At 38.1% G+C, this 144,179-nt stretch overlaps 1 protein-coding gene across 5 annotated transcripts; it reads left to right on the forward strand.

The window, feature by feature from the left end:
* The first annotated feature begins 15,451 nt into the window (after positions 1-15,451).
* MINDY3 (MINDY lysine 48 deubiquitinase 3) lies at positions 15,452-105,861 on the forward strand. Of its 5 annotated transcripts, none has more exons than XM_057543882.1 (15): positions 15,452-15,777; positions 27,268-27,347; positions 31,150-31,210; positions 32,943-33,068; positions 36,311-36,362; positions 37,247-37,361; positions 39,940-40,013; positions 40,909-40,988; positions 52,617-52,687; positions 57,775-57,855; positions 81,149-81,221; positions 95,872-95,944; positions 98,559-98,646; positions 101,238-101,309; positions 104,916-105,861. In XM_057543882.1, exons 1-15 carry the CDS (start codon positions 15,684-15,686, stop codon positions 105,063-105,065), a joined length of 1,290 nt encoding a protein of 429 aa, XP_057399865.1. In that variant the 5' UTR covers positions 15,452-15,683; the 3' UTR covers positions 105,066-105,861. The 5 variants fall into 5 exon arrangements, with proteins under 5 accessions (XP_057399865.1, XP_057399866.1, XP_007196482.1 ...); XM_007196420.2 differs by having other exon boundaries at positions 15,453-15,777; positions 32,895-33,068; XM_057543883.1 differs by lacking the exon at positions 57,775-57,855 and having other exon boundaries at positions 32,895-33,068.
* The last annotated feature ends 38,318 nt before the right edge of the window (positions 105,862-144,179 follow it).

Consider the following 144,179-nt stretch of genomic DNA (forward strand, 5'->3'; position numbering starts at 1 on the left):
CTAACACACCATTGTAAAGTAATTATACTCCAATAAAGATACAAAAACAAAATTCTTGGGTTTTTAAGGCATCAAATCAGAAGATGGTAACTTGAACTTGTGTGATGTCACTAATTGAAACTGAGACTTTCAAATGGCTGTACCTTTAGTGAAAGCATAGAATAAAAAGAAAATATGCCCAACCCTCAAAAAACAAATAAGTAAGCTTGTCTGTCTTGACACAGAATCTCGATGGATCAATAAAAAGTCAGATTTGAGAACTTGTGATAAGGGGTTTTCCTCACATAGGATGAAGTTCTTATTTCCACTCTCTATGTGGTCCAGGAATATTTCAGCTCAGAAACCACCTTAAAATTGGTCTATGGCTGCACAATAGTCCAAATTCAAAATCTCTTTGGGGGACAAATATTCGATCTAGATATTACAACCATACAAGGTTCCCACAAATAAAACTTAATTGAAAATAAGCTTGGGAGTTCCCTGGTGGCCTAGTGGTTAGGATTCTGGGCTTTCACTGCTGTGGCCTGGGGTCAATACCTGGTCAGGGACCTGAGATACCATAAGCCACACAGTGTGGCCAAAAAAAAAGTCTTCATAATCCAAATCATAAAACTAACAAGAAAACATTTCCTCATAAGTGAGTCAGAAAATACTATTATAAAAGTTCTGGAAAATCTGGAAAACAATCAAAGGTTTTGATATGTATAAACAAAAATAAAATAACTGACTTAAAATTCAAATAAGTTGGCTAAAAGCAGGAAAGACAGAGGTAAGCAGAGATTAATAAATAGAAGACTTTATTTCACAAAATTATATATAATTTTGTAGAGAAAAATAAACAGAAAATACAGAAGTCAAGTTGAGGCATAGAAGATGGAATGACTAAACCCAACATATGTCTCTTCAGATTTCCAGAGACAGAAAATAATGACTGAGAGAGGGACTTCCCTGGTGGCACAGTGGTTAAGAATCTGCCTGCCAATGCAGGGGAAACAGGATCGATCCCTGGTCCGGGAAGATCCCACATGCCGCAGAGCAACTAAGCCCGTGCACCACAACTACTGAGCCCACGTGCCCCAACTACTGAAGCTCACACGCCTACAGCCCTTGCTCCACAACAAGAGAAGCCACCACAATAGGAAGCCCGTGCACCGCAATGAAGAGTAGTTGCAACTAGAGAAAGCCCGCACGCAGCAACAAAGACCCAACACAGCCAAAAATAAATAAATTTTTAAAATAAATAAATAAATAATGGCTGAGAGAAAATATTAAAAATTAAATGGCTGAAACCTTTTCCAAATTGATGAAAGACCTGATTTTCCAATTTGAAAATGTACAACAAACACCAAGCAGGATAAATAGAAGTGAACCATACCGAGATAACACAATAGAAAACCAAAGATAAAGACATGTTCTCAAATGCAAACAGAGAGACAAGACAGATTTCCTAAAAATAAATGACCATTAGATAAACTAAAGACTTCTCAAAAGTAACAATAAACTACAGACAACTGTAGAATGTTATATTCAAGGAGTCAGAGAAAACAACTCCCACCTTATTCATACATTTTATTTTTATTGAACAAACATTTACATGGCACTTACCATGAGCCAGCACTCTTTAGGACCTTACAAATGTTAACCCATTTAACTGACATAATTTAAGCCTCATAAGCCCATAATGTAGGTACAATTTTAAACTTTCATTTCACTGATAAGAAAATTGAGGAACATCGAGGTAAAGTAGTATTCTCAAAGTCATATAGCAAGGAAGAACCTGAACTTGTATTTTGTACCTAACGAAACTATCACTGAAGAATAAGACATTTTTACACACAAATATATAGTGACCACAAAAAGCTTCTCATTAGCAGAATTCAGAAAAGATATGCTTTAGGAAGTAAGAAGTTAAATCCTAAAAGAAGGGATGGTAAACAAAAATAAACCTTAAGTATAAAAAAGAGAAACATAATTTATAGATGACTTAAACATGGGAAAACTAAGTATTGGACACCACCACTACTTATTCAGTTTATTACTTACAGAAAAAAGGATAATTTTCCAGATAGAGATAACAATTCCAAATGTGTAAACACCTAATATATAATATAGGAATATATATAAAGCAATGCTTGGCACAAGAAAAAATACTGGCAAATCTGTACAAACCATGGGAGATCTAACATTCTCCTCCCCAGATGACTAATGAACTAGATTTTTTTAAAGTTTTAAGGCTGTGGATGGATAAAACAATGAACTGACATTTTAATTTACTAGTAATACACAGAAGCTTGTACCAAAAAATCAGAGAGCAGATATTCTTCTCAATCATGCACAAAACTTTTATAAAAATTCACCATGAACTAAGCCTGAAAGCAAGTCTCACCAAATACCAGAGTATCAGGATCACAAAAATGTGTGTCTGCTGAACAGAATATAATTAAACCAGAAATTAATAATAAATAGATTCCTCTAAGAAATATTTGAAGATTTAAAATTTACTTGGAAATAACCAATGAGTTAAGAAAGAAAAATCATGGGAATAATTAAATATTTGAACTGAATGATAATTATGAACATGCTATATATCAAAACTTGTATAATTCTTAGATAGTAATTTTGTAGCACTAAATGCTACATTAAAAAGATTGAAAAATAATGAACTAACCATTCAAGTCAAGAAGTTAGGAAAAAGAACAACAAAAAACCAGAACATGATCATTTTGCAACTCCTAATGAATTAATTGACTCAGGCAAGGATTTTCAATGGATGCTTAACCATTAGATAAAAGGTTGACAGAAAACTGAATGGACACAGAGCTAAAGTAGAGCCTACAGATTACCCACTGGTGACACCTTCCTCAAGTGATCAATTTTAACAACAATAATTAGACACCCAGCCCTTTGATGTGATACAATGAGAAATACATAGCTTTATTCTTAAAGTGTTCTTACAAAGAAGTGTTTTGCCATCGAATTAATTTATTCAAATTAACCAAATAAAATATTTACCCCTGAACTTTCAATTTACAGGAAGTACCAAAATGTATAGTAAGGTACAAGTCAAATAATCCCCACAAGGAAACAATCATACACATTTTAAAAAATCAGATATTCTAAAGTAAAATTGATCCAGTCTCTTCAAAAAATTAATGTCATGGAAAAAGGAGAGAGAAGAGGAATGTTGTATACTAACATATTCTTTAGAGAAACGCCACATATTGTCATTGATTGAACCATGGTCTGAAGCAACTAGCTTTAAAGAGCATTGTATGAACTACTGGAGACATCTGAGTAATGTGAAATAATATTATTTTAGGGAACTATTATTAATTTTGTTAGAAGTGATCATGCTGTTATGATTATGTAGAAAAGTATCTTAAATTTAGAGATGCATACTGAAATAATTACAGGTATCTTGTTACGATATCTGTAATTTATATTCAAAAATTTACCAAAAATAGATGAAACAAATGACTTCATTGTTAAATCTAGGACAGAGATATTTATAATCCTCTCCTCTTTTTATTTTTTTTGTATGTTTAAAATCTTTTTTATAATAACAAGTTTCACAAGTGAAAACCAAAGAAAATAGAAGCAGCCTTGGGGCTCTACTATTGTTTGCTTTAGAAGGGGTTAATGTGAACCAGACCTCTGTCTGTCTAGACTCCAGTCTCACCTATGGCTGCCTCCCAATGTTGCAGAACGTGTAGCACCAAAAGATTCAGGAGCAGACGTCATTCATCCTTCAGCGAGTGTGGCATTCTGCCTGAGCAGAAGCCCTGCTAGGCATCCTGACGCTAAATGAACCAGAGAGGTGATGATCATACACCTTTTCCTCCTCTGGTTTTGTACACAGCATTCCAACGTCAACTCTGATTCAAGCAGACTTGGACAGCTCCCACTGAAGATATCCAGAAAAGCTGCGGAGACAGTCCAGGATAAAATTCAAAGCAGCTTCAACTCAGGGAACCAATTTTCCTATCCAGTTTTACCACTGCTGACTTCGTTTAAAACCAGTAGCATGTTCTTTTCTGGCTGTCCCGTTCTATCCAGTTTCTGAGCTTTACCCAACAGAAATTGCCATTCTTCTTCCAGAATATAGATGAAGAATTAGATATTAGACTGGCAAAAAATTAAGCAGCTCAATTCCATATTCATTTATTACAGTCTCAACCTGCCCAAAGGGGATTCAGTAAATTCTGTGAGGGACTCAGACAAGCCCTAGAAGAAATCACTAGTAACAGTGGGAAAGAAAGATCTTGAGCATTAAAGGCAAACTGTGCTATAGAACTCCAGAAAAAGCGCTATCTATAGAATAAAACATGAGGCAGGCTATGAATAATGATGGTTTTTTTTCCACTTTATCAATCCTTTCATTTCTTTTTCTTGCCTTGCTGACTAGGACCTCCTTTTTTTTTTTTTTTTTTTTTTAAATTTTTATTTATTTATTTATTTATTTATGGCTGTGTTGGGTCTTCGTTTCTGTGCGAGGGCTCTCTCTAGCTGTGGCAAGCGGGGGCCACTCTTCATCGCGGTGCGCGGGCCTCTCACTATCGCGGCCTCTCTTGTTGCGGAGCACAGGCTCCAGACGCGCAGGCTCAGCAATTGTGGCTCACGGGCCCAGTTGCTCCGCGGCACGTGGGATCCTCCCAGACCAGGCCTCGAACCCGTATCTCCTGCATTGGCAGGCAGATTCTCAACCACTGCGCCACCAGGGAAGCCCTAGGACCTCCTTTTTGTGTTGAATAAAAGTCATGATAGTAGGCATCCATAATTTGTTGCCAGTCTAAAAGGGAAAATGTTCTAGTTCCTCCACTAAGTATGATGTTGCCAAAGGCTTTTTTGTTTTTGGTACCTGTAATGGATGCTATTAGTCTCTACCCAGATTCCTTTCATTGAACCAGTCAGTGTAGTCATTCCCCAGCTACTGGAAATTATCGTCAGTTAAAGTTTACAGTTGCCCCTTTCTACAAAAAGTTACCCTTGACCAAACTGGAGCTCCTGGGGCAACCAGTGTCTAATGACTGACACACACGGGATTGCAAAGACCGAACACTTTGTAAATACCAATGAGACACTGAAAAACATGTAGGCTCATGTTCATTCATCAGCAATCTAAGACAAAGTATGAGACTCAAAAATTCTCCTAGGCAGCATTTAAAAAAAACAACCCAAACTCATTTTCTGCAATGAGGGAACAAACAAACCTGAAGGCCAGATATACAATTTATTTGTGAGAGTAGCAGAACTTCAGAGAAGACCAAATTCTCCTTGCCCAAGTCAGGGCCCTGATCATAAAGAAGTGGGATTCAGAGATTTGGGAAGGACGTATCTAGCCTCGGTTTCTCAATACGTGTGCCGGTTCACAGACAGCTTGAGTATCCTCACATTATGGCAGTTGGTTTCCCACAAAGTGGAATCTCTAAGAGATCAGGCAGAACTGCAATACCTTTCATGACTGAGTTTTAGAAATCACGTATCATTACTTCCACAATATTGTGTGGGTCACACAGTTCAGCCCCATTCAGTGTAGGAGGGGACTACTCAAGGGCAGGGATCATTGGTTGCCATCTTGGAGGTCCCACAAACCAACCTTTGTCCTCTAATAATGTCTCTCCTACATGTAACTTCTATTTATTCCCTGCCTAAAGGCCCTAAGAGTCTCATACCATTATAGCATCAGCTTGAACTCCATGAACCTTATCTAAATTAGGTGGGTATGAGCTTCCTTGCCTGTAGTTTCTGAAGACTTGGGAGCTGAGACAAGTTGCCTGGTCCATACACCCATCACAATGGTGGGGCAGGATAGGATAATCACAATAGTATCTTCCATCCAAAACTGGTAAAAGAGGAGGTATACAGGAGTTATGGGTCCCTAACATTTCTGAAATATAGAAGGACACAATGGGACATGTGTTGATAGTTCCTCGATTTAGGACTTAAGTCCTAGGGATGATTCACTGTAGTTCTGGGTCTGCTCTCTGAGCTCTTGGTTTTTTTAGTCACCCTTCCTTTTACCGTGAAAGGTATCTCATGTTTACAGCTGGGTAGTTTTCTCAGCCTTCTTCCTATATAAATTTAAGGGTTCAAAGTCCAATTTTTATTTTTATTGTCTCTAATCCTTTCTGTCCAAACTGGTGCTGTTTCCATAAGTATGATTATTTTTTAAACTTTGTGGGTCTCCTGTGAATCTTATCAGAGTTTAATCTATTGGAAAATAGCCACACTATGGCTCTCTTTGAGATAAGCCTTTTTCTAATTGGACTTCCCAGTGAGGCTGCTGAAGCATAACATACTTTAGAGTCTTAGAAGCCCTTCTGTTTAAAGTAGAAGATCCATGAGACACACACGCTTAAAATCTTTAGACGGTCTTTTGCCTGCTTGATTTTTCTAAGGTTTTTACAGTCACATTCTTCTTTTCATCTTTAGATCATGTTTTTTTACATTTCCCTGTATTTAATCTTCACCTGGAAGCCATTTCTTAACTTTTACATCATTTGTCATACGGAAAGTCTAGGGATTCTCCAAACCAGCAAGGCCCAGCTCTTTTATGCTTAACAGTTATTTCCGGAGCGTATTGCTCTCCTCTTGCATTTTACTACAGGTGACAAGAAGAAGCCAGCTGGCACATTCAACACTGTGCCTGGAAATCTTCTAAGCTAGATCACCTGGTTCACTAAGGAAATTTTCTACTTTCTACATTACTGCAGGAGATAGCATGTTACACAGGGATCCCTTCCTCTGTAGTTTCCAATATTTTTCTCACTTTCCTTTTCTCACTTTCCTCACTGTTGGTCTCCTTGGAACCACCAGGCTTCCACTAACAGTCTCTTTGCTGCCATTTAGGCTTTCACTAACATTCCTTTTAAAGGCCTTCTATGTGGCTCATATATACAATGGAATATTACTCAGCCATAAAAAGGAATGAAATTGAGTTATTTGTAGTGAGGTGGATGGACCTAGAATCTGTCATACAGAGTGAAGTAAGTCAGAAAGAGAAAAACAAATACTGTATGCTAACGAATATATATGGAATTTAAAAAAGCGGTACTGATGAACCTAGTGGCAAGGCAGGAAAAAAGACGCAGACGTAGAGAACGGAATTGAGGGCATGGTGGGGAAAGGGGAAGCTGGGATGAAGTGAGAGTAGCATTGACGTATACACACTACCAGATGTAAAATGGATGGCTAGTGGAAAGCAGCAGCATAGCACAGGGAGATCAGCTCGGTGCTTTGTGACCACCTAGAGGAGTGGGATAGGGAGGGTGGGAGGGAGACGCAAGTGGGAGGAGATATGGGGATATATGTATACATAGAACTGATACACACTGTTGTACAGTAGAAACTAACACGACGTTGTAAAGCATTTATACTCCAATGAAGATGTGAAAAGAATAAATAAAAAAGGCCTTCTGCTTTTACCCACTGCCTAGACTCAAAGCAATTCCTAGATTTTTTAGATTTTTAGAGTAGCGCCACACTCCCAGTATCAAAACCTGTACTAATTATCTATTGCCACATAACCAATTACCTTCAAATTTCGTGATTTAGAATAAAAATAAACATGTATCACGTCCTAGCTTCTTTAGGCAGGAATTTGGGTGCAGCTTGGCTGGGCAGTTCTGGCTGAGCGGTTCTCATGAGGTTCAGTCAGATGTCAGCTGGGGCTGCGGTGATCTAAGGGCAGGAGTGGGACTGGGGCACCCATGTCAAGGTGACCCACTCACATGGCTGTCGAGGTGTTTGGCTGCTGGGGGAACGTTTTAGTTCTTCTGTATGTGAGCCTTTCCACTGGACTATCCACATGCTCATGACACAGCAGCTGGCTTCCCCCTGAGGGGGGGATCCTAACGAACAAACGCGGAAACTGCAGTCCCCTTATGACTTAGCTGCAGAAATCACACAGTGTCACTTGTGCAATATCTTATTGGTCACTTCTTGGAAGGGACTACACAGGACATGAACAGCAGGAGATAAGGGTCACTGGGAGCCCTCTTGGAGGCTGGCCACCCCAGACATTCTTGACATTCATCAGACTTTTCATATTTGGATTTCTATTCGAAGAATAAGAGTAGGAAGTAGGAAAGGTCAAATGGAAGCCCCTGGGACTGCTCCTCTAGCTGAGACAGAACATCAAGTACAACATGGCATCCTGAGGGGAATGTCAAAGATTAGTGCCATACTAGAAGACTTAAAGGATGCTGGGGTAATGGTGGCCAGCGTGTTCTCCATTTAATTCACCAGTCTGGCCCTTCCCGAAACTGGATGGATAAAGGTGGATGTCAGCAGATTACTACAAACTTAGCTAAAGAGTGGCCCTGATTGCAGCTGCCGCACAGGCTGTGGTATCTTTACCACAGTTGATTAAAACGACTTTGGGTACATGGAATATGGCTATTGACGTGATGAATGTGTCTTGTCATTACCTATCTGGAAGGAGGATCGGAGAGAGTTCTCGTTCACACAGGATGGACAACAGTACATATGCACCGTCTGGCCCCAAATTTGTATTTATTTTGCTGCTCTCTGTTACTGTATACCCCAAGAGATTGGGACTATCTAGAAATTGCACAGAACAGCACATGGATACAGTATATCGATGGTGCATTATCTATTGCTGCGTAACAAAGGGCCCCAAAGCTTAGTGACTTAAAATGACAATAAATATTTATTATCTCATGTAGTTTCTGTTGGTCAGGAATTTGGGAGCAACTTAGCTCAGAGGTTGTGGCTCAAGGTCTCTGATGAGTTTACAGTCAAGGTGTTGGTCAGGACGGCAGTCATCTGATGTCCTGCCTGGTGGTAGAGGTCCCACTTTCACCTAGGCTCACACACATGACTGGTGAGTGGGTGCTAGCTATAGACAGAAAACCCCAGCTCCTCATCACATGGATCTCTCCTTAGGGCTACTTGAGTGTCTTTATAACATGGCAGCTCGCATCCCCTAAGAAAGTAAGGAAGAAACTTTCATGACCTTGACTTGGGAACGATGGCTCTATTCATTGTGAAAAGGGAATACACAAATGCAGGAGTAGCAGGAGGAGAGAACCACTGGGGACATCCTTGGAGGCTGGCTACTGCACAGGACATCCTGTTAACTAAGAAGTGGCAAGTACTCTGGATGCCTGAAGAGGGTAAGAGATAAACTCTACAAAGATTCAAGGGCCTACCAAATCGGTGAAATCTTAATGGGTTCCACTGTCTGGGCATTTCAAGACATCCCTCCAAAATAAAGGACAAGTTATTGTACCTTGCATCTCCTGCCACTGAGAAGGAACAATGCTGCATAGCTTGCTTTATGCTTCAGAAGCAATACATTCCATACTTGAGTATAACATTCAGTCTCATTCATCATGTGAAACAGAAGTTTTGAGTGGAGCCTAGAGCAAGAAGATACCTTGCTGCAAGGTCAGGCTACAGTTAAAGCAACTCTGCCCCTTCCTCCATATAATCTTACAGCCCTTGTGGTTCCCAAGATAACATATCTGTGGGGAAGAAAAAAGCTGGGTGGACCCGCAATGCACCCCAGTAGGAAATTTGCAGCACAGAACAAAAGCCAGTACCTCACTTGTCCCCAACTTCAGGATTCTCCTTGCAGCTTTGCCAACTGTCCTGGCAAACTCTCGATTTTTCTTCGCACTTGCTATTTCCTCTGCCTGAAATACTCCTTCATCACACATCTTGGCTCATGCTTACAGGTCTCTGCTTACACACCATTTTATTGTGAGTCAGGGATGGGCGCTATTTAATATTGCAGTCCCCTACTCCTCACCCACCACTCTATTCTTCTTTCTCTGCTTTATTTTTTCCCAGAGAATTTAATGTAACACACTATATACTTCATTTATCTGTTTTTCTCCATGTCATTCGCGTTAGAGTGTAAATTCAATGAGGGCAAGGATATGTGTCCATTTTTTTAAACTGCTTGATCCTATATATATATATATAGTTATTGGGTGAATGACTCCAGATTTTAATTGCCTAATGAATATCTTCATCTCATTGCTTCCAAGACACTGCTCAGTCATTATCTCCCATGCCCTGCGATAGGCAGAGGGGTGCACCCCTCCAAAGATGCTCATGTCCTAATCCCTGCAATTTGGGAATATAACCTATGTAACTGGGGAATCAGGCTTCAGATAAAATTAAGATTGCTGATTAGCTGACCTTAAAATAAAGAGATTATCCCAGAGTAGCTGGATGGGCTCAATGTAATCATGAGTCCTTAAAAGTGGAAGAGGAACAACTCAATGTAATCATGAGTCCTTAAAGGTGGAACTGGAACAACTCCAGTTCTCATGTACTGGCTTCAGTCAACTTCAGCCTTCAGAAGTCAAACTCTCGCTCATCTAGTCCTATTCCCACACCTGGAACCTACAGCTTTAATCCCCATTCGTGTTTCTAGTATGTTTCTGGTCAACAGAAATGCTATTTTGTATTGACGCAGAGTTGTGTTTTATTAACTTTTTAATAGCACCGTCTTTTCTTAGTAGATCACCAAGTTTTATCTGTTGTGCTTCTAAAATGTCCATGGAATTTGCCCCTCGTTGAAATCTCCATGGATTGCTCTAGTCAAGTGCTAAGCATCTCTTCATGATTGCATTTATTCCAATAACTTCCTTCCTAACTGGTTTAGATGTTTCCAGCCTTTCTCATCTCACTGCATTCTTCCAGGTAGCATTATAAAATTGAAAGATGATGTTATCACTCCCCTATTAAAAAATCTTAACTAGCTCCTGTTATATTTAGAATAAAGTTTGTTTATTAAGGACCAAGGCCATAGACCCTGGAATCAAATCACCTGTGTTCTGAACCTTGTTTCAGCACAGATTTTAGGTCAGAAAAACCTAGGTTTGCATCCTGGTTTTTCCATTTACTGCATGATTCAGGGCAAAGTCCTTATCCTTCTAGGAGATCATTGTAGTACTTCACTGAGTTTTGAGGGTTTTGTACTGTAATACATGTAAGGAGCTTAGTACAGTAACTGGCAATTTGTGCTCAATCAATATTTGCTTCTATAACTGTGTAAGATAGTATTCAATATCCTTAGGATTCTGGCTCTCGATATTATTCTATTCAGACTGCCCTAACAAAATGCCAGAAATTGAGTGGTCTAAACAATAGAAATTAATGTTCTCGCAGTTCTGGAAGCTGCAAGTACAAGACCAAGGTGCTGTCAGCATTGGTTAATGGTAAAGCCTTTCTTCCTGGCTTAGAGAATGCTGCCTTTTTACTATGCCCTCACATGGTCTTTTGTCTGTGTATATATGGAGACAGACAGAGAGAGAGAGAGAAGTAGAGAGAGGGAGAGACCTGGTGTCTCTTCCTCTTCTTATTGGGACACCAGTTCTATCGGATTAGGGCCCCATTTTTATGACCTCATTTAACCTTAATTACCTCTTTAAAGGCACTATCTCCAAATTCAGTCCCATCGAGGTGAGGGCTTCAACATATGAATTCAGAAGAGACACAATTCAGTCTATGACACCCTCCTTGACCTGACATTCTTCACTCATCTCTCTCTAGTGACACAAATGCCAGGCTCCTGCCACAATGGGCTATTTCATGCCTAAATGTACATCCTCCCTTTCTTCTCTAGTCAAAATTCTATCCAGTTCAAACTTCTCGGATGCCTTCTCCAGCTCAAATGCAGGAATAGTTCATCTTCCACCTTTCCTCCTACGCTTCCTTGTTCCAACCATTAATATAGCTAATATAAGAATAGGGTTTTTCATTGTGCATATTTCTTTTACGTACAACGTACTCTGTTAAATTCCGTAATTATTGTACGATGTAATTCTTATTAATAAGCTTATTTTATGTATGTGGCAACTGAGGCTCAAAGAAGTTATTTATTAGTGCCATTAAAAAATGTGCTTTTGCTGCGTCGCACGGGGAGATCAGCTCGGTGCTTTGTGACCACCTAGAGGCGTGGGATAAGGGAGGGTGGGAGGGAGGGAGATGCGAGAGGGAGGGGATATGGGGATATATGTATATGTATAGCTGATTCACTTTGTTATATAGCAGAAACACACCATTGTAAAGCAATTATACTCCAATAAAGATGTTTTTTAAAATGTGCTTTTTTATGGATAATAGCACCATTCACTGATTACAAAACATTGAAAGGGGAGCAGGTTTTATGGGGAAAGATGTTTGATTTGGCACATACTGAGTTTGAAGCACCTATGACACAGCCAAGTGTGCGTATATTATGTACTCATCTAATATAACTAGTTCTGGATTAATATGCAAGTTTGGATTTGATTTTAGTTAAAATGTTAGCACAAGTAAGTGATCAGTGGCAAGTGACTAACCTCTTTTATTCTGTGTTAGTGAAGAATAATGTTAAATTATTTGTTTACTCTTTATGCTTGCTCAACATTCTTTTCCTTCTCACTCCTTCCATATATTTAAACTTCTAAACAGCCAATTTTTTAAATCATAGAAGTTGAGCAGGATCTAAAGTAAATGGGATATTAAGAGATGATCAAAGTTAGTCCTCTCTATAGATGAAGAAAGCACAGTATAGCGAGTTAAGTGACTCATCCAAGGTCACAGTACCCAAATAAAAACTAACATTCAGTTTTCTAATTCCTATCAAAAGTCTATTCCATTATATCAGTGATTCCCAAACAGTATTCTGCAGAACATAAACTGTGAGAAGGTCAGTGAACAAAATGATTCAAATGTGTCTTTTAACCCTGAATATAATCCCATCTCTTGTTTAACTTTATTTAGCCCCACATTTAATGATAGAACCCCTTTTCCACCAGGTATTAATGTTCGTAGGAAATGCTTTGGGAAATGATACACTGTGTTATACTTGAGTATGACAATGGTGGGTTTAAAAGGAACTTGGTATGCTTGATAGGAAAATTATCCTGCTGAGATGAGGTTAGGGTCATGCAAAGGAAAGAGTTTCATTTGCTTGATAGATTTACACTGTTATTGGAAGACATAGGGCATATAAATTAAATAGTTTTATTAATAAATGAGTAGGGGATTGTCTTATCAACCTGCCTAGAACTTATTAATCTTATTGTAGGGTAGGTTTTTTGAAAGATTGATTTCTCCTAAATAAGTGGTAGTGCAAATACACTAAATTAGGAGTCGAGGGCTTCTAGTTAGAGAATTGTTCTTTTCATGATACTTGCTAAGAACCTGGTAATGAAGCTGTTTTGCTTTTAGTTGACAGGGAAATTTGGGGAAAGACAAGAAGATAATTAAGCACAGAGTTAGTGTTTGATAATGAGTAATTAATACTGCTTCTGTGAAGTAGTAAAGATGGCTAAAGAGAATTAATTATTATGGAAATCTAAGCCCAGTTTTATGGAAGTGCCCTGACTTGAATTTGAAAGAAAGAGAAATACCACAAATAAAACTTAATGTGTGAACAGGAAGTTTCTGATATTTTAAAACTCTCTTTTAGGATTAAAGATCTTTTATGCAACCTATGTGCATCTTAATGAGACACATCAATTTAATCAAAACCATTGATGGTCCTAAGGAAAAAAAATAATAGTATGCTAAAGTATGGAGTAAGATGAATACTCCGAAGGAAATTTACATAATTTCCAAGTCATTATAAAAAAGAAAAAGGCTTTATTGTCCTGTACCAGAAATATATGCAACAAACTTGACTGTTTGCAATTTTTATTTTCCTATGTAATTACTGAATAAGAACATTTTAAATGACAATCAATTTGCATTTTTACTCTAATTTAAGTTCACGATTTAAATGTAGTAAGTAACAAATAATTAAGGAACATAAATAATTTAACATTAATCAAATATTCCTACTTAAAAATATGTCCTGCTAATTAAAAAATGTAGAACACTGCAAATAAAGACTATAATCTAAAGGTGGAAAGAACATACGTATCAATGTCTACCCAAGATTCTGCCAGCTTCCCCACAGCCGGAAACTAAGAAAAATCACAGATCAAGAAAGAATTCATTTTCAAAAATACATTTTGAAAGTATAGCTTTTTCTTTCTATCTATGGACAGTTAATCAAATCTATAACTACTATCTGTATATTAATGGAAGGAAACCAAATGTGGCAAACAGCTCTGAACTTAGAGTTCTGCCACTTACAGGATCTATGAACATTGACCCTTCTCTGTCTTTCAGGAAGTGAAATAATTATGCAAATTGTAAATCACCCATGCAAATATTAGATATTTAATTGGACCAGTCAATGGTACTTCCCCTGGTTCCCTCACTTACTGAAAGATAGTGAATTCTTAAGTTCCAATAAAGACAAGTTTCATTCTGTCATCTAACAGCTACTGAGACCCAGGTATATTCAAGGCTCTGTATTAGGTACTATGAATAAGACAGGTCCTTGGCTTCCATAAACGTATACCGCATGAGAGGAGTAAATAATTCTTTGCAAATATAAGCAAGTTATAGATAAGGTACTATGAAATTTCAGAAGCTACAATTTTTCCTTTACGTTGTAATAACTGGAGAAAGCTTTACTACAAAGTGCCACTTACACTACGTCCTGAAGAATGGGTAAGATTTGGTTTGAAAAACTAGTAAGCTAAAGGATATTCCGAAGGGAATAACAACTAGGAGGAAGGCTATGGATATGGTTCAGGCACTTTGAACAGTTCCTTTTAACTACAGCAAAGGTTGCTTAAGTCGGAAATAAGGTATAAATTAGCAAACCCTCTTACTTGCTACCTGAAAGAAACCCATCAGAGTTTGCCTTTTCATTGTAAATTCAAAGGTCAGCCGGAATAAATTCCCTTCTTTTGAAGCAGCACAGATAGAAGTTTTCACCCAAACTAAATTTAACTGAATGCTTGTCAATGATTTATAACCTGGTCTTTAGCCCACACACCCTACAGTCTAGAAAACTGTAGATGAAATTGCTCTACCATTTACAAACAGGCCGCTTTGAATCTGTTTTCCTCTAAGTAGCTTTGTAATTCTGCGTTAGACACCTGGGAGAGACATTTCCAGTGCCCATTACGCGACATTTTTCGGTTCTGTTAATAGTTGGTTTGACTTTATATGACTGATCAAGAGACTGACAGCCTTCAATTTATCGGCGGCTCCTCGACACAGACACGGATGTTTCCTCATGAGGATTAAACCACCGTCTCAAAGCTCTGGTTTGGCAGAATTAATATTACACATTTTAAGGTATAGGCCACGTTTCTGGGCCCTAGGGCTTGGGCCTCAGACACCCCAGCTAAGCCCAAAGCAGTGCGGACAGGAAGGAGGTATTCCAGGGGTAGAAATATGCCAACGCCCACAGGATGCGATGCTCCTCCCAACACAAAAGACGCCACCGCACCACCGGGCCCTGGGACTGAGCTCAGCAACCGCCAGGTGCTCGCCAAGCCGCCCTCGGCTCTTCCCAACCCCCCCACTTCCGCTTCCGGGGAGGCGCCGCCTGCCCCTCCGGCCTTGGGGGCGGTAGTGAAAGAGAAGCCGGAAGTGGCCCCAGTACTTCCGGTGCGGGAAACTCCTCGCTGCCGCTCCGAGCGAGCTTGACAGGCGCGGTCCCTGCAAGTAGGTCTCTCTCCTGTTGCCTTCCTCCCGTCTAGCCTTCCAGCTCGTTTGCCGCTGCCGTCCCGCCACGCCGGTCTCCGAAGCCGCCCCTTCCCCATGTGCCGGGGCAGGAGTCCGGAAAGCCAAGACCCGCTCGCCGGTACCCCATCATGTCCGAACTGACTAAAGAGCTGATGGAGCTGGTGTGGGGGGCCAAGAGCAGCCCCGGTCTCTCTGACACCATCTTCTGCCGCTGGACGCAAGGTACCCTGGCTGGACTCTGGCTTCCGGCCGCCGCTCCCTTTGGCCCCGCGAGAGTCGAGCCGTGACGCCTCTCGCGCCAGCCGGCTCGCGTGCCCCGCGCTCCGTCCCGGTTCCCCTGCTCAGCTCAGAAACGGGACTTCCTAGAAAAGCCCTGCCTGCCCTGAGGGTTAGAGGCTGAGTAGGCGAACGGTGCCAGCGGGCCGCCAAGGACCCGAGGCGCCCCTGCCACTCCCTGGGCTGCCTTTGGGCTGGAGAGGAGGAGGGGGCGGCTGCCGGGCTGCAGCGGGTGACACGGAAGGTGTGCCCCGTGCCCCGGCGTCCGTTCCTCCAGCAGGGCTCCGGCCGCCTGGATCTTTACCCCCTAGCGAGTCTGGTCGTTTGGTCTCATTTTGGAGAGAGGGAAGTCCACGTGAAAGTCGCAGTGGTTAATTCCAGAAAGCGATTGTGTTGCTTGTATTTCAGTAAGGCGGGGTTAGGCGTGGTACTCGGTGCAGAAATGGAATGTTGCGGCTGCAGAGTGTTTGATCCCTTGACCCGAAGTGTCCCCGGTTTTGAGGTGGTGTAGGATCTGTTCCAGTTCAAAGGAATACGGCCCATAGGACTTCCTGTGCCGATCTAATTACCCAGACAGGCTTTTGAGTTATATAAGAAGTTTTGTTAATACTAGGAGTAATTGTGAAATGAGAAAATACCATCTATTGATATTTATTAGCCATCATCCCTAACTCGTAAGTTTTAATATTAAAACACAACGGGCACATTACTTCAGGTGACTTAAAAGGGACAATGGTGAGGTTGAGGTTAAGAGCGTAGTGTTTGGAGTCAGGAGGATGGGTGATGGCTGTAGGTAAAACATCACAAGCACACAAATAATAGCTCTTTAGTACTGTTACTAAAACATTTTGTTATTAAAATATTTATTTAGAAAATACCGATTCTCAGAGGGTTTGGGGGAAGTTTAGCGTCGTAAATCTAAGTCCTTACTTCGTAATGCATATTTAGTGACAAAAATTCAGGGTTTAAGTAATCCCTTCCTTCCTCCCAGATACTTGTAAGAGCTGGTAAAATTAGAATCGTAATATATTACAGTCAGGTAGGTTATTTCGTCCATTACTCTTGTTCTGAAGATGAGAAAAATGAGTTGTGAAGGGTTAAACGACCAGGCCAAAGTTGCACAAATTGATAGAACTGGGAACGAATTCCAACTCTCCCATCTCCTAATTCAGCTCTGTCTTTGTTGTTTTCCTTTGTGTTGCTCAACCAGGCATGTAATTAGTTTGGCTTTTTTTTTTTTTTTTACAGATTTAATTATGTCGCTTAACTAGTATTTTCTGAAATGTTGGACATCCACATTTGCAGATTTTAAAATTTATTTTCCAGTTTGTCTTATTTATCCTAATAGTGAACAGCCAGCCCTAAAGTACACAAGACTGTGAAGGATTGAGAAAAGTTTTACTTCCTGTTAATTAATTAGTAATACAACACAGGATAAGGTGATATTCAGCCTCATTTATTTTAGTACTGTGATGCAGAGGCAAGGAGAATTCAGAGAGGCAGTTCTAATGATGGTTAAGAACAGGCTTTGGAATAGGCATACTTGGGTTCTAGGTTCAAGGTTTTTAGTTTACTTAAGCCTCAGTTTCCTTCTCTGTAGAGTGCAGATAATAGTAGTGCCAATCTTACAGGGTTGTTGTGAGGATTAAAGGCAGGTGAATTCGTTTAGGCACTTAGCACAATATCTGACATGGAGTAAACGCTCAGAAAAGGGTAGCTTGATTTAAAAAGTGTTTTAATTGTAAACCAAGCCGAAGATCGCTGTCTGGCCATGCCCTGACAATTGCAAGAAGTTGTTGTTAATTTGATGGATAATCACTAAAAGAGAACTTCGTAATGACATATTAGAATGCTCTGCCACCTTGTAGTCATACAGAAGTTCCTTTACAAGATTTGTTCAATCAATACCTTTTCAAAATAAAGGATTATTTATTTATTTATTGCTCTATAGAGAGTGTGGTTATATTGTGGCTATGTAATTCTTCAAGGTCTTAAACTGATCATGATTTTTAAGGCAACCAAATATGTACTTTTAAGTTGTCACCTCTGACTCAGAGGGATGTTGTCATCGGTCTTGCTGTGTTAACTTTGTATTCATTTATCCATTCTTAGAGGAGGCAGAGACCATTGCTGACGATTGCTGGGGCAGTGACTTGGGATTGTGGGAACGGGCACAGGACACTGCTTTGCTGCGCTTGCCTTACTGCATTCGTAATGTGACATCAGCTTTGGTTTTATTTCATCATCTATATCTGTACTTTGAATTGACAGCTGTAATCTCAATAGTCTTTTGGAAGCAAGTTATAAGTGTGAGGTGTTTGGGGTAAAGAGAACATAGAACTATGTCCAGGGATATTCCATTTATGAAACTGTATTGATTGGTCATGTTAAATTCCTTTGATATGTTAAACAGCTGCAGCAGTTGGGTTTTTTTTTTTCTTTCTCTTTTAATTGATATGGCAGTTTTAGATAATAAAGCAGTAAGTGCAGGAGTGGCACATAGTATTTTTTTGTTCGCTTAAAATTCATTTGGCAGTTTTAGATAATTCTCTTCTGCAAATACTTTTTCTTAAGAAAAAGAAATAGGATTTTGGTTTGGGTTTTTTTTTTTTTTAACAGTTTTTATTTTAAAGGCAATAAGTCACATTATTTAAAGCTTTGAAGTTGTTTTGTTTTTTAACTTGGAAATTTACTCCCTACTCCTGCCTGCTTCCCTCCTGCTCAATTGCCTATAATACTTTTTAAAGAAAAGCGTATATTTTCTACCTCCTTATTTGTAAGCACATTTATCCTTCTTTCCCTTCTCCCACAAACTGACCAGTGTTCCAGACCTAGACTTGATAGGGTGGGAGGGAAGACAAATGATAAATATAATATAGCATAAGTTAAGCATATATACTAGAAGGTAGAGAAATAAGGAATTATAGGATGAAGTAGCCTGGACAGGCCTCATTTTAAGGTGAGATTTGAGCAGACTGTTGAAGTAACTGAGTTAGTCATGCAGGTATCTGAAGAGTGTTCCAGGCAGTGAGGATGGCCATTGTAAAAGACTTAATGACTTAATGCAGAATACGTCTGGCTTTTTGTTCAAGGAACGGGAAGGAGGTTAGTTTGGCTGGAGAGGGAATGAGGGAACGGGTCAGTGATAAAGATGATATAAGAAATAATATGGCCCAAATCACTAAGATTTTATAGGCCATTGTAAGGACTTTGGTTTTTTTTTTTAGGACTTTGGTTTTTATTCTAAATGAGATGAGAAGTCGTTGGAAGGTTTGGAGCACAGGAGAGACACGACAGGACAAGTTTTTAAAGGGCTGATCTGACTGCTAAGTTTGAGGATAGACAGTAGTGTATTGAGTGAGACAGCAAGACCAAATGAGAGACAGTTGCAGTAGTCCAAGGGTAAAAGACCATGGCTTAGGCCAGGAGAGTAGGAGGTGGTCATGTTGACCTCATCCAGCAGAAGCAAAACAAGAGTCATCTAGATCTAACAAAAGTAAGTGTTAATCTTATTATAAAGGCAAACATTTTGACTTATTGAGAATTTGTTTTCTTTTCATTACTGATTGTCTAGCCAGTGTTTGGCAAATGTTTTCTTTAAAGGGCCAGTACCTCTATTGTCTCTGTCTCATCTCTGCCATTGCAGCAAAAGCAGCCCTGGATAATAAGGGCATGGCTGTGTTCCAAAACTGCATTTAAAAAGCAGGCCAACCCTGATCTACATTATAAACTCTGAGAACCCATTTTTTCCTTTTCTTGGCTCCCTTCCTTCAAGTTTTAAGTTACTTCGTTGTTTCACCTAAAGATTAGCTAGAAGAGAAACCCAATTTGGCAGTTTATAGCAGTTCAGTGGTGTTTTGGGGTAGAGATGGGGAGGGAACTGTAGTGGATTGAAATTAGAGTTTTGGACTTTCCGGTATAGGACAATTTTTGTTATGTAATATGAAAAAAAAAGATTCTAGGTAACTTTGGAAAAGTGAGGGATCAGTTAAAATGTAAGCATAAAATGTATGCAGGAGTTAAGGTGTTTGGATTAAAGTTCAAAGGTATGATGTCTATTATAATGTGATTTAACATTTTACCAAAGTACTAAAATGATATGCCAGTATCATTAATTTGTCTTCCAAAGTGAAGGTAAATTAATATTGTGGATCATATCATTTCAGAGATTTTTGTTGTTGATGGAAGCCTTTTATTTCAAATATAGGTTTTACTTTCTACCACCTACCTACATAATATGTCACCTAAAAACCAATTTTTTTAAACTCACTATTTGGAAGCTTATGTGACAAAGTTAATTTCTTGGTACTTTTGAGTACATAATGTGTTTTTCAGCTCAACGCATCTATCATAATACCTTACGTCTGTATTAGGCTTTACAGGTTTTGAAAATCTTACTTAATCCTTACAGCAACCCCAAGAGACAGCAAAGGATAAATGTGTCAATAGTTACCCTCCTTTTTGTAGGTGAGGAAACTAAGGCTCAGTTCAGATTCCACTCAACCAGTATTATCTGACTTATAATGACAAACGAAGTCTTTCTGTGGCCTTTTGTTAACATGGAAGGCTAGAACTGTAGAGGCAGTAGTTGTCAAACTGGTTTGAATAATGTCAGTCAGTCATATGAAAATAAAAGACTGGGAAATTGCAAAGAGGTTCATGGCTCAGGTTTAAATTAGTTATGAGCTGTAGAACTGAGAAAGACTTCTATGTCTGTAGTGCTGTGGAATGTGATACAAAATCGTATATTTAGGATCAGATGCTTTAGATGGCCTATTTCAGATCTAATTAGGAAAACAGCCATTTTGTGATAAGTTAATTCCTCTGAAAACTAGGAAATAAGATGAATATGAGAACACTTGACAAGGAAAATAACTCTATATCCTAAAAAATTCAAACTCAAGTGAAACCTTATTATAAAAGGGGGTGCCTACTTAGCATAATCCTGTTTTAGGATAGAATAGTTAATTTCCATTTGTCTAACTTTATTTCATTTTTAAGCTCTAAGAGCCTTTGTTCATTATCAAATAACACACTCAAGCATATATACTGTAACTAAACGGAATTTGGCATAAAGCAGATCTGCCTAGGATTCTCTCCCTGGGGTTTTTATCTCTAAAGTACAAAAGTAGTTTATCAGAATGCATTTCCATCTAAAAGCCCCACCCATGGATCTTGAAAATTGAGTTACATTATTAGTCATTTTAAGGAAGGCAAGAATCCATTACTGAGACCTGTTTATCACATACGCTGAAAGTTTGAAAGAGCCTAGTTTCACCTCTGCACTTAGGCCCAACACCAGTAACCCTTTCTTCCCAGTAGGAGAAGAGGTAGACGAAGAGCAGAGGCCCCTTGCCTTCACCTTGTTTCTAGATTGGCTCTCAGATTTGGTTGTCTTGATGCGATAACCAGCACCCTCAGTTCTCATTTGTCCTTATTAAATTTGCCCCACCCACCATACCTATTTCTTATCCTGCATTTTTCTTCTCCTCTATTCTGTTCTTCCCAAGGTGGTGGTGTGTGTTGCTGGGGAAAATTGTGGTCAGCGTCAGTGCACATGTAGTAATTAAACCTTAGCCGAGCCCCCAGTATTTCTCTTAGTTCTTTATCCTGTCTGCTTTTCTTATGTGTTTTGGAATTAACATTCTCCTCAATTTTCTATGCCCTCATGCCCCCCACTCGCAATCAACAGCATCTCTTCCCTTCCTCTTTGCCTGCATGTCTAACTTGGAAGCCTGCTAAGATTTCCTTTTTCTCAAGTTTGTTAAACTCAGGGTCCTGTTACACTCTTAAAAACTATTACAGGCTTCAGTGTGAAAAATAAAAAAAAATTAATGAGGCCTGTGGCATTATTTTACATTTAAAAAAATCTCTTCAGTGTCTAACTCATAGGAAGACAGGTGGACTCTCCCACTTGCTTCTCCATTCCGTCTGTTACAATATGTTGTTTCGGTTGAAGTATCTGCGGAAAATCCAGCGTCTCACAGATATGCAGTTGGTAATGTAGGAGTCTTGTAATAGCCTTTTCAGATAATTGTGGATATTCTTCTTTGATACTACACCAAAACTCAACAAGTGGTAGTTTCTTAGCGGTTACATGAAATACAGAATATGAAGCTACATCAATGAACTTTTCGTCCTCTGTTAAATTGAAATCCATTGGTTTGTCTTGTACTTTGACTGGATCTTTTACCCATGCATTAATTTGTAACAGCGTGCATTGGTCATTTGGAAGTTATCGGTCTGCTGGTTTATGCAGATCTTCTAAATGTTAACACATATTGTTATACAATATCAAAAGTCACATTTATTATTTCTGATCTTGTCAGAAAAACCTCTGAGTGTTGAGAAGCTGTCAAGCTACAGTGCTGGACTTGAGTTTTCCAGAAGTTTAGTTGTTACTTGAAAGCTTGAGATTTTATCACTGGCAGAAATACTGTCAAGTTATTTTTCTTGAAGTATCAGGCTCACTTCATTCACTTTTGAGCAAAAGTCTAAATAATCATAATTTGTTAGCAGCTCTTCAAAGTAAAAACAGCATTCCACAGAAAAGCTGTTAGTTCAGCTCACAGTTCAGAGAATTACACATGTGCTTTGAGAATCCGTCTATCATTGCACAAGGTATGTAGCAGAGGTGCTTTATGGGTAGTTTCCGTTTTGTCACACAGACTATTTTTTTAAAGTACATTGTATTCAAAGTCAAGATTTAATAAGATTAGCATTAGTAAGGGCTTTTTTAAGTTAAATTGGCTTTTTTGTGTGTTTGAGAGCATATTGTGGTGTTTCCTAGTACAGTGACTGCTGGTCAGCTTAATGTCACTTAATGTGTGTTAACGCACCAGTAACGTAACCTGCTATTCATTTTGTACTATCGCTGTGAATATCAACACAGTGAAAAGGGCAAATATGTTAGTATTATAATAAAAATGATTTTCACCTCTAGCAGGTCCCCTAAAGGGTCTCTGGAACTTCCCGGGGTCTGTAGGCCACACCTTGAGAACCTATCCTTATTCCGTCCACCACCACCACCACCACCACACCGCACTGTCTCAGTTCTTTCAGGACTTGGGAGTCCTTAAACTCTCTCTTTCCCATTTAATCACTCTTTTCCTTCTTTTAAACTCATGCCCTTCCCTCTGTAAAATAATAATTCCTTATCCAACTACCCTTCAAGCCATCATCCTTTTCCCCTTCACTTGTTTAACAAATAGTTTGCATTTTCTCTTTCTCCTTGTATTCTGAATCACGCCTCAACCCTTTAAAATTTGGCTGCTCTTCCCAGCATTCTAAATTTCTTTTTTTAGTATTCCCAGTGACATGCTTAATCCAGTATTTTCATTTATGTTTTTATTCCACTCAACATTTGTAACAGGTGACTGCTGATTTTTCCTTTCTAGGACCTCAGTGTGTTTTTTCTCTTACCTTTCAAGTCTTTGTCAATCTCCTTTGCTGACTCAGCGTCTGCTCACTTTTTTTTTTTTTTTTTTTTTTTTTTAATGTTAACCGGTTTCATTATCTTTGTTCTACATGTTCTCATTCACTTTAACTGCCATGTTTAGGGTGATTCAACTTGCTATCTCTAATCCTAAACCCTGCCCTGGGCTCCAGACCCATGTTTCCCCAACCAACTTGTTGTTTCACATATTAGAGACTGAATTTAGAAGCAAACACCCCCATTATCTTCACTCCCAAAACTTCAGCAAGCATTTATTGAGTATTAACTATATAACATACTAGGAAAACAGTAGTTAATAGAGCAGGCAAGATACCTGTTAGGCAAGACAAACAGTAAACAAGTGAACAATCATATAATTACAGATGATGATAAGTACTGGTTGTGCTGAGGGATGGAAGGAAAGATCTACTTAGATAGGCCTATCAGGGAATATCTCTCTGAGGAGTTAATACCTAAACTGGGTCTTTAAGGATGAGAAGGATTCAGCTATATGACAAGAGAAGGAAAAAGAGCATTTCATGCAGAGGGAACAGCAAGCATCAAGGCCCCAGGTAAAGACCTTGGGATGTTCTGAGGGCCTAAGATCACTGTAGATGATGAAGGTAAGAGTGAACTGAGGGAAGGTGGGGTTGATAGATCATACAGTGTCTCTTAGGCCATGAAAAGGAGTTTGAGTTTTATTGTAATTGCAATGAGAAGCCATTGCAGGCTGTGACAAAACCTGACGTCCATTTCTAAAATATTTCTCTGGTAACTATGGTGAATAAATAAGGGGTGTGGTGGGAGTGGGAATGTGGGCAGAATGGGGGGACCTGGTTGGAAACTCTTAACAGTGTTCTAAGTGAAAGATGATGGTGGTTTGAACCTGAAGGTGGACTAGAAATGGGATAGAGATATGTTTTGGGAACTTGAACCAAGAGGGCCTTACCTTAAGGTGAAGCCTTAAAGATAAATCGGATTGTTTCAGAGAAAGTGTTAGCAAGTGTTTCATGCGGAGGGAACAACGTGTTCAAAGTGTAAGAAACCAGACAGAAAATGGATATTTGAGGGCCTGAAAGAAGTTCAGCATGCCTAGAGACTAAAGAAGGATAGTGGCAAAGGATGAGGGAGGAGATATAGGCAGAAGCCGGACCATGCAAGACCATGTTGAGGAATTTGGATTCTGTCTGTGTCTGGAGTTCTCATCTGAGCTGTATTTGGGATTTACCTGATTATCACCCATAATGGAAACCTTGGGAGTAGATGAGTTACACAGGGAGAACATGTAGAATGCAAAGAAAAAAGATTCTAAAGCCAAGACCTGAGGAACATTAGCATTTAGAAGGAATTGATCACCACTGATACTGAGAAGAAACAGAAAAGGAAAATTTGGAACAAGATGGACTACTAGAGCCAAGGGCCAAAAGATTTTCAGAAGCCAGTGGTCAGCATTTCAGATGATTCTCTGGGAGATTCATCTGAAATAAGAAAGACTTGAGAAATAGCCTGTCTGGTCATTGATGAATTTGGTGAGAATGAGTTTGGTGCAGTCACAGGTTGAAAACCAAGTTATTGTGGGTTGGGTAAATTAGGAGGTAAGGAAATTGAGACAGTGCATGTAGACAATTAGGTGGGCTTTGAGAGAGTGGTGTTTGGAGTTTTGGGTGGAAGGTTGTTGTTGTTGTTTTTATGGTCAAATGATTTTTTAAATTAAGACTTTACTTTTTAGAACAATCTTAGGTTCACGGCAAAACTGTGGGCAAGATACGGAGATTTCCCACATACCTCCTGCTCCCTCAACGTGCACAGCCCCCCACCCCACTGTCAGTGTCCCCCACCAGAGTGGTTCGTTGGTTACAGTCTTGAACCTGCGTGGGCTCATCATTATCACCCAAAGTCCACAGTTTTCATTCTTGGTGTGACACATCCTATGGGTCGAGACAAATGTGTAATGGAATGTATCCATCATTACAAGGAGTATTCTCACTGCCCTGAAAATCCTCTGTGCCTCGTCTGTTCAACCCTTCGCCCACTCCCCTCCTCTTGGCGGCCACCGATCTTTTTACTGTCTGCATAGTTTTGCCTTTTTCAGACTGTCATATGGTTGGAATCATATGGTAGGTAGCCTTTTCAGATTGGTTTCTTTCACTTAGTAATATGTAATTAAGGTTCCTCCGTATCTTTTCACAACTCGCAAGCTAATATTTTTTAAATGCTGAATAATATGTACTATTTATCCATTCACCTACTGAAGGACATCTTGGCTGCTTGCAAGTTTTGGCAATTAGGAGTAAAGGTGCAGTAAACAATGTGTGCAGGTTTTTGTGTGTGGACGTAAGTTTTCAACTCCTTTGGGTAAATACCAAGGACCTTTTGGTAGAATCTTGAAGAGAATTTTTTTTTTTGTTTTTAAATATGTGAGATACGTTTAAATACTGTTTGAAAGAGAGATTGAAGGGTAAAGAGAGAGGAGGTGGGATGGAATGGGAAGCTCCATACTGTTTCTTATCTGTCCTGCTATCTAGTGTCTCAAGCTAGAAACTTCAGTCAGTTCTAATTTCTTATGTCCCAAGCCTTTCCCTACTTGCACATATTCATCAAATATTAATTTTTACCTTAGAAATACTGTTTGGATATAGTGTCTTCCCTCCACACTTAAGTTTCTTTTATTAGTTTGGCCCTGTATCGGTCTGTTGAAACGGCCTCTTCCCCATTCTGGTCCTTTAAAAAAGAAAAAAAATACCGGTATCATTGTATTACTGCTTTAATTAGTACTTGTCATGGTGTGGCCCTTCCCAGTATTAACATCCTGTCAGCTCTCCCTCCTCCCCTTTCCCATCTCTCCCGTCCGCCTCCATACTGCCCTTCGGCTGCTTTAACGTTCCCTCTGATCCGTAGACTTGTCCTGCTCTTACGAAATCTCTTTCCTTTAATGAAGGTACTTTCTTTACCTGAGAGTCGTTCTCCCACCCTTGCCTCTCTGATAAATTTCTGTTCAAGGTCAGCCTTAAAGTTAGCTGGTATGACTTGACTCAGACCAAGTCACTACTTTCTGTATCCGCAACACTTCATATTTCTGTTATAACATTCATTTATCCCTTCATTTTAGTAATTATTTGTTCATATGTCTGTCTTCACCTGGACTGTTGGCTTCTCCAGACTAGGGACTTTGTCGTTCACGTCATTTATATATCGTAGATGCTTGGTATAGTATCTCAGGGTCATTAAATGTTTGTTAAATAAATGACAGAATTATGACCATTAGTGAAATTTCACGTATTCCTAGCATGTTGGAATTGGAAGTGATCATTTTAAAGCTAAGTGCACTGAGGCCTAGGGAGGTGAAATGATTTCCTGAAGGTTATACAGATAGTAACTCACTTCTCCTGACTTCCGGCCCCACGCTCTCTGCAGTGTGCCAGTGCTCTCTGCGGGAACTTGTACTAGATACTCTCCGTCAGTGCTAGTTGGGTAGTGTTTAAATTAAGGTAGAACCAATATGGCCACATTCACTGTGTATGATGTTCTTTAATTTTTAGCTTAGAGAATGTGACTCAAAGATTGAAACTGAAAAAGATACTCTCTGAAAAGTGTCCTAAAATATCTGTTTAAATTCAGTAGGTAGACTGTCTAGTCTTCCTTTCAGTAAATTATTTCAAAATCAGATTTAGTGTCCTTTAACTGAAGGCCACACTTTATCTCTCGGGTCCACTTAGAGGGGTCCCTGGATGCAAAATTGTGTGTGTGTGTGTGTGTGTGTGTGTGTGTGTGTGTGTGTGTGTGTGTGTGTTTATGTGCATTTGGCAGGGAGCCTAGGTTCCATATCTTTTTTCAAAGGGTTCCTTTATCCTCCAGAAAGTTAAGAACCACTGCACTTGACTGACTTCAGGATATTTTGCTGTTGTGATAAGTGATCTTTCTCAAAGCAAAGTACATTAAAAATTCTTTTAGCTACTACTTGAATTACATTTTTAATCTTTGCTACTTGCTTTCATTTTTAGGGTTTGTGTTTAGTGAATCAGAGGGATCTGCATTAGAACAGTTTGAAGGTGGCCCCTGTGCTGTTATTGCACCCGTTCAGGTAACATAGACTACTTTACCAACTCCTTAGAGGGACGTGTTCAAACGTTTCATGCTTTACTTTCTGTTTTCTAATACCTGTACTCTGTAATCATGAGGCATGATCAGTTACCTCTTAACTTTTGTTCATGTAAATTGCTTTAAATATACAAAATAAAAATGATTTCAGAACATGAGTAGGTTACACAGCAGTAGCCATTTGGCTGTCTTTATTTTCAAGAAAACATAGTAGATGTTCTCTGACTTTCAGAAAATTTGGAGTTAATGATCATGACATCTTTCTTATACAGTAATCTATTGAGTAATAACATTTTATGCCACAGATAGTGACACCATAGCAGTGGTACTATTTACATTTGTTCTATCTTTAAAAACGATTTTTCTAAAAAGTTGAAGATTGTTAATATTTTCATGGCCTAAAACTTTATCAAATTTTAAAATAAGTTGACAATATATACTGTTTTAGGCTCTAGCTTTGGTCTTTAAAATAAAATTAGTAGCAACCAATTTCAAACAGAATCCCCAAAATAAAAAAAGATTTTTTTCTTTGAGCAAAAGGTAGAGTGAATCTCAGTGTATGTATTTGATTTTGAATCTTTATGTGTTGCACTGTTTGAAATTCAAAGGCTGATTTGCTATAAACCATTACATTATTAAAACAGAGAATTGAATTTTCAGTTTGCTGTAATATTTACAATGTCTAAACAGGAGTATAACTTCAGAACCATTATAAAAGAAGCTTGAATTTATTGTTTGTTTTAATCAGCACATTTTGAAAATACATATTTAATGTGGTATTTATTATTCATTGGGCATAAAGAATGCATTCCTGAACTGTTAGCTGCAAAGTAAATTTGTCTCTCAAACCTTATACTCCATACACTTACATTATTAAATTTAAAATGTATTTTCTGAAGGAGAAAAAAATTTTTCCTTTATGGTTCATTCTAAAATATACCCTTTGTAGGTAATTATTTTATTTCTTTGAAGAATAAAGTTCATACATTTTTTTCATTAGTAGATTTACAAAAAAAATTTAAGAAAAACTTGAATGTTTGAGCTTTGCCTGGGGATTACAGAGTATAAAGAATAAAATTTAACTATAAATTAGTTATGAGGCTGTTATGTCGAGTAATTGAGACAGATTTTGGTTGCTAGTAGGAATCTTACCTGAATTTGAAGATTACTTGTCCTGTTCATATGCATGTTAGATTATATTAACATAGACCCTCTTGGACCATAATAAAACCCTTAGGATCTTTATTGCAAGTCTTTGAATATAGTTAAATCAAAGTAAACCACAGCAGTTTCATGTTTATAAAATTTAGTATATTTCCAAAATGGTAGTTATTTTTACAAGTGGGGTTGCTATGTAACAAGGGATAATTGTAGTGTTCAAAACCGTGATGTATCTTTGAGGTAGTAATTTAGCTTCATAGTCATATAAATGTTTTCAATCATAGAAGAATTTTGTTTATATTAATATTTCAATATAAAAGTCAAAACTAAATTACTAAGAGTAATGAAGGGAATGTGCAAGTCCAGATATTAAAACTTTTTTAAACTATATAAACTAGAACATGACACTTTTGCTAGAGGAATAGGCATATTATGGAACCAGATAGATAATACAGTAGTAGACCACATTACATACAATAAGTTACCAAGAATTAATCACATACCATGATAAGAAGGAATATAAATCAGTGGTGGAATAAAATGTTTAGTAAGTGTCACTGATATGACTGGTTGATAATTTGAGGGGAAAAACTGAATTTAGGTCATCTCATAGCATATACCAAGTTTATTCTTGATATAATACTTAAGCACAGAAAGCTGAAAATAATGCATTACCAACTAAGATAAAAAGATGAGTTCCAGGCTCAGAAAAAAATGTGAGGTAATATTAGCAATAAATCAGTGTCTTTCTTATACAGAGAACTCCTACAAACTGATTAGAAAAACACTAAAACCTCAGAGGTGAAACGGGCAAGTGTATGCAATCATGACAGGTGGTATGATGCTGGACAACCAACGAATCGAGATGTCCAGCCTCACTAGGAATCCAAGAAAGTACAATTAAAACTTTAACTAGATTCTATTGCTTACTCTTTCTAATCTTTAGATATAAAATAATTGCCAGTGCATATAAGGGTAGGGTGATGCTGGCATACTCAGATATCTCTATGTAGTACAAATTGGTACTTTGACCTAGGGAAGGAATTTTACATTATAATTGGAACCATGATAATGCAGATTCTTTGATGAGACTAATTGTACTTCTGTGGATCTTTCCTAAAGAAATAATCCTTAATATGGAAAAGGTTGTATTCAAGAAGAAGCTTTTTTAGAGCAAGTCCAGATATATTTTATATGTGTATATATATATATAAAACATATATTTATATATATATTATATATTTTATAGTATAAAAAAATTGCAAACAACCTAATGCACAGTAATGTAGTTTAAACATGGACTAACGTTTAAATAAATTTTAATAGCTTGAATAGACATTTAGAGATTAAGAGTTAAAGTTATGAATTGTGAGGGAAAACAGAAAAGTGGAAAACAATCACGTACCCATTATGCTTCTCACTCAATAAAATTTAAAACAGGTATGAAAGGAAGACTGGAAGGAAGTATATCAAAATGCTAATGGTGGTTCTGTTAGTGGTGAAATAATGCTTGTCCCACCTCACCATTCCAAAGTTTTGAGGTGTAGTTAATATTTTACGTTTTTTGTTATTGGGGGGGAGGGAATCAGAAGCACTTGGTTGTAGTATTTGTAGATTTTATTTCAATGTGAATATTATAGAATGTTACTTATTTTTTTTGTTAAAATACTTTGAATTGATTGCTTATTAGGTACCAGGTACTGTGCTAAGTGTATTAATAGTTTATCTCATATAATCCTCACTACAACCTTTTAATGTTTGTGCTATTATTATTTTAAATTAGAAAAGTAATGAAACCAGGATTCAAATCTAGGTCTGTCTGACTATAAGCAGTCCTCTTATCTGAATACTACTGTTTTCAAGCACCTGTGAGTAAGAATCACCATAGTAACCTCTTTTTTCTTGAATCTTCCCCCTAGAGATAAAATAGGTGGAGTGTCAGAATCTGCCTTTTAAATAAACAAGTCAGGTGACTAGGGTGCAAATAGCCCTTGAGCTACACTTTGAGAAGGAAACACTGTTACACACTGAACTGTTACCTATCAAATCACCAATGTAACATAGTTGGCTCACTTAAGGAAATGTTAGAAATGAGTTTGTTTTTTCTTTGGAATCTTAAAGCTTATGAGTTAAACCAGCAAGTTAGGAGCTCCTTATGATAAAGTGATGACCCACACCGTGGTCATCTTGTGTCATAAACCAGAGCTAGTAGAGCAGAACCACTTTTGTATTTAGATTTCTTTTCCCCTAAGGAATCAAAGAGAAATATAGATTTTTCCTGGTCTAAAGGGCCTTCACTCTGTGAATGGAGCAGTAAATTTCTTTAATTTTCTAGTTGTGTGGTTATTATTTTGAGTCAGTTTTTCTCTTTGACAGAAAATATGTATTTTAAAGGAGGAAGAATTGTATGGATCTAGAATCAAGCTTATAGTAGTATATTCTGAGTAAGTAATTATGCTCAGTTACTGTTGAATGTGAAGGGAAGCCATTTGAAATTTTTATAGCACTATTCAAAAGATCAGAAAGGAGGTGCAAATTAGTTTTTTTTTCCATTTTAAAATAAAAGAATGATATAAGGTATGTTTATAATGCATTCTAATAATTATTGCTTTAATTGTATAAAGGCATTTCTTTTGAAGAAGCTCCTGTTTTCTTCTGAGAAGTCTTCTTGGAGGGATTGCCAAGGTATGATAGCTGTCTTTTATCAACTTTTACTCCATCTTCTATTTTATAGATGATCCATGCAGTATTCATTGGCAGTAATTTAGTTGAAATTTTCTGTCTTAAAAAGTAAACTATCAATGGGTTACTTTTTCCTGAGATTTACTTTTTAAATGTTTCAGAAAGTTTCGTGGATGACTCCAAATTTTAAAATGTATATTTCCAAATTTGTCTTTCCTAAGAGGTATAAGACAGGATATTACACTAAGGGAAAAATCCTTTGGGGCATTTCCCTGAACTGTTAAATGATAGCATACTATAAGGATAGTCATTTATGTTTGTTTTGTCTTATTTAGCTTTGAGCAAAAAGTCAGAATTCTCTTTGTATTCCTGCATCTTTTAGTATAACGCGTTACACAATTCAGATAATACCTCAAGTAATTCTGAATTAAATCGCAAGTGAAGCTTTCATGGCTTCTGCAATATGATTAAGTCAGAGAACTGTATGTGCTACCTGATAATAACAAACATTTGCATCCTGCTTGACAGTTTACAAAGATATTTCCTTCACTTGCACAGTTTTATGTGAACTCACAGTAACTGCTGAAAGAAGGTAGGATATATTATAATTGCGGTTTTGTATATAAGGGCAAAACAGCTTCCATTCCAAACCATGCGTGTAGACTCTACTAGTGGTTGTGAACTTGAGTTAAAAGTGTCACTGTCATGTATTTTTAATTAATTAATAGCTGAAATGCAAAATAAATTTGAGGAGAGAAGAAACTATTCAAAAAATACTATTATTAACATGGGCATTTTATTAATAAAATTTATAATATTCCTTGCACAGAAATATATTCATATGGATAAAAAAATTTATGTAGGATTGTCGTAAATGTCGTAAACGCTGTGGTGGCTAGAGGGTGAATGGCACAGTTCCTGCCTTTAAAGAACTTGTAATTAGGAGAGAGAGAAAGCTTGTTCCGGCATAAAATTTTACATAGGATGTGTATACATCTTATCCCCTTTGTTTGAAAGTTTCAGAAAATGGTACTACTTCTGGAGATTAATACTGCTTGAAAGGGGGAGGGTGGCTAAGGTTCAGGAAGAAATTGCGCATTTGTGCTATTTTCTGTAAACGTCTAATGCTCAAATCACTGCAATCCAGTATCGGTGGTTTCTGTATCATGCAGCATAACCGCTGTGGCCTCTGCTAATGTAAGGGATGGTGGTATTGTATGTGCTGACGGCGTGTTGTCTTACTATCCTTACCCCTGTGGGACTGGGAGATTAAAGACGTTAGACTAATTCAGAAATGGGGAAAATCAGAGGTCTCGGCAGGCCCATACGCTGGCCTGGTTCTACAACAGAGGAATCCTCATGGCTGAAAGGCTCCGTTTGCAGCCTAAGAAAGGGGCGATCAGTATCAGGTTATTCCACGTAGCATATTCTTTCTTCTGATGTTTAATTCTGCATTTTCCAGGATTCTTTTTCTCATTAATGGAAATATTTAACAGAGGTGACATTTTAACCCTCAAGCACATTGCTCTTCTGAACTGTAGTTTAAGATCAGTGGTTTACGGATTTTTCCCCCACTAAAAATGCTTGATTTTCATCATTAAATTAATGCATTCTTAATATTGTTATTTATGACAGGATTTTCTTCCCTACAGACAACCATTATAACTTACCTTGTGGTTATTTTTAGAGGGAGAGCGGAAGGAACTCCTTTGTCACACCTTATGTGCTATTTTAGAAAGTGCTTGTTGTAGCGACTCTGGACCATACTGCTTGGCTTCATGGCTAAGAGGAAAGACAGCGGAGGAGGCTGCTGGTCTTCCTGGGAGTCCTGCACAGTCCAGCTGCCAAGTGGACCATTCTTGTAAGACACACTTTGATTTCGTGAAGTAATTTCTTGTATGTGTGTTTAAATAAAACTATTGAAAATTTTAAAGGAAAAAAGCTTTAAACATTTTATAAGGTCTCTTTTTCAGCCTAAGCTTAATTCATGAGCTTTGTTAGTATTTTTCATTTCCCTTTTGATTATTTTAATTAACTAGAGGATATTACATTGTTTATTTTTTCTTTCTTTTTGAAAAAAACAGAAAATGCATCTCTAGAAATAAACTTAGGTAAAAGTTCTAGTTAATTTCTGCTTGATGACAATCTCTTTTGAGCTTTGGAACTCTCATTTAGAAAGCTTAAATAACATGTTTCTATATTCTTTCATTTCAAATACCTTAATGTTTTCTGTGGTATTGGGGAAAAAGGAGTTGTTGTTTTTTTTTAACATTAGAAAATGTCTTAAATATCTTTAGTTGTTTCCTAAAGTAAAGAAGGGGACATTTTTCTTCACTACATGTTTCTTTTCCTCCTGAACTTTTTGGACATGGTTACTATGGATGAATTATTTTAAGATAGTTTTAATTATGAATTTTAATTTTGCATTCATTTAAGTTTTTCATACTTTGAAGATTTCTCTTTAAGATAAATAACAGCTGTTCTCATTCACAAGAATTCTATGGTCTTTAGTATTTGAAAATTCTTACATAGTTGACCTAAAAACTGCCAGAATGAGCTAGTAAAATGGAGACTTCTGATGATACAGAAACTAGATAAAAAGAGTTGCTTTTCTGGTTTTCTTTGCAGGAATTAACTTGCCAGTAGGTTGCTTTTGATAATTGGTAGTTCCAGGTGCTTATATTGAATAAGTGACTTAATCTACCTGTGGTGCAATCCATTAACTATCATCTCTGAGGAACTTGTTTTTAGAGAAACTAGACACCCAGTTTCTAGAAAGTAGATTTCAGTTGCTTGAGACGCACACCTGGCTTTCCCGGTGGGATTGTCTGTGAGGCATATTGCCTCCTTGAGCTGAACCATCTCTGTGATGTCAGCGCCTTCTCTCTCTCACCTTTGCAGTTACAGTGGCAGATTCTACTAATAGTGCATTAGCAAGGAATAATTTTTAAAATTTAAACAGTTGAATGGCATTTCCTTTTCAGGCCTTTCAAAGAGAATTTAATATATTTTTAGAGTTGATAATGACAGTTGAAGAAAACAAGTGGAAAGTATTCACAAGGTTGATAGTCAAAAAATGTGTCATTGGCACTGGTTTTAAAACACTGTCCAGGTTTTACTGGGTTGCATGTAAGCATGGTTAATAGTGTTGTTTAAGATACTAAAATTTTAATAGGAATAGTTGAACTAGTTAGAAGTTGTTTTAAAGAATATGCGCTTAAAACTGGTCTACGTATTAATATGTAAGAAAATAGTGAGATCTTTTCTTGTAACATTTTTCATTAGTATCTTCGTATACTGTGTGCTCCCTGGGATGTGCTGTACATTTCTATGTTGATAGGTTAAATCGCTTTAGGTTAAATGGCCTCATGATTCATTAACTTTGGCACTTCAGTAATTAATTTAGGTGGGCATATTATATTGAATTCCCCTCCAAAAAACATAGTTTAGTAATTTTCCAATTTACTTTGTCTCATTTTAAAAATGGACATGAAATGAAACTATATTTTATATTCGTTTTTAATGTGGTATAAATTTGAAAAGTTTTGGTAACTGAAAATTTGAAAATTCACCTTAGATGTTGACAATGAAATGAACTTATATTAAAATTTTTATTCCATATAACAATTTGTTTTACCTGTTCCTTCCTTTATTCCCAGCTATGTTCTTTTTTTCATGTTATATCTTTCCACCATCCTGGCTGCTAAGCTTTTTATTTTGCCTGCCTCTTTTCTCTAAATTACTATCTTGATGTCAACTTTCATAGTATATACCCAGTAAAATGATTTAGATAATCAGGCACTGCAGAACAATTACAGTTTGGAAAAGATTAGGTAGAATTTTTATTTTATCCTGAAATTTTAAACATGAACTGTTTTCCTCCTTGTCAGTATTACATTCTGTACAAACGTTAATTTCATTGGCTTGTGTGGTGTGTAGTTTTGGCTTTTGGTAATGCACACTTGTTTGCAGTAGTGAATATTCAGGTTCAATTTCAGTTTGTTTCCCACACACAAATCAAAAGATTATTTAAATTAATCCTTTTGGACTTTTAAAGATTTAAAAATAATTTGAAACGTTTGAAAATTAAAACTGGACTTTGGAAGGGTAGAATAATGTGACATTTTACATTGTAAATCAAAATTTTAATTTTGATTTCATAACGAATCAATTCAGTTCTCTAGTGAGAATTAATATTTGAAAGTACTAAGATTTACTTTATAAATTATATATGAAATTGTTCATTGTGATAAATGAGAGTAGGCATTTTGATCCGTGTAGGATATCTTTAAAGACTTCATCCTTGGGGAGCCTCGACTATCTGGGTTCTGGTCTCAGCTCTGCTGTTTGTTGCTTTGTGCTCTTGGGAGGATTCTTCTCTGGGCTTCAGGTTCCTCCTCTGTAAAATGGGGTAATAGTGTTGTTTGAGGATTAAATGAGGTTAAGGCCCGTAGAGCATTTAGAAAGGGGCCTGGCACTTAGAAAAGTGTTCAGTAAGCTTTACCTTTGATTTCTTAAACATTTATAATTGTACTGTATTAATAAGCGTAATCAAAATAAGTTACTGAAAACTTCCCAACAGTTATACAAATAAACGCGGAAACAAACTTAAAGCTGTCGTTGAACCTGTGTACTTTCAAAGTGCTCTGCCTTTTTATATATATCTGTTTAATAATTAAGCATCAAGCCTAAAGATTTTATATTATGTAGGAGGAAGGTTAGCTATGAGGATTTTACTTGGCGCTATGAATTGAAAGATTATTTAAAGTGCAGGACACATTACAACTATGTGTGAAGCACTGTGATTGTCAATAATTTCTCATATTTTAATGATTTCAGCACAACTGAATTAAAAAAGAAATGTTTATTAATTAATCACCCTTCTCCATTCTCAGTATTAAATCCATTTTAGTTATAATCATGGTAACTAAGATGTTGAAATATAAATTTATGTTACAGTAAAGTTGAAAATAAACTGAGAATTTTAAGGGAGTAAGGAAAGAGGGAAACTTTTAACTGCTTGAAAGTATTTACAGCCTGCTGTGTGTATCTTGTGTCATTTATTTGCCATGTGTAGTGCTGAAAAGTGTCTTTTATGTATAGCTGCCTTGGCTGTCGAAGAGCTTGGCTTTGAGCGATTTCATGCATTAATTCAGTAAGTAACATTGGAACATTTAAAATACTTACCTTGTGGACACATTGCCATTTTAAGTCTGTTCATACTGTGGAAAGGTAGTTAGATTTGTATGCTTGAAGATTAATTTGTTTTCAGATTTCAAAAAAAGAATAATTTGTAAATGTGTACTTAAAATAATTCTGATTCCCAAATTAACTATGGAAATATACCCTTTCATAACATTAAAAGCATTTTCATCATTATAATGAAAAAATCATTTTAGCTTAATGTTTCTGTCTGAGTGAATATAAAGATTTCTAGCGTGATAAATATTTGCATTATTATTTATTGTTTGCCAAAATATGCTTTCTATAATTTTCATTAAAAGTGCCATATTTTCATCAGAGTATTTAAATTTTTTGTTATAAAATAAAAGGTAAGGATAGCTATATCAATAGAATTACGGGTGGCATTTGATTTGAAATATAACATTATGTTAAAAGAAGCCACAAATGTACACCTTATCTTTGGTGTTCAGATATTTGTTAAATAACTTTCAGGCTTTAGAAAGTCAAGTTTTCTTTGTTCTTAACCATATCCTAGAAGAGGGCCACCTCATTCCTTAAATAACTGTATGATCATTGAAGAAGTTGTTGATGCCAGATAGTTCACCTGAGAGATGAAGAGGTCCCTACTACGTAGGCATTCTACTTTAATGGTATCTATTATAGATAGGGACAGTTGTCAGCAGTAGCTTTTGCCTTTAATGGCTAAATTTGTATTTTAAAATTTGATACACTTACAAAAATCTCCTGTTTGTATGTATGCATTTTAATGTAGAAGACAATTAAAAATTTTTCCTATTTATGAATGTAGTCAGTCTCATCATGGTGTTAATACTTAATTCTTTTCCCCCTCCCCAGAAAAAGATCATTCAGAAGTTTATCAGAATTAAAAGATGCTGTCTTCGACCAGTATTCAGTGTGGGGAAGCAAATTTGGAGTATTGCTTTTTCTGTATTCTGTGTTACTGACAAAGGTTTGTTCAAGAAGATACTTCTTCTGTTTTTTATTAGTTTGAATTTAGTATTTTTCCTGAGGCGAAGAGAAATTTTATTCTTCATGTTGTTTCTAAATCTCAGAATTAAAATCTCTTATGCTGATAATGAAGAATTGACTTCTCTTTCTTCACTTATCTGTTACTTAACCACTTTCCAGCTTTCACCCATGATCTTCTGGACTGCAGAGATTATCAGTAATGTTCTAATTATGAAGAACAGTCAGTTCTTTGGAATTTTATTTTCTTTGATATTAGCAGTGTCTGACACTTGACCCCTTAACCCCTTCTGGAAGCTCTTTCTAAACCCCACTCCCTTCTTAACTTACCTGATACATCACTAGTTCTCTTTGTGTAATGCCTCGTAATTACATTTTTGCTTATAGCTTCATTTCCATCTTTTCCTGTTGTTTACCTCTTTTATTCTCTCAGCTTACCTTTATGTGGTTAATTCCAACATGTACACTTCCAGTCCTACCCTTTTCCCCAAGTGCCAACCTCACATCTCTAGCAGCCTGTTAAGTCTCAGTTATCCTGCTAGATTTGCCGTATCTGAAATCAGACTTCATTCATTTGACAAATGTTTATTGGGCATTGACGCTGTGCTAGGAACTAAACTTATAATATGGGATACAGTTTTTTAAAATCATTCCTCTTCAGTGTTGTAAACAAACAAAAAAAAGTGGACACATTAATAGTTACTTCCATCATGGCAGTGTGTTTTTGTGTTTAGTTGTTTGTTGCATGCACAAAGCATGGTGGGAAATAGGAGAAGGAATGCCAAAGTTCATTTGGTGAAGTCAAGGGCAGACCTTATATTGTAGGGATCATTTGATGGATGAGGAGAAGTTTTTTGGATGGAATAGCTGTGGGAGGATATTCCAAGCTGTGGGAACTGCAAGTATAAAGGCATATGATTATGCCTTTATAATTGGGGATATAACACACATTTGGGAAACTCTAAGTAGTTCAGTATTAGTGTAGCATAATATACCAGAAAGGCAATTGTGGAAGACGAGACTGGGCATTTACGTAGAAAAGACTCAGAAATATGAAGATCCTTGTATACTGTGCAGAAATACTTAAGATTTCCTTTCATGTGGCCAAACTTAGAACAAAACAAAAATTGTGAACAATGGGGTAACGAGATCTTTTGGTTGATAAAAGATTCTTTAAATTGGTATCAGAGTTGTACTGGAGGGGGTTGGTGTGTGGGGTACAAGACTAGAGTCAGGAAAAAATGGAAAAGTAGTTACTGAAATAGGTGAACCTAAGCCAGAGCAGTGACCATGGAAAAGAAAAGGAGCATGTTTTAAACGTAGAAATTTTAACACATTTAGGAGAATATTTAAGAGAAAGAGCTTAAAGTACTTGGTAGTTCGTTAGCAGTGGGGAATGGCAGTGATGGAGGTATCTAAGATGACTGGTTTCTTGTGAGTTCGTCGTGACCGTTCAGTATTCTCCCAGTTTTTTATGCTCAAAAATTTTGATACCTCCTCTGTCTCTTGTCCTTTACAGCCAATAAAACCATCATGTCTAGTTGTTCTTCCTTGAGCTGGTCTTTAAAATGATGAGCCCTCTCTCCCCAGTGATTATGTCATTTGTTCATATTATTCATCATGGCTGTATCATGGTCTGTTTTGTATAGTTGTTTACAAAGAAGGCCAGTGCAAGATCTCACACTTGTTTGTATCCTTCTATAATATTTACACAATCATTACTATTTTGATTATTGATTATCATCTCTTTAATTCTTAGAAATGGCCTGTTATCAGATAGAACCAATGGTTAAAGTTAGGCGAATAGCACAATGAATGGCAGTTTATCTTTGTCATTTTGGAATTGATGGAGTTAAAATGCCTAGTTCTTCTTGTACTTCTCCAGTATCTAGACTTCAGGGATTTGGATGCTCTTTTGGGGGATTAAAAATATCTGAAAATTGGCTTTCAGGAAAATAGGAATCTTCCTGCCCCCAGTCCACATTTTATTTTGTCAGTGCACGTTTGAATTACCAATATGTAAGAACACACAATCAGAAGCAAACCTTCCATTTTCTTATGTACCAGATATACCTTTTGTGTATTTAAATTCATATCTTTATCAGCATTCATGTGTGTATGTATTTAGTACCAATAAGTTTTTTTAGTGATCTAAGAAAATACATCAGACGCCTTAGCAGGAATATTAGGTTTGAATACAGTTTCACCTGAAGTTAAGTGAGTATTAACTTTCGGATACAATAATTTTCTTCTCCCTCCTCTTGAAGCTTAAACATTCTTTTTCTCTCTCTACCCCTTTAACCCACATACCAACATTGGATCTGTTACCTGTGTTCTTATGTAGAGCCCATGGAAGAAAATAAAAGATTCTTGACTGACTACTACTCACCATTATTATCTCAAATGCACCCCCCATTTCAGATCTGGGTAATTCTTTGGGAGAAAAGTTAATTAAGTAATTGTGTTTTATTAATTTATAGTATAAATTGATCAGTTTTTAAACTGCCATAATTTTCATTTTTAGTTTTTAAAATAAGCCAATGAATTCTTGGTTTCTTTAGGGCATTGAAAACATAAAAAATGAAATTGAAGATTCAAGTGAACCTTTGATAGATCCTGTGTATGGACATGGCAGGTAATTAACTAAAATCTTTTATTTCCTCATAGGGACTTTTGTTTTTAGGGACTTGACCTAAGATAAAACACTACTGGGTCAAATAATTTTGTCTGTCAGTGCTAACAGCATAAAGTCTATGAACTTGAGCAGTCTTATGCTTTATGCACTGTTTGCTTTAGGTATGAAGTGTTAATTTCCACTTTAGGTTTATGTGTGCATTGGATTTATTATAGGAAATATTTTGTTTTAAGATGACACGGGATATTTTAACAAATTCTGCTTGATATTCTGTTCATGAAATTTTCTAATAGATGAAATTTACTCATTTCGACTTAGAAATAAGTATACCCTTATTTGTAAATGTTTTCCTGCTTGGGTGAAAAAAATTTTTTATTTATTTTTCTCTGAGAATACCCTCCCTCTCAAGCTCTTTATAGCTATTTCTAGTAAAATTAATAACACAGTGATCGATTGTTAACTCACTCTAAAACATAAGTCCTTTTCTTTAGATCTTTCTGCCTCAGAGGTTAAAATTCACGTATCTTCCATCAAACACAAATTTTACAATTACATATGTATTTTTTAAGACGATTATAAATATTTAGTGAAGTGTTAGTCTAAGTATCATTTTTTTCATCCATTTAAATACGATGTCTTGGATAAAGTTGTTAAGTTTATTATGCACATGTAGAACAATAGATACCATTGCGGTGATACAGCAAGTGACACATTTAGCAAGGTGGTTGTTCAGCAAAGTACATAAAATGAGAACTATAAGGTTTCTCTCTAACTTGGTTTTCTAAACAATATAATTGAATGTAAAAAGTCATTATTTTATGCCTTACCTTAGGAATCATTTGTTTTGAAAATTAGTGTATTCGTATTTTAATTACTTTTTAATTTTTATTAATAGCCAAAGTTTAATTAACCTCCTTCTAACGGGACACGCAGTTTCTAACGTATGGGACGGTGATAGAGAATGCTCAGGAATGAGTAAGTATGTTCTTCATTGTGTTTATCTTGTTTATGATTAATATTTCACTAGAATACAGTTGATGGTTAATTAATCTGTTTAGTGGCTCTGCGTTACTTAGAGGTTAAGATAAATGCTTTGTTATAGGAGAATCCCTTACAGTTTTCAAGGTGCTGTAACGTGAAGAGCGTAGACTTTGGAGGCAGACAAACTTGGGTTCAAATCCCAAGTGTATGACTTGAGTCAAGTTACTTCTCAAGCCTTTAGTTTTCTCTAGTATAAAACTAGGATTGTAGGACTAACTTCTTTAGAAAAGGTAATAAATAGTCTCTTAATATACGTAAAGTTAGTACATATTTATCCAGTGGTATCTGTGAGTCTGGAACACTATTGCATTTTGCTTGAAATTGAGAATTACAAGTATTGTGATTTGAAATATTTGCTTTAAGAGGCTAGTGGTTTTTTTCCTGTATTACTTTTAATGTTCGTAATTTCCTTTAAAATGTGGGGCACATTTAAGGTTATCTGAGCATTTTAAACCACCATCGCCTCCATTTCTGGCCTTCGTCATTTCTTGCCTGTAGCTTCATGTTGTTGCCAGCGATGTTGGCATGAAACCCCTTTGGCCAGGCCATCCAGTAGGCAGGGCTGACGCACAGCCCCGAAGAGATTCCCTTTGGTTTGTTCTTACTCAGTCAGCCTGCTTTCATTTCTGCTGAATAAATGCTGTGTACCTCCTCTTGAAGTATGTGGTACAGACAGAAAGCATCATGGCTCCTATGGTTCACAGGGAAATTTATTTTTTCTTCTATAATTAGATAAAACTGTCACCAAATGACAGAAGCAAAGATTATGAATGAGAAAATAATAGTTACTGCTTTTTGCTCCCATTTAAATGAGTGAATCTTGATCTTAAATTTGAAGTTCTCTCAAATTTTAGAAAGACACAAAGTTAATTAACAGAAACATGAAAGAATATTAAGGGAAAAAAAATCAGTAAAAATTAATGAATTTCAAAATTAAAAAGCACCTTAACACAATCCAACCCTTAATTTTACTGTTTAAGAAATTTAAGAGCTACCCTTCCTTCCTATATTAGATAATATATGCAAAATTATCTGAGTGATGAGGTTAGAATGAGAACCTAATTTAGGTGATTTCTGGTAAAGGTCAAAATTTAAGCAGTAAAATTCACTGACAAAAAAAGTAGCCAGGTTATCTTGCTCTATTTTTTTTTTTTTGGTAATTGAGCCCATCCTATTCTTGAGCCCTCATTCTGATTGATAGCTGAAAGTATTTAATCCTGCTGGTTAAAGGCATGTCAGTCTCTCACGTCTGCCATAGGCTCTTCTTCATGCTGTGTACTTCCTTTACAGGATATTGGTCAATTATTCCAGTTTAGCTTCTTGATGTGTACTAATTCATCCTTTTCTGTTTCTTGAAATATTAGCTTTCAAAGCTGTTGTCTTGCTGTGGATTTTTTTAAAAGTATAGTTTAAATATCAAAACTAAGCAATGACTTTGAAATAATTATCTTGGAAAAGAAAATAGGCAGGGTATATTTCTTGCATTTTCCCTTAATTGTTAGGAATGTTGACTTAAGGTTGAATCTGTTTTCAGTCACCAAACTTAAAATAAAAATCCATACATTCATTCAGCATTTATTGGATATTTTTCTGACAACATGGGAGGAGGTTGTGATATATGTAATATACAAAGAAAAATTATAATTAAAGAGTTACTAGTTTTATAAATCTTTAGGCAAGCTGCTTTACTTCTCTTGGCTAGTAGGGAGGTAATATCTTCCTCAAAGGGTTGTTAGATTGTAAAGACTAAGATTAAATTTCTAAAATGCCTCAACTGGCCCATGGGAAGAACTTGGCTTTCCCTCAAAAGAGGAAAACAAGAACATGCACACAAATGACTATAATGTGAGGTAAAATGAAGCATGTTGAAATAAAGTGTTACAGAATTCAGGGGAAGGAGAAAACCTTTGGGATAGGTGGAGAGCCATAAAGTAAGAGTTACCCTTTTAATGGGGCCACGTGGAATGAGAGAGAGGGAAAAATATAGGTTGTGTCTACAGGGACAGGGAGACAGATGAGTCTGATTATAGCAGTGTATCTTAATCCCGACTCTGCGTTATCACTCAGGGTGCCTAAGAGTAAGTCAGTGCTCAGGCCCCAGCTGAGAGTAAATAAACAAATTAGAATTCCTAGGTGGTGGGGTCTGGACATGGATCATTTTAAAATTACCCCTAGATGGTTTTAATGTGCAGCCAGTTTTGAGGAGACAAGAGCATTGGCTTCTGTGAAGGAGACAGTGGGGGGGAAGATCATAAACGTAGGGCTGGGTAAGAACCCAGAGGATCTTGATTGGAAGAAGTTTAAACATTAGCTGGCAAACATTAGGAAGAGAGTCATTGAAGGCATTTAAACAGAGCAATAACGTAAGACACAAGATAAGAACACTAATCTGTCAGCTTGTAGAATGCATTGGAATGGGATGGGATGACAAGTCGAAAGCTATAGCACATAGTCAAGACAGCTGTGAGGTAACGAGATGCAATAGGCACGGCAAAGGAAGAGAAACAGAGCCACTAGGATTTGGGTACTTTGTGCTAAGCAGTATGTTTTGGATATGTATCTTCTCAACCTCAATATATACAGGTAAGAAAACTGAGGCTCAGATAATTTAGTAATTTGCCCAGTGTCCAACGGCAGGCATACACAGCTTTTGACCACAGCCAAGGCCTGCGCTCAGTCCCCCGTAGCACATTCTCCTCCTGGACCACTCTTCCTCTGTGAAAGAGCCTACAGGAAAGTAGAATTTGTAGAATTCAGCTATGAACTAGACAGATGAGGGTAAGGTACAAATAACCAATAGGTTTTCAAATAAAGTTTATGAATAAATGAACACGTGAAAGAAACATCATGGGAAGTCAGCTTTAAGTCACTGTGTATGTTTTGGTGGCAGAAAACAATCCTTTTCCTCAAGTATTTCATTTTCTTTCAAGAGCAGTTACAACTGTCTTAACGATTGTTAAGAATGCCCATTATGCAGCAGTGACAAGCAGTATTTTAACAATGCCAAGCTCTGTTCTTAGTATTTAATGACTGTCTTTTTTTTTTTTTCCCCCATTTTCTCACTTCGTTCTTACAACTACTCTATGAAGGTCATAGAATAAAGGAAAGTAAGGCACCAAATTAAGTATCTTGCTTCATCCATACAGTTTAGTAAACAGCAGAGCTGGGATTTCAACCACAGTAGTCTGGTTCCCTGCAACCAGCATACTTAATCATCATGATATACAGCCTCTTAAACAGAGTCTTCAGTGTGAAAATAAATATGTAGGATGATGTGGACGAAGTTTATTTTATTAAGTTTCACAGTAGCCCTGAGAGGTAGTTATTTGCCTCATTTATAGAGAGAAGCTGAGATTGAGAATTTAATCCAAAGATTTTTGTCCATGATACTGAGTTAGTGAATGAGCTGTGCTGTATCTCTCAATCAAGGTGAATGAGGGCTAGGAGTAGGCTATGAATTTAGCAATTAAAAGAGCAATTTAGCTCTTTCCTTTAAAAGAGCAGTTGAGATAGAAGCCATATCATAGGGAGTCAGTATTTTAGCAGTGTAAGCAAGGAAACTTTGCTGGTGAAAGGATGGAAACAGGAGTTCATTGCCTGGTCAAAATAAGGCCAAGAGATGGTGTACACAGGTATTGTTTTAAGGGATGGAAGTCACCTAAATTGTTTGTTAGGAAGGGAACTGCTTTTAATAGAAGAGATGGTAAATGGAGTCAAGAGTAACAGTGTGAACTTGGAAAGATGCACAGTTCTTCTGAAACAGGAAGAAAGAATGTGTTGAGGAAAGAAAAAGGCATTTTGAAATATGCAAGATTTGAATTGGGAGAACTCTTGAGAGTTTGAAGTTGCTGAGAATGAGTGGACAGAGAAAGTTAGAGGCATATAAAGGAGAGAAAGAGTTTGAATCAACTGCTTTAAGAAGGAATATAAAGATGGATTATGAAAGAAGTTTTTAAATGTGCAATCAGAATTAAGAGCTGAGATGAGGTTACATAGAATTATTTAGAGTGGATCTAACCAGTAAAGCTTATAATTAGGCTTTTTCCTAGCAATAATCGTCAATCTGGCGGTGGGAAAGAAAATGGACATTACGTGTTTATCCAGGAAAGGCCAAGAAGTTTCAATGAAAGATAAATGGGCAGTTTTCTCACCTTTATTTATAAAGGATATCAATGCTTGATCTGTCATATATGTAGTAAACATTTTTTCCCCAGTTTGTCTTTTGCCCCTAGTTTATTTTTTATGAATGTTTAGATGGTACTACCATTTTTGGCTGTTACAAACAATTCTGCAGTGAACATTTTTGTAAATATCTCTCTGTTCAAATTCAAGTATTCCTGTAGGATAGATTCCTAAAAGCAGAACGTATGTTAAAAAAATTTAGGCTTCTGGGGGTTTTTTTGTTTTTTTTTTTTAACTAAATGGATTATTGAGATGTAATTCACATACCTTACACGTCTCCCATTTAAAATGTGCAAGCCACTGGTTTTAGTGTGTTCTTAAGTGTTGCACAGCCATCACCACATCAATTTTAGAACGTTCGTTTGTATCATCTCCGCAATAAGCCTTGAACCCATTAGCAGTCACTTCCCCAAAACCCTTAGCAGCCATTAATCCACTTCCTGTCTCTGTAGGTTTGCCTGTTCTGGACATTTCTGGTAGCAGACTCATGTCTTTAATATCTGGTCTTCTGTACCAGCTTATTTCACTTAGCATAATGTTTTCAAGGTTCATCCATGTTTTAGCATGTACCAGCACTCAATTTTATTGAACAATATTTCATTGTATGGTTTATACCACATTTTCTTTTTTCGTTCATCAGTTGATGGACATTTGGCTTGTTTCCACTTGGTTGTGATGAGTAATGTGGTTAGGAACATTTATGTACAAATGTTTGTGAGAATATGTTTTTATTTTTCTTTAGCCTCTTCCCAGGAGTGAAAATCCTGGGTCATACGATAATTCTGTGTTTACTTAACCTTTTAAGGAACACCTGTTAAACTTTGATAGATAATGCCAAATTACCTTCTAAAATTTGCTTTACCAACTAGAGAAGTATAAACTTATGCTTCCAGCATGTAGGAGAGTTCCCTGTTTTTCTGCATACTGGCCAACACTCAGAGCTCTCCCTCTTTAATATTTTGTCCATCAGTTTATTGACACCTGGTAGCCTATTTTGATTCACGTTTCTCTGATTCCTAGTGAGGCTGCACTTGATCATCTTTTCATATGTTTCTCAACTTTCAGTGTTTCTTCTTCTGGGAAGTGTCTCTTTCTATCTTTTGGCATTTTCAGGGGAGAGGTTATTTATTTTCTTTTATTTACAATTTCTAGGGATGCTTTATAAATTCTTTGTTCTTTGTGTGTTAAATCTGTGTTGCAAATATTTTCTCTCAGCCTTTTCTGTCTCCTTTAACTTTGCCACTGGTATCTTTTATATACCAAAGCTTTTCATTTTTATGAGATTAAATCATTTGATCTCTTCTGTTATGGCTTTTGTTTTTAAATTTTTTCCTTGTATCTGTTTTATGTTTCTCCTACCCAAGATTAAAACTAATACTCTAGTATTTTCTTCAAATGCTTTTGTAGACGTTATTTTTTTTTAAGTGTTTAGCTCATTAATCCATCTGATTATTTATTATGAGTGGTATGAAGTAGGGATCTACCTTTTTACTTTTTCCCAAAGAATTTCCTAATATCCTAATTCCAGTCAATTCTCCACAGATATGAAACACCTGCTTTATCAAATAACAGATTTTCCCATAGGTATGAGTCATTTTTTGGAGTCTTCTATTCCACTAATCTATTTGTGAGTTCTTCTGCCAAAACTACACCATTACATAGTTATATAATACACTTTGATATTTATTAGCACGTTCCCTAATATTGTACTTTTTCAAATTTATCATGGTCCTTTCCATACTATCTATTCCAATTAAATGCTTTTCCAGCTTTTTAATTTCTAGTTTTAAGAAATCTCTAAACATTTTGCTTGAGGTTACAGTAAATTTGTATATTATTTTAGAGAACTGACATCTTTACAATATTAGGTCTTCCCATCTAGATAGTTTTTTATATCTTTAAATGAAAGTATATATTGTTGATCATATAGTTCTTGAATTCATGTACATTATTCTACCTCAGTTGTTAAAACTAGCTTTTGCTTCTGCCATAGAGTACAAATAAAACTGCAATAGAACTAATCACTGAATTCATTCTTGCCCACGCCTCAGTCCTTCACAGTAACTAGCCTGGTATTTTAAACACTAAATCAGATCATGATATTCTCTCACTTAAAACCATTCAATAGGTGGCTTCCCCATGCACTTAAAAGAAAATCCAAACTTCTTAGCAAGGTCTTAAAATCCTTTTGTGGTCTGGCCCCTATCAACCTGCCAGATATCTTCATTTTTACTGTTGGCTGTATTTTCAGCTGAGGTTTTCTTTGATTTTATTTTCCCATAGATCAGTCTTCCCATGGCCTCCTTTCTTTCTTAAACAAATCCCTCAGCATTTGCGTACCCTCTTTTTTATGTATTGTACATTTATTGCTTTTGTATGTTTATTTGATGATTATTTTTATTTTAATGTTTTCTTCATTTTATGGGATTGAAATAGAGTCAGGTCTTATAAATCAGAAACCCACATTCTTCGTTTCTTTTTTCTTTTGATAGAAATCACTATGGCAGTCCTTCCAGGCATAGTTAATTGAAAGCTGATAGACTCATGATACATAGACAGTAAGAGAATCTAAACTCTGAAGATTAAGATCATTTTGAAATTTTCATTTTTTTTTTTAAACTTTGGGTTTATTTATTTATTTATTTATTTATGGCTGTGTTGGGTCTTCGTTTCTGTGCGAGGGCTTTCTCTAGTTGTGGCAAGTGGGGGCTACTCTTCATTGCGGTGCGCGGGCCTTTCATTATCGCGGCCTCTCTTGTTGCGGAGCACAGGCTCCAGACGCGCAGGCTCAGTAATTGTGGCTCACGGGCCTAGTTGCTCTGCGGCATGTGGGATCTTCCCAGACCAGGCTCGAACCCGTGTTCCCTGCATTGGCAGGCAGATTCTCAACCACTGCACCACCAGGGAAGCCCTAAAATTTTCATATTTTTAAGTAATTAATGTGAATTGCAATTAGTTGCCAGGTGCTATACAAATTTGAAACGTATTTGGTTTATCAGAATTTATGTGAGGAAAGATCAGAAGTGCTCCTTTTCTCCAAATTCTATTAGTTGTAAAAATATATTAAGTTAGCTGGAACTAAGTTGCCAGACAAAATGCAGGACTCCCATTTAAATTTGAATTTCAAATAAACAATCATTTTTAGTGTAAGTATGTCCCATTCAGTATTTGAAATATACTTATACTGAAAAATTATATTTTGTATCTGAAATTTATATTTAACTGGACATCTTGTGTTTTTATTTGCTAGATCTGGCAACCCTGGCTAGATGCCAACTCTCTAGCAACCTGACTTCTCAGGAATACGACAGACAGCTAATAAGGGGGTTTTAAAAAGCTCCTCACTTGAAAAATAGATTTCACAAAGTTTATGGCTCAAATTGCATGTACCTTTACCTATAAGTGAGACAACCAAGCCTTTTTCTGTATTTTATTGTTTTTTATTTGAGGTATTCTAACGTCCTTAAAGTCCTTTTTTTTTTTTTCCATATTTTTAACTATAGATTCTTTACCTTACTTACTCAAGGACCCTACATAATCTCACCCCAGCTTAATTTTTCAGCCATCATGAACCTGTGCTTGAACAGAATCATGCTGCTTGCTTTCATTTCTCTGTTCATGCCCCTCCCTGTGCCTGAAGACCTGTATCCCTCGAATCTGTGCTTGTCCAGTCCTTCAGCTCGCACTTCATGGGCCCTCCCTTCCCCGGGGCACTTCCTGATTCCCACAGCTGCAGGTCATCCATCCTGCCTCTGAGCACTTTGCCTTCATGGCACTTACCACATTCCACTTTGGTTTTTTTGGTGGGGGGGGAGGGGTTGAATTTTTTTAACTGTAGCAAGAACATTTAACATGAGATCTATCCTGTAACGAATTTTTAAGTATGGTATTAACTATAGGTACAAGATTGTGCAGCAGATCTTTACGACTTATTCATCTTACATAACTGAAACTTTCTGTCTGTGGAATAGCAGCTCCCTATCTCCTCCTCCTCCCAGCTCCTGGCAACCACCATTGTACTCTCGGCTTCTATGAGTTTGACTATTTTAGAAACCTCGTCTAAGTGGAATCATGCAGTATTTCTCCTCCTGTGACTGGCATATGTCACTTAGCATAAGGTCCTCGAGGTTCATACATGTGCACATATAATAAGATTTCCTTCTTTTGTAAGCCTGAATAATATTCCATTGTATGGATATTGCACAGTTTCTTTATCCATTTATTTGTTGCTAGACATTTAGGTTGTTTCAGTTTCTCAGCTATTGTGAACAGCGCTGCAGTGAGCATGGGAATGCAGATATCTCTTTGAGATCCTGATTTCATTCTTTTGGACTAAATACACCGAAGTGGAACTGTTGGATCATACAGTGGTTCTATTTTTAATTTTTTGAGGAACCTCCATCCTGTTTTCCATTTTAGATCCCGACCAACAGTGTACAAGGATTCAGATTCTACTCACCCTCCCCAGCATTTATCTTTTGTGTTCTTGAGAATGCTTAGCCTAACATTGTGGTTTCAGTTTGCACCTCTCTGACGATCAGTGATGTTCAGCATCTTTCCATATACCGTTGGCCATTTTGTGTATTCTTTAGGGAAATGTCTAAGTCCTTTGCCCAGATTTTTTTGTTTTGGCGTCTTGTTTTGTTTTCTGGGTGATTTGGTCTTTTGCAGCTGAGTTGTAGGAGTTCCTTATATATTGTGGATATTAACCCCTCATCAGATACCTGGTTTGCAGAGAGGCTCTTTGCTTCTTCGTCTTCATATTCCCAGTGGTACCTTTGTATTCCTACACTGTGCTTATTTAGCATTGTTCTTTTCCATACTTGGCACCCAGAGCATGTTTGTTAAGTAAATGTAGTGCAGTTATCTGCTTTCCAAGTCAGCGTCAAGTTTGAAAGGCCCAAGAAGGACTTCGGTAGACACCCTGACAGTAGTGAGAAGTGGTAGTTGGGAGTGGAGGAGAAGGGTATAAAAAAGCAAACTCAGGAATATGAAACTCTGCATTTAGGTACAGTGCCACTGACTGAACAGAGGGGTTGATAGACACTCACCAGGATTAGTCTTAAATGCTAGGCTAAGAAGACGAAGTTAGAAAATTCTGAAATGTAATGACATGATTATTAGAATTTTCTGCAAATGTAAGCAGACTTCTTTGAGACTTATTAAGTCTCTTATAACTAAATTCTGTAAGTTTTAATATGAGGATAGTATATCCTCACTATAATTACAACTTTGTACAATAATAAATATTCTTAATGATGCACTTTAGCCATCAAAAGAAGATAAAAGTTATAAGTACATGTCCTGTTCAAGGAAATAGGAGTTAACACATTTTAAAAATGCTGCCATTCAAACAACATACCTAAACATGTGATTACTGACCTAATCTGAACAATTCATTATTCAAGAATTATGAACAGCTAATTTGCTATATTTAGTAGCATGATATTATTATAAATATACTAGTCTAGACATTTGTTTAAAATTCTAAGGAAATAGATGATGTAGTATCAAGTTGTAACACTAGGTGGTGGTAACTGATTTTAGAAATTAAAAGTGTGAAAATGTTTCTTAACATGTATTCTTTGAACTTCAAAATACTTAGTGCTGCTTACATTTCGGAAGGAAGAGGAGGAAACAATTTGAAAGGCTGTGGAGTACCATCTCTGCCTATTTGGGCTGCTCACCCTCACTTCCTCTTTTTCCTTTGAATGCTATAATTCAATGATTCTCAGATTTTTTGGTATCATGACCTTTACACTATTAAATATAGTGAGGATCCCAAAAATCTTTCGCTTATTTGGTTTATAAGAAAATAATGATCACTGGGTTTTTTGTTAAAAATTAAGACTGAGAAATTTTAAAAGATGTATTCATTTTAAAATTACTTTAAATGTAAATATTTTTAATTAAACTATCTTCCCAAATAAGAAAAAAATTTAGTAAGAAGAGTGACATTGTTTTAAAATTTTGCCAGTCCCTTTAATGTCTAGTTTTATTAGCAGACAGCTGGATTCTCATATCTGTTTATAGATTCAGTCTGTTGGGAAATAACGTATCAGTTAGCCTCTGGAAAACCCCACTATACACTCAGGAGAGAGTAAGAGTGAAAAAGACAATTAACGTCTTCTCATGTAAATCATTTCGGTTTCATGTAGTCTCTAAAAGGGACTTAGGCATCCCTAAGGATCGTACCCAAAATTTGGGAACTATTGCTATGTCTTCTCTGCCTGTAAGAAGTTTGTGAAAAAATACAAACTATATATATACGTGCCTTCTATTAATTTTAAATTTACAAATCTTAAAGCTTAAACAACAAGTTCTTGGTTTACACCATCTGGATGTTGTACTTCAGGATACACAGTAAAATATTTACAACAAAAGCAAATAAGTTGATATTATTACATTAATTGATAAGAAAAACATAATATCCTAATAGGAAAATGGATGATATATAACCAGATGGTAAAAAGGATGTAGAGTTATATATACATTGTGTTTACAGTGGACATAATTTTTAACCGGAAAAAAACATGCTTTTTAGAAATATGTGTGGACCCAAATTACTACTATAGTGGTTCTCTAGCTGGAAGTCCTAAGGGCGCCTCAATCCTAGCTTGTCTAAAACCAAACTCATGTTCTCTCTTCACGCCACTTTAGAACCTACTTCTTCTTAATTCTTTCTCTTAGTTAATCACCATTTATCAGGTTCCCCAGGCTAGAAACCTTTAAGGAAGGTTTCAAGGAAGATACATTCCTTCCTTTCAAGGAAGATACATTGATTTATCATACTTCTTTGCCATTTCTTCTGCTTTGAATTTTCTTCTTATCCTCTTCTTGGCCTGGAAATTCCTACATATGCTACAAGATTCAACTCAGATGTTACCACTTGTGTACACCTTCCCAAACACAGTAAGCAGATGCTTTAATACTACTGTAAGATGTGTGCGTTCATATAAACAGAGAGCACAGGGTTTTTCATCTGTCTCCTTTGATAAGCTCTTAGCCTTTTTAAAGCAGTACTGTGTTCTGTTCATCTTTATTTCCCCAGTCTTAAGCATGCTGCTTGTGTTTGTTTATAGAAGAGAGGAATGGTATCAAATGTCCATCAAAAGTTAACATTGAATATAAAGTTTTATAAATATATTTAATGTGCATCTGAAGGATCTCATTACCCACTACCTAATTTAATGGTATTTTATAATGAGTAGTACTGTCATGATGACTTGATGTGAACTCTTAATAAATATATGCTGGGCTTTAAAGTTTTGGGTAAAAGAAAAAGTTCTGGTGTAGAATATATATATGTGTACATATATATTTACATTGAAGTGCTTTTCAGATTTATATGCTAATGCAATGCTAACTTTTCTGTTGCAGAACTTCTTGGTATACATGAACAAGCAGCTGTAGGATTCTTAACACTAATGGAAGCGTTGAGATACTGTAAGGTAAGTTGATTTTTAAGGTACTTTGAATGGTTTTTATTCACATGTCCACTGTTGCAGAGAGCATTTTTCTCCCGTGACAACATATTTTAGCTTACTACTGACAGTGTGTACTCTCAGTTCTTTTCTGACCTCCCTTCCTGAACTGACAGGCTTATCAAGGATGGAGTTAAGCTGGCTGATCATGCTGAGTCTCCTTATTTTTTGAGGCTTGTTCCTTTTTGAGGGTCGGGGGCAGAACCCAGCATGAAATAATTTATAAAAACAGATATCCATCATCGAATATAAATATAGTTTTGGGTAAACTGAGGGGAAGGAATGCCGTGTTTGTTCCTCACTAACAGTATGCTTAGCTGAAACAACTGATAATACTTTATCAGGCAAAGAAAAAGAATTTGCTAAATGTCTGAAATTCTAACTTGTCTTTTTCATCTGAAAACTGATTTCGCACTAAAAAACAAAATCCAAGCATTTCACGGCATTAAACTCTTTAACACATGTGCTAGAATTAGGAACTGCCATGAAACTCTCGTTTTTTGATATATATTTCATAGCTTTCCTGCACAAACTGAAATAACTATTGGATAGTCCAAATAGTTTTAAATGGAGTTTAAATCGTTACTGATTCGCGCTTAATAAGATGTGCTGATTTTGGGGAAAGAAAGAAGTAGATCTCATATTCTTTTCCATTTTAGAATGGTGGTTCCACAGCAGTGGTTCTGGGGCTGATTATTTTTAGTAACAATAGCAGTGCCTTTCTTTCTTTTTTCCTTTCTTCCTTCCTTCCCTCCCTTTCTTTTTTACCAGGCAGCATTCCTCTTTCATGACAACACTTGGACAGGGGTGACACGGATATGATAATCGAATAGGTGTCATCCTGCCCTTATTCATTAGTAGTAATTGCACAGTCAAACAGTAGCAACTCATACTTTCAGTGACTTTAATTACACAAGTTAAAGCTATTCTGAGGCAGCCTAGCGACCAGAGAATCAAACTGCGTCTCCTCCTCCCCAACACACCCACAGACGTTCATAGTCCTAAAAGTGTGTGTGCACATTAAAAAATGGTAACCACATAGAGACGATGGATTTGTTACTTAGCTTGATTGTGGTGATCTTTTTATGGTGTATACATATATCAAAGTATCAAGTTGTGCACCTTAAATACATACAATTTTTGTATGTCAAAGATACATCAGGGAAGCTGTTTTCTAAAAAGTGTGTGGTGTGTGATTTGCAGGCAGATAGGGTGTGAAGATGGTATATTTTGAAATCTTCACCCTGTGGCCTTAAGGCCCTGATGGTCTGGATTCTGTCTGTCCTTGCGGAGTTGCGTTGCACTCTCTCCATTGCTGGTCTCCTGTCAGTTTTTCATACACGCCAGGCCCTTTCCTGCCTGATGAGCCTTCGTACTTCCTTCATATCTGCCTGGAATACTCCAGCTCTTAATGGATGGCTCACTCTCTCCTTCAGACTCTACTTCAGACTGTGCCTCGAAGACCCTTTCCTGGACCATTCCCTCAGTGACTCTTTTTCACATTATTTCATAAGAATAATCACTTTGCAGTGATCTTTTTTATTGATTTAGTTATCTTTTTCTAATCTTGAATTTGTTTTTCTGTTGTCCCTAATGGCATATAAACTCTTTGAAGGCAGGCACATTGTCTTTCTGGGTACATATTAGATGCTCAGTCAATATTTGTTGAATGAATGAGCAGACAATTTCACCAGAATTGTAATTTTCTAAATATGTGCATTTGCTTTTCTGTAACTGTTAGATAGAACAGAGGAATGTCTGTTTTATCCCCAAGATCTTAGTGGGAAGTCATTAACTGCTGTATATTCTCCTGTTACTCCAGTATTATTGCTCTAGTGCCAACCTAGTGTTACTGCTGTAGTGTTCTAGGAGTAACTATGGTGTTTTCTAGGTTTAAAGATATTTTTAATGGTGGGATACAGCACGCTGATACTCAGATAGATGAAAGGCAGAACTCTGTGACCTACAGCTCCAAACAAGAGAATGCTACCAGGCAGGGCCAAGAAGAGAATTATACCTGGGGACACGGCAACAGCAGGCTGCAGCCCTAGGGAGCAGCTTACGTGTGGAAATTGGGATGGAGTTAGCTGGGTTGCCTGGGCTCCCTGGGACCTGGCTGGTTTGAATAGTCTGGGTGAGCGCTGGGCTTGGGAGTTGTCCCTTGTTGTCTGGGGCCCGGCTCCAGAGCGATTAGGGCCGTGCAGAGTGGCCTGCGGTGGGGAGACATGTTGGGAGGTGGCTGGGGTTTGGACTTACGAGCTGTCTTTTTTAAGGGAATTGACCAGCCCCCAGTCAGGGCCTCAAAGCTGAGTTAAGACAGCATTAAAGAAACAAAACAAAAACAAAAAAACACTCTCTCTTACACTCTGGTGCTCATCTGTATATAACTGTAGATATCCTTCTGAAAATATATATACGTTCACTTATCATCAAACATTTAGAGAAATGGCGTTAAGGGAATAATTGTGTTTGTAATTAGTTGTGTGAATCTGAACATCTCCCTGTTCTTTGATAGTGTAGCAAATTGGCCTTTAGAATTGAAATTAACATTTTCATATCATTTTGATCATATATGTTCATTAAGACAAATGAAACAGCCTCTCTCACTGGCTCTCTAGGTCTCTCTCTCTCTCTCTTTCCCTCTCCTGCCCCTGTATGCGTGCACGCGCGAGATAAAAGGTGACTGAGTGCTTTTGGCTGTGCGCCTTTTAAAAAACTCATACATAACTCATGCATAAAATTCACCATTTTAAAGTGTGTTACTGAGAGGTTTTTCGTACATTCGTAGGGCTGTACCATCATGACCGCTGTCTAATTTCAGTTTGTTCTCCTCGCTCCAAAAGGGTCCTGTAAACCAGGGGCCCCAACCCCCAGGCCGCACGGCAAGCGAGCGAGGCTTCATCTGCGGCTCCCCGCCGCGCCCCATCGCTCGCGTTACCGCCTGAGCCCCTCGCCCCCCCCCCCCCCACTGCCCTGCAGCCCCGTCCGTGGACAGACTGTCTTGCACATAACCGCTCCCTGGTACCAGAAAGGTTGGGGAGCGCCGCTCTGCGCCCTTCAGCTGTCACCTCCTCCCTCCTCCCCAGCCCCTGGCAACTTGCCGTCTCTGCAGGTTTGCCTGTTTTGGACATGTCATTTGAATGGAATCCTACAGTATGTGGCCTTTAGTGTCTGGCTTCTTTCACTTAGCATAATGTTCTCAGTGTTCATTCATGTTTTAACGTGTATGAGTACTTCGTTCCTTTGTATGACCAAATAATATTCTATTGTATGATATATCAGTTTATATCAGTTTCATTTTTCTATTTATCAGTTGATGGACATTTGGCTTGTTTCTGATTTTTGGCTATTACGCATAATACTGCTATGAACATTAATGTATAAGTCTTTTGTGAGCATGTTTTTATTTGTCCTGAGTGTATACGCAGGAATGAAACTACTTGGTCCTATGGTAATTATGTACGTAGCTTTTGGAGGAACCGTCAAGCTGTTTTCCAGAGTGGTTGCTCCATTTGTGCTGCCTTTTATTTATTTTCCTTATTACAAACACTTCGTGAGCTCAGCGCTCATTTACCCTCTGAGCCCACTGTTTGTAATTTTATCCTCATGTTTTACTTCTACCTTAAACTCACACACATATATATACACACACACTTTTTCGAAAAGAGAAGTTAAACAGCACCTAAACTTTTCACCACACGAGGCAGCGTGATGTAATAGAAAGCTGCCACATGAGGAGTTATACAACCTGAGCTTTAACCCCAGCTTTGTACTAGTTAGCTGTCTGAATTGAGGCCAAGCACAGGTCCTGCGGAGTTCGCAGCTTCCTTATGTAAAGTGGAAGGCCTTGCACTGAACACCTCTAAAATCCCTTCACTCTGAACTGTGCCCAGAGCTTCTCCTGTGTCTTTGTCCTTTTGCTGCTAACACTTTCCTGTTGTCCGCAAACCATCCTTCCTCCTCTGCTGGGTCACCACTGCCGGTAGCACAGCGCTCATCCCTCCCATCGCAGGTCAAAGATACTAGCTTTACGATCCCGAATACAAAAGAGTACCTGCCTCTTTCCCACTTCCCCCCTCATGATAGCAGGCAGGTCCAAAGGGTGGTTGAAAGCCGGGCACCAGAGCAGGGCTTTTGGCTGCTGAGGGGCGAATAGTTGGCCCTGACGACTGCGGGCAGCCACTTGGAATCTTCCCGTTCTAGGGAGTCTGTGTGAGAAAAGAAAAGTCAGCAAATGTGATTGGTAAGGTTAGTTGTTTTTCAGTCAGTCTTTGTCCATCTAAGAGTGTGGATGGTTAATGTGAACATGGTCAGGTTTCACAAGTCTGTTGAATTTTAAGCTTTTTTTTCCTCTGTCACGCACAAAAAAATGATACTCTCAAATTTTGGGTATTGTCATTTTTATATTAAATATATAACCTCGAAGGCAGGCTATAAAGTATAACTTCTTACGTATTTTAAAGAGACTTAATACTGTAAAACTTTGAATTTACTTCCTACCATGAAGAATCAAATGACAGGACTCTTTTATATTCTTAAATGTTTGGGAGTGTGTGTTTTGCTTTAGAGAGATCACTGTGTTGCCCCAGGTTCTTTGGAGACAGAATGTTCTTAAGGTTTTTCCCCTTATTTATTCATATATCTACTCACTTGTTAATTTATAATTATTTTCCTGATAAAGTAATTGTTGTCAAGTTTATAGTTTTAGGGTTTGAGATACCAAGCTGAAATTCTAGAAGTGGTCATTTTATCTAGGATCTTTAGTGAAACCTGAGAATGATTCTTAGAGCTAAACTAATTCTTTTTAGCTGTGTGAAATCTGTATTATTCTTCTAGTGGAAAGGTGCAGTACAAACTTAGCCCTGACAGTCTTTATAACATGCATTTTTACACTTAGCATTTGACCATTATGGGTAAGGCATTCTGGCACAATCCATTATTCCCGTTAAATATGAATTAGACACTTCAGTTATGCTTCAAATATTCGTTGGCAGATATTTAACAGGCAGTATAAAATTTTCATTTGTTTATTTATTTTGCTACATTTGTTCTAGGTTGGTTCTTACTTGAAATCTCCAAAATTCCCTATTTGGATTGTTGGCAGTGAAACTCACCTCACCGTATTTTTTGCCAAGGTATGCTTATAGCAGGATTTTTTTTTTTTTTTTTTGTAAGTATGACATCAGGCAAACAAGTAATATAAGTCCATGTTTAGTTTGGATCTTTGTACAGACTTCAGTGTATTCCCACTGTGAAGTGGATTGTTTCAAAATCTAAAAAATTAATACTAAAGGACATACTGTTGTACTGCTTTGGTTTTGGAATCATTTCAGTAAAATCAGTCATGATTTAGTTATAATTTCTTTATCTTTTCCAACTTTAGAACTTTGGCGTTTGATTATTTTTCAGAAATCACTTGTGTTATGGTGAAAATAATTGAAATTAAATGTTTTGGGTTACTCTTTTGTAGAGAGGATAAAAATCTAACTTACGTGACATAAAATAGTTTTAGTTATAACATCTAGGAAAAAGCATTTTAAAATCTATTAATAGTTCAGTGGTATAGAAGTCAGTTGCTCTTTCAGGATGGAATATTTCCTACAGTTTTAGTATATACAATATTACAGTATTGAAATAGATTAAATACATTTGAATATGTTTGTTATAAAATTCTTGCAACAAAACTGTTGCTAAATCCCAGCCTTTATAATATTTCTTTTTCCACAGTCGAGTGGTTAAGAACCTTGAAGTTAGAATCCCAGCCATGCCACTTCCTAACATGGGGCAGCCTCTTCCCCCATGTGTTTAAAATAGGGTTTAATGATAGTGCCTTGCTCTCAGGCTTAAATATTAAACAATTAGCAGTACCTAGTACAAGTTAAATGCCCAGTAAATCTTAGCTGTTGTCACCATCATCATTGCCGTTTTCATTATTCTGCATTTACTAAACATTTCTGGTATGCCTACGTAGAGTTGCTAGATGTTGGACTAAAGGAAGAAAATATATAATTATATTTTTGACGTTTCTTAATTCTGTTGCACTTTCCTGATTACTCAACGTGCTTTTTCAGCTTGTACTTGTTAGAGTACTTTATTTGTGTCTGTAAGAAGTATGAATTGTATAAATTGTACCAAAGACTGAACTGACAGTGCTAAGTTTTGTGGATCTATTTCATTATTTATTACTGTATTCACTTTTATTGTGCTGGCAAACGTCCAGCTAGTGGATTTAGTGAAAGATACATACTTACCTTTCCTTAAACAGGGAAAGCTATAAAATACAACTGTAAGAGTACAGACCGTACTGATTGGTTACATTTCGTCTGACAGCTTTTGCTATATATTTTCCTCCTGAAGTAGAGAGGAAGAAGTTAAAAGCAAATGTAAACTACAGAACCTAAACAACTAATTCCTGCCTGAGGATTTCATCATTTGACTCATTTTAGTGTCAAGTGTTATAAATTTCCAGAAAAGGAAATCAGTTCCAATTCACATACAGAAATGTATTTTCAAGCCAATTATTATTTTTATCACCAACCCTATTCTTTAACATTAGGAAACTAATAAATTCTATCAAACTATATGTGTCAAATATAAAAGATAGTAAGATAAAAATATTTTAAACCTTAAATTTTATGATTGATATTTAAGAAATGATTTTGTTGTCAAAACAGCAGAAGAGGTTTCACGGGAGGTTAATAGAAGGAACAGTGTCACTTGCGCTATGTAGATATGCAGACATTTTGTTTTCAAACATCGAAATGTTAGGTATGTTGAGAGAGTCATGGAAGTGAATGATACCCGCCTTTCTATGGAGTAGACACTCCTTACCTACCTGTCCTGGTATTCTTTGTTGTTCCCATAGCAGTGGGTCCATTGTGCTGTTGCATTTATCACATGATGCACCGTTGCTACTTCCCGCGCCTTTCTTTGCGTGGCTCGTGGTCAGCAGTGAGCCTTGTGTGGGGCAGGGACTCTCTCATTCATCTTCTTATCCGTAGGCCTCAGCCACTGCATTGAAAAGTGGAATTGAGCCATGAAGTACATAGAAAAACTTTAAAAACCCTGCCACACCAGTTGTGGACCTGACAAAACACACTCAGCGTACACCGTGGACGTCAGTCAAGGTTTTTAAATCTGTCTTCATGTATTTGCATCCTTGAAGCTACTAGTAATCCTGATAGGAAAGTGCACACACACATAAAGTGATTATAGAAAAGCTTACATTAAGATTTTAGGTTCTTCTACTGTTATAAATCATAAAAACCAGGTAATTCAAATACCTTATCTCTCTTTTAGAACTCTTAAATTTTGTACTGATTGTTTTGATACTTACCTTTGTGTTTTCCCCATCTGGTATACAGACTGGCACATAGTGTAGAGAACTCATTAGTTTAATGAATAAAGCCTTTGCACGAATTTTCTACAGTTGGGTTCCAGTGACATTTATATCTTCTAAAAATATTTCCTCATGACTCACTCTGAAGCTTCTTAAAAGCACGGGTACTTCCTTTTCCGTGAATTTTAGCACAATTGAATTTGGATTGCTTGAACATGTTATCTTTATAGAGTTACAGGTAAAGAATTTTTCCCTTTGAAATAAAGTATTCTAAAGCTGGAAGAACATGTAAATGGTAAATAACATTGATGATACTTGATAGCATTTACTAGGTCCAATTTTAAATTTTTTTAAATGAAGCAGTATTTATATAGTTTTTACCATATAGAAAATACTGTAAATTTTGCTTTTCTTTATGTTACAACAAGATCCATTATTTGGTCACTCTTTCTTGGATATTTATGTATTTGCACAAGTAATTTTGGCTATGGCTTTGTTTTTGTTATTCTGTTTGATTTTTGGTTTCTTTGTTTCTGGTAGGTAGGTTCACTTTATGTTCTTGGCCTGAAATGAACAACAGAGTTTTGTTCCCGGCCCCCCACCTGCCCCAGACCTTAATGTGAATGTTTATATCTTTTTCTATAAAACTGGTGTGTTTGTTTGTCTGGAAATGTATTTTGTGTGCTGATTTCTTTGTACTGATTATGATGAAGTAAAAAAGCATGTTTTAAGGTCACAGTTTTCAAGGCAGTCTGTAATTTGGCATTGTAAGATGCCTTTGAAAAGCAATCGCCTTCTTCATGTGCCTTACACACTGGAGGTGGTAATAGCTGCAGTTCTCTTCCTTCATGATATACCCACTTGTCAGATATTTACAGGGCATATGATACGCGCCTGGCATTATGCAGGGTGCTGTGAATACATGGTAAGGGAAAGGATTAGGCACCTGTTTTTATGGAAGTGTGCATTTTAATGGGGGAGGCATTAATCAAAGAGTCACACTTATAAAATTACAGCTGTGATGGATGCTAACAAAACACAGGTCTGTAAAGCTTTAAGGAAGATTAGGAACGTCTCCTTGAGGAATTGATGTTGAAAATGAGCCCCGAGGCATCAGTAAGATGAAACTACAGGGGGAGGGAAAAAAGAGCATTCCCACCTAAAGAAACAGTTGGAGCAAGCAAACAGCCGTAGAAGAAAGGACTGTGGTGTGAACAACTGAGAGAAGAGCGGGAGCGCTGAGAACTGGGGGCGGGGCCGGGGGCAGAAGGAGGCTGCAAAGGTAGGCAGCCCGTGCGACTCTCTTCTAAGAGTAAGGACTGCCACTAGACTTTAAAAATCTGTGGTAGTAGTTTGGGGGGGAGATATGAAGAAAGGGAACAGGACTAAAAATGCATTTTGTAAAGATCACTCTGGCCAATTGTGGAAGACACGCACTGAAGGATATCCTAGGAGTAGGTGAACAAGACTCTGGTAGTCTTCCTGGTGAGCAAAGGGTGTAGTTTGGTCCAGGGGAATGATGATAGAGATGGATAGAAGTACAGCTGACCCTTGAACAACACCAGGTTTGAACTGAGCGGGTCCACTTACACACGGATTATTTTTCCATAGTAAATCCTACACAATTCCCAGTTGGTTGAATCCCCAGGTGGTTGAATCCGTGGATGCGGAACCACAGATACAGAGGAACCATGGATACATAGGACCGATTATAAGTTAAATGTGAGTTTTCGATGGTGCTGAGGGTCAGCGCCCCTAACCCCTGCATTGTTCAAGGATCAACTGTATATAAATTTGAGAGATTTATACCTCAGTTAAGCTAACAGGACTTGGTGATAGATTGGCTAGGGTAGATGATGGGTGAGAAGCCTCATGAGATGTGTGTTTTTAATGATTAGATCTCAGCAGCTTTGCACTTGTTGAATGTACCCACTCATGATTAAAGCAATTTATTTTTCTTTGGCCAAATTGACCAGGTCAAGATACTGCAATGAAACGGCCCAACCAAATAATCCCACAGTGAGGTTTCCAAGTCCTGCCCACACAGACAGTGCTTTTTAGTTTTTCCACATATTAGCAGACCACCAAGGATCATCAGACATTTGAGGAATGCTAACGTGAAAAACAGGAATCAGGGACTTCCCTGGTGGTCCAGTGGTTAGAACCCCGCAATCTTACTGCAGGGGGCACAGGTTCAGTCCCTGGTTGGGGAACTAAGATCCCACAAACCAAGTGGCTTGGCCAAAAAAAAAGAAAAAGAAAAACAGAAATAAGAGCAAATAAGGAAAAAGCAACTGAAAAGATTAGAGACAGTGAAGGCATCAAAACAAAACTTCAGAAAACCAAAAACCATAAGAGAAGTTATTATATCCATGAAACTATGGAGGCCATGAGGACAGAACATTTGAAGGACGAAAGAGAAACTGAAAACTTACTGAAAGAATTGAAAGACAAATTGGAGAATTCTCTTTCCTCCATCATTGCTGTAGCTTCCTAACTGATGACTAGACCATGCTGATGCCCTTCATGGGTCTGTAGTAGCTTCTCAATTCAGGACTAAAATGAGCCCATTAAAATGTAAGTCACTTCACGTCATTGGCTCCCTTTTCACTAAAAGTAAAAGCCAAAGTCCTTAGAATGACGCCCTAGGCCCTTCCTCCGCTAATCAGATTCCCTGTTGCCCTCTAATCTCATTTCCTACTACTCTCCCCTCCTGTCTTGCTTGGCCACGGTGGCCTTTCCTCTGCCTCAAAAGTGAGGCAAGCCCTCTGCCCCTGCTCTTCCCTTTAGGATCTTGCATCAGATGTCTGTATAAAGGAGTCCTTCCTACCTTCAGGTCAGCATTCAAGTGTCACCTCCTTAGTGAGGCCTTCTCTGGCCACCTTTTCTAAAAGCTCAACCCCATCCTTTCCCCCTTTTCATTAACATTCTCTCTTGCACTCATTCTCGCAAATAGATTTTTGGGGGGGTGGCTGTGCTGCATCACGCAGCTTGCAGGATTTTGGTTCCCTGCCCAGGGATTGAGCCCACACCATTGGCAGTGAAAGTGCGGAGTCCCAACCACTGCACCACCAGGGAATTCCCTCAAAAATAGATTTTTTAAAAAAATATTTATATATTTATTTATTTTGGCTGCACTGGGTGTTGGTTGCGGCCTGTGGGCTCTTATTTGCAGCATGTAGACTTCTTAGTTGCGGCATGTGGAGTCTTAGTTGCAGCTAAGTGATCGTTGTGGTTTGATTTACATTTTCCTCATGACTGATGATGTGGATCATCTTTTTATGTGCTTTTTGGCCATTTGTATATCTTCTTTGGAGAATTGTCTATTCAGGTCCCTTGTCTATTTTTGAATTGGGTTGTTTGTCTTTTTATTGAAATGTAAGATTTTAATAAATCCTGGTTACTAGGCACATACTATATATCTTACTTATTTGTTTTATGTATTACCTGTCTCACTAGTAAGCTTTATGACAGCAGGATTTTGGTCTGTTTTGTTTCTGTTTCCTAACACCAAGAACAGTGTCAGGCACAGTGCTCGTGCTCTATAGATTGCTGTTAAAGAAATAAATGAGCAGAAAACACTGAAGATTTATTTCACATTGTGATATAAGCATGTTGGTACTTGATAAAGGGGGAAAAGGGGACTTAAGTGTGCCAAGTTGTCTTCGATCACAAGAATTCAGTAGATCCCGGTGGTCTGACATGGGCCCTACCCTGGAGGCTGCTGTGGGAGGATGGTCCGCCCCTGGTGCCTGGCTGCCCCTGAAGGCCCCCACGGTCCGTGGAGCTGATCCCTGCCGTGTGGCTGACAGGTGTCAGGGATCCGGCCGGGTGTCAGGCCTGTGGCTCTGAGGTGGGAGAGCCGAGTTCAGGACATTGGTCCACCAGTGACCTCCCGGCTCCACGTAATATCAAACGGCAAAAGCTCTCCCAGAGATCTCCATCTCAACGCTAAGACCCAGCTCCATTCAGCGACCAGCAGGCTACAGTGCTGGGCACCCTATGCCAAACAACTAGCAAGAGAGGAACACAACCCCACCCATTAGCACAGAGGCTGCCTAAAATCATACTAAGTTCACAGACACCTCAAAACACACCACTGGATGTGGTCCTGCCCACCAGAAAGACAAGATCCAGCCTCATCCACCAGAACACGGGCACCAGTACCCTCCACCAGGAAGCCTACACAACCCACTGAACCACCCTTACCCACTGGGGGCAGACACCAAAAACAGTGGGAACTACGAACCTGCGAAAAGGAGACCCTAAACACAGTAAGTTAAGCAAAATGAGAAGGTAGAGAAACACACAGCAGATGAAGGAGCAAGGTAAAAACCCACCAGACCAAACAAATGAAGAGGAAATAAGCAGTCTACCTGAAAAAGAATTCAGAGTAATGATAGTAAAGATGATCCAAAATCTTGGAAATAGGATGGAGAACATACGAGAAACGTTTAACAAGGACCTAGAAGAACTAAAGAGCAAACAAACAATGATGAACAACACAATAAATGAAATTAAAAGTTCTCTAGAAGGAATCAATAACAGAATAACTGAGGCAGAAGAACAGATAAGTGACCTCTAAGATAAAATAGTGGAAATAATACCACAGAGCAGAATAAAGAAAAAAGAATGAAAAGAATTGAGGACAGTCTCAGAGACCTCTGGGACAACATTAAACGCACCAACATTCAAATTATAGGGATCCCAGAAGAAGAAGAGAAAAATGAAGGGACTGAGGAAATATTTGAAGAGATTATAGTTGAAAACTTCCCTAATATGGGGAAGGAAATAGTCAATCAAGGCCAGGAAACGCAGAGTCCCACACAGGATAAATCCAAGGAGAAATACGCCAAGACATATATTAAACTATCAAAAATTAAATACAAAGAAAAAATATTAAAAGCAGCAAGGGAAAAACAACAAATAACTTACAAGGGAATCCATATAAGGTTAACAGCTAATCTTTCAGCAGAAACTCTGCAAGCCAGAAGGGAGTGGCAGGACATATTGAAAGTGATGAAAGGGAAAAACCTACAACCAAGATTACTGTATGCAGCAAGGATCTCATTCAGATTTGAAGGAGAAATTAAAACCTTTACAGATAAGCAAAAGATAAGAGAATTCAGCACCACCAAACCAGCTTTACAACAAATGCTAAAGGAACTTCTCTAGGCAGGAAACCACAAGAGAACGAAAAGACCTACAATAACAAACACAAAACAATTAAGAAAATGGTAATAGGAACATATATATCAATAACTACCTTAAATGTAAATGGATTAAATGCTCCAGCCAAAAGACATAGACTGGCTGAATGGATACAAAAACAAGACCTGTATATCTGCTGTCTACAAGAGACCCACTTCAGACCTAGGGACACATACAGACTGAAAGTGAGGGGATGGAAAAAGATATTCCATGCAAATGGAAATGAAAAGAAAGCTGGAGTAGCAATTCTCTTATCGGACAAAATAGACTTTAAAGTAAAGACTTTTACAAGAGACAGAGAAGGATATTACTTAATGATCAAGGGATCAATCCAAGAAGAAGATATAACAATTATAAATATTTATGCACCCAACATAGGAGCACCTCAATACATAAGGCTAATGCTAACAGCCATAAAAAGGGGAAATTGACAGTAACACAATCATAGTAGGGGACTTTAACACCCCACTTTCACCAATGGACAGATCATCCAAAATGAAAATAAATAAGGAAACACAAGCTTTAAATGATACATTAAACAAGATGGACTTAGTTGATATTTATAGGACATTCCATCCAAAAACAGCAGAATACACTTTCTTCTCAAGTGCTCATGGAACATTCTCCAGGATAGATCATATTTGGGTCACAAATGAAGCCTTGGTAAATTTAAGACTATTGAAATCGTATCAAGTATCTTTTCCGACCACAATGCTGTGAGACTAGCTATCAATTACAAGAAAAAAACTGTAAAAAATACAAACACATGGCCGCTAAACACAATACGCTACTAAATAACCAAGAGATCACTGAAGAAATCAAAAAATACCTAGAGACAAATGACAATGAAAACACAACCACCGAAAACCTATGGGATGCAGCAAAAGCAGTTCTAAGAGGGAAGTTTATAGCAATACAATCCTATGTCAAGAAACAAGGAAATCTCAAATAACCTAACCTTTCACCTAAAGCATTTAGAGAAAGAAAAACAAGAAACCCCCAAAATTAACAGAAGGAAAGAAATCATAAAGATCAGATCAGAAATAAATGAAAAATAAATGAAGGAAACAATAGCAAAGATCAATAAAACTAACAGCTGTTTCATTGAGAAGATTAAAAAAATTGATATACCGTTAGCCAGACTCATCAGGAAAAAAATGCAGAAGACTCAAATCAACAGAATTAGAAATAAAAACGGGGAAGTAACAACTGACAATGCAGAAATACAAAGGATCATGAAAGATTACACAGGCAACTATATGCCAATAAAATGGACAACCTGGAAGAAATGGACAATTTCTTAGAAAAGCACAACCTTCTGAGACTGAACCAGGAAGAAACAGAAAATATAAACAGACCAATCACAAGCACTGAAATTGAGACTGTGATTAAAAGTCTTCCAACAAGCAAAAGCCCAGGACCAGAGGGCTTCACAGGTGAATTCTATCAAACATTTCGAGAAGAGCTAACACCTATCCTTCTCCAACTCTTCCAAAATATAGCAGAGGGAGGAACACTCCCCAACTCATTCTACGAGGCCACCATCACCCTGATAGCGAAACCAGACAAAGATGTCACAAAGAAAGAAAACTACAGGCCAATATCACTGATGAACATAGATGCAAAAATCCTCCACAAAATACTAGCAAACAGAATCCAACAGCACATTAATCCAAACAATCATACACCATGATCAAGCGGGGATTATCCCAGGAATGCAAGGATTCTTCAATATATGCAAATCAATCAATGTGATACACCATATTAACAAATTAAGGAATACAAACCATATGATCATCTCAAGAGATGCAGAAAAAGCTTTTGACAAAATTCAACACCCATTTATGATTAAAAAAAAACTCTCCAGAAAGTAGGCATAGAGGGAACCTACCTTGACATAATAAAGGCCATATGTGACAAACCCACAGCCAACATCGTTCTCAATGGTGAAAAACAAAAGGAATCCAAATCAGAAAAGAAGAAGTAAAACTGTCACTGTTTGCAGATGACATGATACTATACATAGAGAATCCTAGAGATGCTACCAGAAAACTACTAGAGCTAATCAATGAATTTGGTAAAGTAGCAGGATACAAAATTAATGCACAGAAGTCTCTTGCATTCCTATACACAAATGATGAAAAATCTGAAAGAGAAATTAAGGAAACACTCCCATTTACCACTGCAACAAAAAGAATAAAATACCTAGGAATAAACCTACCTAAGGAGACAAAAGACCTGTATGCAGGAAACTATAAGACACTGATGAAAGAAATTAAAGATGATACTAACAGATGGAGAGATATACCATGTTCTTGGATTTGAAGAATCAACATTGTGAAAATGACTATACTACCCAAAGCAATCTACAGATTCAATGCAATCCCTATCAAACTACCAATGGCATTTTTCAGAGAACTGGAACAATAAGTTTCACAATTTGTACAGAAACACAAAAGACCCCGAATAGCCAAAGCAATCTTGAGAAAGAAAAATGGAGCTGGAGGAATCAGGCTCCCAGACTTCAGACTGTACTACAGAGCTACAGTAATCAAGACAGTATGGTACTGGCACAAAAACAGAAATATATGTCAAAGGATAGAAAGTCCAGAGATAAACCCACACACCTATGGTCACCTTATTTTTGATAAAGGAGGCAAGAATATACAGTGGAGAAAAGACATCCTCTTCAGTCAGTGGTGCTGGGAATACTGGACAGCTACATGTAAAAGAATGAAATTAGTACACTCCCTAACACCAGACACAAAAGTAAACTCAAAAGAGATTAAAGAGCTAAATGTAAGGCCAGACACTATAAAACTCTTAGAGGAAAACATAGGCAGAACACTCTATGACAGAAATCACAGCAAGATCCTTTTTGACCCACCTCCTAGAGAAATGGAAATAAAAATAAACAAATGGGACCTAATGAAACTTAAAAGCTTTTGCACAGCAAAGGAAACCATAAACAATACAGAAGAGAACCCTCAGAATGGGAGAAAATATTTGCAAATGAAGCAACTGACAAAGGATTAATCTCCAAAATTTACAAGCATTTCATGCAGCTGAAAATCAAAAAAACAAACAACCCAATCCAAAAATGGGCAGAAGACCTAAACAGACATTTCTCCAAAGAAGATATACAGATTGCCAACAAACACGTGAAAGGATGCTCAACATCACTAATCATTAGAGAAATGCAAATCAAAACTACAGTGAGGTATCAACTCACACCAGTCAGAATGGGCATCATCAAAAAATCTACAAAGAATAAATGCTGGAGAGGGTGTAGGGAAAAGGGAACCCTCTTGCACTGTTGGTGGGAATGTAAATTGATACAGCCACTATGGAGAACAGTATGGAGGTTCCTTAAAAAACTAAAAATAGAACTACCATATGACCCAACAATCCCACTAATGGACATATACCCTGAAAAAACCATAATTCAAAAAGAGTCATGTACCACAATGTTCATTGCAGCTCTATTTACAATAGCCAGGACATGGAAGCAACCTAAATGTCCATGGACAGATGAATAGATAAAGAAGATGTGGCACATATATACAATAAAAAGAAACGAAATTGAGTTATTTGTAGTGAGGTGGATGGACCTAGAGTCTGTCATACAGAGTGAAGTAAGTCAGAAAGAGAAAAACAAATATCGTATGCTAACACATATATATATGGAATCTGAAAAAAAAATTGGTTCTGAAAAACCTGGCGGCAGGACAGGCATAAAGACACAGATGTAGAGAATGGACTTGAGGACACGGGGAGGGGGAAGGGTAAGCTGGGACGAAGTGAGAGAGTGGTGTGGACATATATACACTACCAAATGTAAAATAGCTAGCTAGTGGGAAGCAGCCGCATAGCACAGGGAGATCAGCTCGGTGCTTTGTGACCACCTAGAGGAGTGAGATAGGGAGGGTGGGAGGGAGACAACCACCTAGAGGGGTGCGATAGGGAGGGTGGGAGGGAGACGGAAGAGAGAGGAGATATGGGGATATATGTATATGTATAGCTGTTTCACTTTGTTATAAAGCAGAAGTTAACATACCATTGTAAAGCAATTATACTCCCATAAAGTTGTTAAAAAAATTATTCAATAGATCCCTAAGCTTATAAATCAAGAAATAACAGTTAATGCATGCAGTATCCTATATGGAGACAAAAACAGAATAACTTGCTTTTATTCTTCTGCCTGATCACCTTAAATACATATAACATACACAGATTCTTTCTCCAGATTAGTGAATAAAAACAATTTTGATGAGTATTTGTAAGTAAACATTGTCACATTATATACGCCATCATATTTAAAATTTGCCTTCATGGTTTGAGGATGGGTAAGAAAATTGTTTCTATTCAGTGAAATAACTGTTTCGGTTTTTCTTTTTGAGATGAACAGTTTATCTTTAGGAGTCTAAGTAATTACAATTTTTTAAAAAGAGTTATAAGTTTGTCATTTTAAATTTCAGTGCCAATCTGTTTACTTAATAAAATCACTTGATATTTGAGATGTCCAGTGGCCCAGAACTTATTTTTATATCATTGGAACCGTCTTCTTGACCCATAGAGAATCACTGAACACATTTTGTAGGACTGGGAGAGACTTTTCACAATTGAGTTTTATTTGAATGTCAATGTTGAAAATAAATTTAATAACCTTTATGAACAGGTTGTAAAACTTCAGATAATTTATGACCATCTTCTCTATGTAATCTTTAAAGTTTTAAATTGAACTCTGCCATGTTTTATAAATCAACTTTTCTATCCAATGTAGACATGGTCATCTTTTTAATCTTAACATCTGTGTGAAGCAAAAAATATGATATTGTATTCTGATGTATTTTAGAGAATGTGGTTGAAAAAAATGTAGCTTGCTATCCTATGTAAATAGGAGTTTTCTACTTAATATTGAGGGGGAAAAGCACAGAATCTAACTGCAGGGACCTTTTAGGAACTCAGTCATCAAGCAGCAGGGGTTTCACAAAACCCGCAATAGAAGGTTTCCTGGTGAAGAGAGGACAGTCCGATGACACAGTGGAGACGTTCTGCGTCTCCAGATTTCTGGGAAGGACTTTTTTGACACCAGCTCTGTAGGCTGGCAAGCGTCTTCTCCTTCAGTTTGCTCCTTTCTCTCCTGCACTTTAGAGAAGCACCAGAGAAAAACTCTGCAAGGTGTGTTTTCCACTGTGAAGCAGACCCTCTGCCTTCAGGGGTCCCCTAGGCTTGCGCCTGGACTTGGACTAGACCCCTTGGAAAGTGGGCACCTGAAGAGCCGTCAGGGATGCAATGCAGCATGCACTCTTGGGGGCACAGGTTCACAAGAAAGGTTTGGAATGAACCTGGGCTGCAGAAGGAGAAGGGAGGTCCTGTGAGCCATGGCCCAGAAGGGGACCGTACTTGGGTATTGCCGTGACGATGGATGTGCTTGCAGAGGCGGGAAGAGGAGGCACCCGAAGCTCGGCCGGCAGTCTCCTCCTGCCCACTGAGCCGGGCAAGTTCATAGCTCTGCCCTTGCCTTGGGCACAGCGGCAGCGCCTCTGTCCCTGGGACGTACGTGAGGGAGGGCCTCTAGAAAGGCTGCTGGTTTAGATGAAACCAGGAGGCTAAGCAAGGCTCAGGCTGTCCTCTGGAGACAGTGGCTGGGGGCTCCTATCTCGGCCCCGCCAGCCCCTCCCCAGCCCCCGGTATCCAGCCGGGCCAGTGGGAGAACTGGGAAGGGGCCTGCCCCCTCTTCACTGTGGCTAGTGTTTGCTAGGCCAGTTACGGTGCACCAGTGATGCAGTGTGTTCCCTCTTGTTTCCCTCCTAGTTTCCCCTTTTCAGGGTTTCTGGAGGATTTTGTTGTTGTTGTTTCTCTTCCTCTCTCATTTGCGTTTGTGGATCGTGGTCAGTGGAGCCCCGCCATCCCCTGGAGGGACGCTGTGGTTTCTGTGCGAAGGGGCACCTGCTCCCGCTTTGATGAGGGTGAAGGGCAGCGGGTTGCCGTTTGTTATATTCATGTCCCTCCACCACCACGGGCGATGCTTTAAAGGTTCAGCTCCTGTACAGAGAAGGATTTGCTAAGTTTGCTGTTGGGTGTCAGCATCAGGACCCATGGGGGTCCTCCCCACCCACGCGTCCCACCGGGCACCTTGACTCTTCGAACCAAAGTTCCTGAAAGGGGCACAGCCCGGCCTGGTCCGCAACCTCAGGGGCCTGGGATCCCTGTGGCGCTTCCTGAAGTCCAGGTTGGCTGAGGCCAGCTGGAAGGGGGGTTCCTCCAACAGCCCAGGTGCCAGCCGGTCCCTACCTGGGACCCTTCCCTCCCACCCAGCTGGGGGGCCAGGTTCCAAAGCAGTGAGCGAGCTCGTGGACTGGCACGGGGCTGGAGGCTCCCAGCCCCGCCGGGCAGTGTGTCCAGGGCCATTCAGATGCCAAGCATCAGGAAATCATTTTGTGCAACCACCTGAAGCAGAGATATTTTTTTAAAAGCATAAATTATTCTCAGTTGTTCTGTGATGATCCTGCCGTTTTCTTTTCCCCGTGACTTCGCACCAGTGATTCTTTCACATCAGGTGAATATTGGGAAAGCCTTGGTGCCCCTCCCTCCCGGGCCCAATCAGTACCCATGCTTGTGCACCCCCAGCCTTTCTCGGCAGTTAAGACGTTCTAGGCAGTGCCATAGGCACAGCTGACTGTGTCTCTCTGAGTGCAAGAAACTCAAGTCATCTTAAAAAAATACAAAAAAAAAATTTACAAAAAAACAAAACACACACAAAAATATCTTTTTTAGGCCAGAGTTTTCTACAGGTACTAATGAATATTTTTCTTAATCGTTATAAGTTTTATGTGTTTAATATTTCTTAATACCAGTAGCATTAATTTATACTTTTGTAGCAACACAATATTTTTATAAACAGCCAGTGCTTTTGGCTCAAGTCTCCACAAGGGGCTTATGCAGGGTTTTCTTGGGACCTGTGTACAGTGTACTGTATTTAAGAAAAAAAGTTACCTAGTGTCACCCTTGCTGTGTTAATTAACAAAAGGCGTTGTTTCTGGTCTCCTGTGTCATTGGTGTGGACCCAGCAGCTATCCAAGGAGTCACGTTGCATGGGGGTTGAGTTGACGGTTCTTGTGATATGTAAACCCCCAAGACCAAACTTGAGGGTTTATTTAGGCTTTTTTTCTGTTTGTCCTTTGGATTTTTGGTTTCATTTCGTTTTGGTACCGTTTGCCATTTACAGCCAAATCAGTTTTGTGGTGTTTAAAACTTTTACTGATGTCAAATGGAGGGAAGGAACAGAAAAAAAAAAAAAAAAAAAAGATTTTTACAAATGGAGGGAAGGAACAGAAAAAAAAAAAACATTTTTACAAAGTAATAAAATCTAAAACTGAGCTGTTTAAATGTTGTTCTTTTTACCTGTCTGTTCTTGTCCAAAAGTGGGACATTCCCAGGGAGAAGAGGAAGGTTCCACTTGGTTCCTTAAATCGCCAAAAGCCCCTGCCTGAAATTCAGCACCCCCTAGCCTCCGAATTCTTGCAACATTATTTCCCAGTTGGTTGATGCCAAGGCAAAAAGACATCCTTTTAATGGTTAGGGAGGATCAGTTGCTTAAATGATTTCATCTCAGTGTTGTATTTATGGTTTTACAATAAAACGACGTTTGTTGGGGGGAAAGGATGTCGGTGAGGTGAATTGTAGTACAGTGTACGTAAATGGACTTCTTCAAAGAAGGAAACAATTTCTATTAAGTAGGATAGAGAGTGTTGCAAGCAGGCCTTCTGAACTATGGCAGAATAAAACCTTTGGATCTGTACCTTGTGAGGGAGCAAGCCCTGTGTGCATGGGCAGGGTATGCAGATATACCATGGTACTCTTCATGAGTTAGTTGAAAACTTGCAGATCTCCTGCACAGGTAAAAGAAATGATTTTGAATAGTTGATGCTTAAGGAATTTAGAACTTTATTGTTAAAACAAGATGGTGTAACATTTGTTTTATAATATATTAAATCTTTTCTCCTTTTAGAAGCCAGGCCTTTTCATACTGAGACATGTTAATATACTTTAAATGCTCAAATATTACCTGATAGAACATTTGGACATTTGTCCTGTTATGTTTTTCTTCTCTCTAATCATCATTTTTTCCTTTGCCTCATTGACTTCCTTTTTTATATTTGGGGCCTAAGATTAAATTACTTGGGTCACTTTCATATTTTCCCCTTGAATTGGAACTAATTATGGAATTAATTTTCAATGCAAATTCAAGACGAGGCCTTTAAATTTGAAAATATGATACTTTAATATTATTGGAATTATATATATAAAATGTTAGACAAATAAATTTGTCGTTTTTGGTTTTGTGCATTTGAATCTCTGGGAGGACAGCTGCTGATCCAACATAAAGGTAGTTGGAACCTACCTGTAACATCTCATTTCATCTTCAGAAGATCAGTGACTGATTTCCTTGGTAATCCGTTTCAGACTTTCTTTTGAAGTTGGGAAGATGAGTTTTACATTCCTTTTTGTTCTCTTTTATGGTTATAAAAGGACTCTTTGCATGTGTATACAGAGTGTCACCTTTGACCTTTCCTATGATAAAGCAGTTTTCCTTTTAGATAAGAACACTTGAAAATACACTTCTGTTTAAAGGCACAGTATATAGAGAAACTGAATTCAATGCAAAGGAGAAACAAAACTTTTAACTGTTCATGCATGAGCAGACTGCTTTTACAGCGGTATCTGCTCCTGGGAATCTAGATGGGATTCTGTCTACAGAGCAAGCTCCTTTGTGTGTCACTCCTCGGCGTAACATTAGCAAGACTACTGCAGTTACACGATAGAGCCCTTTTTTAGAGTGTTCAAAAGTTGGACAGCTCAACTTTACCATTAATGCATTCCTCTACATGTATCCACACAGTTTTAAGGAAACGAAGTAAAATGATGCTTTATAGATCTTATTTATTATAAAGAAAATTCACTTCTTTGTATCTTTAATTACTGGGTAAAAGTCTTGGGAGTTGGAATATCATTAGATTCACAGTTGGGCATTTTGTAAAATAATAGGGTTTTCCTATGTATTAATGCGGTTTAGTCATGCCATCCATTTATCCGAAGTAAATTTTAGAGTTTGTGCATTTGTTTAAATTTCATGCCTTATCTGCTACAGAAAGGAAATGGATTTAAGAGCTAAAGTATTAATTTTTATAGTTTAAATCATAACTTGTCATGTTTCTGTATTGGTTTTTATGAATTTTTTTCTCTTAGTTATCTCAGTCATGTCAGTGATATCACCCAGCTTACTGAAATTAGTCCCTCTTTCCATTTGAATTTGTTTCTTATAACTTTTTGTTACAGTAGAACCCAAATAATTGTCCAGACAAGATAAAGTATCGCTGATATAAAGGCCTAAAGGCGTTCTGTTATGAGTCAAGTCCATGAGTTTTCATTAGAATCAGCATTGAGGAGTCCACATCTCTACCTGGCCGTCTAGAATTGATGAAAATAATTGTAGCAAATGGAGTGGGTAGCAGAAAAGGCCTTATAGCATATACTTAATGTATGATAGTAAGTATTAACAAGTTTATGATTTTGTTTATTTTCCTGTGCTTTTGTTTATGTTATCATCTGCCCAGATTGTGATCAAAATCCTGCTCAGCATTCATGGTCCAGCCTTGCTTGACATCTTTTGTGATGTGATTGCTGATTCTCTTACTCCCTTATGCTCCTGTAATTTCTTTAAACTTTCTACCTTCTTGTGATCAGGGGTACTACCTGATTTATCTGCTTTCCCCCAGTACCTAGTAGAGCAAACACTGGGCATGGTGCTAGGTACTGTTGAAATGCAAGGATTAATAATACATTATAGGGACTTCCCTGGCAGTCCAGTGGTTAAGACTCCACGCTTCCACTGCAGGGGGTACGGGTTCAATCCCTGGTCGGGGAACTAAGATCCCGAATGCCACGCCGTGCGGCCAAAAATAATAATAATAATAATACATTATAATAGTTTACTAGGTAATTCTACTGAGTGTTTGCTACGTATCAGGCACTATGATAAGCATCTTACATGCATTTGTCATTCAATCCTCACTGCAACCCTGTAAAATACGTTCCGTTTTCATCTACATTTTATACTCTGGGGCCAGAGAAAAATAACACCTACTGGCTAAAGCAAGGATTCTGTCTCCCGAGCTTTTAGCTACTTCTGTCCCTTAGGAAAACAAACAAATTATTATTCTAGTGTGAAACAGACTGAAAGAGGGGAGGGGTGTGCAGAGGGATGATACTTGAATTAAAGGACATGATGTGTATTAGACTTAGATGAAATGAAGAATGTATTCTAGTCTTGGGAAAAGAGTAAGCAAAAAGGCAAGAGATGTGGGATGGGAAACTTCGTGCTATATTTGGAGAACAGTAATTGGTTCAGTATGGCTGAACCATACTCGTTGTGCTAGGAGATTAAGATGGAAGCAGAAATTGGGATCAGGTACAGTACCAGCTGAAATAATCATTTCTCCCCAGACCATCTTCACTATACTATGTTTGCATGCTTATCTTGATATGAAAGGCTAAACATGAACATTCAAGTCATGAATGTAAAGCCTATTCATGGAAGTAGAACAGTTACTTAATGAACAGTAAGAACTTCTCTGTGAAGCTTGATAAAACTTAAGAGTATTAAAAATTGAATATTTTCACTATTTTTCACAGTCAAACCTTGTTTAAAATAGTAGGAAAGGAGGTAGGATTTGGGGGAATGTAGGGTCAGGGAGGTCCCTCACTTTGCATTTATACTAATCCAAGCCTACCAAGCTTAGATGACCAGTGTTGTGTGGACTGCAACGTCAGTCATCTTTCTAGGTATCCAGACAGACGTGTGCATCACCTCCAGACTCTGCACGTTTGGAGCCAGTTCATTCTCCCATCAAAGCTGATTTCCCTGCCTGACTACTCCTTGCCTCTCACAGTTCTCAGTCCTCTTCAGCTCTTTCAGTTCCCCTTGTGCTACGCTAATTCACATCTTTCTGCCTCTCATGATTCTGTTCCTGCCAGCTAGAACTTCCTACCCTCTTTCCTCTCTCAGATGAGACCTAAAATACCATCTTTGTAAAACCTAGTAAGGTGATTAAGATATCATTATATCTGCAGATGTGTCAAAAGAAGGCATGTTTACTAAGTGTTAGAGCATTTGGGGGAAAAATATAATATATTCTCTAAATCATGGGTCAGCAAACTATGGCCCACAGGCCAAATCAAGCCCTACCACCTATTTTGTAATTTATTGGAACACAGCCATGTGCATTTGTTTATATATTGTACCATCTTGCTGCCTATGCATTGTATTATCATGCTATGTTATGGCCTGCAAAGCCAAAAATATTTACTTTTTGGCCCATTACAGAAAACATCTAACAACCCTTACTCTAAATGAACACCTGTTAAACCAGAGTATGCCAGGAGTTTTCCCTAGGCTTCATCTGATCTTTCTATATCAGGCCAGGCCTATTCAAACAAGAGCTAAGAACACATTCTCTGAAGCCTAATTTTTTTATATGTTCATAACCAGAGGCAGATGATAAGCAGTAAACATTTTATTAAGTTTAATTTTTTTCTACATAAGCATAGTATATTTTTTATTTGTAGCACTTGGAACTTAGAGATGAGGCATCAGGTAGTTCACGTTAATTTTTTTTTTTTTTTTTTTTGCATTTTCTGAAATCTTTAATGCTGGAGAATTTGATGCGGACCTTTTTCTCTGGCTAAAAATGGAATCTTCCTTGTTCCCCCAACTTTATAAATGGTAGTAATTTTCCAAAACTTCACTTTGTAGGAAGATTAAAATGATGCTTCATTTATATTCTCTGCCACCTCTTCCCCCAAAAGAGTGTTTGTTTTATTTTGACCAAGAAAAACAATATTCCCTTTCCTTCTGTTTAGATCATACTTTTACTTAATATTTAGAAATTTTGAAGTAGTGTTTTAAAACTCATTTCAAACTGTGCCTCATCACTTACTAGTAATAAAGGTTGAAATGCAACAGATGGTGAATAGGAAGAATGACTATATCTTCATCTTGTGTCTCCAAATGTTCCCCCTTGCGTAAAATCTCATTTACAGCTGTATACCTTCTCCTCCATGAGAATTGCAGTGACAGTACTCATCCACAAGTTCCAACAACCATTCTAAAGGGAAGAATTGAAAAAAGAAAGGAGAGTTGGAAATAGTTCATGGGGCTAAAGCTTATTCTGGAATACATGTAGAAATGTTTGCAATTCAGGTTTGGGAGTGGTAAAAGAAGCTAAGGAGTAATAATAACGATAGCCCTGTGCTAGTAATTGCTCCCTAAATCTGAGAGCTGACGCTGCAATCCTAGCCTTGGTATAAAGGTAATTATAGAGCTAAGACTGTCCTGGTGATGTATTGGACAAAGAAAAGCGCTTTAAGAAATATTGTTAAAAATAGGTTAAATGAACAAATTTAACCCAAGAATCTGGCAGTATTCGACGAGAATTTTAAATGCCTTCTTTCTTTGGCCCAGCAATCCTACTCTGGAACTCTGTCCTGCAGATACTACTGTTCATGTATGAAATTACATGTTCAAGTTTATTTGGTGCAGCATTGGTTATGGCAAAAGATTAGACACAATCCAAGTGTCCAGCAATAAAGGACTGGATTATAAAATCAGAAAGGCATTGAAGGTTGAACCAGATGAAAGCATGTCCCTTGACATGTGTATTAGCTACAAAATAACATTGAAAATGCACGAAAAGGAGACCCTAAAAGTTGCTAATACGGGATGGTAAAAGGGAAATAATTGTACATTACCAAATTTTACTGTTATAAAATAACATTTTTTTTTAAAGATGGTTCTATTTTTTTAAATTTATTTATTTATTTATTTTTGGTTGTGTTGGGTCTTTGTTTCTGCGCGAGGGCTTTCTCTAGTTGCGGCAGGTGGGGGCCACTCTTCATCGCACTGTGCAGGCCTCTCACTGTCATGGCCTCTCTTGTTGCAGAGCACAGGCTCCAGACACGCAGGCTCAGTAGTTGTGGCTCACGGGCCCAGTTGCTCCACGGCATGTGGGATCTTCCCAGACCAGGGCTCGAACCCGTGTCCACTGCATTGGCAGGCAGATTCTTAACCACTGCGCCACCAGGGAAGCCCATAAAATAACATTTTAAAAAGTATTTTATCATTTATTTTAACACATTAAAACAGTGTAGGAGCTTGTATATATTCCGTTGTTTTGATTCCCATACCCATTTGATTTCTACTCCTATATGAACCGAACATACTATTGAGGTGTTCAGGCATGGCCCAGTAAGAACTACTCTAGGGGCTTCCCTGGTGGCGCAGTGGTTAAGAATCTGCCTGCCAACGCAGGGGACATGGGTTAAAGCCCTGGTCCGGGAAGATCCCACATGCTGCAGAACAACTAGGCCCATGAGCCACAACTACTGCGCCTGCGCTCTAGAGCCCGCGAGCCACAACTACCGAGCCCATGAGCCACAACTACTGGCCCGTGTGCCACAACTACTGAAGCCCACGCACCTAGAGCCCATGCTCTGCAACAAGAGAAGCCCGCACACCACAGGGAAGAGTAGCCCCCACTCACCACAGCTAGAGAAAGCCCGCATGCAGCAACGAAGACCCAACACAGCCAAAAATTAATTAATTAATTAAGTTTTAAAAAGGAACTACTCTAATTGACTCTTAGAGTTTATTCCTTCATCTTTGAGGTAAGGGTGGGATGATTAGGACAAAAGTTAATTAGTACATTTCTTACAAAAATGTATTCCCACAGAGAAACAGCAGTTTAAATACTTTTTAACTTTTATACCCCACAACTTTTTTTTTTTATTGAAGTATAGTTGATTTACAATATTGAGTTAGTTTCTGCTGTACAGCAAAGTGATTCAGTTATACAAATATATATACTCTTTTTCATATTCTTTTCCATTATGGTTTATTACAGGATATTGAATATAGTTCTCCATGCTATACAGAAGACCATGTTGTTTATCTATTTTATATATAGTTGTTTTTATCAGCTAATCCGAAACTCCGAATTTATCCCTCCCGCACCCCCTTTCCCCTTTGGTAACCATAAGTTTGTTTTCTGTGTCTGTGAGTCTGTTTCTGTTCTGGAATAAGTTCATTTGTATCATATTTTAGATTGCACATGTAAGTGATATCATACAGTATTTGACTTTCTCTTTCTGGCTTAATTTAGTATGATAATCTGTAGGTGCATCCAGGTTACTGCAAACGGCATTATTTCATTCTTTTTTTATGGCTAAGTAGTATTCCATTGTGTGTATATATATATGTGTGTGTGTGTGTGTGTGTGTGTGTGTATATCCATTCATCTGTGAATGGGCATTTAGGTTTCTTCCATGTCTTGGCTATTGTAAACAGTGCTGCTGTGAACATTGGGGTGCATGTATCCTTTCAAACCATGGGTTTCCCCAGATCCATGCCCAGGAGTGGGATTGCTGGATCATATGGTAGCTCTACTTTTAGTTTTTTAAGGAACCTCCACACTGTTCTCCATAGTGGCTGTACCAACTTACATTCCCACCAGCAGTGCAGGAGGGTTCCCTTTTCTCCACACCCTCTCCAGCAGATATTATTTGTAGACTTTTTAATGACGTGGCCATTCTGACCAGTGTGAGGTGGTACCTCATTGTAGTTCTGAATCCATTTCTCTGATAATTAGCCATGAGCAGGTTTCCATGTGCCTGTTGGCCATCTGTATGTTTTCTTTGGAGAAATGTCTATTTAGGTCTTCTGCCCATTTTTTGAGTGGGTTGTTTGTTTTTTTGTAACTGAGTTGTATGAGCTGTTTGTATATTTTGGAAATTGAGCCCTTGTCAGTTGCATCATTTGCAAGTATTTTTTCCCATTCTGTAGGTTGTCTTTTTGTTTTCTTTATGGTTTCCTTTGCTGTGCAAAAGTTTATAAGTTTGATTAGGTCCCATTTGTTTATTTTTGCTTTTATTTCTATTGCCTTGGGAGACTGACCTAAGAAAACATTGCTATGGTTTATGTCAGAATGTTTTGCCTATGTTCTCTTCTAGGAGTTTTATAGTGTCATGTCTTATATTAAAGTCTTTAAGCCATTTTGAGTTTATTTTTGTGTATGGTGTTGAGGGAGTGTTCTAAGTTCATTAATTTATATGCGGGAAGGCTTTCAGCTTTTCACCATTGAGTATTATGTTGGCTGTGGATTTGTCATAAATAGCTTTTATCATGTGGAGATATGTTCCATTTATACCCACTTCTTAAAAAGGATTCAAGATGGTAAAAAGGGATGCTTGGAAACTTGTTCTCTGATGAGGTGTGTCTGAGTGAACACAATTACAAGCAGATGCTTGGACCAGATTTATGAATAGAGGAAAACAGAACCTAGATTCTAGTTTCATGTCAGTCAAGTGTAGAGTTTCATAATAGTTAATATATGTGGAGTAAAGGTTTGTGAAGAGTCCAAGATAACAGTGAATTTTGTGCTTATTTTTGGTAAATTGTAATATTGCTTACTTTGTAAAGAAACTAGTCATGATAGAGAGTTAGTTTTATGGGAAAAAGAAATCCGCCTTTTGGATATTTCCTTCAATAAAAGTTAATATTCTGAACATGCAGAACTTGATTATTGATCTGTGCCTAGGTATTGATGTAACATACTTCCTAAAGTAGTAAATTTCAAATGCATGCCTATGTAATTGTTTGCTGTCATATCTCTGGATTTAACTTTTAAATATTTGAAAACTAGAGTATGCTTCCAGTTAGATATTTTACTTGGACAGTAATATAAAGCAAAACTATCAGTCATTATTTTCAATGCCATGACATTGTAGCTCATTGATAGCATGCTTTTTCATGTTTTCAGGATATGGCTTTAGTTGCCCCTGAGGCTCCTTCAGAACAAGCCAGAAGAGTTTTTCAAACTTACGATCCCGAAGGTAAAAGATTTTATTTTTTATTAACATTGACTCTGTGTTTTATATCTTCATATGTTTGAAATATATTGATACTTCCCTGAGTTTTATTTTTAAAGAGTTATGGGATTATTGAAAGAAATGTAGCTTGTATTTCTTGAAAATTTTAAATAGGAAATGGTAAAAACGGGAACCAAAAAAAATAGGAAAATTCAGCGATCATATTTTCACATGGTATAAGGGTTTTGTGTTTCTTGTCGTACTAAAGTTATGATTACTTGAATCTTGACCTCTGATGGTGTTAAACAGGGAAAAATACCACCTCTTGAATAACTTTTCAAAGAGCTTAAGTCATTTCTTTATTTATTTATTCAAATGAATAAATATTTCAGAATATTTCTTTTTTTAATAATTGAGATATAATTGACATATAACATTCTGGAAGTTTAAGGTACACAACATGTTGCTTTGATATATTTATATATTGCAAAATGATTACTATTTTAGCATTAGGTATAACACCTCTATCACATCACATAATTACTTCTTTTTTGTGGTGAAAACAGTTAAGATCTGGTCTGTTAACAATTTTGAAGTTTATAATACAGTATAATCACCATTGCTGTTCATTAGTTCTCCAGAACTTATTTATCTACTAGTTGCAAGTTTCTACCTTTAAACAACATCTCCCCAATTAACCTACCTCAAGCCCCTGGTAACCACCACTCTACTCTGTTTTTACAAATTCAGCTTTTCTAGATTCCACATATAAGTGATATCATACAGTATTTGTCTTTCTACCTCTGATTTACTTCACTTAGCATAATGTCCTCAAGGTTTATCCATGTTGTCACAAAAGGTAGGATTTCCCTCTTTGTCATGGCTAAATAATATCCCATTGTGTCTGTGTACACAAGCATACACACTGTAATCTTTATCCATTGACAAACACTTAGGCTGTTTCCATAGCTTGGCTGTTGTGAATAATATTGCAGTGATTGTGGTTGTGCAGATATCTCTTTGAACTACTGATTTCAGTACCTTCAGATATATACCCAGGAGTGGAATTGCTGAATCATATGGTAGTTCTGTTTTTAATTGTTTGAAGAATCTCTGTACTGTTTTCTTTAATAGAGATACCGTTTTATATTTTCACCAATAGTGCATAAGGTTTCCCCTTTCTCCACAAACTCACCAACATTTAATCTCATCCTTTTTTTTTTTTTTTTTGGCCATGCCGTGTGGCATGTGGGATCTTCCCTGACCGGGGATCAAACCCGTGCCCCCTGCGTTGGGAGCATGTAGTCCTAACCACTGGACCACCAGGGAAGTCCAGTCTCTTGTCTTTTTGATAAAGGTCTTCCTAACAGGTGTGAGGTGATACCTCATTGTGATTTTGATTTGTATTTTCCTGATGATTTGTGATATTGAACATTTTTTCATATACCTATTGGCCATTTGTATGTCTTCTTTAGAAAAATGTCTATTCAGGTCTATTGCTAACTTTTTAATTGAATTATTTGTGTTTTTGCTCTTGAGGTCTTTATATATTTTGCTTTATATATTTTGTGTATTAACCTTTTATCAGATATATGGCTTGCAAATATTTTCTTCCACTCTATAGGTTGCTTTTTCAATTTTATTATTTCCTTTGCTGTGCAGAAGCTCTTTAGTTTAATGCAGTCCCACTTGTTTATTTTAGTTTTTCTGCCTGTTCTTTTGCTGTCTTATCCAAGAAATCACTGCCAAGACCAATGGCAAGGACCTTTGTCCCTACATTTTCTTTTAGTAGCTTTACAGTTTCAAGTCTTACATTTAAGTCTTTGATCCATTTCAAATTGTTTTTTGTGAATACTGTAAGATAGGTGTCCAGTTTCATTCTTTTGCATGGGGATATCCATTTTTCCCAACTCCATTTATTGAAGAGACTATCCTTTCCCAATTGTATGTTCGTGGCACTCTGATCAAAAATTAGCTGACCATATATTCATGAATTTATGTCAGGGCTTACTATTCTGTTACACTGGGCTATGTGCTTGTTTTTATGCCAGTAGCATGTTCTTTTGATTGTTAGAGCTTTGCAGTATAGCTTGAAATCAGGTAACATGATGCCTCTGGCTTTGTTCATCTTTCTCAAGATGGCTTTGGCGGTGCAGTATCTTTTGCAGTTCCAAATAAAGTTTAGAATAGTTTTTTCTATTTCTGTGAAAAATGTCATTGGAATATTGGTAAGGATTGCATTGACTGTGTAGATCACTTGGGGTAGTATGGACATTTTAACACTATTAATTCTTGATATAATCCATGAGCACAGTGTATCCTTCCATTTATTTGTGTTTTCTTCAATCTCTTTCATCGGTGTCTTACAGTTTTCAGTGTCTTACACCTCTTTGGTTAAACGTGTGCCTGAGCGTTTCATTGTTTTTGATGCTATTGTAAATGCAATTGCTTTTTTAATTTCACTTCAGATAGTTCTTGTTGGTGTATAGAAATGCAACTGATAACAATATGTTGATTTTGTATCCTCCAAATTTACTGAAATCATTTTTTCTAACAGGCTTTTAGTGGAGTCTTTAGGGTTTAATATATAAGACCAAGTTATCCACAAACAGAGATCATTTTACTTTTACCTTTCCAATATGAACGCCTTTTATTTCTTTTTTGTGCCGAATTGCTATGGCTAGGACTTCCAATAATATGCTGAACAGAAATGGCAAAAGTGGGCAATCCTGTCTGTTTCCTGTCTTTTCTGCATATTGACATGATCATACAATTTTTTTCTTTTATAAATGTGGTATATCAGATCTGTTGATTTGCATATGTTGAACCATCCTTGCATCCCTGGAATAAATCCCACTTGCTCATAGTGTATGGTCCTTTTAATCTGCTGTTGAATTCAGTTTGCTAATATTTTGTATCTGTATTCATCAGGGATTATGATCTGCAGTTTTCTTTTCTTGTAATGTCCATATTTGGCTTTGGTATCAGAGTAATGCTGGTCTCAAAGTGAATTTGGAAGTATCCCCTCATCTTTAATTTTTTGGATGATTTTTAAAAGGATTGGCATTAATTCCTCTTTAGTTGTTTTGTAGATTCACCAGTGAAACCATCTGTTCCTGGACTTTTCTTTGTTGGAAGGTTTTGGATTACACTGTCAGTCTCCTTTTTGTTACTGCTCTATTAAGATTTTCTTTGTCCTCATGAGTCAGTTTTAGTAGGTTTTATGTTTCTAGAAATTAATCAGTTTCTTCTCAGTTGTCCAATTTGTTGGTGTGTTATTGTTCATAGCAGTCTCTTCTGACTCTTTGTGTTTCTGTGGTAACAGTTATAATGTCTCCTCTTTAATTCTCTCTGTTTTGTTTATCTTGTCAAAATCAGCTGTTCGTTTTATTGCTTTTTTTATATTTCTGTTCTCTGTTTCATATATCTCTGTTGTAGTTTTTCTTTTTTTAGTTCCTTAAGGTGTAACGTGAGGTTGTTTATTTGAGGTCTTTTTTGTTTCTTAATGTAGGCATTTATCAGTATAAACTTCTTAAAACTGCTTTTGCAGCATCTCTAGGTTTTGATACATTGTACTTCCATTTTCATTTGTTTCAAGATATTTCTTGATTTCCCTTTTGATTTCTTCTTTGACCCATTGGTTGTTCAGGAGCATGTTGTTTAATCTGCATATATTTTGCATTTTCTTCCTGTTGTTTATTTCTCGTTTCCTGTCATTGTGGTAGGAAAAAATACTTGGTGTGATTTCAGTCCTTTTAAATTTGCTAAGACATGTCTTATGCCTTATCATGTGATCTATCCTGGAGAATCTTTTATGTACACTTGAGAAGAAATGCATATTCTGCTGCTGGTATATGGAGTGTTCTGTATATGTCTGTTAGGTACATGCAGTCTAAAGTGTAATTCACATCCATTATTTCCTTACTGATTTTCTGTCTGCATGATCAAACTGTTGTTGAAAGTGGGGTATTGAAGTCCCCTACTTTATTTCATTGCTCTCTGTTCTCCCTTCAGATTTGTTAATAATCATTTAATACATTTAGGAGCTACAATATATGGTGCATATATGTTTATAGTTGTTATATCCTCGATATATTCATCCCTTTATCATTACATAATGACCTTCTTTGTCTCTTGTTACAGTTTTTGATTAGAAGATATTTTGTCTGACATAAGGATGGCTACCCCAGTTCTCCTTTGTTTTCCATTTGTATGCAATATCTTTTTCGTCTCATCACTTTCAGCCTGTCCATGTCCTTTAAGCTTAAGTGAGTCTTTATAGACTCACATATAGTTGGGTTTTGTTCTTTTATCCATTCAGCCACTCTGTGTCTTTTGACTGGAGAAATAAAACCATTTACATTTAGAGTAAATGTTGATAGGTAAGGACTTACTATTGCCACTTTGTTAATTAATTAATTGTTTTGTGGTTCTGTAGTTTCTTTCTTCTTCTTTTGGTTTCTTTGTGACTTGATTTTTTTATAGTAGTATGCTTTGATTCTCTTCTCTTTATGGTTTGTCTGTCTATTATAGGTTTTTGCTCTTTGGTTATCATGAGGCTTTTGTAACACATCTTAATCTTATAACTATTTTAAGCTAACAACAACTTAACTTCAATTACATAAGAAAGTTCAATGCATTTACGTGACCTCCATAATTTATTTTGATGTCCCAGTATACATCTCTTTATATTGTGTATCCATTAACATAATATTGTAGATATAGTTATTTTTAACCCTTGTCTCTTAGCCTGTATGGTAGAGTTCAAAGTGATTTACACACCACCACTACAGGATTTTTATTTTTTTAAGGTGTAAGTGATGTTTAATATTATATTACTTTCACGTGCACAACATAATGATTTGATATTTTTATGTATTGAAAAATGATCACCTCAGTAGGCCTATTAACATTGATCACCATACCTAATTACAAATTTTTTATGTGTGTGATGAGAACTTTTAAGATTTGTTCTCTTAGAGACTTTCAAATAAGCAATAGAGTATTATTAACTATAGTCACCATGCTGTACCTTACATCCCCATGACTCACTTATTTTATAACTGAAAGCTTGTACCTCTGACACCTTTCACTCATTTCACCTACTCCCCCACTTTTGGTGTTAAATCCAAAAAATCAGTGCCAAGAGTGATGTCATGGAGCTTACCACCTATGTTTGCTACATAATAAGAATTTTAATGTTTCTGGTCTTACATTCAAGTCTTAACTCAAAATAGATCATATTTTGTGTGTGGTGTAAGATAGTGGTCCAGTTTGCCCAGTACCACTTATTGAAGAGACCGGCCTTTCTCCATTGTATATCATGGCTCCTGTGTTGTAAATTAATTGACCATTTAAGTGTACGTTTATCTCTGGGCTCTCTGTTCTGTTCCTTTGATCTGTGTGACTGTTCTTAGGTCAATACCATACTGTTTTGATTACTATAGTTTGGTAATATAGTTTGAAATCAGGAGGTGTGCTACCTCCAGCTTTGTTCTTTTTTTCTCAAGATCGTTTTGGCTATTCATTCGGGGTCCTTTGTGGAGCAGTATAGTATCAGAGCCAGGGTCCTAGGATCCGGTGCATACAGAACTACCACAGTAGTCCTGAGGTACAGGTGCACTTGCTGCAGATGTGGCACTGATGTCTGCGGTATACATACGTACAGCTCTTCCGTGGACCTGGGACCTGAGTTTCAGGGGCTCCCCATAGTGGCTCGCTGGTGTGGGGGTGTGCGACAGCGGCACAGGCCCTGGGATGACAAGCTGTGGTGGTGGCTTGGGCCCAGGCTGCAGTAGCAGCATAGACTGGGGATGGTGGGTCAGAGTCTCACTTTTGGCCCCCTGCGGCAGTCACAAGGCAGTAGCAGCAGCACAGCTGCAATGCTGATGTGTTAAAGCCGAGCATCAGGAGCGGGGCTCAGGGCATTGCAGCCTGGTCTTAGCAGTGACGTGTCAGAGCCTCAACCTGGGGTGGGGGGTGGGCAGGGCTCCGTGATGGAGCATCCTTGAGGATGATGGGTCAGAGCTGTAACCTGGTATCCAGTAGGCGGGGCCCAGGGCAGCAGACACTGTGCTGGGAATGGTGGGACAAAGCCACTACCGTGAAACCATGGATGAGGCCCAGAGCTCCAGTCCTGTATATGGCGAGGTGCTGAGGCGCACCTCATTCCAGAGAGCAGGGTACAGCAGAGACTGGGGTCCCTGAGGGCAGGTCTCCTGCAGCGACAGCTCTAGCCTCTGGGAGTAGGTGCAGGGGCTGGGGAGCACCGTGGGCAGCTCCGTCAGCTGGGAGCGATGTTGGTAGGAGACCACTGCAGCAAAGGCTGCACATGTCCCCAGTGGAGAGGCCTGCAGGGGTTCTCCTTTTCCCCGTGTGGTGAACTTCCTCTGAGGCCATCCCTCCTGGTGCCAGGCTGCTCTTGACTGGGTAATGGCTTGACTCAGGTAGTACACTTCTGTACTGTCCTGTGCAGTTATCCTTGATTTATTTTGGAGCTCCACAGGGTTTTTTGCTGCTTCTTTCTAGCCCAGTACTTTCCCTGGGCTGTTTTCTTCAGTTTGTGCTGTTTGTTTATTGTTTTTGTTGGTTTCTTGTGTGGGAGACATGAGCTGGGGTCTCCTAGCCCTCCATCTTGCTGACGTCACTCCCCAGAATATTTCTGTATAATTGATTGTGCCAGAAGAAAATACAGAAGGAGGATAAGAAAAATCATCTTTAGGATTCTCTTTTGAGCCTGAGCTTAGCTTCTCTACCGCACTAACAAAGGTTGTCTTAAAAGTTCACATGTATGTCACTGTAATGTCAACTCTGTCATTGTTAGCTAGGTTATTTTAATCATCTTTGCATTTATGTACTTCGATAATGGTTATGACTAAACTATGATAGCTAGCTCACTGACTTTTCCAGTATAACTTTAAAACCGAGCCATGCCTTACGTTCCACTGTAAATTACCATGAAGGAACCTACGTTGTTGGGTTAATCCTTATCAACTCCTGAATGGACTCAGTTATCTTTATAAATGCCCTTTCTTCTGTCTTGAAATTTTTAACTCTTGGAGATCTACTCTTTCCATCTCTGAAAATTTCAGTCATACAAATTCTAGGAATCTTAGTAACCATATAACTTTAGTTACTTTTCAGTCTATAAATCTGTTTTCTTATATATCAGATGATAATAACCACCTGTTTCTTGAGAGTCCTTATGAAGATTAAATGAATAGCATTGTAGAAAGCACTTGCCCAGTCCTTAACACATAATAGGTACTTTATAAATGTGAGTTCCTCTCTCTCTACACCTCAAGTTAATTGGTGCTGGTATTGGTGAGTTAACCTTCAGTTAGCTTCTACCACTGTGCCTTTTCCCTACCTTAAGAAAAATAAATGTTGCTTTCTTCTTGGAATTAATAATCTTTTAAACTTCCAATAACATTTCATTCTAAGTCTTTAGAAGTAAAAGTAATTTACTTCTTTATATTTTCCCACCACTGAACGAAATTCGTCTTATAGTAAGTTAACAACTTCAGCTGGAATCATTGGGATATGCAGCACATTGAACTATGTCATGGAGGGTGACAAATACAGTCATTCTCTTACCAATATGAATCCTCTGATGGAAAAGATGATAGGAAATAAATCATTTCTATTCCTAAATGCTTTTAATATATTTTGAGTTAGGATCAAACTTAATCAAGTACAGTTTTTGGAAACTGTAGCAAGTTAAAATGAAAATAAGATTGATATAAATAATATAAGATTAAAAGAAATCTGATCAAAGTGAACTGAGATTAGCTAGAGAGCTATCATGAAGACCTGAGGAGGTACGATCACGTTGGCAAATGGAAGCACAAAGAAGAGAAAATGATACCCATGAACACGAGGGTAGGAGATAGAAATTTACATACAAGGAATAGCCAGCAAAGTGTTTGACTTGAATGGAAAGACAGGACACAAGAAAAATAATTATGGAGCGTTTACTAAAGAGAAGTGATGCTTAGAGGCAAGTGGTAATATTGGAATAATCAAGGAAATTAATGGTCAAGGCTTGGATTTACATTTTAAAGAAATATATTTCAGAAAATGAGTCAGGCGATTTCCTGTGGCACACCCGCCGCTTAAGGACTTATTTAAAGTATTTGGTTTTTTTCCCCTGCCATCTCTCACCCCGCTTCTAGATGTTTGCCTTTTCTATACCTCATATCCCAGTGGAGAGTGGTCGTGAAGTGGTATACACATACATATGTAAATGTCTGCTCTGTTTCAAGATACATTAGGTGACATGTTTCTACCCATATTGATAATAGTTACTGTATGAGAGGAGGATTCCTTCTAGAGTGGAATACATTATAGGATGAAGTATGTAAGATGACATGGATAAACTGGGTATCTTTCCGGAGTTTCCAGTCAGGTCTTTATAGTGCTGCTTAATTTTGATTTGAAATGATTGTCCAAGATATCAAGCGTACTCTTACCCCAGTGTAACCACTACAGACCATTCTCAAACCAAACGTATGGCTTTTCTGTAATCTGCCTTTTTGGATCCCTATGCATTAGTTTCTTTAGTGAGAATTTTAGAACTGAAATTGAAACTGGATGCGATTGAGTTTCTTGAGAAAGGAAATGTACAAGGAGGGTATCAGAATATCTTAGGAGATAATAACTGTGAAGGAACAAAGGCAGCATAGAGAAACGCCTTCAGAGCAAGAAGGAGTGTTCACAGCCATAGGAGACGTGGACTTGAAGAGCCCGATGTTATCTAGAAGGCCAGTTTGAAACAACTCCGTCAGGAATACAAAGATACTAAAACTAAGCTTTAGTATCTTATAGTCACAAGTAGTAGATTTGTTTGCTTTTTGCAATTTCAATATTTTTAAATCATTAATGAGGTAGCAGGCTCCATTTTGTCTACTAAATTACAAGGAAAATTAGAATATCTTATTGGCAATATTAAAACATAATTTATGATCAGTGGCAATTTTTCAGAATTGAGTCCTGAGAAATACATATGAAAATGAATTTGCTGTGTTTTTACTAGAGAGAGAAAATTATTGATTAAATAAATTAGTTTTCATCTGTATAGTTTTATGTGTGACAACTTAGCAGGACTATAATCTGAATTGTTAAGAAGCAAACAAAACTTGTTCGGTCATCTTAGAAAAGCTATCTCTTTGTGTCTATGACTTACGGAGAAAATAAACTCCACTTTCTCATTTGAATATCACTGTTTATGGTTTAGCTATAGACAGTCCACTCTAGGAAGCTGCAAGATTAAAAATAGAAAATTCTTCATTTTTAGTCACAAACTAATCAGCTAATTTACTGATTTGATCCCCCCTTCCCCCAACATAGCACACTTTTATTTCAAGATCTGAACAGATCTGGCTTTCTCAGAACACTTACTATATTAACAGTACTTACAAGTTTCTGGGTAGTTCCGGTTTCCGTTTAGCAGAGGCTGGTGTGGTGACAGTTGCCCTTTGTCACCCTCTTTAGAATATTTGTAGAAAAACTGACCTAGAGGGAAGCTAAAGAAAAGAGAATTCAAGTTCTGGTACCCGTGAGTACTTTTGAATCTGTCTCACTCTCCCCACCTCACCCTCACTCCCACTCCTGGTGTCTGCATGTGCCTATCAGGTAGGTAGGCCTGTAATCGGCAGTGTTAGCGCCTGCTTTAGGCGTATTGTGAATTAAATGCACTTGCAGGCTAATCACCATTTATAGCATTGCCTCCGTGAGACTGTATTTTCAGTGTTCTAAACAGGTGACTTATAAATCAGGTTTATGTTTCAAAAGACCATTAGTAACTGAGGACCTGTCTAAAAATAGTAATAATCATGATGGCTGGCCTTTGCATGAAACATCACAGTTTATAAAGCAGTTTACCTGCATGGTCTCATTAAAACCTTAGCATAAACCTAGGAGATAAGCAGGGATGACCAGCACCATTTTGTTCTTAAGAAAAACCAACCTTGTGAGGGTTTAGGTCACTTCTTCAGAGCTGCATGCCTAGTTATGAGAACTGAGACCAGATTTGAGGTGTTCTTCCAGAACGTCAAGCAATCTTTCCCCCTCTCCCCACTACCAGTACCTTTTTAAAAGGCTGAGGTCATAAAGAGCTGTTTTAACCTCTTTGTCTACTTTTTTAACTATTTTTAATTTATTGGAATACGGATATGATATTGACTGCCATTCCCACTGAGCAGTTAGTCTCTACTTCAGAGTCTTTAGGATCTAAGGAGCTCAATAATTGTTTTGATGCCAAGCATACATATAAGTTCAAAAATATATTTTTAGCTGTTAGTTTCTCCTTTGTAACACTTCCAGAATTTTAATTTCAAGCAGGACCTTGACATACCATCTCTAATTACGTGGTCCCTTTAATGAAGAATCCCAAATTCAGGAATGGGAATGAACACCAGTGTGTGTGCTCAGATCCTAAAGAGAATCAAGTACTGGTCCTCTATAAAGTGTTATGTATGGGCTTTAGAGAAAGTCCATAGTTTTGTTTCCTGGGGATTTGGGTTGGGGGGTGGAGTTGTTTTTATGTTTTGTTTTGTTTCATTTTGTTTTTTACATCTCTTTTGTGGGGGAAAGTTTGGATATTTGGTTTGTATTCAGATACATGTTTTATAGTAATTTTTTAAAACAACAATAAAAGAGTAGGGACAGAGGTAAATTGATCAATGTGATCAAAGATACTGGACAAGAGAGGAACTTTGGAGTGCCTCCAGGTATCAGAAAATGGCTTTCTAAAATGCTAAAAGCATTCCAGTGGGTATCAGACAACCTGGATTTAAATCCCACCTCTGTAAACTCAGCTGTGTGATGTTGGGCAAGTTCCTTAACCTCAGTTTCCTCCGCTGTAAGATGGCCTTTGTATCTACTTTACATCATTATTCAGGTACTCAATAAGTTGACCATACTGTTGTTTAAAAAAGAAAAAAATCCAAAACTGTGTAGCATAGAGCTTATTCAGTAATCTCCAAAGAACTGAATTCTACACAGACGGTATTTGAAATTTTTAGCATCACCCGTAATGAGGTTTGTTTTGTTTTCTTCTCTCTCTCTCCCTCTCATTCTCTTTCTTCACTCTGCCCCGTTGTAGACTTCATCAACCCTGTTTGGACAAGGAATATATATTTTGATTTTAAAGAGCCCTTGTATTCTTTTTAGGTTGCTAAAATATATTGACAGCATCTTTTGTCTGAATGATTTCAGTGTGGTACATTTTTTTAATCTTTAAGACTAATTTTACTTGTTGTAGATAGTTTAGTATATACCCATCCTTAGACATTATCTAGAAGTTGCCTTTTGTTTAATTCTGTCTTTGCTCTTCCTTTTAAATCACGTCGTCTTCTCTCTACCTTTGCGTGCCTTCCGTCACTGCCATTCACCTTGCTGTACCATTCTCATCACTGTTTCCTGCTGCCCCAGCCATAGTTTTTTTGTATCCTGTGCACCATGTTTGGTTTGTTTTGCAACTTTCCAATCACATAATTGAAGTGGTTCTGTAGGACAGGCCATAAAGCAGCTACTCATTTCTTTGTAAACTTCATAGGTACAATTCACAAAGCTGTTTTTGGTTGAACCATGGCGCCTGAACAGAGCAGTTTGTTTAAATCTGAAGTTAGGATTAGCTTGAATAATTGTAACAAATGTTATTGAGCAGCTACTGTGTCAAGCACCGTGCTCGGCCCCTGAGTCATGGCATTCCTGCTGTCCATGGCCTCCGTTCACGGGGCCAGAGGCACGAAGCAGCAGGGAGACAACCAGGGCAAGCGCAACTACGAAAATGTCCTAACCTTGCCTCCGGGCAAAAGCCACATACTTTTTTTCACTAAGAGTTCTATTAAATTGTAGGGATATGTTATTATAAGCATCAGTAATAATAGCTAGGTAAAGTATGATACAACATTGAGTAAAAATGAAATAATTTGTTAATTTTTTACTAAAACCAACAGCATTTAAATTCTCCTCAACTTGATCTTGTCTCCTCTGTTCCTAAGGAACTGTACTCTTTCTCACCTGCAGGGGTTTTGAAAACGTTACTGTCTCCAGTGCTGGGTCCCCATCTCCTCTCACGCTGTTTTTTGTCCCGCTGTGGCCTCCTGACACCTGCTCTCTCCTGCAGCGCTCCCTTCAGCTGGTGCCTCTGCTAGGAGGCCTGCCAGTCTCCCCACCCCCCCACCCACCCCCCGTCTTTCCAAACGGGAATCATGATGGGTCCTTCCTTCTCCTTCGAGGCCACCTCGACTTCTTCATCATTCTGAACTGGTCCCCCTACCCAGCAAACTGCTAACTCACTTCACCGTTTGCGCCCCTACCCAGCGCTGCTCTGCGCAGAGTTCCTCTTCCCGAGCTCTAGGAGCTGGGCGCTTCTTGCCATCTGTTTACTGGGTTTTAAAGAAACAAAAAAAACCCTCTTTTTTTAATTTATAAACGAACAGCTTTTGTCCTCCTTTTCAAACGTCTTAAACACAATTTAACTGTATGTGAATATTGACACCGTAGCTGCGTTCCGTCACAACCGCGGGCAATCCCTTGTCCTCCCCGCCCATCCTCCCCGTTCTTCTGAGCTTGAAAGCCTGTACAAGTCCATTTTATATTCATGTGGTTAAATTACCGATGCATTCAAGTTCTACTTTTTCCTTTGGTGCTTCTTAGGTCAGCTTGAGCAATCAACAAATTGTACGCTCAGATTTCCTCTGCTGTTGGTATTGAGGTCTTCTTATCATTGTGTCTGTTTCCATATTCTCTGAGGAACCAGCTGACTAAATACTAGATGGCGTTGAGTTTCAATCTGCTTAGACTTAAGGCTGCTTTTTCTAAAGAATTTGTCTTGACAGGTATGATTATTAAAGAATAAAGTATTTTCAAAATCAGTGTTTTAAAAAGGTAAGTAATTCCAAATCTCCTCTTCTAATCTTGGGTGTATTAAAAGTCTTTGAGGTATTGAAAAAAATGATTCTGCAGTCTCCAGGTATAAAATACTGTATGTACAAAAACTAGAGTCACTGGCTTGGTGTAGTCATTGCTGTACTCCAGAATGTCCGTGTTTACAAGTTGTAAATCTCTTAGACCCCTTAAAAATGTGTTGGAATGTTTAAGCTTGAGGTTAATCACGTTTGAGTTAAGGAGGTCATTGTGTTGTTTTCCTAGTTGTTGTTTGTGTCTGTATGCAGCCCACTAGCCCTTTCTGGGGATGGGAGCTGCGTCTCGGGTTACAGTAAGAAGAGATAAGGCTGCCTGCCATTCAGTGCTTCAGAAGAATATTGTAATACACACTGCTTCTGTCAAGTGGGTACACATGATAGCCCAAAAACGTAGAAACCTATCCAGATAACTGTTCCTGGCTACCAGTAGCCAGATAAAGCCTGTTGTACATTTGGAAATGCTAAGCTTTTAGCTGTGACCTAACTAAGCAAAATGAGTAATTTTCTACCTTTCAAACTTATCAAATTTAGGCTTACAAAGCTTGACTATTTTTCACAGGTGCCTTCAAACAAGTTTTTTTATTCTCTATACCTTCAATTATTGGTAACTTGACAAACTGGAATTATTCTAAATGTTCACTTTCTAAAATTATATTTAGGATAATTTTTAATTATCCTAAATGATTCTTAGCCTTTTAGTCAAGGCCAATCTGTCTTCACATGGGTAAGCATGTGCTTATGAGGTTTAAGAAAAGACTTTTTAAAAAATCATAACTTCTTTATTTCCTTGCTGGTAGAGGACACACTATGTGCAGAAAGAGCAACTACACTTTATAGTTTGGTTATAGAAGCAGGGCTTTTGGACATCTTCTCCTCCAGGACAAGATTTTCTTTCTTTTTTCTTTAATTATCCTAATCCCTGGAAAGGTTATTGTGTTGGAAGTTGATTTAAAGCTGAGACAGTCTTCAGGAAAGAATAAATGGGTAGAGGAAGTCAGGCATTGTACATTTAAGGGAATCAACAAGTCGCTTGTTTATAAGTACTGTGATTTCAAACTGCCCTACAAGCTTTTTGTGTGTGTCACGTTCTATTGCATCATCTGAGTTTGGGCCATTTACCAATGCTATTTCCTCATCGAGCCCAAGAAAAGGAATATTTTCCATAAACTACTCTGCATCAACATTTGATTCTACTCTGCATTCCTACTTTGAATTTTTTTCCCTATTAAATCTATGGCTTTTATTTAAATCAGGTCTGTTGATTTAAGTCAAGAGATATATTTTCTTGATCGTATATTGTCAGAGATCTAAATAACAATGGATCATGAACATTCTTGCAAGAAGCTAAAATAACATTGCGACAAAAAGAATTTACTGGTAAAGGTTTATTTTAATTGGATAACTGTTAAAAACTTAAGTAGAAAAAAACTTGTATCATTTAAATTTGTAAGCCTGTTTAAGAAGTAATTTGGCTTTCAGGTTTCCTTGGAGTTCTCAGGGAGAAGTCATGTGGTTCATTTTTGTATTAGAAAACTAACCTTGAAAGTAAATCTTTGCCTATGTGCCCAAGAAAACTAAGAGAGTACCTAATAATAATATTGTGCCCAAAATAAACTTAATATGCTGTTTCTTAATTCTTTGTATCCCTCTTATGTGATTCTTCGCTGGAGTCTGTCTGAGCAGCAATAATAGCATTTCTTGAAGTAAACTTAATCCAAATTGTTTCTGTAATTCTTTTCCAGATAATGGATTCATACCTGATTCACTTCTAGAAGATGTGATGAAAGCATTGGACCTTGTTTCAGATCCTGAATAGTAAGCTACATACGAAGTATTATTTAACCAACTCTGATTCTGTTAAGTGTAAAACATTATACACACATTATTGCCTCTTTTTTTAAAAATCTAAGCGTTTATGTATATATGAAGCATAGCACTTTATATTAAGCAGCGGTTTAGGAAGCAGTCAGACCAATCAGTATTATAGCAGAGACTTGACTTACCTAAAATGAGCTTCCTTTCCCACTCTGCACTTATGGTCTAGTTTTAAAAAAAGGGTCCTAAAAATATAAATGCCTTTCTCCATATTAAATATGTTTTTTCTCACTGAAACTTTTTCCATATTTTGAAATTTTGTGCATGTCTTTAGTACCTTCAGCTAAAGTAGTGACAGTTATGTAGAATGTCTATATTGCTAGTCATCCTGCTTAAATAACCAGCAGGCCTCTGACATTCAGTCTTAAAGACCCTGAACATTCTAAATAATCTGAAACCTTTGTAAGTGGCCCCAGTATGTTACAGAATATAATTTTCAGTATTGCCTAACATTAATATCAGTCGTTGTCTTCGTTAATGTACATTATTACATCTATAACTTCTTCCATAAATTTGGGATCTTTATTATCCATGGGAAAATATCTCTCTGGTTATAGATCTTTTAATCAAATATGGTAATCAAATATATAATATATTGATCAAATATAGGTGATTTAAAAATCACGTTTGATCTACACTAACTTTTCCTTTTTCTGCACAGTTGTTGTTTTGTTTTGTTATTTCCCCCTTCTGAAAATGTATCTGACAATGAACAAACTTTAGCTTACAAACATTTAAGGAAAGGATTCAGCAAAAGCAGCATAAAACATATTGGTACACAGTTTTTAGAACTTGATCCTGTTCTGTTTTTAAATAAATAGTTAGGGTGTATTTCCTTCGAAAGTAAGAAATACATAATAAACATTTGCAAACTAATCACATCTGAATTAGTATGTCTCAATGTCAGTACCTAGCACTGTGATGTTACCCTTACTTAGTAGACATAATTGTTGATTCCAACTTAAAGAGGAGAAATTCAGAGACAGTTGAACTAGTCCAATAAATGGTATAATAGTAACTACCATATTTCTTCTCAACTGATTACCAAGTGGAGACCTTGTTTTACATTGCTCTAATATGCAAAAGGGAATTGAACTGAGGTCATTTTGGTTACTAAGAATTCTTAAGATGGGAAGGAGGAAAAAGGCAAAGTTGGTTTTTTGTTTCAGATTCTTACGTAGATGCCTATATGTCATCTACTTAATTTTCCTTGTTTCATCAGAATACATAACATACCCTGAATTTTAAAGTTAGCACAGTAGAGTCAAATTGTTTTTCTAGAAGTAGCTGAAAGATTGCACTGAGTTATTTATTCGGTCCTTTGGTCTAGTCACATTTATAATATGTGATGGCCCATAAACTAACAGGGCCTTATCAAGGATTAATAAATTATATTAAATATAATATGACCTTGCCTTCCTCTGTTTCATGTCATAACCTCCTGGCATTACTCAGACCCATTAACGTGTCATATCCTTTGCATGTTGTACAGTTGACCCTTGAACAACACAGGGGTTAGGGGCACTGACCCCCGCGCAGGTGAAGATCCGTGTGTAACTTTTGACTTCCCCAAAACTTAACTACTAATAGCCTACTGTTGACTGGAAACCTTACCAGTAACATAAACAGTCTATAACATATATTTGGTATGTTATATATATTCTATTACTGTATTTTAAAGTAAGCTAAAGAAAAGAAAATGTTATTAGGAAAATCATAAGGAAGAGAATTTATTTATGGTACATGCATGTATTTATTGAAAAAAAAATCCATGTATACGTGGACCTGTGCAGTTCAAACCCATGTTATTCAAGGCTCAATAAGTTGTATTTAACCTGACATTTATAGTTTGAAAGATAACATGGAGAATGAAAATTTTCTGAAAAGACCATTTTCATTTTTAAAACTCTCTTCAAACTGCAGTCCACTTTTCTCCACCTTCTTTCTAGTCACACATAATACCTTTCAGCAACCTTGGCTACACCTCTACTTCAGCTCTTTGAGAATTAAGATATCTTACCTTTTTTAACCTTCAGTTTACACTGTCTAAGAATTTTATGCCTCCGCCTCATTTGGTTCTTGATAGTAAGCTTTTTAGATGTTTTTGATTATCTGATGTACCACTGCTTTTGATGCTGTTTCCTTTTCTCTTTGGGCTTAAAAAAAAAAAAGTTTATTTTAAGTTAAATGGCTCTTTTGATAGTTAAATTCAGGCATAGCTATGAAGCAAAGAGAATGTGCCTTTGGGAGGTTATAAGCCTGTTTTTACAAGCCTGGGTTTTTAAGTTACTTTACCTAATAAGGAACAATATTCCAAAGTCATCATCATAATTTAAATTCTAAATAGTAACAGATTACTCTGGTTTAAAAATAACCAAGTTTTGGCAAATTAGATGTCATCCTGTGTATTTGCCATTAAGGGTCTAAAAAGAACAGCTGTCAGGATTTTTGGCAGTCAAATGTGTTACAGTACTAGTAATTTAATCATGAGCGGAGAAAAATAAGCTTTTTTTTCTATTGGTATCCACTGTTTTTCTTTTTTCTCTCCCCATAGTATAAATCTCATGAAGAATAAATTAGATCCAGAAGGATTAGGAATCATATTATTGGGTCCATTTCTTCAAGAATTTTTTCCTGATCAGGTAACATAGCTGAAGAAATATATTTATTGTTTTGTTCTGTTGGGAGGATCATATTATGATTGTTTCAGCATTTTTTCCTACTAGTTAAAAATGTTCTAACATGCAGATATTAGACTAATAAAGCACTATTATCATGCAAATACTTTCTCAACAGAGAGGATAGAAGAGTTGTGTGTTCCAATATAGCAACGCAAAACTCTGATTGGGGAAGAGGGGTGGTGGAAGAGAGTATATACACCAATATAGACACATTGATATTTTTCTAAAGGAAGATTCAAATTCAGAAGTTTGTGGAGTAAAAAGAGAAAGATTCTCTTAAACCACTCCCACCCCTATTTTCCTTCTCTCGGGTAACTGCTGTTAATAGAGTGGTATGTATCTTTTTAGAACTTTCTAAACACTAGCAAAGAAGGTAAAGGAGCCTGTATGTAGTGCGAACTGCTACCAGTGCCCCTAAGTTCGAGGAGGATTTTAGTTGAGTAAAAGGAAAGCCTTTTACTGGAGTGGAGCTGTGCTGCTTCACACTGGGACGTGCCTTCCACTGGCTGTGACAGGAGCTGACTTAAAAGGATCTATACCCGTCCCAGTATGCTCAAGTTATGTCTGTGTCATTGGCTAATTCTACAGCCTGCACCTGGCTTGTCTTCCTATCTGAGTGCAGGGTTTTACCACTCACCCAAATGATTTAGCCAGGTGTACTGTGATCATTTCATCAGATACCAGCACGGTTTATGGGAAGGCTCGCAGGAGCAGCTACCGCTTATTAAGCATGTTCTCTGCACCCGGGCACCGTGCGCCTTATACATTAGGTGTTATTTTCCCCCCATTTTGTCAGTGAGGAAACGGAGGATTAGAGAATTTAAGAAAATGGCTTAACGTCATACTGCTAGCACAAGGCCAGTTCAGGATCCAGTGTAGGGTATCTAAGCAAAGAGACAAAGTACTTCAACCACCGTTTTACACTACCTTTTGTTGCTATTTATTTTACATCAGTTGTTAGTTACTAGAACTGGAGATGTAAATTGTATTCAGTTGTAGTAAAATATTTATTTTGTAAGTTAAAGTATATTAACTAACTCTGAAAATCAACAGCCAAATTATCTAAGTGACTAATTGCACTGACTCATGTATACAATTAAGATGATTGAATAAATTCTAGATTTTTCTGTTTTGTAAAGCATTTGAAGGGGATACAAAAAATTATGAGCTTAGATTTTAGACATGAAAAGTTGAAAACAGTTAAAAATGTAAACAGTCTTTCAAAATAACAACTGAAGAGATAATGCAAAGTAGTATATGATTCACAAATTAATTGAGACAATTGTTAGAAAGATCCCAAAGTAATAAGGAACCCAAATAGTGTATTTAAGGCAAACTTTACAAAGTAAGATTTACCCCAGATCTTGAAAAATAAGAAAAGAGTTTAAAAAAATCACAGATGTGCAAAGAGCCAACAACCAAAGGTCTCTTCATGGGAAGATGAGGAATATGCTTGTCTCAAGCAGAATTCGGGAAGGTGAGAGGTTGGAGATAAGACTGGAAGGGTAGGTTAGGTCCTGTCGTTTAGGACTCTTGGTTGCAGATCCCAGCCTGAACTGCCTGACGTGGGCCGGAAAGATAGGAAGTGGGAGGAGTAGCTCAGAGCAACAGAAGGACGGAGGAAGCAGCGCCTGGAAGGTGGTGCCAGGAGCCTCTGGGGCCGGAAGGAGTCTCATCCCTGCTCCTTGGAAAGGAGCTGCTTCGCTTGGTTCCAACTGGAAAAAATTCCAAGGAGGGGCCCTGGCCCAACTTTTGTCACAATCAGATATGACCAGGAAGATCCTCAAGGGGGATGGGCACGGGGAGACTCAGCCGTAGGCACTAAAGGGTATCGATCACTGGGAGTCAGGCACCTGCAGGGGCCCGACTGTTAACGGCCTTCAAGGCTACGTTCAGAGAGGTGAACGTGAGCTTCACCGAACTGAGAACGAAAGTTAGAACAGTGGCAATGACATGATCACTTTCTCTGGAAGTTAGTATAATGACTTATTCAGTTTCCTTTCTCTATTGAATGTTGTTTAAGTCTCTAAGCACTATGTTTCCTTTTCACAGTTAAAGTTTACAGTATTCAGAAGATATTTGTGGGGATGGAAACCCCCAATTTGATACTGTGGACCAAATTGGAAGTATTGGTGCATATGTTTGTAATCTGAGTGAAAGTGGTATCACTGCTTTTCTGTATTTATTGAGAGGAACAAATTATTTATAAGCAGAAAAAAAGAGATACATTTTAGGAAATTTTTTTGCATTTTAGAACTGTGTCTTTTTAAAAAAAATTACAGTAATACATGCACGTATTTAAAAATATAAACTGTAGAAGAGCTTATAATAAAAATCAGCACTCCCCCAATTTCCAGTCTCTTCCCCAGAAGCAAATTTCAGCTTTTAGGTTTTATGGTAGTTAACTGCATAAGTCTAAGTATCTTGCTTTGTCAGATGATTCTGTAATCAAAGGATGTGGAATTAAGAAACTTCCATTTTACTTTCAATTGCTAATTAGAAATTGCCTGATATAAAGATTTAAAGTTTTAATTGTTCTTTGTTTATAACAGGGTTCCAGTGGTCCAGAGTCTTTTACTGTCTACCACTACAATGGACTGAAGCAATCAAATTACAATGAAAAGGTATGATAACTCACGTTGTAATTTGTCTTCACCTGGCTTGATAAAATATAGGAGTATACAACAATGTTTGATTCCCATAAACTTGCTACCTAAGGAAGGAGATTATTCTAGGCGTCTCTTTACTATCAGAGCATATTTTAGACCTGGACTCAGTGAGATCTTCATTGGAATTTTGGAGCAGTACTTTCACTGGGACAGGATAACTCCATCTACATACATGTTGTTACCCTTGGGTGTTGTAGATATCACTAAATCAAGTTTAGTGTGCTGAAAGTTACTGATCCATTTAAATGGAGAGAGAAGGGGTAAGAGTGAGATTTTTGATTTAGAAAAATATTTTAAAGGATTTAAATTAATATCCAGAACACCTAGCATTTATTGAGCATTTACCTGGAATTGTCTTAAGCACTTTGTTTTATCTGAAGTTGAACACCATCCCATGAAGTAAGTATTGCCTGTATATCCCCCTTTTACAGTGGAGGAAACTGACGCATGGGAGAGGTAAGCAGCTTGCCGCGGTCAGGCAGCCGGGAAACGGCGGAGCTCGACGGGAGCCGAGGGCGTCCCCCTCAGTCCCCCTCAGAGCCCGCGGCTCACCCACTGCGCTTTGCTCCACGGACAACGGCACATCAGTGCTTCACGTCCAGATGCACTCACCCGCTTTAAATCAGAACTTTGGTCTCGCCAGTTCACCCTCTTTGATTAATGAGCCTTGTCTACACCTAAGATACAGCTCTTATGTTTGCATTTATGCCAGTCACAGTCACAGTAGATATAGCTAATATTAGAAGGAATAAAGCCTAACATGCCTTTTTTTTGTGTGTGGGAACATGGAAGTTTAAGTTAGTTATTCCTTTATTTTTATAACTTTTAAATCTCCGAAAGCAGAACCCAAACAAAAAAACCAAGTATTTATACAAATAAAATAAATAATAAACTATAAAACTGTACTGAGGGAGTAAAGGAAGACTTGAACAAATGAGGAGAGAAAGTGGTAATTGAGGGTGCTGTGTTCCAGAGAGCGGGGCCATGCCCAGTAGCCTCTACAGCCTCACTCCCCACAGTGGGGAGCGCCCACTGGCTTTTGAGTTGGAAGGTACCATAGAGACCGTTGGTGCTGAACCCCTATTTTACTTCCCTCATGAATGGCCTCCAGTCTCTTGAAATACTGTGGTAGGGGTGTCTTCTTCCAGTGCCAGCAACTGGCCCCACTGTCCTGAAGCAAGTGGTTCCGTTTTTAGTACCTTAAACGATTAACGTCTTTCTTTATTGGAGTATAATTGCTTTACAGTGTTGTGTTAGTTGCTGCTGTATAACAAAGTGAATCAGCTATACATATACATATTATCCCCATATCTCCTCCCTCTCGCGTCTCCCTCCCACCCTCCCCATCCCACCCCTCTAGGTGGTCACAAAGCACCGAGCTGATCTCCCTGTGCTATGCAGCTGCTTCCCACTAGCTCTTTTACATTTGGTGGCTAACATGCCTTTTTAATTTGAAATACCCATGCTGGTTTCATATGTATCTAAATTGAGGATGGCTAGAGAAAATAGATCATAATGTATATTAGATGCATAATTTTAGTTAGAGCAAATCTAAACCGACTAAATTTTACTTTTATTTTCATAACAATATATATTAGAACTTTTATTACATTAGGTTTGAAGATCTTTTTCATAGTAAAATGATTTACTGATATCTATAGCAAAACATAAATTGTCAATAAGCAAACTTGTATGCTCTGTTCTAATATGTGTAAATGAGTGCTTCCTTTAGATTTTGAAGCTTTATGTAGCCTTGTAATAGAAGGTACTTTATAGTCACTACTTAGTTACTTGCCTACACAATTCCTGCAAGGTAGGTCAGTCAAATATTATCCGTATTTTACAGATGAGGCCTCTGAGACAGGGAGATTAAGTGACTCACCCAGGGTCACACAGCAAGTCATTGGCAGAGCAGGGATTGGAACTGAGTTCCTGATTCCCAATCGTGTCCTTGGTCTGCTTGACCACGCTACCTGTATATAGTAAGTTTTCAAGTCGTGCTCATGACAAGCGTCTGACATACTAACAAGGAGGTCAGAAATCAAAGATGAACTATTAACATGACAGTAGTACGTAAGCACTCTTAACACGAAGCATGTATGCCATTAAGTTGCAGAGGTATAACAAAGTTTCTCAGGAGCTAGAAATCTGTTAGACCACAGAGTAAGGTACTGTTGAAAATATCTGAGGAAACAGACAACAGGAGAAGGCTGGCCAAGCGGAAGGGAATGTGATCCACCAGGGGGCACAGGCCAGGGTGGCCACCCAGGCAGGTCGGGGTACTCCACCCAAGCAGGTCTGCTCTAACACCATGAGCAAGGGGTGTTCTTCGTGGACGATTTTTCAGAAAAAAGTTTTGCTCTGGAGAGCTGAAAAGCATGACTTACAGTTTTAATAGTAAATTTATTCCATCAAAACTAGAAAGTAATACAGCAACCAAAGTAAAGACGCAAAAAAAGTAAAAGTATTTGTTTCACATTAAAGTATGTCTTTAGAGCCTCCTAAAAAAGATTTATGAAACCAAATTATCTGGCCTAGGAATAGAAAATATTCCCATATTTAATGTTTTTTAAGGAGACTCCAACTTAAGGCTAATCAAGTTGTTTCTCTTGGCTCCTTGGTCAAATAGTTTATAGCTTTTATCTTGGAAGAATGTAATTACAATCATGTGTATAAGCCACTGAGTGTAAAAATCATTACACATACTTTGGAAGAGGGCAGTCATCTGTATCTGTTCCTTTTAAATTATGCAGTTAGTTAGAATTTCTCTTGGTACAAAGCAAAATTCATGACTGAATGCTTTAATGTATACATACAGTGGGTGCTTATAATGAGTTAGGGCTTTAGTTAGTATGTTACTTCACAGATGACTTCTAAAAGTTGTTCAAAGAAATCAGTAAAACTTTTCTGATATCCACCTGCCAGTGTATCTTTTTAATAGTCATCGCCATTACATATAGAGATTTTTGTTTCTGACCTGATGTCCTTTAATTTTTTTTCTCCATGATATTTCATGCAGAACAAAGTACATTCATGAACAGCATTTCAGAAGTATTTAACACAGTAATAGAAAATTTCATTGACAAACATCCAGTTTGCTTGCAGCTCTGGAAATACAACATTTAAATTGAAAGTAGAAAATAAAGTCCTTCTCAGAATATATAGCTGAGTGCCTCCATATTAAAGCAATAGGAAAAGAAAACTGTGAATTTATTCAAGGGGTATATATTATTGGAAGAATGATTTTTCTTTTATCAGAAAGAGTATGTTCTTGGGATTTGCATACACTTCTTATGAATCATGCTCTTTCTTACAATCTAATCTAAATTCAGCTAGTAGTTAAAGTTGTTTCACCATCTCGTTTCCAGATTTATTTTCACATTAATCAGGAAGCAGATATTCTAGCTTATAATTTCTATCAAAATAAAATTAGATATAAAGTTCCATATGAAACAGTACACAGTGCCCTGTTTGCTAGCCTATGAAAAGTTCTGTATCCCTCACAAGACTTTGCTAAGAATATTGATTGATTGACCTTGGTGGCTTTATTTTGTTCAACAGGTAATGTATGTGGAAGGAACTGCAGTTGTTATGGGTTTTGAAGATCCCATGCTACAGACAGATGACACTCCTATTAAACGCTGTCTCCAAACCAAATGGCCATACATTGAATTACTCTGGACCACAGATCGGTCTCCTTCACTAAACTGATTTGCCGAAGTATTTATAAGGAAGATTGTAATAGCAGATGTGGAAAGAGGGATGAAAGACTGGCAATTGGCTCAATTAAGCTATACACTGGTATCATTGATTGACTGTAAATAACAATTGAAAACACATTTTCAGTGTTTAAGATATGTTTAAATTATTTGTTTTAAAGCTTTAAGTTAAAGGTTACCCTATTTAAACTCTTTATGTGAAATTTACTAGCAAAACTAAGCTGTAATCAAAGTTTATCACTGTTGCAGTCAGGTAATTTGGTCATTTATCAAACATCATATTATAACAAACATTTTTATATTGAGTATCAGAGTTACTATTTATAAACTTCTACTTTGGGGTTTTATTTCATTCAGGCACAGTTTATTTAAATGATTCTGGCATGCAATATATCAGCCTCCACACTGAAATGCAAAAGAGTTTATCTTTGTTATTTTCTAAAATCTGGTTTCCATTAGAAACATTGATAAATAACAAATTGTCAACCTGGATCTTTGACAATTGGCTTAGCTCTGGCATGTTTATAAAAAGTAGAAGCTATAAGGGAACATTACCATTTATTCACAGACATATAGAGGAAAGAGATATAGTCTTAAGACTGTCAGCTTTCACTGTATTGCCAAATACACTTTTCCAAATTTGTCCCAACAGCCCTGTAAGCCAGCTTTCTTGTATATTTTAAATGTGATAAATGCATGAGAACATCTGTTATTACATTAGTATATTGCATTATTTATTATGATCCTAGTGGATGGCCTAAATAAACACTTTTTTTCCTTCAACCATATCCTTGATTTTTCACATTCATGGCTCAAAATAAATACTTTTAAATGATTCTGCCCAGTAACCCTGAGAGCACAGCATAGAACAGACACCTACTGGATGCACACGACCCCTCAAAAGGGAGACCAAACCTTATGCTTACCTAGGACCTCTGTAACTCAAGACAGCCAGGAGCACCAAGACCTGACGGGCAGCTGTCTGCATCAGCAGACAAAGTTGCAGAAGCCCCATCCTGTTCATTTCTGAGAGAGATTTACTATATGTTGATAGGTTTGTTGCCCAGCAATTTGAAATGTGAATAGCCAGAGAATACTTTCTTTCCTTCACTTGAGAAGCCAACAAGATATCCTCTTATCAATTTCAGAACTGAACTTTACCTTCAACAGTATAGTTGAATATGTATTTCCTCTATAAGTCTCTTGGGGCTTTTATTTATATTTTAGTAGACATTAACAATTACAATGATAAGATTTTAGCATAGGAAAAAAGTAGCACAAAATTTTATATATAACAACTTTTGGTAGCACTGTGTTCAGGAGTGTGATACTAGCTACTACAATTACAGCTGTAAAATGTATTTTTGGTACATCTTGCCTATTACCAAATGGCTGTAAAACACATTATACTGGAATTAATCCCTAACTCTGGTCCTAAATTCCATAAGGATTATGAAAAAGCATAGATTCTTCTCAAACATTGAGCCTACAATATAGTCATTTCTCCTTAGAGGTGCTTCATAACAAACCATCCCAAAATTCCACAACATAATCATTTTACAAAGCCTGTGGCTCAGGAGTTTGAACAGAATACAGTGGGCATGGCTTATCTGCCTCTCAGTCTGGAGGCCCAGCTGGGAAACCGTAGGTTTCTTAACTCACATGACTGGCATGACTGGGGCCTTAGCTTGATCTAACTGACAACTGTCACACACAACATCAAACTAACAATGCAGATACATTTTCTCTTCACGTCCAAGTGGGACACTTACCAAAACAGACTATATGCTGGACCATAAAACAAACTTAGAAAATCCCCAAGAGTCTAGAAATTAAGCAGCACACTTCTGAATAACCCAAGGGTCAAAGTGGAATTGCAGTGGGAATTAGAACATATTTTTTACTGAATGATAATGAAAATAGTACATAGTAAAAATTGTGGAATGTAAATAAAGCAGTGCTTAAAGGGAAATGTATAACTTTAAATAAATACAGTAGAAAAATAGAAAGTTTGGAAATTAGAAAGCTAAGCTTTCATCTCAAAAACAAGAAACGGAAAGTAAAGTAAATAATGAGATAAAAAGAGATACTGACATGCAAAACAAATTTGGACTTTACACACCATGTGTAAAAGTTAACTTAAAATGATCAGAGATCTAATAGTAAGAGCTAAAACTATAAAAGAAAAAACAATCCTCATCACAATGGGTTAGACAGTGGTTTCTTAGAATACAAAAAACAGCAGCAGCAAAGATAAATTGAACATCAAAATTAAAACCTTTGTGTATCAAAGGACACTGTCAAGAAGGTGAGATGACAACCCACAGAATGCGAGAAAATACTTGAAAACCATACCTCGTAAGGAATTTGTATCCAGAATATATAAAGAAATCTTACACAACACATAAATTAAAAATATTTTTAAATGGGCAAATGATTAGAAGAGATATATCTCCAAAGATGATATACAAATGGCCAGTAAGCACGAAAACATGCTTAACAAAATTAGTCATTAGGGAAATTAAAATAAAAGCTATGAGACACCACTTTACCTACCCTAGGATGTCTAAAATCAGAAAGCTAGATAGTAACGAGTGTTGGCAAAGATGTGGAGGAAATGGAAATCTTAAATTGTTGGTGGGGATATAAAATAGTAAAGTCACTTTACAAAAATAGTAGTGCAGTTCTTCAGAAAGTTAAATTAAGGGTGAGCGTATGACCCAGCATTTCCACTCCCAGGTATACACCCAAGAGAAGCAAAACATATATACACACAAAATTTTTTCTTTAAATATTTATAGTGGTGTTATTCATCCTAGCCAAAAATGGAAACGACCTAAATGTCCATTAACCAATGGGTGGATAAATAAATGTAGTATATACAGACAATGAAAAATTATTTGAAAATTAAGAAGAATTACTGATACGTACAACCACATGGATGAACTTGGAACACATGCTAAGAGAAAGAAGCCTGTTGCAAAAGACCACACATTATGATTCCATTTAAGTGAAATGTCCAGAATAGGTAAACCATAGAGACAGAAAAGGGGTTAGCAGTCACAAGAGCCTAGGATGGGGACAGAGTGGAGGAACAGAATTGGGAAATGACTGCCAATGTATAGGGGTTTCTTTTGGGGTGATAAGAATGTTATAGAATAGTAGTGATGGTTACACAACAGAATATACTAAAAACCACTGAATTGTAAGAATAAAAGATAAAACGAGAAACCCATGAAATAGAAAGCAGATATGTAATACACAAAAAACGTCAGTAACACCAGAAGTTAGTTCTCTGCGGGGAGGGTGGGGGAACTAATAAAAAAGGATAAAAACACCTAACAAAACTGATCAAGAACAAAATGAGAAATAAATTATTAACACCAAAAAAGAAAAGGGAAACATTGCTTTAAATTCTCCAGATATTAAAAAGACTGGAGTTAGAGTACATTCAAACTTAAGTTGTTATTATCGTAAAAGAGACTGTTATAAATTTAAACCTCATGGTAACAACAAAGCAAAAACCTGTAATAGATAAATACACAAAAGATAAAGGAATCTAGGCATATCACTACAGAAGATCATCAAAACACAAATGAAGAGATCAAGAGAAGAAAAAAACGAATTACAAAACAGCCAGAAAACAATTAACAAAATGGCAGTAAGTACATACCTATCAATAATTACCTAAAATGTAAATGGACTAAGTTCTCCAATCAGAATACATATCATGGCTGAATAGGTTTAAAAACAAACAAAAAACAAGACCCATCTACATGCTGCCTGCAACACTCCCTTCAGTTGTAAGGACACACTCAAAAGTGAAGGGATGTAAAATGATATTCTGCACAAATGGAAAACAACAAAAAAGCCTGGGGTAACTAAACGTTAATCAGGTAAAACTGACTTCCAGACAAAGACTGTAATAAGAGACAAGAGGTAATTATAAAATGATAATCCAACAAGAGGATATAACGTGTAAATTACACACAGCATAGGAGCACCTAAATATATAAAGCAAATATTAACAGCCCTAAAGGGAGAAGTAGACATCAGTATAACAGTAGGGGACTTTAATAATCCACTTTCATAAATGGATACAACATCCAGACATAAAATCAAAAAGGAAACATTGGACTTAAACTACATGTTAGACCAGATGGACTTAACATATACAGAACATTCCATCCAAAAGCAACAGGATACACATTTTTCTCAAGCTAACATGAAACATTTTCCAGGATATATGATGTTAGGCCACAAAACAAGTCTTAACAAATTTAATAAGACTGAAATCATATCTGACCACAGTGGTATGAAACTAGAAATCAGTTACAAGAAGAAAACTGGAAAATTCACAAATATGTGGATATTAAACAGCATGCCACTGAACAACCAATGGGTCAAAGAAGAATACAAAAGAGAAATCAAAAATTAAGACAAGTGAAAAGGGAAATACAACATACAAAAACTTATGGGACACCAGAAACAGTTCTAAGAGGGAAGTTCTTACTGATAAATGCCTATGTAAAGAAACAAGAAAGATCTCAAATAAACGACCTAACTTTACACCTCAAAGACACAAAAAACAAATGAATCCCAAGTTTGTGGAAGGAAGGAAATAACAGATCAAGCAGAAATAAAATAGACTAAAAAGACAATTAAAAGATGATTGAAACTAAGCTAGTTTTTGAAGATACACAAAATTGACAACATTTGGCTAGACTCACCAAGAAAAAGAGAACTCAAACATCAGAAATGAGAGCAGAAGCAAGAAGACCTACAGTCCTGCAGCCTGTGGAACAAAAACCACATTCAGAGAAAGATAGACAAGATGAAAAGGCAGAGGGCTATGTACCAGATGAAGGGACAAGAAAAAAACCCAGAAAAACAACTAAATGAAGTGGAGATAGGCAACCTTCCAGAAAAAGAATTCAGAATAATGATAGTGAAGATGATCCAGGACCTCGGAAAAAGAATGGAGGCAAAGATCGAGAAGATGCAAGAAATGTTTATCAAAGACCTAGAAGAATTAAAGAACAAACAAACAAACAAACAAAAGAACAAACAGAGATGAACAATACAATAACTGAAATGAAAACTACACTAGAAGGAATCAATAGCAGAATAACTGAGGCAGAAGAACGGATAAGTGACCTGGAAGACAGAACGGTGGAATTCACTGCCGTGGAACAGAATAAAGAAAAAAGAATGGAAAGAAATGAAAACAGCCTAAAAGACCTCTGGGACAACATTAAATGCAACAACATTCGCATTATAGGGGTCCCAGAAGGAAAAGAGAGAGAGAAAGGACCGGAGAAAATATTTGAAGGGATTATAGTCTAAAACTTCCCTAACATGGGAAAGGAAATAGCCACCCAAGTCCAGGAAGCGCAGCGAGTCCCATACAGGATAAACACGCCAAGACACATAATAATCAAACTGGCAAAAATTAAAGACAAAGAAAAATTATTGAAAGCAGCAAAGCAGAAACGACAAATAACATACAAGGGAACTCCCATAAGGTTAACAGCTGATTTCTCAGCAGAAACTCTACAAGCCAGAAGGGAGTGGCATGATATACTTAAAGTGATGAAAGGGAAGAACCTACAACCAAGATTACTCTACACAGCAAGGATCTCATACAGATTCGATGGAGAAATCAAAAGCTTTACAAAGGAAGATGGCGGAAGAGTAAGACGCGGAGATCACATTCCTTCCCACAGATACAGTAGAAATACATCTACACGTGGAACTGCTCCTACAGAACACCCACTGAACGCTGGCAGAAAACGTCCGACCTCCAAAAAGGCAAGAAACTCCCCCCGTACTTGGGTAGGGCAAAAGAAAAAAGAAATAACAGAGACAAAAGAATAGGGACGGCACCTGCACCAGTGGGAGGGAGCCGTGAAGGAGGAAAGGTTTCCACGCACTAGGAGCCCCTTCGCGGGCGGAGACTGCGGGGGGCGGAGGGGGGAAGCTTCAGAGCCATGGAGGAGAGCGCAGCCACAGAGGTGCAGAGGGCAAAGCGGAGAGGTTCCCGCACAGAGGCTTGGCGCCGAGCAGCACTCACCAGCCCGAGAGGCTTGTCTGCTTAGCCGCCGGGGCGGGCGGGGCTGGGAGCTGAGGCTCGGGCTTCAGTTGGATCGCAAGGAGAGGACTGGGGCTGGCGGCGTGAACACAGCCTGAAGGGGTTAGCGCACCACAGCTAGCCCGGAGGGAGTCCGGGAAAAAGTCTGCAGCTGCCGAAGAGGCAAGAGACTTTTTCTTGCCTCTTTGTTTCGCGGCGGGCAAGGAGAGGGGATTCAGAGCGCCGCCTAAACGAACTCCAGAGAAGGGCGCGAGCCGCGGCTATCAGCGCGGATCCCACAGCAACAGGGGCGCAGAGGGAAAATCGGAGAGACTCCCGCACAGAGGCTCGGCGCCGAGCGGCGCTCACCAGCCCGAGAGGCTTGTCTGCTCCCCCGCCGGGGTGGGCAGGGCTGGGAGCTGAGGCTCGGGCTGCGGTCGGATCGCAGGGAGAGGACTGGGGCTGGCGGCGTGAACACAGCCTGAAGGGGTTGGCGCACCACAGCTAGCCGGGAGGGAGACCAGGAAAAGGTCTGCAGCTGCCGAAGAGGCAAGAGACTTTTTCTTGCCTCTTTGTTTCGCTGCGCGCAAGGAGAGGGGATTCAGAGCGCCGCCTAAACGATCTCCAGAGAAGGGCGCAAGCCACGGCGATCAGCGCGGACCCCAGAGACGGGCGTGAGACGCTGGGGCTGCTGCTGCCGCCTCCAAAAAGCCTGTGTGTGAGCACAGGTCACTCTCCACACCTCCCCTCCCGGGAGCCTGTGCAGCCCGCCACTGCCAGGGTCCCGGGATCCGGGGACAACATCCCCGGGAGAACGCACTGCGCGCCTCGAGCTGGTGCAACGTCACGCTGGCCTCGGCCGCCGCAGGCTCGCCCCGCCTCCTCTGTACCCCTCCCTCCCCGCGGCCTGGGTGAGCCAGAGCCCCCGAAGCAGCTGCTCCTTTAACCCCGTCCTGTCTGGGCGGGGAACAGACGCCCTCAGGCGACCTACACGCAGAGGAGGGTCCAAATCCAAAGCTGAACCCCGGGAGCTGTGCGAACAGGGAAGAGAAGGGGAAATCTCTCCCAGCAGCCTCAGAAGCAGCGGATTAAAACTCCACAAACAACTTGATGTACCTGCATCTGTTGAATACCTGAATAGACAACGAATCCTCCCAAATTCAGGAGGTGGACTCTGGGAGCAGGAGATACTAATTTTTCCCCTTTTCCTTTTTTTTTGAGTGTATAGGTGTATGCTTCTGGGTGAGATTTTGTCTGTATAGCTTTGCTTCCACCATTAGTCTTAGGGTTAGGTCCGTCCGTGTTTTTTTTTTTTTTTTTTTTTTAACTTACAAAATTTTTTTTTCCTAATAAATGTTTTCTTAATAATTTTTTCCTTATTTTCTATTTTTAGAAATTAAAAAAAATTTTTAATAAGTTTTTTCATATTTTTTATTTTAAAAAATTAAAAAAATTTTTTTTCTTAATAATTTTTTTCTTATTTTTTACTATAAAAAATTAATAAATCTATTTTTAAAAATTAAAAACAATTTTTTTTCTGAATACATTTATTCTTAATAATTTTTTTTCTTATTTTTTATTATAATAGCTTTATTTTATTTTATTTTATCCTCTTTCTTTCTATTTTTTTCTCCCTTTTATTCTGAGCTGTGTGGATGAAAGGCTCTTGGTGCTCCAGCCAGGCATCAGGGCCGTGCCTCTGAGGTGGGAGAGCCAACTTCAGGACACTGGTCCACAAGAGACCTCCCAGCTCCACGTAATACCAAACGGCAAAAATCTCCCAGAGATCTCCATCTCAACATCAAGACCCAGCTTCACTCAACGACCAGCAAGCTACAGTGCTGGACACCCTATGCCAAACAACTAGCTAGACAGGAACACAACCCCATCCATTAGCAGAGAGGCTGCCTAAAATCAAAATAAGGCCACAGGCACCCCAAAATACACCACCAGACGTGGAAGTGCCCACCAGAAAGACAAGATCTAGCCTCATCCACCAGAACTCAGGCACTAGTTCCCTCCACCAGGAAGCCTACACAACCCATTGAACCAACCTTAGCCACTGGGGACAGATACCAAAAACAACGGGAACTACGAACCTGCAGCCTGTGAAAAGGAGACCCCAAACACAGTAAGATAGGCAAAATGAGACGACAGAAAAACACACAGCAGATGAAGGAGCAGGCTCAAAACACACTGGACTTAACAAATGAAGAGGAAATAGGTAGTCTACCTGAAAAAGAATTCAGAATAATGATAGTAAGGATGATCCAAAATCTTGGCAATAGAATAGACAAAATGCAAGAAACATTTAACAAGGATGTAGAAGAACTAAAGAGGAACCAAGCAATGATGAAAAACACAATAAATGAAATTAAAAATACTCTAGATGGGATCAATAGTAGAATAACTGAGGCAGAAGAAAGGATAAGTGACCTGGAAGATAAAATGGTGGAAATAACTACTACAGAGCAGGATAAAGAAAAAAGAATGAAAAGAACTGAGGACAGTCTCAGGGACCTCTGGGACAACATTAAACGTGCCAACATTCGAATTATAGGGGTACCAGAAGAAGAAGAGAAAAAGAAAGGGACTGAGAAAATTTTTGAAGAGATTATAGTTGAAAACTTCCCTAATATGGGAAAGGAAATAGTTAATCAAGTCCTGGAAGCACAGAGAGTCCCATACAGGATAAACCCAAGGAGGAACACGCCAAGACACATATTAATCAAACTGTCAAAAATTAAATATAAGGAAAACATATTAAAGGCAGCAAGGGAAAAAAAACAAATAACACACAAGGGAATCCCCATAAGGTTAACATCTGATCTCTCAGCAGAAACTCTGCAAGCCAGAAGGGAGTGGCAGGATATACTTAAAGTCATGAAGGAGAAAAACCTACAACCAAGATTACTCTACCCAGCAAGGATCTCATTCAGATTCGATGGAGAAATTAAAACCTTTACAGACAAGCAAAAGCTGAGAGAGTTCAGCACCACCAAACCAGCTTTACAACAAATGCTAAAGGAAATTCTCTAGGCAAGAAACACAAGAGAAGGAAAACACCTACAATAACAAACCCAATACATTTAAGAAAATGGGAATAGGAACATACATATCGATAATTACCTTGAATGTAAATGGATTAAATGCTCCCACCAAAAGACACAGGCTGGCTGAATGGATACAAAAACAAGACCCATACATATGCTGTCTACAAGAGACCCACTTCAGACCTAGGGACACATACAGACTGAAAGTGAGGGGATGGAAAAAGATATTCCATGCAAATGGAAATCAAAAGAAAGCTGGAGTAGCAATTCTCATATCAGACAAAATAGACTTTAAAATAAAGACTATTACAAGAGACAAAGAAGGACACTATATAATGATCAAGGGATCGATCCAAGAGGAAGGTATAACAATTGTAAATATTTATGCACCCAACATAGGAGCACCTCAATACATAAGGCAAATACTAACAGCCATGAAAGGGGAAATTGACAGCAACACAATCATAGTAGGGGACTTTAACACCCCACTTTCACCAATGGACAGATCATCCAAAATGAAAATAAATAAGGAAACACAAGCTTTAAATGATACATTAAACAATATGGACTTAATTGATATTTATAGGACATTCCACCCAAAAACAACAGAATACACATTTTTCTCAAGTGCTCATGGAACATTCTCCAGGATAGATCATATCTTGGGTCACAAATCAAGCCTTGGTAAATTTAAGAAAATTGAAATCGTATCAAGTATCTTTTCCGACCACAACGCTATGAGACTAGATATCAATTACAGGAAAAGATCTGTAAAAAATACAAACACATGGAGGCTACACAATACATTACTTAATAACGAAGTGATTACTGAAGAAATCAAAGGGGAAATCAAAAAATACCTAGAAACAAATGACAATGGAGACACGACGACCCAAAACCTATGGGACACAGCAAAAGCAGTGCTAAGAGGGAGGTTTATAGCAATACAAGCCTACCTCAAGAAACAGGAAACATCTCGAATAAACAACCTAACCTTGCACCTAAAGCAATTAGAGAAAGAAGAACAAAAAAACCCCAAAGCCAGCAGAAGGAAAGAAATTATAAAGATCAGGTCAGAAATAAATGAAAAAGAAATGAAGGAAACAATAGCAAAAATCAATGAAACTAAAAGCTGGTTCTTTGAGAAGATAAACAAAATTGATAAACCATTAGCCAGACTCACCAAGAGAAAAAGGGAGAAGACTCAGATCAATAGAATTAGAAATGAAAAAGGGGAAGTAACCACTGACACTGCAGAAATACAAAAGATCATGAGAGATTACTACAAGCAACTATATGCCAATAAAATGGACAACCTGGAAGAAATGGACAGATTCTTAGAAATGCACAAACTGCCGAGACTGAACCAGGAAGAAATAGAAAATATGAACAGACCAATCACAAGCACTGAAATTGAAACTGTGATTAAAAACCTTCCAACAAACAAAAGCCCAGGACCAGATGGCTTCACAGGCGAATTCTATCAAACATTTAGAGAAGAGCTAACACCTATCCTTCTCAAACTCTTCCAAAATATTGCAGAGGGAGGAACACTCCCAAACTCATTCTACGAGGCCACCATCACCCTGATACCAAAACCAGACAAAGATGTCACAAAGAAAGAAAACTACAGGCCAATATCACTGATGAACATAGATGCAAAAATCCTCAACAAAATACTAGCAAACAGAATCCAACAGCACATTAAAAGGATCATACACCATGATCAAGTGGGGTTTATCCCAGGAATGCAAGGATTCTTCAATATACGCAAATCAATCAATGTGATACACCATATTAACAAATTGAAGGAGAAAAACCATATGATCATCTCAATAGATGCAGAGAAAGCTTTTGACAAAATTCAACACCCATTTATGATAAAAGCCCTGCAGAAAGTAGGCATAGAGGGAACTTTCCTCAACATAATAAAGGCCATATATGACAAACCCACAGCCAACATTGTCCTCAATGGTGAAAAACTGAAACCATTTCCACTAAGATCAGGAACAAGACAAGGTTGCCCACTCTCACCACTATTATTCAACATAGTTTTGGAAGTGTTAGCCACAGCAATCAGAGAAGACAAAGAAATAAAAGGAATCCAAATCGGAAAAGAAGAAGTAAAGCTGTCACTATTTGCAGATGACATGATACTATACATAGAGAATCCTAAAGATGCTACCAGAAAACTCCTAGAGCTAATCAATGAATTTGGTAAAGTAGCAGGATACAAAATTAATGCACAGAAATCTCTTGCATTTCTATACACTAATGACGAAAAATCTGAAAGTGAAATTAAGAAAACACTCCCATTTACCATTGCAACAAAAAGAATAAAATATCTAGGAATAAACCTACCTAAGGAGACAAAAGACCTGTATGCAGAAAATTATAAGACACTGATGAAAGAAATTAAAGATGATACAAATAGATGGAGAGATATACCATGTTCCTGGATTGGAAGAATCAACATTGTGAAAATGTCTCTACTACCCAAAGCAATCTACAGATTCAATGCAATACCTATCAAACTACCACTGGCATTTTTCACAGAACTAGAACAAAAAATTTCACAATTTGTATGGAAACACAAAAGACCCCGAATAGCCAAAGCCATCTTGAGAACGAAAAATGGAGCTGGGGGAATCAGGCTCCCTGACTTCAGACTATATTACAAAGCTTCAGTAATCAAGACAGTTTGGTATTGGCACAAAAACAGAAATATAGATCAATGGAACAGGATAGAAAGCCCAGAGATAAACCCACACACATATGGTCAACTTATCTTTGATAAAGGAGGCAAGCATATACAGTGGAGAAAAGACAGCCTCTTCAATAAGTGGTGCTGGGAAAATTGGACAGGAACATGTAAAAGTATGAAATTAGAACACTCCCTGACACCATGCACAAAAATAAACTCAAAATGGATTAAAGACCTAAGTGTAAGGGCAGACACTATCAAACTCTTAGAGGAAAACATAGGCAGAACACTCTATGACATACATCACAGCAAGATTCTTTTTGACCCAGCTCCCAGAGAAATGGAAATAAGAACACAAATAAACAAATGGGACCTAATGAAACTGAAAAGCTTTTGCACAGCAAAGGAAACCATAAACAAGACCAAAAGACAACCCTCAGAATGGGAGAAAATATTTGCAAATGAAGCAACTGACAAAGGATTAATCTCCAAGATTTACAAGCAGCTCATGCAGCTCAATAACAAAAAAACGAACAACCCAATCCAAAAATGGGCAGAAGATCTAAATAGACATTTCTCCAAAGAAGATATACAGATGGCCTACAGACACATGAAAGAATGCTCAACATCATTAATCATTAGAGAAATGCAAATCAAAACTACAATGAGATATCATCTCACACCGGTCAGAATGGCCATCATCAAAAAATCTAGAAACAATAAATGCTGGAGAGGGTGTGGAGGAAAGGGAACACTCTTGCACTGTTGGTGGGAATGTAAATTGATACAGCCACTATGGAGAACAGTATGGAGGTTCCTTAAAAAACTACAAATGGAACTACCATACGACCCAGCAATCCCACTACTGGGCATATACCCTGAGAAAACCATAGGTCAAAAAGAGTCATGTACCAAAATGTTCACTGCAGCTCTATTTACAATAGCCAGGACATGGAAGCAACCTAAGTGTCCATCAACAGATGAATGGATAAAGAAGATGTGGCACATATATACAATGGAATATTACTCAGCCATAAAAAGAAATGAAATGGAGGTATTTGTAATGAGGTGGATGGAGTTAGAGTCTGTCATACAGAGTGAAGTAAGTCAGAAAGAGAAAAACAAATACAGTATGCTAACACATATATATGGAATCTAAGGGAAAAAAAAGAAAAAAAAAAAAAAAGGCCATGAAGAACCTAGTGGCAAGACGGGAATAAAGACACAGACCTACTAGAGAATGGACTTGAGGATATGGGGAGGGGGTGGGGTGAGATGTGACAGGGTAAGAGAGTGTCATGGACATATATACACTACCAAATGTAAAATAGATAGCTAGTGGGAAGCAGCCGCATAGCACAGGGAGATCAGCTCGGTGCTTTGTGACCACCTAGAGGGGTGGGATGGGGAGGGTGGGAGGGAGGGAGATGCAAGAGGGAAGAGAAATGGGAACATATTGTATATGTATAACTGATTCACTTTGTTATAAAGCAGATGCTAACACACTATTGTAAGGCGATTATACTTCAATAAAGATGTTTGAAAAAAAAAAAAAAAAAAAGCTTTACAGACAAGCAAAATTTAAGAGAATTCAGCACCACCAAACCAGCTCTACAACAAATGCTAAATGAACTTCTCTAAGTGGGAAACACAAGAGAAGAAAAGGACCTACAAAAACAAACCCAAAACAATTAAGAAAATGATCATAGAAACATACATATCAATAATTACCTTAAACGTGAATGGATTAAATGCTCCAACCAAAAGACACAGGCTTGCTGAATGGATACAAAAAGAAGACCCATATGTATGCTGTCTACAAGAGACCCACTTCAGACTAGGGAAACATACAGACTGAAAATGAGGGGATGGAAAAAGATATTCCATGCAAACGGAAATAAAAAGAAAGCTGGAGTAGCAATCTTCATCTCAGATAAAATAGACTTTAAAATAAAGAATGTTACAAGAGACAAGGAAACACACTACATAATGATCAAGGGATCAATCCAAGAAGATATAACAATTATAAATATATATGCACCCAACATAGCAGCACCTCAATACATAAGACAACTGCTAACAGCTGTAAAAGAGGAAATCGACAGTAACACAATAATAGTGGGAGACTTTAATACCTCACTTGCACCAATGGACAGATCATCCAAAATGAAAATAAATAAGGAAACACAAGCTTTAAATGACACAACAGACCAGATAGATTTAACTGATATTTATAGGACATTCCATCCAACAATAGCAGATTACACTTTCTCAAGTGTGCATGGAACATTCTCCAGGATAGATCACATCTTGGGTCACAAATCAAGCCTCAGTAAACTTAAGAAAATTGAAATCATATCAAGCATCTTTTCTGACCACAACACTATGAGATTAGAAATCAATTACAGGGGAAAAAACGTAAAAAACACAAACACATGGAGGCTAAACAATACGTTACTAAATAACCAAGAGATCACTGAAGAAATCAAAGAGGAAATCAAAAAATACCTAGAGACAAATGACAATGAAAACACGACGACCCAAAACCTATGGGATGCAGCAAAAGCAGTTCTAAGAGGGAAGTTTATAGCTACACAAGCCTACCTAAAGAAACAAGAAAAATCTCAAATAAAAAATCTAACCTTACACCTAAAGGAACTAGAGAAAGAAGAACAAACAAAACCCAAAGTTAGCAGAAGGAAAGAAATCATAAAGATCAGAGCAGAAATAAATGAAATAGAAACGAAAACAATAGCAAAGATCAATAAAACTAAAAGCTGGTTCTTTGAGAAGATAAACAAAATTGATAAACCATTAGCCAGACTCATCAAGAAAAAAGAGGGAGAGGACTCAAATCAAGAAAATTAGAAATGAAAAAGGAGACAACAGACACTGCAGAAATACAAAGCATCCTAAGAGACTACTATAAGCAACTCTATGCCAATAAAATGGACAATCTGGAAGAAATGGACAAATTCGTAGAAAGGGATAACCTTCCAAGACTGAACCAGGAAGAAATAGAAAATATGAGCAGACCAATCACAAGTAATGAAATTGAAACTGTGATTAAAAATCTTCCAACAAACAAAAGTCCAGAACCAGATGGCTTCACAGGTGAATTCTATCAAACATTTAGAGAAGAGCTAACACCTATCCTTCTCAAACTCTTCCAAAAAATTGCAGAGGAAGGAACACTCCCAAACTCATTCTATGAGGCCACCATCACCCTGATACCAAAACCAGACAAAGATACTACAAAAAAAGAAAAGTACAGACCAATATCACTGATGAATATAGATGCAAAAATCCTCAACAAAATACTAGCAAACAGAATCCAACAACACATTAAAGGGATCATACACCATGATCAAGTGGGATTTATCCCAGGGATGCAAAGATTCTTCAATATACACAAATGTGATACACCATATTAACAAATTGAAGAATAAAACCCATATGATCATCTCAATAGATGCAGAAAAAGCTTTTGACAAAATTCAACACCCATTTATGATAAAAACTCTCCAGAAAGTGGGCATAGAGGGAACCTACCTCAACATAATAAAGGCCATATATGACAAACCCACAGCAAACATCATTCTCAATGGTGAAAAACTGAAAGCATTTCCTCTAAGATCAGGAACAAGACAAGGATGTCCACTCTCACCACTATTACTCAACATAGTTTTGGAAGTCCTAGCCACGACAATCAGAGAAGAAAAAGAAATAAAAGGAATACAAATTGGGAAAGAAGAAGTAAAACTGTCACTGTTTGCAGACGACATGATACTATACATAGAGAATCCTAAAGATGCTGCCAGAAAACTACTAGAGCTAATCAATGAATGTAGTAAAGTTGCAGGATACAAAATTAATGCACAGAAATCTCTTGCATTCCTATACACTAATGATGAAAAATCTGAAAGAGAAATTAAGGAAACACTCCCATTTACCATTGCAACTAAAAGAATAAAATACCTAGGAATAAACCTACCTAGGGAGACAAAAGACCTGTATGCAGAAAACTATAAGACACTGATGAAAGAAATTAAAGATGATACCAACAGATGGAGAGATATACCATGTTCTAGGATTGGAAGAATCAATATTGTGAAAATGACTATACTACCCAAAGCAATCTACAGATTCAATGCAATCCCTATCAAATTACCAATGGCATTTTTTACGGAACTAGAACAAAAAATCTTAAAATTTGTATGGAGACACAAAAGACCCCGAATAGCCAAAGCAGTCTTGAGGCAAAAAAATGGAGCTGGAGGAATCAGACTCCCTGACTTCAGACTATACTACAAAGCTACAGTAACCGAGACAATATAGTACTGGCACACAAACAGAAACATAGATCAATGGAACAAGATAGAAAGCCCAGAGGTAAACCCATGCACCTATGGTCAACTAATCTATGACAAAGGAGGCAAGGATATACCATGGAGAAAAGACAGCCTCTTTAATAAGTGGTGCTGGGAAAACTGGACAGCTACATGTAAAAGAATGAAATTAGAACACTCCCTAACACCATACACAAAAATAAACCCAAAATGGATTAGAGACCTAAATGTAAGACCGAACATTATAAAACTCTTAGAGGAAAACATTGGAAGAACACTCTTTGACATAAATCACAGCAAGATCTTTTTTGATCCACCTCCTAGAGTAATGGAAATAAAAACAAAAATAAACAAATGGGACCTAATGAAACTTAAAAGCTTTTGCACAGCAAAGGAAACCATAAACAAGACAAAAAGAGAACCCTCAGAATGGGAGAAAATATTTGCAAACGAATCAACGGACAAAGGATTAATCTCCAAAATATATAAACAGCTCATGCAGCTCAATATGAAAAGAACAAACAACTGAATCCAAAAATGGGCAGACGACCTAAATAGACATTTCTCCAAAGAAGACATACAGATAGCCAAGAAGCACATGAAAAGCTGCTCAACATCACTAATCATTAGAGCAATGCAAATCAAAACTACAATGAGTTATCACCTCACACCAGTTAGAATGGGCTTCATCAGAAAATCTACAAACAACAAATGCTGGAGAGGGTGTGGAGAAAAGGGAACCCTCTTGCACTGTTGGTGGGAATGTAAACTGATACAGCCATTATGGAGAACAGTATGGAGGTTCCTTAAAAAACTAAAAATAGAATTACCATATGACCCAGCAATCCCACTACTGGGCATATACCCAGAGAAAACCACAATTCAAAAAGACACATGCACCCCAATGTTCATTGCAGCACTATTTACAATAGCCAGGTCATGGAAGCAACCTAAATGCCCATCAACATATGAATGGATAAAGAAGATGTGGTACATATATACAATGGAATATTTCTCAGCCATAAAAAGGAACGAAATTGGGTCATTTGTTGGGACGTGGATGGATCTAGAGACTGTCATACAGAGTGAAGTAAGTCAGAAAGAGAAAAACAAATATCATATATTAACGCATATATGTGGAACCTAGAAAAATGGTACAGATGAACCAGTTTGCAGGGTAGAAGTTGAGACACAGATGTAGAAAACAAACATATGGACACCAGGGGGGGAAAGCAGCAGGGAGTAGGGGTGGTGGTGTGACGAATTGGGTGATTGGGATTGACGTGTATACAGTGATGTGTATAAAATTGATGACTAAAAAAAAAAAAAATCTGAAATGAAAGAGGAGACACAACTGTACCGAGAAATACGAAGAATCATAAGAGGCTGCTATGAACAATTGTATGCCAACAAATTGGACAACCTAGAAGAAATGGAAATTCCTAGAAAGATACAACCTATCAAGACCGAATCATGAAGAAAGAGAAAATCTGAACAGGCTCATTACTAGCAGGGAGATTGAAACAGTAATCAAAAATCAATAGAGGCAGAAAAAGCAAATGACAAAATTCAACATACATTTATGGTAAAAAAAACTCTCAACAGACTGGGTATAGAGGGAACAACATGCCTCAATATAATAAAGGCCATACATGACAAGCCCACAGCTAATATCATACTCATTGGTAAAAAAAAAAAAAAACTAATAGCTTTTCCTCTAAGATCAGGAACAAGACAAGAATACCCACTCTTGCCACTTTTATTCAACATGGTAATGGAAGTCCTAGCCAGAGCAATTAGGCAATAAATAAATAAATAAATGGCATCCAAACTGTAAAGGAAGTAGTAAAACTGTCACTATTTGCAGATGATACATATAGAAAACCCTAAAGACTCCATCATAAAATGGATAGAACTAATAAATTCAGTAGAGTTGCAGGATACAAAATCGATATGCAAAAATCTGTTGCATTTTTATACACTAATAAACTACAGAAAGAGAAATAAAGAAAACAATCCCATTTACAATCACATCAGAAATAATAAAATACCCAGGAACAAATTTAACCAAGGAGGTGAAAGACTTGTACACCGAAAACTTTAAGACATTGATGACAGACATTGAAGACACAAATGAATGGAAAGATGTTCTAGGCTCACGAATTGTAACAATTAATAGCATTAAACATTTCATACTACACAAAGCAATCTACACTTCATGTAATTCCTATCAAAATTCCAATGGAAGTTTTCACAGAAATAGAAGAAACAATCCTCAAATGTATATGGAAGCATAAAAGACCCCAAATAGCCAAAGCAGTCTTAAGAACAAAGCTGGAGGCTTCATGCTTCCTGGTTTCCGATTATATTACAAAGCTATAGTAATCAAAACAATATGGTATTTGCTTACAAACGGATACACAGATCAATGGAACAGAATAGAGAGCTCAGAAACAAATCTATACATATCTATGGTCAATTAATTACAACAAAGAGGCCAAGAATACACAATGGGGAAAGGACAGTCTTGTCAGTAAAAGGTGCTGGGAACACTGGACAGCTCACATGCAAAAGAATGAAACTGGACCACTACCTTACACCAGAAACAAAAATTAACTTCAAAACGGATTAAAGGGCTTCCCTGGTGGCACAGTGGTTGAGAATCTGCCTGCCAATGCAGGGGACACGGGTTCGAGCCCTGGTCTGGGAAGATCCCACATGCTGCGGAGCAACTGGGCCCGTGAGCCACAATTACTGAGCCTGCGCGTCTGGAGCCTGTGCTCCGCAACAAGAGAGGCCGCAACAGTGAGAGGCCCGCGCACCGCGATGAAGAGTGGCCCCCACTTGCCACAACTAGAGAAAGCCCTTGCACAGGAATGAAGACCCAACACGGCCATAAATAAATAAATTTTTTAAAAAATGGATTAAAGACTTGTACGTAAGACCTGAAACCGTAAAACTCCTAGAAGAAAATAGGTGGTAAGCTCCTTGACATCAGTCATGGTGATGATATTTTGGATTTGACAGCAAAAGCAAGGGCAACAAAACCTAAAATAAACAAGGTGGGACTACATCAAACTAAAAAGCTTCTGTACAGAAAAGGAAACCATCAACAAAACAAAAAAGCAAGAGAAAATATTTGCAAATTGTATATCTGATAAGGGTTCAACCTATATATATATATATATATATATATATATATATATAGTCTGATTAAAATATGGGCAGAGGGGCTTCCCTGGTGGCGCAGTGGTTGAGAGTCTGCCTGCCATTGCAGGGGACACGGGTTCGAGCCCTGGTCTGGGAAGATCCCACATGCCGCGAAGCAACTGGGCCCGTGAGCCACAACTACTGAGCCTGCGCGTCTGGAGCCTGTGCTCCGCAACAAGAGAGGCCGCGATAGTGAGTGGCCCACGCACCGCAATGAAGAGTGGCCCCCGCTTGCCGCAACTAGAGAAAGCCCTCGCACAGAAACGAAGACCCAACACAGCCAAAAATATATATATATATATGGGCAGAGGATCTGAATAAACATTTTTCCAAGAGTCATACAAATACCGTCAGGTACATGAAAAGGTGGTCAACATCACTAATCATCAGGGAAATGTAAATAAAACCACAGTGAGGTATCACCTCACACCTGTTAGAATGGCTATTATCAAAATACAACGAACAGCAAATGTTGCAGACGATATGGACAAAAGGAAACCCTTGGGCACTGTTGGTGGGAATGTAAATTGATACAGCCACTATGGAAAACAGTATGGAGGTTCCACAAAATACTAAAAATAGAACTACCTTATGATCCAGTAATTCTTCTTCTGGGTATGTATTCGAAGGAAATTTCATCTCTCTCTCAAAAAGGTATCTGCATTCCCAGGTTACTGCGCCATTACTTACAAAAGCCAAGACAGGGAAACAACTTAAGTGCCCACTGACAGATAAATGAATTGTTTAAATGTGGTATTACATAAAAGAATATTATTCTGACATAAAGAAGAAGGAAATCTTGCCATCTGCAATAACATGCATGAACTTAGAGGACATTATGCTAAGTGAAATAAGTGACACCGAGAAAGACAAATACTGTATGATCTTACTTATAAGCGGAATCTGGAGGGGAAAAAACCTCATAGATACAGAGAACAGATTGGTGGTTGCCAGAGGTGGGGAGTGGGTGAAATGGGTGAATGGGGTCAAAAGGTACAAACTTCTCATTAATAGATAAGTAAGTCCTGATGAGGTAACATACCGGATGATGACTATAGTTAATAATACTGTATTGTATATCGGAAAGTTGCTAAGAGGTAAAATTTATCACAAAAACAACAAAATTTATAACTATGCATGGTGATTAATGGTAACTTATTGTGGTAATCACTTTGCAATATACACATATATGGAATCATTATTTTGTATCCCTAAAACTAATCCAATGTTATGTGTCAGTTATATCTAAAAATAATTTGAAGGATAGGGGAATAATTTTAAGGATAGCCTATAAATGATAGGCTAAGCAAAAGGTACACACATCCTTTATCTATCATTAAATAAAGGCTAATGAAACCAACATAATTCTCTTCTTTCAAAATCAAGCATTAATTGTTGAATAAATAGCACAGGATACCATTGATGGCTTAGGCTCACCCAATCCTTTCCAGGAAGACAAACAATAAGGCAGAAAGAACACTGGACTTAAGCTTATAAAATCTGGTTTTAAATCCTGGCTCTGTCCCTTACTTTACTTATTTATTGATTGATCAAGCATTTATCGACTCTCTCCAGTCCACTTAATGTTTTGAATCCTAATTCCTCTGCTATAAAATGGGAATAATTATACCTACCTCTCAAAGTGAGGTACACTCAATAATAGTTGACTGAAAACATTTTCACTTGCTTAAGTCCCCAGAATAAAGATTATTGATAATAATCAGGAAAAAAACAAAAAGAGGGCAATTAGGAAAAAATAGTCACACTGTGGGTAAAGTTTTCATTAGTTCTTACCATGTGTCCAGTATCATTTTCTCAATGTCTTTAAGTTATAATTACAGGAACCATTTTTACAGTGTCTCTGAATCAGCTGTGACCTTTCAACAACCCTATGGTATAAGTTTCCCCATTGTATAGGTTCAGTTCCTGAGGTTTAGAGACGAACTTACTGCCCATAATCACACAATCAGAACATGGCAGGGTTGAGACACAAGGCAGGCTTAACCATCTCTGGTGACCCTGCTCCTGAATGCCAGCGAACCACAGTGGCACTAAGCCCAGAGAACAGTCAAGGTCACCTACACCTGCAAATAGGGATGATTTTGCACACTCAGTACAGTGAGACACAAGAGGAACCCGGTCTTACTTTGAATATTTGCTCCCAGCATGGATTTGGACAATTTACTTAAATATTTTATATGCATTTTATATGTAAAATGGAGATGAAAATGATACTCATTTTCATTCACAAGACCTTAGGAAGCATTACTGTACATACTAAATAAGATCATAAATATAAAGCCTTCTAGCTTTATATCTAGCTTTTGATCATACTAGATGATCAAATTAACGTTTGTTCTTTTCTGCCCACCGCTTCCTTATGAAGATGACGGAATTGCTTTATGTACCTGGAAGACACTTGCACCACACAACCAAGTCTATACCAGCCCAGAATTTGTAACTATAAGAAGAAAAAAAAAAAAAAAAGAAGAAAATACATTACATGACTCACTGTAATGTAACATAGTATTTATCATATCAAGGTATGTGACTTAATTTTCTAAGCATGAATTAAAAAAACCTGTTATGCTACAAAGGTTTTTTTAATCTGAGTATAAGATTGACAGTGCAATTTTTTTCACTATATTCCGCATCAGAGTTAACACGAAACGTCTCTACTGAAGAACACTAACTCATTCTATCAACACAATGGCCACATTATACAATAATATTTTCTTCCCTGTCGACTGCACTATTTTTCTTGTTCACACTAACTGATGTTACATATTAAATCAATTGACTAATTCTAAACAAATATTTTGAGCAAAAAAGCAAATGTGAGCAATTTCCAGCTGTCATGTAGAGTTAAATTAAAACATTTTGTCTATAAATACACATATAATCTTGTTAAAATTTAATAGGGGAAATACGCCATGTCAAAATCACATTGCTCTGGGAAAAAAAAAGTTTCTCTTTATTTACTACATTTCTTATGTGGTCTTATTTGTTTTCTGTCACACTTCTTATCTACTTACTTTTACAAATCCTAGAAAGTGAGTACCATTTTTTTCCCATGGCAAAATTCCAAAATTCTAACTGAAACACAGATTATTTCCTTGCAAGAAGCTGGAGCCAGAAGATGACATAATGGATGTTTCTGAAGGCAGGGTAGACCCCTGACACACGTCCTACCACTCACTATGAATCCTTGAATCAGTTCCTTGGTCTCTATATTGTTTTCTTCACCCGAGAAGTGGGTTGTAAGAATACTAAATATTATGCATAAATTTTCTGGTGCAAAGTAAATAAATAGTGAGTATTCTTTTTTTTTTTTTTTTTTTTCCGGCCATGCCCAGCGACTTACAGGATCTTAGCTCCCTGACCAGGGATTCAACCTGGGCCCCAGCAGTGAAAGCGCCGAGTCCTAACCACTGGACCGCCAGGGAATTCCCAGTGGTGGGTATTCTAATCGTTATTACTGATTATCAGCTTCCTCACTTGCCAACAAATGAGTCAGGATCCTGATCAACCAAAAATACTAACTTTATAAAGGAGACGGTACACAAATCAATTGGGAATAGACAGAAAAATATAACTACATTTTAAATGTTCAAGCTTTCAAACAATTCAACGTTTTGTGGGATGGGGCAACAGTTTTCAGCAGAAGTGGGCTTGAGACCCCACTTACAATGTTAATAATCACTGCAATAAGTTTTCAGCTTTTCAGAGGCAGCAACCAGATCTTATTCATATCTGTAATTCTAGTAACAGTTTATGGAACACAGTTGAGACTTCAGAGTGGTATGTTGAATTGTTATTCAATATAATACCTATTTGCAATCCATTACAATCTTCACTCATTTAAGGAAGTGAAATGTCATGATCTTATTTTTCTCTTAAACTGCTGGTGTTCTAAAACTTTCCTCCACTTGTCCTCAGTAAATGTAATACCTAGTACAACTAGGATAAGAGATGAATATGGACTAAAGTAACACATTATCTGCAGATCCCATACTCCAATAAATGAGGATACTGGGTAACCCAAATGAATCTTGATGGATGAAATTTGAAATAGAGTCGGTTATAAGATTAGGTAAACACCTCAGGCACTGGGCTAAGAAAGACGGCTTTAGGTGGAAAGGGCTCTGTCTCTCTCCTAATACAGAGCCAAACCTTGAGGGAATAGTAGCTTTGGTTTGGCCATAGAGGCGGTATATAATAATTCTGGAACAGAAGCACCAGGGACTTGGGTGTAGATACTTGTACTGAGGAGTAGAGGCCTGGTGCCTAGATGTCTAGGTGCAGGCTGTGGAAAGTGGGTGACAGCTGGCAGAAAGGGAGGTGGGAGAAGGCCAGATGCAAACATCCCAGGTCAATATTCTTAAAAGGTAAAGGTGTCATAACTGGGACAGGGTATTTAGGAGTCAAAACCAGACAGCCCCATCCAAGATGGGGAAACTTTCAAACAGTAGGCAGGAGGGGCTGTCCCAAAAGGTAGACAGTACTTGGTAGATGTCATGTTCTATCCCCACTGCACAGATGGGAAAGCAAAACCCAGAGGTTCAGCCTCAAGGTCCTACCACAGTAAGTGGCAGAGCAGGGACTCATAAGACTTTGAGTCCAATCTATTTTGACTTTGTTGGTGGGAAATTTACATTCCCACCAACAGTGCAAGAGGGTTCCCTTTTCTCCACACCCTCTCCAGCATTTATTGTTTGTAGATTTTTTGATGATGGCCATTCTGACCGGTGTGAGGTGATACCTCATTGTAGTTTTGATTTGCATTTCTCTAATGATTAGTGATGTTGAGCATCCTTTCATGTGTTTGTTGGCAATCTGTATATCTTCTTTGGAGAAATGTCTATTTAGGTCTTCTGCCCATTTTTGGATTGGGTTGTTTGTTTTTCTGATATTGAGTTGCATGAGCTACTTGTATATTTTGGAGATTAATCCTTTGTCAGTTGCTTCGTTTGCAAATATTTTCTCCCATTCTGAGGGCTGTCTTTTCATCTTGTTTATGGTTTCCTTTGCTGTGCAAAAGCTTTTAAGTTTCATTAGGTCCCATTTGTTTATTTTTGTTTTTCTTTCCATTACTCTAGGAGGTGGGTCAACAAGGATCTTGCTGTGATTTATGTCATAAAGTGTTCTGCCTATGTTTTCCTCTAAGAGTTTGATAGTGTCTGGCCTTACATTTAGGTCTTTAATCCATTTTGAGTTTATTTTTGTGTGTGGTGTTAGGGAGTGTTCTAATTTCATTCTTTTACACGTAGCTGTCCAGTTTTCCCAGCACCACTTACTGAAGAGACTGTCTTTTCTCCATTGTATATTCTTGCCTCCCTTATCAAAGATAAGGTGACCATATGTGTGTGGGTTTATCTCTGGGCTTTCTATCCTATAACAGGGACTCTTATACGAGACAAAGAAGAGCATTACATAATGATAAAGGGGTCAAACAGCAAGAGGATATAACACTTGTAAGTATGTATGCACCAACCTAGGAGCACCTAACTATATACAGCAAACATTAACAGACCTAAAGGGAGCAATACAATAATAGTGGGGGACTTTGTAAGCCACTTACATCAAGAGACAGATCATCCAGACATAAAATCAATAAGGAATCATTGGCCTTACATGACTCTTTATGCCAGATGGACTTAACATTCCATCCAAAAACAACAGAGTAAACATTCTTCTCAAGGGCACATGAAACATAAAGCAGGATAGATCATATATTAAGACACAAAACAAGTTGATAAATTTAAGTAGATTGAAATCATATCAAGCATTGTTTCCTACCACAGTGGTATGAAACTAGAAATCAATTACAAGAAGAAAACCAGAAAATTCACAAATATGTGAGTATTAAACAACAGGCTACTGAAAAATGAATGGGTCAAAGAAAAATCAAAAGGGTAACTAGAAAATGCCTTGAGATCATGAAAACAGAATTACCACATACCAAAACCTATGAAGTGCACCAAAAGCAGTTCTAAAAGGGAAGTTCATAGCAATAAATGCATATATCAAGAAAGAAGGAAAATCTCAAACAACCTAACTTTACACCTCAAGGAACTAGAAAAAGAAGAACAAACAAAGCCAAAAATTAGTAGAAGGAAGGAAATAAAGATCAGAGTGGAAATAAATGAAATAAAGACTAAAAAGACAATAAAATATATCAATGAAACTAAGATCTGGTTCTTTGAGAAAATACACAAATATGACAAACCTTCAGCTAGACTCACCAAGTAAAAAAAGAGAAGATGACTCAAAATCAGATATGAAAGAGGAGATGTTACAACTCATACCACAGAAATAAAAAAGATCATAAGAGACTAATATGATCAATTTTATGCCAACAAATTGCATAACCTAGAAGAAATGGATACATTCCTAGAAACATAGAAGACTGAATCTGGAAGAAATAGAAAATCTGAACAGATTGATTACTAGTAAGGAGATTAAATCAGTAATAAAAACCTCCCCAAAAGCAAAAGTCCAAGATCAGATGGCTTCACTGTTGAATTCTACCAAATATTCAAAGAAGAACTGATATAAATCCCTCTCACACTCTTCCAAGAAATAGTAGAGGAGGGAACACTCCAAATTCATTTTAAGAAGTCAGCATTACTCTGATACCAAAACCAGACAAGGATATCACAAAAAAAGAAAATGAGAGGCCAGTATCTTTGATGAACACAGATGCCGAAATGCTCAACAAAATAGTAGCAAACAGAATTCAATAATAATTAAAGGGATCACACACCATAATCAAGTGGGATTTATTCCAGGGATGCAAAAATGGGTCAACATCCTTGAAATCAATGATATAAAACATTAACAAAATGAAGCGCAAAAATCGTATGATCATTTCACTAGATGCAGGAAAAGCATCTGACAAAATTCAACATCTTTTTATGATGGAAAATCTCAACAAAATAGGTATAGAGGAAATGTATCTCAACATAATAAAGGCCATATATGACAAGCCCTCAACAAACATCATACTCAACAAGTGAGAACTACACGTTTTTCCTCTAAGATCAGTAACAAGACAAGGATGTCTACTGTCACCACTTTCCTTTAACATAGTGTTGGAAGTTCTAGTTAGAGCAATTATGCAAGAAAAAGAAATAAAAGGCATCCAAATTACAAAGGAAGTAGTAAAACTGTCACTGTTTGCAGATGATATTATATAGAAAAAGCCCAAAGACTCCACCAAAACCCAGATAGAACTAATAAACAAATTCAGTTGCAGGATACAAAAATCAATATACAAAAATATGTTGCATTTCTATATGCTATTAACAAACTATAGAAAGAGAAATTAAGAAAACATTCCCATTTACAATCACATCAGAAATAAGAAAATACCCAGGAACAAATTTAACCAAGGAGGTGAAAGACCCGTACACTGAAAACTTTAAGACACTGATGAAAGAAATTCAAAGGGACTTCCTGGTGGTGCAGTGGTTAAGAACCCGCCTGCCAATGTAGGGGACATGGGTTCAAGCCCTGGTCCGGGAAGATCCCACATGCCATGGAGCAGCTAAGCCCATGCACCACAACTACTAATCCTGCACTCTAGAGCCCACAAGCCACAACTACTGAGCCTGCATGCCTAGAGTCCGTGCTCCACAACACAAGAGGCCACTGCGGTGAGAGGCCCGCGCACTGCAACGGAGAGTAGCCCCTGCTCACCACAACTAGAGAAAACCCCTGTGCAGCAATGAAGACCCAACACAGCCAAAAATAAATAAATAAACAATTTTTGTTAAAAAAGAAAGGAATTCAAGACACAAATAAATGGAAAGATGTTCTGGGCTCACAACTTATAAGAATTAATAGCATTAAACACTTCATGCTACGCAACGCACTCTACACTCCATGCAATTCCTATCAAAATTCCAATGGAAGTTTTCACAGAAATAGAAGAAACAATCCTCAAATGTATATGGAACCACAAAAGACCCCAAAGAGCCAAAGCAATCTTGAGAAAAAACGAAGCTGGAGACTTCATGCTTCCTGATTTCCAATTATATTACAAAGCTATATAATCAAAACAGTATGGAATTTGCATAAAAACAGACACATAGATCAATGGAACAGAATTGAGAGCCCAGATATAAATCCACATATATATGATCAACTAATTATGGCAAAGAGGCCAAGAATATATAACGGGGAAAGAACAGTCCCTTCAATAAATGGTGTTGGGAAATCTGGACAGCCACATGCAAAAGAATGAAACTGGACTACTATGCTACACCATACACAAACATTAACTCAAAATGGATTAAAGAGACTTTCCCAGTGGCACAGTGGTTAAGAATCCACCTGTCAATGCAGGGGACACCAGTTCAAGCCCTGGTCCTGGAAGATCCCACATGCCGCAGAGCGACTAAGCCCATGCGCCACAACTACTGAGCCTGTGCTCTAGAGCCTGCAAGCCACAAGTACTGAGCCCATGTGCCACAACTACTGAAGCCTGTGCGCCTAGAACCCGTGCTCCACAACAAGAGAAGCCACTGCAATGAGAAGCCCACGCACTGCAACGAAGAGTAGCCCCCACTCGCTGCAACTAGAGAAAGTCTGCACACAGCAACAAAGACCCAACACAGCAAAAAATAAATTTATGTATTTTAAAAATATGGATTGGGCTTCCCTGGTGGCGCAGTGGTTAAGAGTCTGCCTGCCAATGCAGGGGACACGGGTTCGGGCCCTGGTCTGGGAGGATCCCACATGCCGCGGAGCGGCTGGGCCCGTGGGCCACAACTGCTGGGCCTGTGCGTCTGGAGCCTGTGCTCCGCAACAAGAGAGGCCGTGATAGCGGGAGGCCCGTGCATCGCGATGGAGAGTGGCCCCCGCTTGCCGCAACTGGGCAGGGCCCTCGCGCAGAGGCAAAGACCCAACACAGCCAAAAATAAATTAATTAATTAAAAAAAAAACTTTAATAAAAAAAACAAAAACAAAAAAACATGGATTAAAGACTTACACATAAAACCTGAAACCATAAAACTCCTAGAAGGAAACAGGCAGTAAGCTCCTTGACATCCGTTCTGGCGATGACTTTTTTGGGTTTGACATCAAAAGCAAAGGCAACAACAACAACAAAAAAAGCAAGTGGGACTACATCAAACTAAAAGCTTCTGTACAGATAAGGAAACCATCAACAGGATGAAAAAGCAACCTACTGAACAGGAGAAAACATTTTCAAATCATATATCTGGTAAGGAATTAATATCCAAAATATATTAATATAAAGAACTCATATAACACAACAGCAAAAAAAAATCTGATTTTTTAAAAAAAGGGGCAGAAGATCTGAATAGACATTTTTACAAAGAGGACATACAGATGGCCAACAGGTACATGAAAAATTGCTCAAGATCACTAATCATTACCTCACACCTGTTAAAATGCTTATTATCAAAAAGACAAGCAGTAACAAGTGTAGGTGAGGACGTAGAGAAAAGGCAACCCTTGTTTACTGTTGGTAGGAATGTAAATTGGTGCAGCCACTATGGAAAATGGTATGGAGTTTCCTCAAAAAATTAAAAATAGAACTACTGTGTGATCCAGGAACTCCCCTTCTGGTATTTATCCAAAGAAAATGAAAGCACTAACTGAAAACATATATGTACTCCCACGTTCACATGTTAGCATTTACAATAGCCAAGATATGGAGACTACTCAGTGTCCATTGATGAATAATGAAAATGTGGAATACATATACACTGGAAAATTATTCAGCCATAAAAAAGAATAAAATTTTGCCATTATAACAATGCGGATGGAACTTGAGGGCATTATGCTGAAATAAATCAAGCAGAGAAAGACAAATACCTTATGATCTCACTTATATGTGAATTAAAAAAAAAAAATCCAAGCTCATAGATGCAGCACACAGGTTGGTGGTTGCCACAGGCAGGTGTTGGGAGGCGGGCAAACTAGGTGAAGGAGGTCAAAAGGTACAAACTTCCCAAAACGAAAAGACAACGTAGAGAATGGAAGAAAATATTTGCAAACGATGTGACCGACAAGGGGTTAATTTCCAAAATATACAAACAGCTCATACAACTCAACAAATAAAACAAACAACCCAATCGAAAAATGGGCAGAACACATGAATAGACATTTCTCCAAAGAAGACATACAAATGGCCAATAGGCACAAGCAAAGATACTCATCATCACTAATTATTCGAGAAAGGCAAATGAAAACTAAAATGAGATATCACCTCACACCAGTCAGAATGGCCACCATTAAAAAGTCTACAAATAATAAATGTGGAGAAAAGGGAACCCTCTTACACTGTTGGTGGGAATGTAAATAGGTGCAGCCACTATGGAGAACAGTATGGAGGTTCCTCAGAAAACTAAATATATAATTCCCATATGATCCAGCAGTCCCACTCCTGGGCATATATCTAGACAAAACTGTAATTCAAAAAGATACATGCACCTCCATGTTCACAGCAGCACTATTCACAATAGCCAAGATATGGAAACAACCTAAATGTCCATTGACCGATGAACGGATAAAGAAGATGTGGTACACATATACAACGGAATACCACTCAGCCATAAAAAAGAACAAAAGAATGCCATTTGCAGAAACAGGGATGCAATTAGAGATTATCACACTAAGTGAAGTAAGTCAGAAAGGAAAGCCTAATACCATATGATATCACTTATATGTGGAATCTAAAATATGACACAAATGAACCTATCTACTAAACAGAAACAGAATCAAGGATATAGAGCACAGACTGGTGGTTGCCAAGGGGGAGGGGGTCGGGGGAGGGGTGGAGTGGGAGTTTGGGGTTAGCAGATGTGAGCTTTTATATACTGGATGGATAAACAAGGTCCTACTGTGTAGCACAGGGAACTACATTCAATATCCTATGATAAACCATAATGGGAAAGAATATATAAAAAATAATGTGTATATATATATATATATAAATAACTGAATCACTTTGCTGTACAGCAGAAATTAATGCAACATTGTAAATCAACTATTCTTCAATTTAAAAAAAATTTTAAAAGGTACAAATTTCCAGTTATAAAATACATAAGTCTTGAGGATGTATTTACAGCATGGTGACTATAGTTAATATTATATTGCATATTTGAAAGTATTAACAGAGTAGATCTTCAAAGTTCTCATCACAAGAAAAAAAAGTGTTATCTATGTATGGTAACCAACGTTAACTAGACTTATTGTGGTGATCATTTTGCAATATATACAAATACCGAATCATTATGTGTATACCTGAAACTAATATAATGTCACATGTCATTTATACCTCGGCACTTCCCTGGTGGCACAGTGGTTAAGAATCCTCCTGCCAATGCAGGGGACACAGGTTCGAGCCCTGGTCTGGGAAGATCCCACATGCCACAGAGCAACTAAGCCTGTGCACCACAACTACTGAGCCTGTGCTCTGGAGCCCGTGAGCCACAACTACTGAGCCCGCGTGCCACAACTACTGAAGCCCATGTGCCTAGAGCCCGTGCTCCTCAACAAGAGAAGCCACCGCTGTGAGAAGCCAATGCGCCACAATGAAGCCCACACTCACCGCAACTAGAGAAAGCCCGCGCACAGCAACGAAGACCCAACACAGCCAAAAAAAAAAAAATTTATTTAAAAGAAATTATACCTCAATTAAAAAAAAAAAAAAGAAAATGAGAAGGGAAAGAAGAGGAGCAGAGAGGTTTCTCTCTGGTTGTCCATCCCTGTGGGAGTGGAACATTCATGGTGAAATAGCAGCCTCTCCTCACACCAAGTTTGGGAGTAGATGGGAAAGGGTCTCCCCTCCCTGAAACCAAATGAGTGAGGCACCAAGAGAAACACTACTGAGATGGTGGGCACTGGCAAAATGAGGCACCTCCTCAGACAGAAGCTATGGGGATATCAAGGAGGGGGACGCTTGCAACAGCGGTGACGAGGTGGTGGGGCAGCCATCGTGTCCACTTGCCGGAGGCACCAGGGGATGTAGTTGTGCTGGAGCTGTCTCCAGGTGGCCCGGCTAGAGCGGCACCACCAGGGACTAGTACTTCACACACCAGGTAACTGCACCGAAGGGAGCTCCTCAGTACAGTCTAAAGGACTCATCCATGTACACCCTTGAGAGAGCAGCATGTGGGAACCCACTGAAATGAGCATATCAGTGGGTTAGTGTAGCCAGGAAAGGAGTGACCATCAGCCAAGAGGGGAATGCACAACTTTCCAACTCCAGCCCTTTCTCTCTCCTCCATCCTTGCTCCGCACATTGGAGCATCATTCCAAATACTTTCCCTACCCCCCAATCTGAGAAGTCCAAGTCTCACTTCAAATCGGTACTAGCCTAGTGAGGGTGTGGAAGAGAGGGAGGTGATATTGACATTGAATTTGAAATTGAAGCTTCAGGCTGGATTGATTTAATAACTAAGTGAGCTGAAAGTTAAGGACTCTTAAAAGTTACCCTTAATTCCCTTTCTTTCTCTCTACACCCCAATCAAACCATCAAAGGAGGCTGTTAGTTTTACCTTTAAAATATGTCCTTAATTCAACCACTTCTCACCACCACCCTGGTACACCACACATTCTGGTACAAGCTACCATTCTTTTTTGCCTGGATTATTGCAAAAAGCCTCCCCACTTGTAGCCTGGTTTCCAATCTTGCCCCACTACAGCCTATTTCTAATGCGGCAGACAGAAAGATCCTACTGAAATGCAATTCAGTTCACGTCACTCTCCTGTTCAAAACCCTCCAGTGGTTGCCCTTCTCATTCAGAATCAAAACTGAAGTCTTTACACTCGCCGATACAGTCATACATGATCTGTACCCACCCCATCCCCATTTTCTCTCTGATCTTATTTCCTGTAATTTTCCCACAAAGACACAACTGGCCTGTTTTCTGTTCTGCAAGTTACCACACATGCTCCTGCCTCAGGGCCTTTGCACTTGCTTTCCTATTTCTCAAAACTCTCTTTACCCAGATAGTCCAAACCTCACCCACTTACCCACTTCAAATCTTTGCTCAAATGTCACCTTCTGAACAAGTTCACCCTCGACCATGCTATTAAAATGTATTTCCTTTTCCGGGTCCCCAGCACTCTCCTCCCCATTTTACTCTTTATTTTTCAACTCAGCCCTTGTGTACATCTAACATATTTTGCTAGTTGTGGAAGACTATGTTCCCAATTATTTGCCGTCAGGATTGTTCATGTGTTGATAAAACGTGAGAGGCACTGATGCATGGTACTGATGAGGAGAAGCTTTAAGAGGCAGCTCTCTTTTCCCTCTGCCACAGACCAGCATGTCCCAGGGAGGGATGTCTCCTTGACCTTGAAGGAGACATGGAACAGAGAAGCAGCCAACCTACAGAGGCCATACAATATAACCTTGTTTAAAATTGTTTGCATTATATGTAAACCACCTAACTAATCTAACTGATACTTATTTTGTTTATTACCTATATTTTCCACTAAAAGGTAGGCTCCATGAGAGCAAGGACTTTTGCTTGTTTTGTTCACTGCTATATCACCAGTGTTTAACACACAGTGGGAACTCAGTAAGCATTTGTTGAATGAACTACTCTAGCCAAGAATTTGTCACAGGATAGGAAAAGGAGATTTGACAAATTATGGTTTAAACCAGTGATTGGGGGAAAAAATACCAGAGCATTGAGACCACACAATAGTAAACCAGTCATCTGTATGCTTGGTGCATAACAAATGCTGCATAAATGTTTGCTATGATGTCTACTATTGTTATTTGTAGGTCAAGGAGTATATGCAACTGAAATTAGGGTATAAATGCCAAAGGTATTTTGAGATGGGAAAATTCTGTGTTGGATCTAGGACACTGGGATGGTAGGAAGTTCCAAATGGCCTTGCTTACAGAGCTGAGATTGTTGCCAGCTGATGGCTCGGAGTTCAGCTGGGGTTACATCCAGGGTTCTCAGTTCTTTGCGACGTGGACCTCTCCATATAGCTGCTTGGCCTTCTGAACAGAGTAGAAGCTGGATTCTAAAAATCAATGTCCTGAGAGGGCAAGTTTCAAATTGTAAGTGCCAAGCAAGCCTTGACTCGTGTTTCATTTGTTGATGTTCCATTGGCCAACATTAGACGCATGGCCAAGATCAGAGGCAGTGAGGGAGGCAACTACACCAGGATGTGAGCACTGGGGAGTCTGGGTCATTGTGGGCAGCCAAAGGAATATCTCAGGGAGTATCTGGACCAAATACACATTGAACATCCAACATCTCAAATTCATCACTGTATCCAAGTGATAAAGTATGAACTAATTTGGGAGTTCACTTCACACAAACCAACTTTGTGAGAGTGTGATTTATAAGTGATAATGCCAATTCATTTTTCTTGGGAAATCTGTTATCAAAACTTGGAACCATACACATAGGGGCAGCAGGTCCTCATGGTGGGAAGGGTCAACAGGAGACCAAATGGCAGTTCATGCGGTGCACAAAGAACCAGTAAAAAGGAAATTCTGCACTGTCAAAAGGACATTTTCAGCAAACTGAAAATACCTAGTGTGTTATCATTCTCCAAGTCTAAGAATATTTCATCTCAATGAGTGGAACTGGCCATTAGAATCAAAGTAATGAGCCCTCTGGAAACTGCTAGACCAAGAAAACAGATTTCATTCTCTAAATTTCTTCTTTAAAGACTTGGTATGGATGTATGCAATTCTTATTTCAAACTTAAATACCACCAGATTACCAAGGACAAAGCTTCTGCTATTTTAAATTTAAATTGATGGTTTCTGGATGAAATTCAAGGATACCGGTATCAATGGCAAAATACATACATAATATCTCACACATACCTTACTCCAATAGCCAATCACATTCACTTCTTGATGCTTCTACTTAGCCTCAGTTATACAGAGCAGCATTTTTGTACTTGCCTCCAATTCCCGAAAGGAATGTACCCAATTTGGGCATAAAATTTGAAAACAAGTGTTTAGCAACATCAGTCTGGCATCGCCCTCCAGAACGTTAGGAAAATATAGAAAGACTAAAGAAGGAAAAATAGATCCATGACGTGGGCCATGACTAGGGAAGGGAAGAAGGAATCTGAAAAATCACAGGAAGGAAAGACCAAAAGGACTTGCTTTGAGGGTTGTATTGGATACAGGGTACACAAAGAGGGAGGAAATAAAGATGACTCCAAAATATTGATTTAGGGAATTGAAAAAAATGGAATTTGAGAAACAAAATCATTTGGAATTGGATGGAAAAAATAGGATGATGACTTATTGGCATGGGTGGGGGGTTGAGTTCCAAATACATTCATTCATTCTACAGATATATTTTGAGCTCTCACTATGCAGACACTGTTCTAAGCTCTAGGCGCCAGTGGGGAATAAGTCAAGGACCCTGTCCTCAGGGAGCGTACATTCTACTGGAGAGCAACAGACTGCAAACATGTAAGCAAAAAATTTCGGATAACAATTTATAAATGACACGAAGAAAATAAAACTAGGAAATGGGAGAGAGAGTGAATGGGACTCATAGGGGAGGGTGGTAACCACATTACTTCAAGAAGTCAGGGGAAATCCGAGACGTGAATGGTGGAAATGAGCTAGGAAAGGGAGCATTTGGGGAAGGCGTTCCAGGCAGAGGGAACAGCAAGTGCAAAGGCCCTGAGGTGGGAACTAGCTTTGCATATTTGAAAGCTGGAAATGAGAGAGGCAAGGTAAGACACTGGTTTGGGGAAGGGAGGCAGAGGTCAGATAATATAGAGGCTTTAAGTAATGGTTAGAAGGTTGGATTTTATTCTGATAGTGATGGGGCACCACCGAAGAATATTAAACAAGAAAGTAATAGGACCTGATTTTTAAAATCACTTGTGTTGCAGTACATAAGTGTACCAAATCAATATGCTGTACACATTTACTTAATGATGTTACATGTCAATTACATCTAAATAAAACTGGGGAAAAAAGATTGCTCTGGCTGCTCTATGGCAGATGTATTATTAAGGAGTAAAAGTGGAGGTGAGAGACCAGTTTGGAAGCTACTGAAGGGCTCCAGGGAAGAGATTTTGGTCTAGATTAGGGTGCTAGCAGGAGAGGAGTTGAGACATATTGATAACCTGTCGGTGGATACATTTTGATGGAAGACTTGCTGATGGATTCAAGGTAGGGTGTGAAGAACAGAGAGTAATCATGCAAGACTCACACCTGCAGATCCCAGAGAGAGACACCGTGAGAGACACTGAGAGGGAACTAGAGAGAGACACACACAGATAATTTGAGAGACAGCAAAAGAAAGAATTGTAAGATATTCAGGATGGGGGCATTCTCTAGGTACCTAGAAATATAGGGCTAGAATTTAGGTGAAAAGTTAGGACTGGAGATGTAAATTTGAGACTTCTTAGCCTAAGTGTGATGGCGGCAATGTTCATACACTCTATTAGACTAAGCATAGAGTGGGAACAGCAAGTCATGCCAAAGGGAATATTCTTATTTAGAAACTAGCAGCATGGCTTTGGGGCGAGGATGGTGGGGTAGAAGGATCTGAGCTCACCTCCTCCCACAAAAACACCAAAATCACAACTAACTGCTGAACAATGATCAACAAAAAAGGACTGGAACCTACCAAAAAAGATAATTCTACTTCCAAGAAACTAGCTGGATGAAGGAGAGTCAGAGAGCTATTCCCAGAGACAAATGACCAGAATAGGGAGAGCACCAAGTGGACTGAAGCGGCATAAACACAGTGTCTGGGTGACTTTGTCTACTAGCAATGGCCTTGTTTGTTGGTTTGTCTAATCTGAGATGAAGCTCAAAAGGCCTTAGTGATGCAGGAGGATGAGGTCTTGGAAAGGGCCAATCTATTTTTTAAAAGGAATTCTTAGTAACCATTAAAAATCGAATCAGTTGAAACAATGAAATGCCACTACACATCTACTAGAATGGCCAAAATCCAAAACACTGACAGCACTGAATGTTGGTTAGGGGTAGAGCAACAGGAACTCTCATTTATTGTGAGTGGGAATGCAAAATTGTGCAGCTACTTTGGAAGACAGTTTGGCGGTTTCTTACAAAGCTAAGCGTACTCTTACCATACGATCCAGCAATTGCACTCCTTGGTATTATACGAAGAAGTCAAAAATGTATGTCCACACACAAACCTGCACATGGATGTTTACAGCAGCTTTATTCATAACTGCCGAAACTTGGAAGCAAATGGATAACTAAATTGTGGGACATGCAGATAATAGAACGTTATTCAGCACTAAAAAGAAAGGAGCTGTCAAGCCATGAAAAGGCATGGACAATCCTTAAATGCATATTGCTAAGTGTAAAAAGCCAATCTGAAAGAGCTACACACTGTATGATTCAAACTATATGACATTCTGGAAAAGGTAAAACTATGGAGACAATATACAGATCAGTGGTTGCCAGGCATTAGGAGTGGGGAAGGGATGAACAGGTAGAGCACAGAGGATTTTTAGGGCAGTGAAACGATTCTGTAGGATACTACAAGGGGGGACATGTGTCTTCAAGACCCACAGAATGTACAACACCAGGAGGGAACCCTAACGTAAGCTACAGACTTTGGGTGATGATGCGTCAACGTGGTATAAAGGAAATCTCTATACTTTCCGCTCAATTTTCCTGTGAACCTCAGACTATTCTTTTTAGTTTTTTAATTTAAAAAAAAGGAATCAGTAGAGTGGTGTGGCCTGAAGTAAATGCAAAGAGACCCAGAACCACAGCCATAGCCATCAGTGAGATAAGCATGGCCATTGCTTTCTGTTAGCTCGACTCCATTCTTCCAGTTGCCCAGGTGAAAAACCACCGTGCTGTCTTCATTCCTCTCTTTCCCTCACATCCCTCACCTGGTCCACGAGCATAACTGTTGGCTGTACCTTCAAAATACATCCAGGAGCTAATCACTTCTCCCCATCTACATGATCTTCTTCTTAGATTATTGCAATAGCCTCCTATTTAGACCTCTCTGTCCCCCACCTTGACTCCTTAAGATCTGTTCTCAATACAGGAGCTGAGGAATCCTATTCAAGCCAGAGCCCAAAGTCCTGTCTCCACTCAAAATCCCCCAAAGACTTCCCATCTCACTGAGAGCAAACCAACATCCTTACATGGCCTAAAAGACCCCACATTTTGTAGCCCCATCTCACCTCCTCCCCATCAGTCTCACCTCGCCGCCTGGCCCTCTCCCCCTGAACTCCATCTCAGGTAGGAGGTAGATGGGCCCCTGGGCTGGACAGCTGGTGCTTGTCAAGCGGAGTAACACTGAAGCTTTGTTTTTCCTGGACACCCCAAGGACAAAGTTAGTGGCAGGAGCTGAGCTCTGCTGTTGTCAACAGATAAGATGACCACTCCTAGGGTCAAGGAAACCTCCCCAGCTGCACATGCACAGGAAGGCTCCTTGGGGGTCACAAATGGAGGGGCACCACCCCATAATAAGTGTGGACACACCCCCATAGGCTTCTGCGGTGGGATCCATCTTAGCAAAAAGTTGCGCATGCATGTTGGGGAGGGCCCTAGGGCAGGTCAGGTGTGGCAAAAGAAGCCAGATAATTGGCCAAAGGTAAACAAAGACCCGGAAGGACTGTCCTATGGAAGTGACTCAAATCACCTCGTTACTGAGCTCCTCCTCATTAGGGAGGACGCCCACACCCTTTCTCTCTGGGTGTGTATTTCTGCCTTGCTTCTGACTTAAATAAACAAACTGCTTCTCTGTGTGCTCTCCCACTTGTGCTGTCCTGTGTCTAATAATAAACTTTGTACCTGTTTTAACAGATTTTGCCTCTTTGAAACATTCTTGCTTTCAAATGGGGGCAAGAGCCAGGGCCACTCTTCTTCTAGCCTCGAGTCCCTGGGGGACTAGTGGCTAGGAGTCCTGGTTTTCATGCAGGCTACCCAGATCCAGCTCCTGAGAGGGAACTAAGATCTCTCTTCAGGACCGCTCACTGAAGAGATCACATCCACACCACCTCCCTGTGCTGCAGAATCCACTGGGCGTGACCTGTGTGCTTCTCGCACTTTCTGCCTGGAATCCTTTTCTCCAGGACACCCCCATGGCTCACTCCCTCATTTCGCCCAGATGTTCACACCATGCTGTCTTATTGGTGAGGGCCTCCCTGTCCTCTCTAAAGAAAATAGTCCCCCTGCTAACCATCAGCCAGGCCTTGGCTATCTCCTGTGTTATTTTTCTTCTATAGGACATTCTACTATTTGGTTTATTATGTCCTTACTGGTTTATTATTTTATTGTCTTTCCTCTTTAGAGTGAAAGCCTCCCGAGGGCAAGGACTTTTTTCTGCTCCAGCTGCGTCTGTCCACCGAGTGTCCGGCACACCCTGGACACAAAATATTTGTTGGGTGAATTAATGCAAGAGCTAAGAGAAGAAAATTCCAAATTTTTCAAGGTTCATGTGAAAAAAAATTGAAAAGAGACTGAGGCTCTTGGAATGTCTCTGTCTTTGCTCAGGCTGCTGTAGCAGAATACCATAGACTGGGGGACTTACAAACAACAGAAATTTATTTCTCACAGTTCCAGAGGCTGGAAGTCTAAGATCAAGGTGTTGGCAGATTCAGCGTCTGGTGAGAACCCACTTCCAGGTTCATAGGGAGACTTTTTCCTCACATGGTAGAAAGGTCAGGGGAGATCTCTGAGGTCTCTTTTTTTTTTTTTTTTTTTTTAAGTATAGTGTCTGGACTGGGTCCTATCTGTAGA

The sequence above is a fragment of the Balaenoptera acutorostrata genome, chromosome 3 (genome assembly GCF_949987535.1).
Source record: "Balaenoptera acutorostrata chromosome 3, mBalAcu1.1, whole genome shotgun sequence".
Classification (NCBI taxonomy): Eukaryota; Metazoa; Chordata; class Mammalia; order Artiodactyla; family Balaenopteridae; genus Balaenoptera; species Balaenoptera acutorostrata.

Bases quoted from the DNA above. Each gene is read 5' to 3' on its own strand.
- MINDY3 (XM_007196420.2), top strand. From the start codon at position 15,684: ATGTCCGAACTGACTAAAGAGCTGATGGAGCTGGTGTGGGGGGCCAAG. The intron at 40,989-52,616 runs GTAAGTATGTTC...TTTCTGTTGCAG, and splicing joins TAGAGAATGCTCAGGAATGA to AACTTCTTGGTATACATGAA. The intron at 95,945-98,558 runs GTAAGCTACATA...CTCTCCCCATAG, and splicing joins CTTGTTTCAGATCCTGAATA to TATAAATCTCATGAAGAATA.